The sequence below is a fragment of the Rattus norvegicus genome, chromosome X, assembly GCF_021556685.1.
Source record: "Rattus norvegicus strain SHRSP/BbbUtx chromosome X, alternate assembly SHRSP_T2T, whole genome shotgun sequence".
In the NCBI taxonomy this organism is placed as follows: Eukaryota; Metazoa; Chordata; class Mammalia; order Rodentia; family Muridae; genus Rattus; species Rattus norvegicus.
In genome coordinates this window covers 40,515,245-40,659,423 of record NC_141554.1, presented here as the reverse complement: position 1 = coordinate 40,659,423, position 144,179 = coordinate 40,515,245, and the positions used below count along the sequence as shown (strand labels likewise).

Below are 144,179 nucleotides of genomic sequence, written 5' to 3'. Positions count from 1 at the left end.
CTTCTTGCTTCTTCTAGGGTATAGCTTGCCTCCTTATGTTGGGCTTTACTATTTATTATCCTTTGTAGTGCTGGATTTGTAGAAAGATATTGTGTAAATTTGGTTTTGTCATGGAATATCTTGGTTTCTCCATCTATGTTAATTGAGAGTTTTGAAGGATACAGTAACCTGGGCTGGCATTTGTGTTCTCTTAGGGTCTGTATGACATCTGTCCAGGATCTTCTGGACTTCATAGTTTCTGGCGAAAAGTCTGGTGTGATTCTGATAGGTCTGGGTCTGCCTTTATATGTTACTTGACCTTTTTCCCTTACTGCTTTTAATATTCTTTCTTTATTTTGTGCGTTTGGTGTTTTGACTATTATGTGACGGGAGGTGTTTCTTTTCTGGTCCAATCTATTTGGAGTTCTGTAGGCTTCTTGTATGCCTATGGGTATCTCTTTTTTTAGGCTAGGGAAATTTTCTTCTATGATTTTGTTGAAGATATTTACTGGTCCTTTGAGCTGGGAGTCTTCACTCTCTTCTATACCTATTATCCTTAGGTTTGATCTTCTCATTGAGTCCTGGATTTCCTGTATGTTTGGACCAGTAGCTTTTTCCGCTTTACATTATCTTTGACAGTTGAGTCAATGATTTCTATGGGATCTTCTGCTCCTGAGATTCTCTCTTCCATCTCTTGTATTCTGTTGGTGAAGCTTGTATCTACAGCTCCTTGTCTCTTCTTTTGGTTTTCTATATCCAGGGTTGTTTCCATGTGTTCTTTCTTGATTGCTTCTATTTCCATTTTTAATTCCTTCAACTGTTTGATTGTGTTTTCCTGGAATTCTTTCAGGGATTTTTGTGACTCCTCTCTATGGGCTTCTACTTGTTTATTTATGTTTTCCTGGAATTCTTTCAGGCATTTTTGTGATTCCTCTCTGTAGGCTTCTACTTGTTTATTAATGTTTTCCTGTGTTTCTCTAAGGGAGTTCTTCACGTCTTTCTTGAAGTCCTCCAGCATCATGATCAAATATGATTTTGAAACTAGATCTTGCTTTTCTGGTGTGTTTGGATATTCCATGTTTGTTTTGATGGGAGAATTGGGCTCTGATGGTGCCATGTAGTCTTGGTTTCTGTTGCTTGGGGTCCTGCGCTTGCCTCTCGCCATCAGATTATCTCTAGTGTTGCGGCAGCAACCAGGAAGATCTGCGCCGCCATTTCCTGAAGCTTCTGTGCACCAGGGTTCCAGATGACGTTTGGTGTTTTCCTCTGGCGTCTGAGATGTGTGCAGAGTGCAGTCTCTTCTGGTTTCCCAGGCGTGTCTGCCTCTCTGAAGGTTTAGCTCTCCCTCCCACGGGATTTGGGTGCAGAGAACTCGACAGAAGTATTCTTAAAAGGTGCCTCCTGGTTTTGTTACACTGCCAAAGAAAGTTATGGCAAGGTTTTAAGATCGTTTATCAAATGTTGTTTGTATTTGTGGCCTTAGTTTGTAAAGATATGAGAAGAGTCATATTTTGAGATATACTATACTTCAGTTAAGTGTGCTTTTGAATTGGGCTGAGCCAATCATGGTAATTCTGTATCAGAGTGTAATCTAAGAAAGAATATTTGTCTGAAGCCTGGCCAATGAGACATTAAGAGACACCACTTTCCCAAAGCCCTACTGCAGGATGCTATCCTATTGGAACTTAGAGGTGAGCATGTGAGTTTTGGAGGAAGAGGAACAGCTAGTCAAGTTAAGTGAAACTAAGCATTAGTTTGAAGACCCAGATTAAAGACAGAAATTTTTACTCCGAGGGCTGGCCAAAAAGATATGGAAAGAGAAACCCTTTCTTGGCTTGGGCTTTATCATGTCTGCTTATCCATCTGGATCTGTTATGGTCATCCCATAGAGGAAGATGGAGCCAGCTGGAGCTGGGGGTGCAACATGATGTTCCTGGCGTCTGCCTTACTCTTGATTTAGACTGAGACCTCTGAAAATATTTTATTTACTTTAAAGTATTACAGTTACTGAAACTCCAGGACCTGACCACCCTGTGATTATACAGTAAAACATTCTCATCTCAAGATCTGTCCTTGTTAAATGCTTGGAAAGCCAGCAACTGGGAGGTGTACATATTTTTAAAAATCTGATCTTTGGGCCCTGGTAAAAGAAATAAAAGCAGATTTCAATGCTTCTCTCTGGTACCTGAATGCATAAAGTTGTCTAGTATCCCCAATTTTTTATTAACTTCCTGATCTTTACAAGGCAACCTTGGGCTTCACTGATTTTCTTCCATTAATTTCTCTTCTCTAATTTCTTTGCATATTTATTCCATCTACTTCTCTAGATTTGATTTGTTTTAGTTTTTTGTTTTGTTTTTTTGTTTCAAGATACTTTATTTTCAAAATGGGTCCCAACCTAAGCTTTGGTCCATTCTGCCAATGTTCAAGCTACAAAAGTTTTCTCAGCAGCTGAGGGGCACTCGTTAGTATCAGGTCTGAGAAGTAAATGAAAATCCATATAAAACAAATATTCAGTTTCCATAGGAACAGAGTAAGTGTGACCCCCCCCATCTCCTAGCCTTCCATACTGCATTCCTGTCAAACCTACTCTAACAAAGACATTCCAAACTAGCAGTAATTAAGTTAAATGGTGCCCCCAGATGCTTGTGGCTGGAGAGATGGCTCAGCGGTTAAGAGCATTGTCTGCTGTTCCAGAGGTCCTGAGTTCAATTCCCAGTAAACACACGGTGTCTTGTGTTTTCCTATCTTTTTGAAATAGGGACATATTTTTGCTATTAAGCCTATATGAAAATCCATGCGTACTGATTTTTCCCTCTGTGTACTGTTCTAGCTCCATCACTAATGCTATTAGGTATAGTGTGCTGTGTACACGCACACAGGCGCATGCCTGTTGCCATCAGAGGACAACTTTTGGTGTCACTCCTCAGTTACTTTACATCTCCTCTATTTTATTTGTTTATTTTTTTTTGAGGTAAGTTCTCTCTCACTGGCTTAGAATTTGCCTAGTAGGCTAGACTAGCTGGTTAGTGAGCCCCGGCTTCTGCCTAGCTCTACCTCTCCAGTGCTGACATTACACTTACCAGCATACCTGTTATTTTCATGTAGGTTCTGGGTATCAGACTTAGGTCCTTGGGTTTATAAGAAGGCAAGCACTAACCTGACTGAACTATCTCCCCAGCCCCACATGCCCATGAGTTTTCACATGTCGTATCTTTCTATGTCATTTGGAAGGAAATTTCTAATTTGCATTGTGATTTCCTCTTTGACTTGTGAGTTATTTGGAAGTGCATTGTTTAATTTGCAATGGGTTGTTAATTTTTCTGCTAGTCTTTTCATTGTTGAAGCTGTGCCTTGTAGCTTAAAATCATTATGATTAGAAAATATATTATGAATAATTTCCACCTACATGTGACTGATAATCACCCTATGAAAACTTTCGATGACTTATTTTTTCTGCATTTGACACAGATGTGTTTTCTATCATTGGCTCATCAGTGTCTCTTTCTTGGTAGATGTTTTCTGGTAGGTATTCATATGAGGATTGTAGGTTGAGGTCAGTGTGTAGGTGAAGGCAGATACAAGATAAAATGAGGCCTGTCATTGGACAAGAATGAAGGGAGGCTGGAACAGAGGTTTTTTTTTTTTTTTTTTTTTTTTTTGACATGTCCTTTTTCTTTTTTTTTTATTTATTTATTTTTTTTTATTTTTTTTTTATTAACTTGAGTATTTCTTATATACATTTCGAGTGTTATTCCCTTTCCCGGTTTCCGGGCAAACATCCCCCTCCCCCCTCCCCTTCCTTATGGGTGTTCCCCTCCCAACCCTCCCCCCATTGCCGCCCTCCCCCCATAGACTAGTTCACTGTGGGTTCAGTCTTAGCAGGACCCAGGGCTTCCCCTTCCACTGGTGCTCTTACTAGGATATTCATTGCTACCTATGGGGTCAGAGTCCAGGGTCAGTCCATGTATAGTCTTTAGGTAGTGGCTTAGTCCCTGGAAGCTCTGGTTGCTTGGCATTGTTGTACTTTTGGGGTCTCGAGCCCCTTCAAGCTCTTCCAGTTCTTTCTCTGATTCCTTCAATAGGGGACCTATTCTCAGTTCAGTGGTTTGCTGCTGGCATTCGCCTCTATATTTGCTGTATTCTGGCTGTGTCTCTCAGGAGCGATCTACATCCGGCTCCTGTCGGTCTGCACTTCTTTGCTTCATCCATCTTGTCTAATTGGGTGGCTGTATATGTATGGGCCACATGTGGGGCAGGCTCTGAATGGGTGTTCCTTCAGTCTCTGTTTTAATCTTTGCCTCTCCCTTCCCTGCCAAGGGTATTCTTGTTCCTCATTTAAAGAAGGAGTGAAGCATTCACATTTTGATCATCCGTCTTGAGTTTCGTTTGTTCTAGGGATCTAGGGTAATTCAAGCATTTGGGCTAATAGCCACTTATCAATGAGTGCATACCATGTATGTCTTTCTGTGATTGGGTTAGCTCACTCAGGATGATATTTTCCAGTTCCAACCATTTGCCTACGAATTTCATAAACTCGTTGTTTTTGATAGCTGAGTAATATTCCATTGTGTAGATGTACCACATTTTCTGTATCCATTCCTCTGTTGAAGGGCATCTGGGTTCTTTCCAGCTTCTGGCTATTATAAATAAGGCTGCGATGAACATAGTGGAGCACGTGTCTCTTTTATATGTTGAGGCATCTTTTGGGTATATGCCCAAGAGAGGTATAGCTGGATCATCAGGCAGTTCAATGTCCAATTTTCTGAGGAACCTCCAGACTGATTTCCAGAATGGTTTTACCAGTCTGCAATCCCACCAACAATGGAGGAGTGTTCCTCTTTCTCCACATCCTCGCCAGCATCTGCTGTCACCTGAGTTTTTGATCTTAGCCAATCGCACTGGTGTGAGGTGAAATCTCAGGGTTGTTTTGATTTGCATTTCCCTTATGACTAAAGATGTTGAACATTTCTTTAGGTGTTTCTCAGCCATTCGGCATTCCTCAGCTGTGAATTCTTTGTTTAGCTCTGAACCCCATTTTTTAATAGGGTTATTTGTTTCCCTGTGGTCTGACTTCTTGAGTTCTTTGTATATTTTGGAAATAAGGCCTCTATCTGTTGTAGGATTGGTAAAGATCTTTTCCCAATCTGTTGGTTGCCGTTTTGTCCTAACCACAGTGTCCTTTGCCTTACAGAAGCTTTGCAGTTTTATGAGATCCCATTTGTCGATTCTTGATCTTAGAGCATAAGCCATTGGTGTTTTGTTCAGGAAATTTTTTCCAGTGTCCATGTGTTCCAGATGCTTCCCTAGTTTTTCTTCTATTAGTTTGAGTGTGTCTGGTTTGATGTGGAGGTCCTTGATCCACTTGGACTTAAGCTTTGTACAGGGTGATAAGCATGGATCGATCTGCATTCTTCTACATGTTGCCCTCCAGTTGAACCAGCACCATTTGCTGAAAATACTATCTTTTTTCCATTGGATGGTTTTGGCTCCTTTGTCAAAAATCAAGTGACCATAGGTGTGTGGGTTCATTTCTGGGTCTTCAATTCTATTCCATTGGTCTATCTGTCTGTCTCTGTACCAATACCATGCAGTTTTTATCACTATTGCTCTGTAATACTGCTTGAGTTCAGGGATAGTGATTCCCCCTGAAGTCCTTTTATTGTTGAGGATAGCTTTAGCTATCCTGGGTTTTTTGTTATTCCAGATGAATTTGCAAATTGTTCTGTCTAACTCTTTGAAGAATTGGATTGGTATTTTGATGGGGATTGCATTGAATCTGTAGATTGCTTTTGGTAAAATGGCCATTTTTACCATATTAATCCTGCCAATCCATGAGCATGGGAGATCTTTCCATCTTCTGAGGTCTTCTTCAATTTCTTTCCTCAGTGTCTTGAAGTTCTTATTGTACAGATCTTTTACTTGCTTGGTTAAAGTCACACCGAGGTACTTTATATTATTTGGGTCTATTATGAAGGGTGTCGTTTCCCTAATTTCTTTCTCGGCTTGTTTCTCTTTTGTATAGAGGAAGGCAACTGATTTATTTGAGTTAATTTTATACCCAGCCACTTTGCTGAAGTTGTTTATCAGCTTTAGTAGTTCTCTGGTGGAACTTTTGGGATCACTTAAATATACTATCATGTCATCTGCAAATAGTGATATTTTGACCTCTTCTTTTCCGATCTGTATCCCTTTGATCTCCTTTTGTTGTCTGATTGCTCTGGCTAGAACTTCAAGAACTATATTGAATAAGTAGGGAGAGAGTGGGCAGCCTTGTCTAGTCCCTGATTTTAGTGGGATTGCTTCAAGTTTCTCTCCATTTAGTTTAATGTTAGCAACTGGTTTGCTGTATATGGCTTTTACTATGTTTAGGTATGGGCCTTGAATTCCTATTCTTTCCAGGACTTTTATCATGAAGGGGTGTTGAATTTTGTCAAATGCTTTCTCAGCATCTAATGAAATGATCATGTGGTTCTGTTCTTTCAGTTTGTTTATATAATGGATCACGTTGATGGTTTTCCGTATATTAAACCATCCCTGCATGCCTGGGATGAAGCCTACTTGATCATGGTGGATGATTGTTTTGATGTGCTCTTGAATTCGGTTTGCCAGAATTTTATTGAGTATTTTTGCGTCGATATTCATAAGGGAAATTGGTCTGAAGTTCTCTTTCTTTGTTGTGTCTTTGTGTGGTTTAGGTATAAGAGTAATTGTGGCTTCATAGAAGGAATTCGGTAGGGCTCCATCTGTTTCAATTTTGTGGAATAGTTTGGATAATATTGGTATGAGGTCTTCTATGAAGGTTTGATAGAATTCTGCACTAAACCCGTCTGGACCTGGGCTCTTTTTGGTTGGGAGACCTTTAATGACTGCTTCTATTTCCTTAGGAGTTATGGGGTTGTTTAACTGGTTTATCTGTTCCTGATTTAACTTCGATACCTGGTATCTGTCTAGGAAATTGTCCATTTCCTGAAGATTTTCAAATTTTGTTGAATATAGGTTTTTATAGTAAGATCTGATGATTTTTTGAATTTCCTCCGAATCTGTAGTTATGTCTCCCTTTTCATTTCTGATTTTGTTAATTTGGACACACTCTCTGTGTCCTCTCGTTAGTCTGGCTAAGGGTTTATCTATCTTGTTGATTTTCTCAAAGAACCAACTTTTGGTTCTGTTGATTCTTTCTATGGTCCTTTTTGTTTCTACTTGGTTGATTTCAGCTCTGAGTTTGATTATTTCCTGCCTTCTACTCCTCCTGGGTGTATTTGCTTCTTTTTGTTCTAGAGCTTTTAGGTGTGCTGTCAAGCTGCTGACATATGCTCTTTCCTGTTTCTTTCTGCAGGCACTCAGCGCTATGAGTTTTCCTCTTAGCACAGCTTTCATTGTGTCCCATAAGTTTGAGTATGTTGTATCTTCATTTTCATTAAATTCTAAAAAGTTTTTAATTTCTTTCTTTATTTCTTCCTTGACCAGGTTATCATTGAGTAGAGCATTGTTCAATTTCCACGTATATGTGGGCATTCTTCCCTTATTGTTATTGAAGACCAGTTTTAGGCCGTGGTGGTCCGATAGCACGCATGGGATTATTTCTATCTTTCTGTACCTGTTGAGGCCCGTTTTTTGACCAATTATATGGTCAATTTTGGAGAAAGTACCATGAGGAGCTGAGAAGAAGGTATATCCTTTTGCTTTAGGATAGAATGTTCTATAAATATCCGTTAAGTCCATTTGGCTCATGACTTCTCTTAGTCTGTCTACATCACTGTTTAATTTCTGTTTCCATGATCTGTCCATTGATGAGAGTGGGGTGTTGAAATCTCCCACTATTATTGTGTGAGGTGCAATGTGTGTTTTGAGCTTTAGTAAGGTTTCTTTTACATATGTAGGGGCCCTTGTATTTGGGGCATAGATATTTAGGATTGAGAGTTCATCTTGGTTGATTTTTCCTTTGATGAATATGAAGTGTCCTTCCTTATCTTTTTTGATGACTTTTAGTTGGAAATTGATTTTATTTGATATTAGAATGGCTACTCCAGCTTGCTTCTTCTGACCATTTGCTTGGAAAGTTGTTTTCCAGCCTTTCACTCTGAGGTAGTGTCTGTCTTTGTCTCTGAGGTGTGTTTCCTGTAGGCAGCAGAATGCAGGGTCCTCGTTGCGTATCCAGTTTGTTAATCTATGTCTTTTTATTGGGGAGTTGAGGCCATTGATATTGAGAGATATTAAGGAATAGTGATTATTGCTTCCCGTTATATTCATATTTGATGTGAGGTTATGTTTGTGTGCTTTCATTCTCTTTGTTTTGTTGCCAAGACGATTAGTTTCTTGCTTCTTCTAGGGTATAGCTTGCCTCCTTATGTTGGGCTTTACCATTTATTATCCTTTGTAGTGCTGGATTTGTAGAAAGATATTGTGTAAATTTGGTTTTGTCATGGAATATCTTGGTTTCTCCATCAATGTTAATTGAGAGTTTTGCTGGATACAGTAATCTGGGCTGGCATTTGTGTTCTCTTAGGGTCTGTATAACATCAGTCCAGGATCTTCTGGCCTTCATAGTTTCTGGCGAGAAGTCTGGTGTGATTCTGATAGGTCTCCCTTTATATGTTACTTGACCTTTTTCCCTTACTGCTTTTAATATTCTTTCTTTATTTTGTGCGTTTGGTGTTTTGACAATTATGTGACGGGAGGTGTTTCTTTTCTGGTCCAATCTATTTGGAGTTCTGTAGGCTTCCTGTATGTCTATGGGTATCTCTTTTTTTAGGTTAGGGAAGTTTTCTTCTATGATTTTGTTGAAGATATTTACTGGTCCTTTGAGCTGGGAGTCTTCACTCTCTTCTATACCTATTATCCTTAGGTTTGATCTTCTCATTGAGTCCTGGATTTCCTGTATGTTTTGGACCAGTAGCTTTTTCCGCTTTACATTATCTTTGACAGTTGAGTCAATGATTTCTATGGAATCTTCTGCTCCTGAGATTCTCTCTTCCATCTCTTGTATTCTGTTGGTGAAGCTTGTATCTACAGCTCCTTGTCTCTTCTTTTGGTTTTCTATATCCAGGGTTGTTTCCATGTGTTCTTTCTTGATTGCTTCTATTTCCATTTTTAATTCCTTCAACTGTTTGATTGTGTTTTCCTGGAATTCTTTCAGGGATTTTTGCGATTCCTCTCTGTAGGCTTTTACTTGTTTATTAATGTTTTCCTGTGCTTCCCTAAGTGTGTTCAGGTCTTTCCTGAAGTCCTCCAGCATCATGATCAAATATGATTTTGAAACTAGATCTTGCTTTTCTGGTGTGTTTGGATATTCCATGTTTGTTTTGGTGGGAGAATTGGGCTCCGATGATGGCATGTAGTCTTGGTTTCTGTTGCTTGGGTTCCTGCGCTTGCCTCTCGCCATCAGATTATCTCTAGTGTTACTTTGTTCTGCTATTTCTGACAGTGGCTAGACTGTCCTATAAGCCTGTGTGTCAGGAGACCTGTTTTCCTCTCTTTCAGTCAGTTATGGGGACAGAGTGTTCTGCTTTCGGGCGTGTAGTTTTTCCTCTCTACAGGTCTTCAGCTGTTCCTGTGGGCCTGTGTCTTGAGTTCACCAGGCAGCTTTCTTGCAGCAGAAAATTTGGTCTTACCTGTGGTCCCGAGGCTCAGGTTCGCTCGTGGGGTGCTGTCCAGGGGCTCTCTGCAGCGGCAGCAACCAGGAAGACCTGTGCCGCCCCTTCCGGGAGCTTCAGTGCACCAGGGTTCCAGATGGTCTTTTGCTTTTTCCTCTGGCGTCCGAGATGTGTGTGCAGGGAGCAGTCTCTTCTGGTTTCCCAGGCGTGTCTGCCTCTCTGAAGGTTTAGCTCTCCCTCCCACGGGATTTGGGTGCAGAGAACTGTTTATCCGGTCTGTTTCCTTCAGGGTCCGGCGGTGTCTGTGGCAGGGGTCCTGCCGCTCCTGGGCCCTCCCCCACGGGAGCCCAGAGGCCTTATACAGTTTCCTCTTGGGCCAGGGATGGGGCAGGGGTGAGCAGTGTTGGTGGTCTCTTCCGCTCTGCAGCCTCAGGAGTGCCCACCTGACCAGGCGGTTGGGTCTCTCTCTCACCGGGTCTGGGAGCAGAGAGCTGCTGCGGGCCGGGATCCGCGGGTGTGGGACTTCCGGTAAACACAGAACGTGCCCGGTTCTAGAGAAATTCTGCTTCCGTGTGTCCCAAGCTCACCAGGCAGCTTTCTTGCAGCAGAAAATTTGGTCTTACCTGTGGTCCCGAGGCTCAAGTTCGCTCGTGGGGTGCTGCCCAGGGGCTCTCTGCAGCGGCAGCAACCAGGAAGACCTGTGCCGCCCCTTCCGGGAGCTTCAGTGCACCAGGGTTCCAGATGGCGTTTGGTGTTTTCCTCTGGCGTCTGGATGTGCGTAGAGTGCAGTCTCTTCTGGTTTCCCAGGCGTGTCTGCCTCTCTGAAGGTTCAGCTCTCCCTCCCACGGGATTTGGGTGCAGAGAACTGTTTATCCGGTCTGTTTCCTTCAGGGTCCGGCGGTGTCTGTGGCAGGGGTCCTGCCGCTCCTGGGCCCTCCCCCACGGGAGCCCAGAGGCCTTATACAGTTTCCTCTTGGGCCAGGGATGTGGGCAGGGGTGAGCAGTGTTGGTGGTCTCTTCCGCTCTGCAGCCTCAGGAGTGCCCACCTGACCAGGCGGTTGGGTCTCTCTCTCACCGGGTCTGGGAGCAGAGAGCTCCTGCGGGCCGGGATCCGCGGGTCGGAACAGAGGTTTTAGAAGGAGAGGGAGAGGGAGAAGAGGAGAAACCTCATGGAGGCAGACATAAACAATTCTTATCATGCATCTCTACATAGATACAGGTTGATATGGATATTTCTTAAGGGATGGATTTCTGTAGTTCAATTTATCTTAGCTAGGTGGGTGGTTTATATCTTTGTCAACTGGTTGTAAGTTTATTGTGTGGATGTATTGGGGATTGAGAATTTAATATATAAATCTGATTGTTGGGTTACAGTTTGTTGAGTCTTGATTTTACCAGGTAGTTGGAACCAGAGAGTTTGCAGCTAGTAGAGAGCCTCCAGGAGAGATATTAACCAGAGATAAATTATGGTCAATTCCATATGGCCCCATGGGGGCTGGAACTAACTCCAGGGGCCAGAGTGGCAAGGTGCCACACTGAAAAGGCTCGCAGACCGCCCGGGTCTGAGAGTATTTGGAGGAAGTGTGGAGCTGCAGAGATAGAAGTATCCCACTGTGCCATGCAGTCCCCTTGGGGGGCGGCTCTAGAGCAGGTTAAAAGGTTCAGGCATTTTTAAATATTTACCACAACAGAGGATCATAGATCTTCAAACATTTTACCACTTGCATACTTCTGCCGATATGTCAGAACCAGCTACCATGAATATCCAGACATAAGTTCCCCAAGAAATATAACCTAGTTTATATGTCTAGAAATTGTAGCCTAGGTGCTATTTGGAGATTAATAGTTATGGTTACTGAGGCCACCTTATCCCCTTTCCCATTTTCTATTTACTAATAAAATTAGCAAGGTCTCAAGAATGCTCTTCCCAAATGTTCTGCAGAATTATACGGAAAGTAAATATTTACTTACAGCTTTCTTTCTTCCTAGAATGCAAGCAAAATTTCCTTAGGGATGAGTTACTGAAAACGTAGCTGTCACTTCTTACTCAACATGATTTCCTTATGCTTTGTTGCTGCTAAAAATGTATAATTAATGGATTTTTTAAAAAAAAAGTTCTATTAGGGAGACATTTTTAGAAATACCTACCCAGCACTTAGGTAATAGGTTTCCTGTGGATCCATTCACCTGAACAGCTGGTCATGCCTGTGCACATTTGAGTCCCACTGAGATACTATGCCCCCTTCTCCTACATACTTATATTACTATTTATATTTTTTGGTCCTTGATTGATTTTCTCCCCATTCACAATATACACTTCTTGAATGATGAAACTATGTCTCCTTTCGCATTATAACTCCAGATCCTAAGGTAATATCCTACCCACATAAAATGCTTTGCAATATTTGTCATTGGTGATAAAGTGATTCTAGAAAGCAAACAAAAGGGTTTTATGACAAAGATAACCACCCATGCAAATAATGCAAGGCAAACAATTCCCAAAGGATAAACAGGACCTAAAATGTCTTTTACCCAGGGCATTCACTGATCCAATGTGTGCTCTGACCTCTTGCAAATGGTCCTCTGTTCATGAGCCCAGGAAATTGGAAGGTCCAGTTGAAGTTTTATGTGGCTGATGTTCAGAGTATTGTAGTTCCCCAAGAAGGCTTTATTGAATCTGAATCTCAAAAAGTAGGACAAACTTAGCCACTACTATGTCAATTAAAAGAGTATAACCATTTTATTTTATGTCCAGGACTTAGTAGCTCAAAGCAACATTTTCAAGTAGAAAGCTGTTAGTCTTAAGAGCCCTCTTTTGTTTCTATTCCTTTCTCCGTTTTTACCTTCAGCCCCATCTCAGAAGCAAAAGATAAAATGCCTTTTGTTTGGGGAAACCAGGAAATTGTTTTGATTTTTTTTGTTGTTGTTTTAGGACTTGAACCTGCATATTCCTAGCTGCCGTGGCATGAGTTCTCCCTGCACACTCATTAATTATAACTATAGGGTTGAAATTATTTCAAAATAGTGTGTAATGTGTGTTACACACTAAATGTATACATTTTCATTGCAAAGATGGTGACTTAATAAAAATGATAGGTTTATTATAGACTATTTTTAATGTTGATTATTTAAAAGAAAAGTTTATTTCTCTATTTTTATCTCCTATTTAAAATGTTCTTTCTTTGTAATTTAGTCATTCTTTATCATGGTCTAGGTATAACCAGTCTTGGCAACAGGTTTAATGTAATCTAAGGAAAAATCATTTATTAAAAGTTCAGAATCAGGGGTTAAGGATTTAACGTAGTAGTAAAGCATTTGCCTAGCAAGTACAAAGCCATAGGTTCAATCCTCAGCCCTGAAAAGAGTTTAGAAACAAAGATCTTGATTTCAAATCCATAATACCAATAACAAATTCAAGGTCCCAGGGCCTCTGATACTAGGGACATAATTTAAATTTGGGAATGGAGTCATAAAATATAAACACTAGATATCACACACACACACACACACACACACACACACACACACACACAAGAATTCAGGTCTCTGATGGTATTAATTACTTTAAGTAAATTTCTAGTGAATTTTGAAATTTTTATTTTTAGAATATCTCTCTCTCATGTATGTATGTATGTACCCTCTCTCTATAACAACAGACAGACATTCTTCTTCTCATCCCCACTTTTGTTGTTGCACAAATACTTTGTTATGTTATAATCCTCTCTACTGATTTTCCCAATGGTTTTGGCAGGAATTTCTTTGTAGAGAAATCTAATCACTGTTCTTGGCTACAAATTGACCTCCTTTTGTAAGACTATATGGGAGGGGGATGAGGTGTTATACATGTTTCTAAAATAAATTGTCTTTACCTGTTTATAGCATCATTGTAATATTTCAAGGTCCCCAAACCAAAGTTCAAAAATTAAACAAAGAATTCACAGCTGAGGAATATCAAATAGTTGAGAAGCACCTAAAGAAATGTTCAACATCTTTAGTCATAAGGGAAATGCAAATCAAAACAACCCTGAGATTCCACCTCATACCAGTCAGAATGGCTAAGATCAAAAACTCTGGCGACAGCAGATGCTGGTGAGGATGTGGAGAAAGAGGAACACTCCTCCAATGTTGGTGGAATTGCAGACTGGTACAACCATTCTGGAAATCAGTCTAGAGGTTCCTCAGAAAATTGGACATTGCACTACCTGAGGACCCAGCAATACCTCTCTTGGGCATATACCTGAAAGATGTTCCAACATATAACAATGACACATGCTCCACTATGTTCATTGCAGCCTTATTTATAATAGCCAGAAGCTGGAAAGAACCCAGATGCCCTTCAACAGAGGAATGGATACAGAAAATGTGGTACATCTACACAATGGAATATTACTCAGCTATCAAAAACAATTCCTTTATGAAATTCGTAGGCAAATGGTTGGAACTGGAAAATATCATCCTGAGTGAGGTAACCCAATCACAGAAAAACACATATAGTATGCACTCATTGATAAGTGGATATTAGCCCAAATGCTCAAATTACCCAAGATGCACAGAACACATGAAACTCAAGACAGATGACGAAAATGTGGATGCTTCACTCCTTCTTTAAAAGGGGAACAAGAATACCCTTGGGAGGGGATAGGGAAGCAAAGTTTAGAACAGAGACTGAAGGAACACCCATTCAGAACCTGCCCCACATGTGGCCCATACATATTACAGCCACCAAACTAGATAACATGGATGAAGCAAAGAGGCTCAGGCTGACCGGTACCAGATGCAGATCTCTCGTGAGAGACACAGCCAGAATACAGCAAATACATAGGTGAATGCCAGCAGCAAACCACTGAACTGAGAACAGGACCCCCGTTGAAGGAATCGGAGAAAGAACTGAAAGAGCTGAAGGGGCTTGAGACCCCATATGAACAACAATGCCAACCAACCAGAGCTTCCAGGGACTAAGCCACTACCTAAAGACTATACATGGACTGACCTTGGACTGTGACCTCATAGGTAGCAATGAATATCCTAGTAAGAGCACCAGTGGAAGGGGAAGCCCTTGGTTCTGCCAAGGCTGGACCCCCAGTGAACGGGATTGTTGGTGGGAGGGCGGTACTGGGGGTAGGATGGGGAGGGGAACACTCATATAGAAGGGGAGGGGGGTTAGGGGGATATTGGCCTGGAAACCGGGAAAGGGAATAACATTTGAAATGTAAATAAGAAATACCCAATTTAATAAAAATGGAAAAAGATTTCATCTTCAGTTAGGTGGTCCCAGTGAAAATCAGGATATAACCTGTTAGATATTTGTCAAGTAATTTGAAGAATTCTTCACTGTGAATTTAAGTTGTAAATGTCATTGCTACATTCCTTTGAAAATTGAAGCAAGGAGGATTTATATTTATGAACAGCTGACATTTCTGAAGGATGCAAAGGGAATTTTATGATATTTTTTTGGTACTTCATCTTCAGGAACAAGGCCATTTTTATCAGCCAAAGCTGGAGAAAAGGAGGGAAATCATTCAAGAATACTACTAGAAAGTTTATTGTCTGTGTGTTATCCCATCGATGGCCATCTAGGACTTTGAATAACACTACCAAAGCAGCCAACCAGAATACTACTAAATGATAGACTTCTGGGAACTGATTTGGCTGCGTAGAACAGCGGTGTCTGATGGGAGTGTAACAGAAGCCATGTGTGTAATTTAAAAGTTTCTAGTAGCCGTATTTAAAAACTGAAAATGAAACAAGTGAATCTAATTTAATAACACTTTATTTCATGCTCTAAGGTATACTTTAACATTTTATGGCAGTGTGTGTGTATGTATGTATGTATGTATGCATGTTTGTGTGAGCAAGCGCATGTGCGCGTGTGTGCACGTGCACTATGAACCATGTGCATGTATGGAGGGCATAGAGTAAGTTGCAGGACTTGATTTCTCTTTCCACTATGTGGGTCCTGGGGACATATCTCAAGTTACCAGGGTTGGCAAGAAGTACTTTTATCCATTGAACTATTTCACTAGTCCAATATTTATCTAAGATACCCTTATTTAAACATGCAATCTAATAATATTGAATGGCATATATTCTTTTGGTACTAAGCCTTAAAATGTATGTATTGTACATACATAACATATGTCAATTAATAATGGTTACATTTTAAGCATTCAGTAGCCATTTGTGGCAAATAGTTGGAATACTGTATAGATCGGGTATGGAGAATATCTTGTTCAATACCTATCCCTGAAATAAGAAGAAACAAGGTAACCAGATCTATCAATTATCAGCTGAAGCACTTTCCAGTCCTACAAATATATATATATATATACATACATACATATATATATACATATATATATGTATATATATTGCTTGAAATTCCTTTGCTAGCCTACACAATATGCCAATATGTCAGTTTTAATTTTTCCTGCAATTTCCTTAACAATAACAACAAGAACAAATCTTAAAGTAACACTGATGGAGAACAGTGATGGAGAAGGGAAAGAAAGATGGAGGATTCACATATCTGGATATTCTGACTGGCAAAGGCGAATGGTGCTAGCTTAAAGCAGGTACATGCAGCTTCCTTGATGTCAGACACTGGTTCCAAGTGTTTTTCATGTATTGACTCGTAGATTTCCTTCTAATGGTTTTATGAGATACAGAGTAAAATGCCCCTTGTTTTTCAGTCAAGGAAACTGAAGCATGGTAAAGTTAAGGATTTACCTGTGATATATAGCGAGAAAATGGCCGGGTTCAAAGTACTCTTGGGTCATTGACCCTCAAGCACAGCATCCGATTTCTCACAGATTAAAGATTTCAGTATAACATTTCTTTCCTGTCCTTTTTATCCTTTCTTTCCCTATGACTAGGAATAATCTTAATGTTCACTTGAAAGTGAGGCTTAGGATCTGGGAAAAGTGGGGGTTACCATTTAGATTTTCCTTTATAGCAAATCAGATTAATGCTTCTCATATACTCTCAGCTCTCACAACCTTCTCCTCCATCCACAGAGACAGCCTAAGTCTGTCAGTACCTACTGCAAGCAAATGGTCAGAAGAAGCAAGCTGGAGTAGCCATTCTAATATCAGATAAAATCAATTTTCAACTAAAAGTCATCAAAAACGATAAGGAAGGACACTTCATATTCATCAAAGGAAAAATCCACCAAGATGAACTCTCAATCCTAAATATCTATGCCCCAAATACAAGGGCACCTATATACGTAAAAGAAACCTTACTAAAGCTCAAAACACACATTGCACCTCACACAATAATAGTGGGAGATTTCAACACCCCACTCTCATCAATGGACAGATCATGGAAACAGAAATTAAACAGAGACGTAGACAGACTAAGAGAAGTCATGAGCCAAATGGACTTAACACATATTTATAGAACATTCTATCCTACAGCAAAAGGATATACCTTCTTCTCAGCTCCTCATGGTACTTTCTCCAAAATTGACCATATAATTGGTCAAAAAACGGGCCTCAACAGGTACAGAAAGATAGAAATAATCCCATGCGTGCTATCGGACCACCACGGCCTAAAACTGGTCTTCAATAACAATAAGGGAAGAATGCCCACATATACGTGGAAATTGAACAATGCTCTACTCAATGATAACCTGGTCAAGGAAGAAATAAAGAAAGAAATTAAAAACTTTTTAGAATTTAATGAAAATGAAGGTACAACATACCCAAACTTATGGGACACAATGAAAGCTGTGCTAAGAGGAAAACTCATAGCGCTGAGTGCCTGCAGAAAGAAACAGGAAAGAGCATGTGTCAGCAGCTTGACAGCACACCTAAAAGCTCTAGAACAAAAAGAAGCAAATACACCCAGGAGGAGTAGAAGGCAGGAAATAATCAAACTCAGAGCTGAAATCAACCAAGTAGAAACAAAAAGGACCATAGAAAGAATCAACAGAACCAAAAGTTGGTTCTTTGAGAAAATCAACAAGATAGATAAACCCTTAGCCAGACTAAGGAGAGGACACAGAGAGTGTGTCCAAATTAACAAAATCAGAAATGAAAAGGGAGACATAACTACAGATTCAGAGGAAATTCAAAAAATCATCAGATCTTACTATAAAAACCTATATTCAACAAAACTTGAAAATCTACAGGAAATGGACAATTTCCTAGACAGATACCAGGTACCGAAGTTAAATCAGGAACAGATAAACCAGTTAAACAACCCCATAACTCCTAAGGAAATAGAAGCAGTCATTAAAGGTCTCCCAACCAAAAAGAGCCCAGGTCCAGACAGGTTTAGTGCAGAATTCTATCAGACCTTCATAGAAGACCTCATACCAATATTATCCAAACTATTCCACAAAATTGAAACAGATGGATCACCACCAAATTCCTTCTATGAAGCCACAATTACTCTTATACCTAAACCACACAAAGACACAACAAAGAAAGAGAACTTCAGACCAATTTCCCTTATGAATGTCGACGCAAAATACTCAATAAAATTCTGGCAAACCGAATCCAAGAGCACATCAAAACAATCATCCACCATGATCAAGTAGGCTTCATCCCAGGCATGCAGGGATGGTTTAATATACGGAAAACCATCAACGTGATCCATTATATAAACAAACTGAAAGAACAAAACCACATGATCATTTCATTAGATGCTGAGAAAGCATTTGACAAAATTCAACACCCCTTCATGATAAGAGTCCTGGAAAGAATAGGAATTCAGGGCCCATACCTAAACATAGTAAAAGCCATATACAGCAAACCAGTTGCTAACATTAAACTAAATGGAGAGAAACTTGAAGCAATTCCACTAAAATCAGGGACTAGACAAGGCTGCCCACTGTCTCCCTACTTATTCAATATAGTTCTTGAAGTTCTAGCCAGAGCAATCAGACAACAAAAGGAGGTCAAGGGGATACAGATTGGAAAAGAAGAAGTCAAAATATCACTATTTGCAGATGATATGATAGTATATTTAAGTGATCCCAAAAGTTCCACCAGAGAACTACTAAAGCTGATAAACACCTTCAGCAAAGTGGCTGGGTATAAAATTAACTCAAATAAATCAGTAGCCTTCCTCTACACAAAAGAGAAACAAGCTGAGAAAGAAATTAGGGAAACGACACCCTTCATAATAGACCCAAATAATATAAAGTACCTCGGTGTGACTTTAACCAAGCAAGTAAAAGATCTGTACAATAAGAACTTCAAGACACTGAAGAAAGAAATTAAAGAAGACCTCAGAAGATGGAAAGATCTCGCATGCTCATGGATTGGCAGGATTAATATAGTAAAAATGGCCATTTTACCAAAAGCGATCTACAGATTCAATGCAATCCCCATCAAAATACCAATCCAATTCTTCAAATAGTTAGACAGAGCAATTTTCAAATTCATCTGGAATAGCAAAAAACCCAGGATAGCTAAAACTATCCTCAACAATAAAAGGACTTCAGGGGGAATCACTATCCCTGAACTCAAGCAGTATTACAGAGCACTAGTGATAAAAACTGCATGGTATTGGTACAGAGACAGACAGATAGACCAATGGAATAGAATTGAAGACCCAGAAATGAACCCACACACCTATGGTCACTTGATTTTTGACAAAGGAGCCAAAACCATCCAATGGAAAAAAGATAGCATTTTCAGCAAATGGTGCTGGTTCAACTGGAGGTCAACATGTAGAAGAATGCAGATCGATCCACGCTTATCACCCTGTACAAAGCTTAAGTCCAAGTGGATCAAGGACCTCCACATCAAACCAGACACACTCAAACTAATAGAAGAAAAACTAGGGAAGCATCTGGAACACATGGGCACTGGAAAAAATTTCCTGAACAAAACCCCAATGACTTATGCTCTAAGATCAAGAATCGACAAATGGGATCTCATAAAACTGCAAAGCTTCTGTAAGGCAAAGGACACTGTGGTTAGGACAAAACGGCAACCAACAGATTGGGAGAAGATCTTTACCAATCCTATAACAGATAGAGGCCTTATATCCAAAATATACAAAGAACTCAAGAAGTTAGACCGCAGGGAGACAAATAACCCTATTAAAAAATGGGGTTCAGAGCTAAACAAAGAATTCACAGCTGAGGAATGCCGAATGGCTGAGAAACACCTAAAGAAATGTTCAACATCTTTAGTCATAAGGGAAATGCAAATCAAAACAACCCTGAGATTTCACCTCACACCAGTGAGAATGGCTAATATCAAAAAATCAGGAGACAGCAAATACTGGCGAGGATGCGGAGAAAGAACACTCCTCCATTGTTGGTGGGATTGCAGACTGGTACAACCATTCTGGAAATCAGTCTGGAGGTTCCTCAGAAAATTGGACATTGAACTGCCTGAGGATCCAGCTATACCTCTCTTGGGCATATACCCAAAAGATGCCCCAACATATAAAAAAGACACGTGCTCCACTATGTTCATTGCAGCCTTATTTATAATAGCCAGAAGCTGGAAAGAACCCAGATGCCCTTCAACAGAGGAATGGATACAGAAAATGTGGTACATCTACACAATGGAATATTACTCAGCTATCAAAAACAACAACTTTATGAAATTTGTAGGCAAATGGTTGGACCTGGAAAATATCATCCTGAGTGAGCTAACCCAATCACAGAAAGACATACATGGTATGCACTCATTGATAAGTGGCTATTAGCCCAAATGCTTGAATTACCCTAGATGCCTAGAACAAATGAAACTCAAGACGGATGATCAAAATGGGAATGCTTCACTCCTTCTTTAAAAGGGGAACAAGAATACCCTTGGCAGGGAAGAGAGAGGCAAAGATTAAAACAGAGACTGAAGGGAAACCCATTCAGAGCCTGCCCCACATGTGGCCCATACATATACAGCCATCCAATTAGACAAGATGGATGAAGCAAAGAAGTGCAGACCGACAGGAGCCGGATGTAGATCGCTCCTGAGAGACACAGCCAGAATACAGCAAATACAGAGGCGAATGCCAGCAGCAAACCACTGAATTGAGAATAGGACCCCCGTTGAAGGAATCAGAGAAAGAACTGGAAGAGCTTGAAGGGGCTCGAGACCCCATATGTACAACAATGCCAAGCAACCAGAGCTTCCAGGGACTAAGCCACTACCTAAAGACTATACATGGACTGACCCTGGACTCTGACCTCATAGGTAGCAATGAATATCCTAGTAAGAGCACCAGTGGAACGGGAAGCCCTGGGTCCTGCTAAGACTGAACCCCCAGTGAACTAGACTGTTGGGGGGAGGGCGGCAATGGGGGGAGGGTTGGGAGGGTAACACCCAGAAGGAAGGGGAGGGGGGAGGGGGATGTTTGCCTGGAAACCGGAAAAGGGAATAACACTCGAAATGTATATAAGAAATACTCAAGTTAATAATAATAAAAAAAAATTCCCTTATGCTTCCTTACCTTTGAAACTTCTGCTCTCACATTTCATTTCATAAGGAACCCATGTATCTCTGAAAATATGAATAATGAACCCAGTGGGTATTTTTCTAATTTTATGTATATGAACAGTGTGGGAATCACATAAAATGCAGATTCTCGTTACCTGGATCTGGGGAAGAGTTAGAGATCCTGAATCTTGAACAACTCCCCTGGTGAAAGGAAAGCTGCTGGTCTGGGCAAACTTTGAAGAAGAAGAAGAAGGGTTGAAAATATAAAACCATGTGCTTGTCTTCCTAGCTCTAACCTTCATGTTCCAGTAAACTTAACATCTAGAGATGATAACCATGCTGGACCTGTGACTTCATACTCACTAGACCCCTGTAGGGAAATAACTCTTCAGAGATAAATATTTTTACTCAAAAAATGATTGGAGTTAAACGTCTCTAGACTTGCTCTCTTTCATTCTTTTCTTGTCCTGTTGTTGAAAAGCTCCTCGGACTTATACTTCCTGTCTATGCTGAGTTATTATTGAAAGAAGAAAAAAAGTGTAGGAAATGCATTCATTTACCAATTGTAGGAAATTTACCAAGGATTTCTTCCAGTACAGTACAGTCTCCTTTCTATTTGAAAAACCAAGGGACGTTTTCCTCAAGTTCCATTTGTTCTTGCCAAAAAAAAAAAAAAAAAAAAAAAAAAAGTGTTTTTTGTTATTGTTGTTTGTTTGCTTTTTGTTTTGCTTGTTTGTTTCTTTTTGTTTTTGTTTTTAGTTCCTTGCATTCTTCATTCAATATCCACTGACTAAATACCTGCTAGGTTCCAGGCGCTAGCCTAGCTAGGTCCTGGCGAGCAGCAGGGGACACAATCTACACACACATCCTTGCTCTCCCGTGTCTCTTTGTTTTGAATATTAGGGAATACGGATCCATATTTGAGGCTCTATCCCCTTTGACAACATTGTAAGACTATATGAAGTATATTCTTACTATCAATTTGGCTATTGATTTCACTAATTTTGGTCATCACTTTATCTAATTCTCTGTTTTTTATGTTTCTTCTTAGATAACATGTGTTTTTATTTTTTTGTTAACTGTTTCAAATTCTTTATGGAACAAAGCAGGATACAAATATTTTTTTAATGTCATTTTGTATTTAGTTATTTCAAAACAGTTATGTTATATAGAGTTCTAAAAATACAGTTCTCTATCCTCAAAACCCTGGTTACACATGAGGCTAGAAACCACTTTCCTAACACAGCATTTCAAACATTAAGATACAGAGCTCAACCTGTAAACCACAATATTCAAGTGAGTGGTCTTCTCATACCCTTGTCTTCTCAAGGAATGTTGGTAAAGAAGCAGCTTTGATGGTAAGGAAGTAAATCAAAATACACACATGTCATACTTGTTTGCTAATAAACTGAGAAAAGACACAAAATGGGTTACTGGTAGATTTTCTTTTCCTTAACCAAAGTAAAATCAGGCTTCAGCTTCCCCTGGTCAGGCCGTACTTACATAGGTCGGTGACTGCACAGCCAGCGCCCGGCATGCACTGCGCAGCCCGGAGGCAGCCAACCGCTTACAGATGTCCTGAGGTGACAGTTAATGCTGAAAGGAAAATAAATAACCCAGGTAGAGCACAAAGATTTAAATCCAGTAATTTCAATTTTGGGGATACCTGTTCAATAAAATTAATTAATATTTCTAAAATATTTTAATACAAAATTATAAAATAAAAAGTGCATTAATAGCAGAGACTTTAAAACTCTCGCACAATTACAATTATTCTGAAAACAAATTACAAGAAGTCAAGTAATGCTTTTTTCTTCTTAAAAAATATATAATACACAAATCAGTTTGGAAAAAAGTAATAATATTTAACAGTTCTCTGACTTAAATATTTTCACATAACAAAAGTTTTTATGTCATTGTCAATATTATGTATATACAGAGACAAACGTGAAGAAATCAGAAGACGCCCTTTCACAAGAACAGTGAAGTGTCTCTTCAGGACACTCTCTTACTGAACAAGAGGATACAAATATTTAATGGCAAAATTATAGACAAACAAACTAGTCTGGGGAATCTTAACTGGCTTTTACATGAAATTCTAGAACTGGGGAATACTCTGAATCAAAAGTGGTTCTGAATGCTTTGCTCCACCACATGTACAGGCTGTATTTATGCCCAGAGTAGAGGAAGTGGCATGCAGAAAATGAAAGTGAAATACAAAGGCAGATGAATTGGTTATAGCTAGGCATTTGAGCATACTTTGAACAGTTGGCAGCCTGTGACTGACTGAAGCTTCGCTACTGTAATTGGAGGAGACTCAGATATTTGTTACAAAAATACATTCCTAAGATAGATCGTCAGTTTGTTTATATACTAAATTAAGTTGTAACTCCTTATCTAGGGATGTCCACAGAGGCTTCCTCAAAACAAATTTTATTTGAATTTACACAAACCAGAACAAAGGCAATGAAATCAGGTATAGGGGATTGAACCTCATCTTAACACACAAACAGTATACGATGAAAAGACCAAGCTTACCCTATAACACAATGACTTTTCTCTGACAGTGGAATTGGTTCTTTACCTCGTTTGGTCAATTTTGACATGGCACTTCAGGATGTAAACTACATTTCATTTATGCTAGATAACTTATCACCTAGCTTCTGGCCACCAGATTGCATAAAATTCTCTGACTCAAGTCTTCTATACACAACAATGACTCCTCTGTTTCTCACGGTCTCAGTATCTATTCAAGAAGAGAATTTTAGACCAGATGATGGCTTTGGGGGGATCCTACAAGTCAGTGGGGGGCATGGGGAAAGAGAGAGGAGTTTCTGTCAGAAAAGCAGCCTCCAGTGCAAATCTTCCACCTGGTTCATGTATTGTGGGAGTTGTTTTTTTTTTTCTTTTTTCTTTTTTTCTTTCTCTCTAGTTTGTCCTGATCCAATTCATGGTTTCCTTCAGATGAATAAAATACTCCTGTATTTATAGTTGATGTTGTAAACCAGCCAGCAGTGATTTTTTTTATATCATAAACAGCTGCTCCCTGAAACGGCAGAGAGTAAAAATGGCCTATTTGTATTTTTACAACCAGACATGAAACAAGCTTTCAATAATTTGGAAAGCATGAGCTACCACTTGTGATCCTCAGGATGCTAATTTTTAAATGAGTCCCTAAAGATTGCTGGCACTACAATTAATAACACCCTGAAAGGGAACTCCAGTGTAGCCACTTACTTGAAAACTGGAAATTTCAAAGAATTAATGGATTTTCACTTTAATATGAAATATTGCCACTTGCAATGATACTACACGGTGAACAGATAGAGGCAGCATGGATGACCTTTTAAACTACATTCTGTTCACTGAAAAATGACAGCTATGCTAAAGAAATACTTTCTTCCATGCTGCTCTCTTCTCTTAGGGAGAGCTTTTAGCAAAGGGCAGAGAAAGTCCTGCCAATAAATAACAAAAATTTACTCTCCTCACCATCATTTTCTGGTCTTGCCCTCTCTGCCCCAGGAACACAATGAGTAGAATAGATGAAACTAATATGCTTTGCTCAGCACCAAGAACTTATCAGTCAAACCACATGACCGAGGGAGCCATTAGCCCATGAGCAATATACAGAAGGAAAACTGTGTCACTGGCAGACATGGTCTTTGGTTGTTTCGTTCTTGTCATTTCAAGTTCCTAGTGATAATGGCTCTCAGCTCCTATTTTTTTCCAATGGCACAGAAGTCAGAATTATTTTTAACATTCTGAGTGTGCTGAATAATATAAACTTTTGAGTTGAAATCCACCTAGAAGGAATTGGGTTTTTTGTTCGTTTTTGTTTTGTTTTATTTGTTTTTTTTTTTTTTTGCATTTCTTCCACGGAACTAAATACTCCTGCTTGTCTAAAGGACCAGTATATTTTAGATTCCAGTGCATGTATGTCCAAAACATAGCTATGGATGCTGCTCAGTACAAATTTAGAAACTTACTTAAAACAATATGAACTTTTCTTTCTCTTTCTCTTTTTCTTTCTTCTTTCTTTTCTTTCTTTCTTTTCTTTTCTTTTTCTTTCTTTCTTGGTGTTTTTTGTAACTGTATTAGATGGTTCTCAAGCCTGACCTCTGTAGGTAACAGTATGGTGTTACAATACCAAAAGGCTGGACATGTCTGTTAGAATGTGTCTTCAGACTCCTTGAGTTAAGGAAGGAAAAGAGCCAGAGTCAGAAAGAGTTTAACTGGAGTGAAAAGCATTTTCCTGAACTCTGCTCTCCTAAATTAATCAGAGCCAGCACAGGAAGCTTAAGGAGCTTATTGGGATTGGGCCGTGGGGAAGGAGTTCCCTGCTCATCTAAATCTTTCTAGTCAGGCTCCATCCAGAGAAATGCTTTCCTGTTTCTGGTCTAGGACCATTGTAATCTGAATCAAAACAACTGGTTGCCATTCCTATAAGAAACTGTAATGATCTGAAAGGAAATAGCAGGATGTATGGAAAGACCTAGATTTTTCTGAATTAGTGGTTTTGAAATTACGATTACAGCTCACAAAGCTTTTCTTACAAATTTCAGCTACTAGATTTGTTTTAGGAAAAGGGAACAGGGAGAGAGCTCTCTTGCTTCTTTCAAAGAAACCCACCCCCGCTTTTCCACTTCTTCCATTTAAACCTGTGAGAAAAGTACATTTTCTTCTAAAAAGCATACATTTTCAAAATGTAGCCCAAATTTTCCTGTGTATGTCCATTACCTGGGACTTAACAACCATAAGCAGGTAAGTATTAATCCCTTGCCACTGTAAATAGACCATTTATTTATGCTGCAGGTTTCCATAACTTCCTGTAACTCACATTCCAGTTACAATGATGGCATACCCAGACTTCCTGCAAGGAAGACATGTGTAGAAGTGAATGGAAATGTTCTAATGATGGGTAGTTAAGTGTTAGCACTGGGCCAGCCATTTTTACCAGTGTGACTGAAACCTCCACCTATATGCAATAAGGTGACTATATTTCTATCTACTTTGGGGTTGAAGAAACTGAGGCTCAAGAGGCTTCAGTTCAACACTTTTATAGTTTGGGCCTAAGTTGGCTGACCTCTCTGTCTATGTTCTTCCCTGATATGCCAAACTGCTTTTTTGTTCAAGACTTGTGATTTCCAATGTTGCAAATGACATTACAAAGGCTAAGATGACATTTAACTTGTTCAGAGTCCCACAGTAATTATTTTTATGTTATATCCCTGAAAATAAAATACATTTACTACAACAAAGCAAGACATAGTGACTTAACCCAGACAAGTCTTACAGAACCTGTGGTGGACTATTTACGATATGCTCCAACATGGTTATTGTTATCAAAAGTTACCTTGTGTAAGTTGTAAAAGAAAATATTCTTTTTAAAAAACTCCCAGTCACCATAAAATGTCTCTGTGGTTTCCACTATCTTTTCTTTTTAAAAATTGGATTTATTTACTTTTATTTATTCATTCACTCTACATGCTCATCACTCACCCCCATCCCAGTCACTCTTCCTACAATCTTTCCCTCCATTCCCCTCTCCTTCTCCTCTGAGAGGGTGGAGCCACCCTTGTGTATCCATCCCTCCACCTTAGTACTTCAAGTTTATCAGGGCTAGGCACGCATTCTTCCACTGAGGCCTGACAAGGCAGCCCAGCTTGAAGACCTTATCCCACATCAGGCAACAGCTCTTAGGCTAGCCTCTGCTCCAGTTGTCCAGGACCCACGTGAAGACCAAACTGTACCTCTGCTACATGTGTGGAGGGAGGTCTAGGCCCAGCCCATGTATGCTGTTTGGTTGGCGATTAAGAATCTGAGAGCCCCCGAGACCCCATATGAACAACAATGCCAAGCAACCAGAGCTTCCAGGGACTAAGCCACTACCTAAAGACTATACATGGACTGACCTGGGCTCCAACTGAATAGGTAGCAATGAATAGCCTAGTAAGGGCACCAGTGGAAGGGGAAGCCCTTGGTCCTGCTAAGACTGAACCCCCAGTGAACTAGATTGTTGGGGGGAGGGCGGCAATGGGGGGGAGGATGGGGAGGGGAACACCCATAGAGAAGGGGAGGGGGGAGGGGGATGTTTGCCCGGAAACCGGGAAAGGGAATAACACTCGAAATGTATATAAGAAATACTCAAGTTAATAATAAAAGAAAAGAAAAGAAAAAAAAAGAATCTGAGAGCCCCAAGGGCCCAGGCTAGTTGACTTTGTTTCTCTTCATGTGGAGTTCCTATCCACTTTGGGGATGAAATCCTTCCCCCAACTCTTCCATAAGAATACCCAAGCTCCATCCATTGTTTGGCTGTGGGTGTCTGCATCTGTTTGAGTCAGCTGCTGGGTAGAGTCTCTCAAAAGACACCCATGCTAGAGTCCTGTCTGCAAGCATAACAGAGTGTCATTAATAGTATCCCATGGGATAGATCTCTAGTTGGGCCAGTTATTGGTTGGTCTTACTCCGTGCCTTACTTCACCTCAAGTGTATCTGCTATTTAGTAAATATTTCTTGGAGATTCAGCAGTATCTGCTATCAATTTGGATGTGATGTGCTTGTAGGTCTTTGAAATTTCTCCCATGTTTTATCAATGTATTTTAAGATTCTCAAAAGTAAAATTGTTGTCCTTTAATAAAGTTTCCTGGAAGCAAAGCCTCAAAGTCTACCCTGTGCTTCTTGTAAAGAATGACTTGAGCAGATCTTCCTTTGGGATGATGAGCTTTTTCCCAGTGTGATATTGCCAATGTGGTTATTGGATACTGTCTCATCGGTGAGCTCTACAACCATTTCCCCCTATTTTGTAACACTAGTTCATTACTTAAATCGCCTTACATTTATGGCAGCAGTGTGGATTCTGATTTCCCTCTTGTGCTATACAGGCATGACACACGCTGTAGGCAATTGAGTTTTGCCTCAAGAGATATATTTCTATGCTATTTGTAGGATCATAGCAAAGAAAATGGATGGATATATATATCATGTAGTCTTAAAGGAAGATACTCCTGATCACCCAGAGTGAACTGGATAAGACTAAGAACACCTCTTCTTTCACTTGTGCAATCTTAGGAGAAGCCCCATATTTCTACATACCTTGTAAGAAATTCAGGGTTGGACAAAAGAGGATTGTGAGGAGGCTAATTGCTGGTCCACCAAACTCTAGGTTTTCTTTCTCCCTTAGTAATAGAGTTAGGCTAGCATGTTGAACTCTTCCCCCTAGGTTCTTATATTTGGACTCATCTGTGCAACCATACAGCATTTAATTATAGCGTCTTGGTCCATCTATCTTCTCGTGTTCCTTACGGTAATTTGTGACTGTGTCCTCACTGTGCTGTAGAGTCTAGATGGGTTCTCAGATCACATGCATCACCTGAGAGCTATTAAAAATGCAAACTTCTAAGGATTTTCCTACTCTATTGAGTCATAAACTTAGAGTAGGGCTGACAATCTATTTTAACAAGCCTTCAGGAAATTCTCATGCGTGCAAATGCTCCAGAAAATAGGATGTGAGGAAAAATAATGCAGAACCCTTCTATGTTAGGTTTAAAGACATTACATTTGCTTCTCTTGGGCTTTTAGTCTGCTTACTTTCACACTAGAGTCACACAAGACCTCAGCCTAAGTTCTACATTGGAACAGATAGTGACAATGTTTTGGGCAGAGTTTTTATATCAATGTGATGAATTAAAATAGTCTTTTTACAGAAATAAAATTTTAATGCATGAGGAAAATACATAACTTTACAAAGAAAATTGTTTGCACTGATTAAAAAGAGTATTCTATAAAACTTGCTGGGTGCGATGGCACAAACTTATAATTCTGGCTACTCAGGGGGCTGGGGCAGGACGGTCAGAAGTTTGAGGCAAACTCAGTGAGACTCGGTCTCAAAATAAAAAGTAATCAGAAGGACAGGGGTTGTAGCTTAATGGCAAAACACTTGAGCTTAGTATGCAATGTTGTCAAAATCAAAACCAAAACAAACAAAACCTAAAATCTGTTGAATGGAGTTGCATAAATTTTTGTCATCCATAAAAACTAAATATAATATGGAAAATATGTGTGATTTTTATATTGGTGATAAATTCCAAGATACTGCTAGTACAACTATGGGTTATACATTTATAATGTAAAGAAATACTCAATTTCAATTAGAGGCTTGTAGTCAACTGAGAAAAAGTCCAAAGATGTTAAAGTCCAAATCCCTCAGAACTGTGACTCTTGCTTTATATGGTTAAAGACACTTTTACTCATAGATGATGAAGTACCAGACATGGATACGTGAAGATTACCTTGGATTATCCACTTGGGTAGAGCCTAACTGTAATCACAAGTGTCCTCTGTTAGAAACTGGGAAAGTTTGAATGACAGGTGAACATAAGGGAACGTAGCCATGGAAAAGGCAAGGAAGAAGATTTTCCCCTGAGGCTTCTAGAAAGAACACAGCTATGATGCCTTGCATTTACTCTGCTTAGCAGTCCATGAAAACTGAAAATAATGTTGGACAAAAGAAAATTCTTTTGCCTGGTCCAGTGAGATGGCTCAGTGGATTGGGATCCTTGTGTTCAAGTCAGAGGACCATCCCCACAACCCACAAGGTAGAAGGAGAGAACTGACGTCCGTAGCTTGTTCTCTGATACCCACGCATACAAAAGACACATATTTACCCCCTATGTTAATTAAAGAAATTAATTAAAGGTTAATTAAAAAAGAAAAAATACTCTAAAAATGCTATGTGGAGTACCCATGAAATCATGCTTACTCATATTAGTTACAGGACTTGTCAGAACAAAGTAAATATAAGGGTAACACTTGAAAGTTCACATAATTTGGAAGAACAAAAGAAACAATTATACATTTTGTTAAGGAAATAGCTGAATTAGCTCCAGAGATAGAAACACATAAATTCTTATTATAAGTTTATTATAATCTAATTACATCTTTGATTCGTGTAATGTCTTACCAATTTTTTCTTGAGTGTAATTATAATTTTGAAACCTCTACCAATACATAAAAATCAATTACATTTTTATGTGTTGATGAATGTGTGCAGATGTGTGTGTGCATGTATGTGTATGTGTGTGGAAGGAGGAGGAAAGGACACCTTTAGGAGCCATTCTTCAAGAGCTGTTTACTTTGCTTTATTTATTTTTTGGAGACAAGGTATCTTACTAGACTGAAGCTTTTGAAGTAGGCTAGGATAGCTCCAGCCAGTGATCCCTCTGTCTTTATCTATCTAGTGCTGAGCTTACATATGTACACCACCATGCCTGTAATTTTAGATATGGGTTCTTAGGATCAAACTCGGATCCTTATGATTAGGTGGCAAGCATTTTACTGACTGAACTCTTTCTCTAGTCCTGTCATGTGCATTGTTATATATAAGTATTTTTATGTATCAACAAAGCAATTTTTAAAATGATGTCACTTAAAATGGAAACAAAAATGTACAGTGATAATCTATGAATAAATTATGAAAATGTAAAAAAGTGTATGGAATAGATTGTGGTGGTTTGAATACAGTTGGCTCCTGGGAAATGACACTATTAGGAGTTGTGGCCTTGTTGGAGCAGGTGTGGCATTGTTGGAAGAAGTGAATTACTGTGGGGCGGGCTTTGGGGTCCCATGCTCAGACTTTGCCCAGTAAAGGAAAGTCCCTATTCCTAACTGCCTGCAGGAGAGTTTTCTCCTGGTGGTCTTCAGATCAGGATGTAGAACTCTCAGGACCTCCTGCACCATGCCTGCCTGGATGCTGCCATATTCTTGCCTTGATGATAATGGACTGAACTTCTGAACCTGAAAGCCAGCCCCAATTAAATGTTTTCCTTAAAAGAGTTGCCTTGGTCATGGTGTCTCTTCACAGCATGATGCCTAAACTAAGACCTAGGCGATTATAAAACTTTTAAGAAATATTAAAGATATCCTAATAAGGCAAGTTTTTTTATTATAATTATGTTCGTAGATAAGACTCAATACATTAAGAGTCTACTATTCCCAAATTGATCTGGAAATTCCATACAATTCCTACCATCTGTATTTGTTCTACATCTGGAACATGTAATATATGTTTAAGGATCGGTAGGATTTCTAAAATCTTAAAGAAGAAAAACTGGAACTCCAAATATGATGGCTTATTATACAATGACAATTAAGATGACATGTTCTTCAGCAAAGGCTAAGAAAGGGATAGAATTAGACCCCAAATGTAGACCCTTACATACAAGAAAGCTTGACATATGACAGTTAAAATTTCAAATTGGTAAGAAAAACACAAACTGTTCAATGTCAGGTCCTGAGCTAATTTCTCTTTAGGAGAAAGAATGGAAATGGATCCTTGTCTCAATATATACCATACAATTGAAATTTCTCATTTATTAGCCACAAAAGCTCATTTTCTCTGGATTAAAATTTTTACTTTTTAAATTTTATTTTATTGGATATTTTATGTATTTACATTTCAAATGTTATCCCCTTTCTTGGTTTCCCCTCTGGAACCTTATCCCCCCTCCCCCTCCTTCTATGAGGGTGCTCCCCGTCCCACCCACCCACTCCCACCTAAACACCCTGGCATTGCCTTACACTGGGGAATCGAGCCTTCACAGGACCAAGGGCCTCTCCTCCCATTGATGCCCTACAAGTCCAACATCTGCTTCATATGTGGCTGGAGCCATGGGTTCCTCCATGTGTACTCTTTGAATGGTGGTTTAGTCCCTGGGAGCTCAGGGGTGGGGGGCGGTGTCTGGTTGGTTGATACTGTTATTCTTCCTATTGGGTTGCAAGTCCCTTCAGCTACTTCAGTCCTTTCTCTAATTTCTCCATAGGGGTCCACATGCTCAGTTCAATGGTTGGCTTTGAGCATCTGTCTCGCCTCTGTATTTGTCAAGCTCTGGCACAGTCACTCAGGAGACAGCTATAATAGGCTCCTGTCAGCAAGCATGTCTTGGCATCAGCAATACTGTCTGGGTTTGGTGTCTGTATATGGGATGGATCCCTAGGTGGGGCAGTCTCTGGATGTTCTTTCCTTCAGTCTCTGTTCCACACTTAGTCTTCGTATTTCCTTTAGACAGGTGCAATTCTGGGTTGAAAGTTTGGAGATGAGTGGGTGGCCCCATCCCTCAACTAGGGACAGTGCCTGTCCACCGGATATGGTCTCTACAGGTTCTCTCTCCCCTTTGTTGGGTATTTCAGCTAATGTCATCCCCGTTGGGTCCTGGGAGTCTCTTGCTTTCCTGGCATCTGGGACTTTCTGGTGGCTACCCCCAGTTCCCCATCCCCCATTGCTACATACCTATGCTCAAGTGTGAAAGACAACATATTAAAAAAATTAAAAGAAAATATTGACAACTGGTGGGTCTGGGACATTTCCTAAATAAGACACAAGAAAGATCAAACTTCGAAGAAAAAGGTTTACATATTCATTGGTGTGAAATTCTAAGGTGTTTAGAATGCTGCTATGAAAGGTTAACATTGTGAGAGTGAAAAATGATGAACTCTTTGATCATCTTCCTGTGGCAGCCACTTTGCAGACAGTCTCTTTGAAAGTTTCCTGTGCTTTTCTTCCTAATGCTTTATCTCTCAATTTAGGACATTTTACTTCCAGAAGACTTAACCTAAAATAAAACAGGATATCATGTAGTTAAAATAAAGAGAAAATCATGTGGCAATAAAAACAATGAAACACATACTATGGTTCAGTTCAAGGGAATTTTGGCTTTTTATGGAATAGAGAATGAGTAATGATTTAATCTCCACATAGACTCCTCTGAACCAAAAGTCATCATGAGAACATTTAGACTAGAAGAAGGGTGTTTTTTTTTTGTTTTTTTGTTTTTGTTTGTTTTTTTAAACATCAGCACCATTGACTTTTGGAACCAGAACTTTCTTTATGCTGGATCTACCCTGTGTGCTGTGGAATGTTTAGCAGTGTCCCTGGTTGCCCGCCACTATATGTTAGCAGTCCTTTCCTTGAGCCAAGTGTCCACTGAGAGGTACAAAATCACTTCTACTTGTGATCCACTGAATTGGGCTGCTGTGACACAGTCAATGACAGACAACACATGCATAAGGAACCTATTGCATGTCCAATTCATTTTTTAGGTGTTTTTGCCTTCATGTGTGTGAATTGCATACATACTTGGGGCCTGAGAAGACCAGAAGATGGATTTATATCCCCTGAGACTATAGATACAAGCTGTGAGCCATTGTGTGGATGTTTGGAAGATGCTGGGAATCCAATTCAGGTCCTTTGGAAGAGTAGCCAGTGCTCTTAACTGCTAAGCCATCTTTCCAGACCTTCATATTTCCTTGGTATTTCCAATTATTCATTTATTCCCTCAATATTTATTGAGACATATGCTATAAGAAATAAATGCTAAAGAACTTTAACAGTTATATCATTACATCAGGTCTCTGTGTTTTTATTACTGGTATATATCCATTTTACATGGTACTGGGTTCCACAAGGACATTTTCATAAAACATATATTACATACTTTGAGCATATTCCCTGACATATCCCTCCATTCCCGTTCTCTTTTCTCATTGCTTATCCATTTATTAGCAGAGACATCTGTTCAGTTTATAATCACAGCTCTGCATTTCTTTATTTTCAAATTTCCTTGAAAAGAAATATAAGTCTAGTTCTCAACAAAATTCAATAATGCATTAATGACCACTTGTAAGTTTAACTAACCTTGAAGTGGGCCAATTATGCCTTCCACGACTCAGAGCTCATACAATTTCTTGGAAGTTTTTCTGGATTTAGCCTTCTAGCTATTTAAACTGGATGGCTGCTATAATTTTTGTGCATAAATTAATTAATTAAACCATAACCTGAGAGGAGAGGATATGCTGAAAGTGATGATTGACCTGTATTAAAAATTTAGGAAAACGACATTTAAAAATGTTAATGCACTAATGTGTATGTATGAAGAGATATTTTTTCTTACTCACACACAAGAAAGATTTTTCAACCTCTATATTCATGGAAAGTATAGGCTATAGTCTTCATCAAACCCTTTGGATGTTCATTTTCTTTGCTTAGCCATTTTAAAGACTCTCCTTCATAGTGCACGACTTGCTTGCTCATATTTTTAAATTGTTTATTTACAAGGAATAAAAAGAAACTCCCAACTTGCAGTAGGATTGTGCACAAGGAGTATATTTTGGTCCCTGCGGCTGTGTCAAAAGCTCAGAGCAGGGATGCTGTTGCCATGGAGATGGAGATGTTGAGCTGGCTTCATCACCTTTGCCCTGCTATTTAAAATCATATGCGCAGCAAAGCTCTAGCAGACACGGGGTTTTCTCTGGTAGGCCAACTACCTCCTCCCCCTTTCTCTTTTAAAAACAACAACTTGGCAGATTAATGCCATTTTCATTTATGAGTGTTATAAAACGTAATGTAAATATCCTCTTGCACAGAATGAATGAGCAGCTCTTTGTGTCGTCTCGTTCCAGCATGAAATTGAAATTCCTTGAGAGTTTGCCAAAACCAGTTCCCCTAATGGGTTCTAACCTTTTTCTTGGTTTTCTGAGTTTATCAGAGCAGTAGGTAGAGAACATAGTAAGGCCAAGGATATTATAGGATGAGATGAGTGGTGATGGATAGAAAGGAAGTTAACTATGGGATTTAAAAACGTTATTTAAACAAATTCCTCTGTGTTTTGGGGAATAGGCCCTTCTCATACATGCCTGGTAAATGAATGTGTCAGTGCTGCTCTTTTTGATGCAACATAGCAATATGAAGGCCTTTAAAATGTTCTTGTCCCAACACTATTGATTCTAGAGGGTTAGTTCAAAAAATCCATTAATATAAGCAAAATTTTCATTAGAATTAGTCATAATGGTGGAAAACTAGTAGCAAGCAGTTCTGAAGGATATCTAAGAAGAGAGATTGAATAGATTTTACTACAGTGGAATAGGAAACAACAATAATAAATGATGAGGAAGACTTTGATTAGCTTTAAAAAGACAGTCAAGTAATACCTCTCATTAATAATCACAGGCAAAATGTTTTGATTTGTTTAGTTTTATGTCATTTGCCATGGTGTTTTGCCTGCATGCGTATCTGTGTGACAATGTCAGATTTCCTGGGACAGGGGTTTCAGACAGTTATGATCAGCCATATGGTTGTAGGAAATGAACCTGGATCCTTTAGAAGAATAGGCAGTATTCTTAACCTCTGAGCAATATTCCGTTAACACCAATTATGTAAACACACATGTACACGTAGAAAAACTGCAAGATTATGTGTACAATTTTGTTCTTCAGTACTGTCTTAAATTTATTCAATTTTTTGTCAATTTTATGTTTTACAGAGATCTATTATTTATAAAATTTAAAGGCAGTTAATTAAAATTTAATTCATACTTACATGAAAATTTTTAAAATTAAATGCCCCAGAATAATTTCCCAAAGAAAATATTGTCCTCAAAATCCTAAGACCTAATAATGACCTGCCCTTAGATTTATCTTAAAAAAACATTTGGTCATTTCATTTTTTAGGCCTCACTAAACACAACCTATTTATTAAATCTAGCTAAAGATATTGTACCTACTGATTTTTTTGGTAACGTTTGTACACACTGGACCCCAAGAATCCAGGTCTCATCTCATCCATCTCCTTAGCCGGAACTCCTGATTTTCTAGGGAAAGACATCCACAGAGGGGAGGCTCCAGCTGCCACTGAGAGCTGAGATGTGCTGCAGATGAAGGGATTTAATAGTACTGTTGCTGCACTCTCAGAATTCTGCCACTGGGGATATAGGGATGGGGGTGGAGGAATAAACCTGGAGCAAACCATAAATAAACTTGCAGATGCAGTGTGATTACGACTCCCGATGCGTTTGGGTTCTCTCTCTCTCTCTCTCTCTCTCTCTCTCTCTCTCTCTCTCTCTCTCTCTCTCTCTCTCTCTCTCTGGTGTGTGTGTGTGTGTGTGTGTGGTGTGTCTTTCTCTGTCTCTCTTCTCTCTGTGTGTCTTTCTATGTCTTTGCTGTCTCTATCTCTGTCCCTCTCCCTCACCTTACCAATGGCATTGGTCATTTCATTTTTTAGGCATCACTAAACACAACCTATTTTTTTAAATCTAGCTAAAGATATTGTACCTACTGATTTTTTTGGTAAAGTACAGTCTCCTCTCATCCATTACAATGTCCTTACCAATGGCAGCTTTTCCAGTATGGCAGGGAGATGAGTATCTTCTTTTTTTTCCCCGAAAGTAATCAAGTTGTTTTATTAAAAAAAAAACAGGAAATAAAGGCAAAGATATTATTTTAAACTGCGGGGCATTCTCTAGGCAACATATCTGGCTTCTGAGCTCAGTCAATGGCAGGATGTGGCAAGAAGCAAGGAGAGATCTGTGCTAGAGAGACAGGATGGCTGAGCAGACAAAGGCTGTTTGGGGACCCTGATCTGACCACGCAGATGGAAAGACCAAGGTTTGTGTACATGTCTAAGAACTTTATTGTGTAGTGGACTTTACACGATGCAGGGTTATTATGGTGAGTTTTATGTGTGATGATGACATTACAACTGTGAATTAAAAAGATTTTTTTAGAGATTCAGAAATCAAGTTTACAAGGTGGTGTGACTTGGTGTCTGCGACTTAGTTTGGAAAAGACAGGCTATGGGAAAAAAAAGTAGCAGACGAAGTAATCTTCTAACACTTGTCTTTTATTTTTCTTATTAATGAAAACTAAACAATGTATAAATAATTGAAATACAACTTCAGTTACTTGTTACTCTAATGATAGTCCCCACTTCCAAACTTCCCTCTGTAATATCAAAGCAAACAAGGTGAACTACTTAAGTCAGTACAAGCACAGGACATCTTGAAAAATATTCCTATAGCCCTCCTCCGTATAACAGGGACACCATGTTAAAAACAAACACCTTGAAGTTATCTGGTAGCCCTTTCTATTCTCCTCTCTGCACTCCAGGACATAGCCCTTATTATTTTACGGCAGAGATGCTGAGGTCCTTAAGCTTGCACAGGCTTGTCTTAAAGCTTTGCTCTTGGCTTTTTATCAAACTGACTTCCTACCAATAGGCAAGAGGTAGCTCTGTAGGTGGGAGGACAAGGCAGAGCTGAGACAAAATCCTTTCTCAAGTTTCTATTTAGACTGTTGGAAATGGTAGATCTCAAACACAATGGCCGTATCTTTCTGAGCTTTGCTTTGTTTAAGAAACACTACTGGGCAAAAGGAAGATGGTGGAAAATTCTGGGACAGAGCACTAAAATATGAGAAAAGGTATCCCCACACAAAGCAGAAGTAGGACTATTATTAATTTTCCCAATATCGTTTTCCAATAAATGTTTGTGTCAAACCCCTCAGAAGCCAACATTTAAGCCCTAACCATGTGCTTATATTTGCAAGTGGAGCCTTTAGGAGTGATTAAGCCCTAAAAGTATAGCCCTCATGGCCATTATTATTGTCCTTCTGAAAGGGCTTCTAGAGAGCCTTTCTGTCCTCATTCTGCCTGTGCCTACATAGTGAAAAGTTAGCTGTCTTCAACTTGGAACAGAGCCCTCACTAGAACCAAGCCATGCTGTTACTCTAATTTGAGATGTTTAGATTCCCAAAATGTGGAAATAAATTTCTCTTGTATATGTAAGTCACCCAGCGTATTTTGTTATAGCTTCCTGAATCAACACCTAATACTTGCATTAGTGTGTTTGGTGTTGCTATAGCAGCTTACCTAAAAGCTGAACACTTTATAAATAAAAGAAGTTCATTTAGTTCATATTTCTGACATTCTACAAGCATGATGCTAATGTTCTGGAAAGGGTAGTGGTCCTTGTCTGTATCACAACATAGGTAGAAAAATGGACAGGGAACTAACTTCATACAGAGGGGATAAGAGTATGAGGTGGCTTCACTTGGTCTAGTAGGTACTCAAGAACGACATCTAATCTATCTGAAGGTTATGTGTCTGTTATGTTATTACCTTGTACTGGGACCTATTTCTTAAAGTTCATCCACCTCAATATTACTTCACTGGGAATAAACTTGCAAGTTTAGAAGTAATCTTGGAGGAAAACATCTGGGGTAGGAGATATACTCTATCCACATCTAAATCCTAATTCTAGGTTTTAGAGTGCATCATAATTTTAGCTAACAAAAAGGTACTCAACCTCTCTTGGGAATCCCTATTCTCCTGTGTAAAATGAAAATAGAAATGCAAACAACCCCTTAGCTGGGTATGGTAACTCACATTTGTAAAGTTGTGACTTGGGAGGACAAGATAAGGAGATTTCCATGATCTGGGGCAACCCTGGGCTATATAGGAAGAACCTGCCCTACCTAAATACAAACAGTTCTCTATGGCTGTTTTGAGGACTAAATGAATCTGTATGTGTTAAGCCTTCAGGACCCCTGGCCTATGGTGACTTCTCAGCAATAATTTTTGTGGCTTTTATTATTGAGCTGAGACGTGTTTTTAAAATGAAATAGTTGAATTATTTGCTTTACTGTATAATTCCATTTTGTGACTATATTTTAGTTATTGCCTGTGAATAGACATGTGAGTTCTTTATAGTTTTGACTATTCTTACTGACAGTGATATGAACCTTAGTGTAATTGTCTTTTGCAGGTCATGTGTACAAAGTTTACTTGTCCACCTACTGTGTAGTGGAATTGCTAGACTACTGATCAGCTTTAGTAGAGTTTTTGAAGTTTTCCCTTAAAATATTGCTAATACTTATCAACTGAGCATCTATCTTGTGCTCTACATAGAGCCAGGAGGCTCTGAGCCTTTTATAGTAAACAAAGCACCATTCCTTACTCCACACAGTTACTAAAGCTACCCTCACTGAGTAGTACTTGAAGCATTTGGATTTTACTGAATCCTTTTAAGCTTTGAACAGGGCAATATGAGGCCACATACCAATAAAAGATCAGAGAAACAATCTATCTGTGATTGGCCCATAATTTATAGCTCTCAAAACAAATTCTAGTGAAATTAGAGCGACATAATAAAAGAGAATCAAGAAAACCAAAGGTCTGCTTCCTCTGGACAAGCAGGTCATTCAATGTGAGCAGGATGCTAGCCCTGGTTGCTATGGTGATGCTTACCTTTATTTGTTCAAAACAGTGCATTATGGGAGTGGTTCCAAGACACTAGAGACTCTTGAAATTTCTTTGCGGTATGAGGAAACCAAGGATTGAGCTACCTGAGCTAATCTTTAGCTTGATTCTGGGACAGGGAAAGAGGAAGAATAACAGTGGCCACTTTCTTTCTTTCTTCCTAAGAAATCAGCCTATTTTCACAGTTGGTAATTGCAGGTAAAAGTCCTCTTTCTTACAGAAAACTGCACTACAAATTGAGCATGAAGCTGAACTACTGTGAATAGTTGTAAGTAGAGAGGATTCAGCAGCGTTTATCAACTTTGATACTATCAACTTCTTTGTTATCAGTCTTTGTTGTGGGGGCTGTCCTGCATTGGGGATGTTCAGCGGTGTCCCTGGACTCCTATCTGTACATGTTGGTAGGACTCCATTCTCACTTGTGACAACTAGCATGACTTTAGATGTTACTTTGTGTTCCATGAGGAGGGACAGTGTTGTTCCTGATTAAACCGTCAGTATATATCTATTTCAAGAATATCTAAAAGTAAACCTTCATATTTTCTATCACTCACAGTATTGAAGATGGTTCGTATTATGAAGAAAAAGAGATGAAATTTCATATCAAGAAACTTTAATACTCTAAAGAGAGCTGTCATGAATGCTTAATGTTTTACTTTCTTAAGGGAACATTAGTAACATGTGGGAATAAACAAGAGCCCCATTTTAATTATTGACAAGTCTGATAGACAAAGAATGCTTTTCTTTCAAATACAGCAACGTTTTTCATCACCTCTTGGCTGAAAAAGGATTACCTCATGGAAGTGATCTAAGGTCTATGAAAATTACTTCTTTACACAATGCTTTCTTCGTGGTGATATTGATGCTTATGATTGTTTCCACTTCTGAATAAAGGCTTGTATGAACAGATTTTAAATTTCGGTTTGCACCTTATTTAATTATATCTATCTAGACCAGAGTACATGCTATTTTCCAAAGAATAAACTTCTTTCACATAACAATAAATGCTTAAAAAGTGTGTATTTATCTCTCTGGTATTCATTCATTTTCATTCATCCATCCATTCATTCATTCAAAAGAAGTAATCATTGAAACCTACTAGGTGTTTTGCCCTGGGAACAAAGGGTGTATAAAGCAGGCACCTACCTGCTGATGCTGTTAGATGGAAACAGAGCTCTATTGACCTAAGTAAAGTAGTTGCCTGTCCTTAGTTCCGGCTCACAGAAAGGATGGCTCTTAGACATTTGGTGACTTCATCTGTCTAAAACCATTCATTGAAGGTGAGAGGTGGATTAACTGAAATGACAAATAGGTTTCACCTAGATCAATGGCTTCTGAGAGCACTTGATTATCAGGCTCTATTTTTACTTTGTGTCAAAGAGGACTGTAACCGATTATTGATGTCTGGCAGAGACATACCATGGAAAGCATTGGAAACCTCTATGAATTTGCCATCTTTGAATTTCCAGGGCCTCAGAATCTGTGATTTGCAAGGAATCTGATGTTTCCATTTTAGTACAGTCTGGACTACAGGCCATCTCTCATTTCTGTCTCTCATTTTATTTTATTTTATTTTTTTACTTTAGGAAAAACGTTAAAATAAACATAGTTTCTGTTTGTCTTATTCTATACTTGGGATTTTCTTGATTTGGTCAGAGAAAAGAATTGCAAGTTAATTCCTTGATGCCAATTCCCTCTATTGTTTTTTTATATGCTGCTTCTATGGTTTGTAAAGATCACAAAGGCAAAACTTGACCTCCTTCATTCAGAGCCTTTCCGAGCAAATGATCTTCTAGTTCAGTGAAAGATGACTGTTTTCTTAATTTTGAATAGATGAAAATAGGCACCAATCAACAAACCTTTGGTGAAGAGGATGAATCCCTTTAGCTCGCATTTTGCTTCAATTACATTGAGGACAAAGGAGCACATCACACTCTGTGCATGAATAGATGCTTCATTATTCAAAACAAGCATCAAAGAGCATTTTGTCCCCTATAGAAAATATGCAATCACTGTTTAATTCAATGGTAGAATGCAAATTTAAATTCCCATAAGGGGAAGGCTGTTAATGCCATTTAAATTGGTTGTAAATTACAGATAATACGCCTGAGACCTTTGAATACAGATTAGTGGTGTATTGCTTTAGGAATTCAATTCTACATTGAACTTATTGTGTATTTATCTATGAAAAATACAGCCATAAAGCCTTGTTTACAGCTACATTTTATTGCCCATCTTTTTTTTTTCCATTTCCGAAGCAAATATTTCACTTTAAAATGCCAGGGAGGTGGCTTAGTGGAATCTGAGGAAATGTCCTGATGTTAAAGACAGATTAGCACTCTTTAGGAGGCAGCTCCAGTGCAGTTCCTCATTACAAACAAACAAACAAACAAACAAACAAGCAAACGAGGCAAAACAAACCTCACAGACATCATGTAGAATTTAATAAGGCTATCGCGACAGCTGAGATTTCCATGTTTCTTCATTCCTTTTAGTGCCTTTGCAACTTAAAAAAAATTCCACAGTCACAAGACAATCAGGATTTCTAGAAATTAGAGACTGATTACATCTTACTGCTAAAGTACAGCGGCCACTTAAGGGTTGTTTTTCAATTTTTTGCAGATTACATAATTATACATGGCCTGCCTGATGCAAGTCTTTGTCGGAAGAATTAGTCCTTAAGAACAAGGGTATTTCTGAAGAAGAGTATTAGATAAAAATGGACACTTTTCGATGAAGGTTTCTGAGCTCCTGACTTGAAGAATAGTGTGATGCCCCTCTGACCTTGAGGCAAAATTTGTTAAATCCTTGATGTGGTTCCATGGCTCAGGTAGGAAATAAAGTTACTCTGGGGATGAAAATAAGTCAGCTTGGATGCTGGCATTTTCTCCTTTAAAAAACGTGTGTGTGTGTGTGTGTGTGTGTGTGTGTGTGTGTGTGAGAGAGAGAGAGAGAGAGAGAGAGAGAGAGAGAGAGAGAGAAGGAGGGAGAGGAAGGGGGGAGGAAGAGAGATGGGGGAGATGGAGGGAGAGGGGGAGGGAGAGGAAGGGGAGACAGGGAGAGGGAGAGGGGGAGGGAGAGGAAGAGGAGACAGGGAGAGGGAGAGAGCACACTGTTGCCATTGATGAACAGATACAGAATGGAGCCATGCAATAGAACAATGGAGGAACTGCCCAATTCATTATGCTAGAAAGTAGATTGCTACCGTCAATGCCACAGGAAGTTAATCATTTCCAAAGAAGGGAACCAAGTCCCTCACAATACCACACCTAAATGAAATCGTTTTACTTTTTTTCTTTGATCCATCAAATATACTTTAGTCTTTTCCAAGACTACAGTGGCACTATAAACATTGTTATATGCTTCCTATGAATGACTCAGGAATTGTGATATCCCATAAGGTTAATTGAGTTTTCCCCCCTCCCTTAAATTTTTTAAGTTCCCAATATTATCTTGCTTGCTTGTCAATTTCCAACACTTTGTAAAGTAACATAGAACATGGCCCTTCTTTTCTTTCCTATTTGCTTTGAGACTCAATATATGTTCTGCTCTTTAGAATTAGAAGTAAGGATGGAAACAGTCCACTGAATCCCCAGGCTTTTCAAAGGAGAGGGTAACGATTCTTATAAATTCCTGTTAGTAGAAAGATGAAATGGGAAGGGGAAAGACTTGTGGTTTCTGATTTTTCTGTTTTTTTCCTTACGCAAATTTGGAGCTGAATAATCTTGGTGCAAGTGAATGGTGGGTGAAGTCTCTGAATTTTGTACAGATGTCCCAAGTCTGTTTATCTTCACTTTGTCTAGATGGGGCCCGGAGGTTGACCAGTTGTCTTAACTATGCCCATTTGTGCCAAAATGAAGTGATCTGGGTTTGGACCATTTAACTTTCCCCAGCCTCTCCTGGGGGCAGCTTTTGGACTTTCTAAAAGAAGCCACCGACCGAGGACCACTGATCAGTGTGCTTTACTAGCCTGCTCTAGGTCCCCATATCCTGATCCTGCTGTTAATAAGAAGAGTGTGAGAAAAAGTAAGAAAGGCATGAGACTTGAACTTGGGGTCTTAGCTTTCCTTGGTTGGGTATCTGGGCCTCACTTTTCTTATCTTGAAAGTGAGGAGCACCATGCTTTTAATTAACATAGTTACATCAGACCCTGTTCTCGACTCAGCTCACAAATAATACATCTTTTGAAGCTCAGACAATGCTTTTCTGCAGTTCATAATTCCTGACTTCAGAGGCATGAGAACAGAGAAACATGTCAAGTAGGTAATGACATTAAAATGCAGTGGATTCTTACTTTAGGTATAAAGAAAATGTTGTTTTAACCGAGAGAACTGCTTAGGCAGTAGTTCTCAACCTTCCTATGGCTGCAAACCTTTACTGTAGTTCTCCATGTTGTGGAGACCAGCAACTGTAAAATTATTTTATTGCTATTTCATAACTATAATTTTGCTACTGTTATTAATCATAATGTAAATATCTGTGTATTCCAGTGGTCTTAGGTGACCCTTGAGTAAGAGTCATTTGGCCCCCATTATAAAGGGATTATAATCTACAGGTTGAGAACCACCGAGTTAGGTTTAAGGTCTATTCAGCATAGCCAGTGAGAACACAGACTAAAGAGAAATTATTTAGGCAAAAACTGGCAGGGTCTGTGACCTGAAGCAAGTCAGCTAACACTTCTGTTCTCTGGCTTCTCATCGTGAAAATGCAGGTTATAAGGACATTTGTCCCCACACATTGTTCAAGAGATCAAGTCCAACACCTAGCATACAATGAATCCTTCATATATATTATGAGAATGTTATAGAATCTCACAAACTCAATGGTGGTAAAGGAACTAGTGAATGAAAGAGAATTGTAATTTTTTTAAATAAAAAAGCAAATATGAAGACCTGAGTTAAGACGCTCCTCACTCATGTAGAATTTTGGATGTGTACCTGTATCTCTAATGCTGGCGGCATCAAGGCATTCCTGGGGGTGACTGCTCAATCAGTATAGCTGAAGTAGCCATCTAGGTTCAGTGAGAGACACCACTCCCGAAAATAGGAGAGACAGAAAAAGAAAGCCAATATCAACTTCTTTGAATGAATAAGCATGGCACAGCACCACACACAAATGGAACACACACACACACACACACACACACACACACACACACACATGGGAGGGGGAAGAGAGAGAGAGAGAGAGAGAGAGAGAGAGAGAGAGAGCAAGCTGAAATCTAATAGTTTCTGAGAGAATGACTGAAAGCATGACTGAAGCATTGCAATCTGTGTTTGTTCTTGGGGTCAGTGTGCTAGTTGCCGAGTGGGATCACTGGGCATGACTGGGATTGTGTGGCATGAGTAGGGGAGTTCTGCACTAAGGCTAGACAAAGATCACGCTTTGATGTGCAACTGACTCCCAGAAGATACACAGTCCTGTGTATCTTAGAGAGGAAAGAAAGCAGGAAGGCAGGAGGGTGGGTATTACAGTTTAAAAGTTGCAAAGAGGAATGGAGAAGTTGGCTTGAGAGCCACTGGTAGGCCCTGGAAAATCCAGTACAGAGTATCTATTAATCAGACATGTCCAGGAAAGTCCTTTGTCGTCCATTATTTCTGCTGTTCAGATGTGCTAGACACTTTCAAGAAGAAGATAACAGGAAAATGAAGCAAAGGAACTAAGAACTGATGTGCTTTGCACAGCTGTTACCTTTTTAAATTAAATTAAATTAAATTTAAATTTTAGAAACGACCATGGTTCACAACTGGCCTACAAAATTCCTGATAATTTAGCAGCATGCCACATTACCACACTTTCGATGCTAGTTTTCCTTTTAAGTTGGGTGACCTTGAGCAGATCTATTCTGTCTCTAGGCTTAGGCCTTACTTTTCTTATCTATAGATGTTCCGTGATTTTAAATTTAAAAACAAAAATTGAGACAGAATCTCACTGTGTACCCCCAGCTGGCCTGAAAGTCTCTATGTATATGACGCTGACTTCAAACTCAGAGAAATCCATCTGACTCTGTCTCTGAGTTCTGACATTAAAGGCATGAACTACCATGGCCAATTCTGATTCTTACATGAATTAATATTTAGAAGCACCCAGAGCAGTGTCTAGTACATGTTAAGTACTAGGACCCTAAAATTTCTTTATCAACTTGAATGACAGTAAGCTTGTAATTCTTCCAAAACCGAAAAGGCTTTTTAACCAAGAAGCCTTTTTGTTCTAGCTCTAATTTCTATCCTACTTAGTTTTAAAGTAAAAGCTCTTTTCTATGGTAACAGATTATTGTGTTAATAGCCAAAGCTTTTTTTTTTTTTGACCTCAGAAGATGGAAAGATCTCCCATGCTCATGGATTGGCAGGATTAATATAGTAAAAATGGCCATTTTACCAAAAGCGATCTACAGATTCAATGCAATCCCCATCAAAATACCAATCCAATTCTTCAAAGAGTTAGACAGAACAATTTGCAAATTCATCTGGAATAACAAAAAACCCAGGATAGCTAAAGCTATCCTCAACAATAAAAGGACTTCAGGGGGAATCACTATCCCTGAACTCAAGCAGTATTACAGAGCACTAGTGATAAAAACTGCATGGTATTGGTACAGAGACAGACAGATAGACCAATGGAATAGAATTGAAGACCCAGAAATGAACCCACATACCTATGGTCACTTGATTTTTGACAAAGGAGCCAAAACCATCCAATGGAAAAAAGATAGCATTTTCAGCAAATGGTGCTGGTTCAACTGGAGGTCAACATGTAGAAGAATGCAGATCGATCCATGCTTATCACCCTGTACAAAGCTTAGGTCCAAGTGGATCAAGGACCTCCACATCAAACCAGACACACTGAAACTAATAGAAGCAAACCTAGGGCAGCATCTGGAACACATGGGCACTGGAAAAAATTTCCTGAACAAAACACCAATGGCTTACGCTCTAAGATCAAGAATCGACAAATGGGATCTCATAAAACTGCAAAGCTTCTGTAAGGCAAAGGACACTGTGGTTAGGACAAAACGGCAACCAACAGATTGGGAAAAGATCTTTACCAATCCTACAACAGATAGAGGCCTTATATCCAAAATATACAAAGCTTTTTAGATAATGAACTCCAAGGCCAATTGCAGAGATAAAAATGTTGCTTGAGTCAGATCTTCTCGCCACTCACCATAGTAGCAGGGCCCAATAGCTATCTTATTATCTGCCTGACTACCTCCATTACTTCAGTCCTGACCTAGCCAGACGCTGGAGCCTGCCTAGGGCAGAGACCAAAAATATATGCAACTTATTGAACCCGGTCTCATTTACTTCGTGTCCCCACAGGCCCTAGGGCTGCGAGTGGTAAGAAAGTAAACAGGGGAGATAAGAGAGTGAAGGGTGGCACGAAGTAACACTCAGGAATCGTAGTTGCTGCAAGGGCCTGAGGACTGGCCCTATGAGTTCAGGATTCTTAGGCAGAGTTAGGAACATTTGTGTGGGTGAGGGCAAAAGTAGGGAGGTAGGTGATTATGGTCTCCTTACTAGGGATCCCAGGACAGACAGATGAGAGTAGAACAAAGGGAACAAAGAAAGGCTAGCACACAAGATAGAAACACCAAAGCAGACTAAAAGGTCACACTTTTCACAAAAGAGAGCTGCAGTCACTAGAGAATCCTGAAATGCAGTGAATGAGAACCAGCCTTTTCTTTTGCTTAACAAACTAGAATAGAGCAATGTGGCACAGACTGCCTAGATGCACAATTCCAGCGTTTCTTCCTGAGAGCTCAAAACCTGTTATCCCATGGCCCTTGTAGTCATATTTGACTAATGGAGTGCAGGCAAAGTGATATACATCATTGCCAAGTCTGACCATAAAATCTCCCTGAATTAAGCGTGGTGTGGTAGTGTGTGCTTATAAACCTAGCACTTGTGATGTTAAGAAGGGAGGATAATTTTGAGTTTGAAGCCGTCCTGTAAGTTTAAGGAAGGCTTGTTACATAGAGACACCATTACTTTCCCCTTTTCATCCTTTCCCTCCTCCCTTTCCTTCCTTCCCTCTTCACTTTTGCACTTCTAGAGGGAAAGGAAAGCCACTGAGCTTTCTGATCTGCGCTTGACTAGGACATGGCTTTTAGTTTGTGGGTTCACTGAGATTTAGAGGTTGTTTCTTTCAACTTTGCTCCGACAAATTCACAACACAGGGGAATGGAAAGAAAGGAATATAATAGAATTATTACATTAAAACAATATAATAGGATAAACTAGAGAAACCATCAAAGCATGTTATTGGTAGTGAAGATGAACTGGCATATGGGAAAACATTGGTTTCAATTCTTATACATACTACTTCCTGATACAAATTTCATTTTGGACTATAGGTGGAGGTAAAAAGCTGACAAGCCATTCCCTTCAAGCTGGAGAGATCTTTGAGGGATGTGACGGAAGAGTTAAGGGAACACATATTGACTACATCATTGAGGAAGGCGGTATAGACTGGCTGTCACTACCTTATGACCACTTGTGGTGGGCGTTTGTTTTTTGTACCTGCCTAGTTCACCTTCTCTTCCTAGAGTCATGGCATCAAGATTTAGTTAATTTAATTTGTCTAAGGTTGGCTCTTTTCCTTAGCATCGAGGGAAAGAACCCATGCATTCTGTAGTCCCCGTGCTCATATTTAGAGCTGCAGTGATTGGTCCAAGGGTGAAAACACGATCCAAATTGATGAAACTATGTGTAAAACGGGTGTGTGACCTCAAGGGAGAATCTGCTTAAGAACTGAAGTGTCTTTGAGTAAAGCACAGGCGAGAAATGGCGTCAAGTTGTGATGCATCATCTGAACCCCTGAGTCTCATCCTGCTTGAAGTCATCCCGGTAGCTTGTAGTCAGTTCTGCAATTCAACCTTGCTGCCTCTTGTAGTTGGAAGTGGATTTTTGGCACTTACAACTGAGACTTTGCTTTCCCCAGCATTCAGATGTTACTTCCTTAGTAGAATGGGCCCCAGAAAGCAACGAATTGGGAAACAGCTGGCCCTCAGGCTCCTTTATCCTTTGCCAAGGAAAAGTGGTTTTAATCACCATAAAATCAAGCATCAATATATGAAAATATATAAGGTAAAGTAAAGGAGAACTTGATTTTTTTCTTGTTTTCTTTTATGAGAGAATGATGAACAGATGAATACTATTAAAACTACTAATACGTTTCTCTTCATTTATTCAACAAATATCTATTGAACACCTACCATGTGTCACGGACAATGTTAGGACCTGGAAGTTATTATGTTGTGGTGGTATTGTTGAGTCCTCATAAAGAATTAACTATGTGTCAGACACTGTTTGGAAATGCTTATGCTTATTAGTCATCATGTCCATTCATATAAGCCTTATCAAACATATATGGTTATTATCTCTGAGGCATGAAAACGAAGGCATAAATAGGTTAAGTGAAGAAGAGGAAATGCTAGTTTGAACTTCGGGAGATCGCCTTCAAGTCTGGGCCTAAAAATCATTGAGTCACACCTGCAATGGTTTTTGTTCATTCACATCATCATGGTCCTCATTGTTCACTCACAGTGCAGTGCTCCTTACAAAGGACCATTCTTGGGGCCTGAAAGCATCTTCATTCTGAATAACTTTTAGCAAAACTTAGTTTAACCAGACCTGACTTTAGATGTGTAGCATCACTTGCTCAATTTCAAGCACAGATTAGGTACTCTTTCTGAATAGTCTAACCATTAGCACTATGGATTAATTGGAAGGACAGGTTGTATGACAGAATACAGAATACGGAATACAGACATATCACTAGGAATGCAATTGTTAGATTTATGGTAGGCACCAGGTTCAAATCTGTAGTTCATGTTTTTCATATATGTGAGCATGTAAAAATTAGTGATTCTCTCTGAAGTTTTTAATTGTAGAAGTCACAGCAATGATTCTACTGTATTTGAATGTTGTACAGCTATAGTAAAGTAATAAGTATACTAGGTCAGAGTTAGTACCCAGTAAATGCTACCTGTCATAGCCCTTCCCTTTGGCTTTCAATTCTTCTGTTAATTGGATAAGATGCTGCATAAGATCTCCAACTGTCAAAAGTTTGAGTGACTATTATTTGCCAAATACTACTTTGGGGATGGCAAATTCTTACTGTTAAGGGGTTTGTGCATAAAGAATTATGTTTTAGGAGGGTGGTGTTTTAGCTCAGTGGTTGAGTACTTGCCCAGCAGTTGTAGAAACCTAGGCTCAACCTCCAGCACTATAATAAAGAATTATTTTTAATGTCTTTCTTTTTGGGGTGTATTTTATTTTTTAATTAATTAATCAATTTTAAAATTTACATCCCAAATGTTTCCCCCATCCTGGTCTTACCCTACAGAGTTCTTCCACTATATCCCCTCCCCCTCACCTCTGAGAGGGTGCCCCCTAGGTGTCCCCACCCTGAGGCATCACATCTCTCCAGGATTAGGCACATCCTCTTCCAATAAGGCCAGACAAGGCAGCCCTCTGCTATATATGTGCTAGGGGCCAGGAACCAGCCTGTGTATGCTCTTTGGTTGGTGGCTTAGTCTCTGGGAGCTCTGAGGGGTCAGGGTTATTTGACACTGTTGCTCTTCCTATGGAGTTGCCATCCCCTTCAGCTCCTTCAATTCTTCCATGGGAGTCCTCAACCTCAGTCCAATGTTTGGCTGTGAGTATATGCATCTGTCTCAGTCATCTGCTGGTAGAGCCTCTCAGAAGTCATCCATGCTAGGCCCCTCTCTGTAAGCACAACATAATGTTTGGTGTGTGCCCATGGGATGGATCCCAAGTTAGGCTAGTTACTGGGTGGCTTTTTCTTCAAACTCAGCTCCATTTTTGTTCACTGGATTGCTTTAGAAACAATTTTGGATTTGACTTTATACACGTGTTAGAAAGAGCCAAGTGCAGACTAAGCAGATGGTTTAATTGATGAAGTACTCACTTTGTAACCATGAGGACCTGATTTAGGTTCATAGAACTAACATAAAATATCCAAGCATGGTGGTGCACTTGTAATACCAGTACTGGGTAGGAAGAGACAGGAAGATACCTGGGACTCACTGGCCAGAGAGCCCAACCCATCTGACAAAAAAAGACTTTTTCTCTCTCAAAAAAGAAATGAAAAAGAAAGGAAGAAAGAAAAAGAAAGAAAGAAAGAAAGAAAGAAAAGGAAAAGATAGGCATACACCACTATACATGGCTTTAGAAAACAAATTTATATCATCATGTTTTAAAAATGTTTCATGGTTTTGTAAATGTACTCATTCCGATAATATTCTGAAATTTTCATTTATACTTCTGGTCTCTTATGAAAACTTTATAAGTTATTCTTAACACATGAAAAATGAATGAAAGAAACTAAATGCCCTTGTGTCTTGGGGACTTCCTCCAGTGAGATGATTTCTTTTTCATGCCTTCCTGCATTGTTCCTTTGCCAGTTACTCATTGACCATCTATATTTTGTTTTGCCCCATGTCAGATAGAAAGGACTTAGAACTAATCCAGTTCCTGTGCTACAGAAGAATGAAAATGTCATGGCAGTATTGACACTCCTTATTTCTAGATGTGGGGGAGGGGGTCATGCCTTCTGCCCTTTTATCTTATCCAGGTTTAATGACACACTAATAACCAATAGAATGAAATGGAAATAACTTATTAGTTGCTTCACAGAAAAAAATATACTTTACATTCTGGGTACTCACACTTAGAGCCTAAATTGCCATGCCCGAAATCTGGCTATCCTCAAGTCAACATGATGTGAGGAAACCCAAGTAGCTAGGTAAAAATGGTAATGTATATGTTCCATGATTAATGATAGCCAAACAGTAGCCAGATGTGTACATTAACACTTGTCCTGGTGATTCCAATCTACCACATTTCACTTACCTCTAGCTACAGAATCATTCCAACCTGAGCTCCAAAGAATGGTGACCAGAGGCAAGCCATCTCCACTGTGCCCTGTACTGATTCCTAGAATCCACCCACAAGCATAATAAAAATATTGTTCTGTGTCACTAAGTTTTGGGATGTTTTGTTACTCAGCAGAAATGGTTGAAATGCTGCTGATATGTGATGATTGCTGGGGCTTACCTGTATGTCCTTAAAGAAGTTTACTGTACTCACAAATTAACAGCCTTTGATGAGCAGCTTCAAACCATGGGATTTAACATTTGAGAACCATAATGTGTCAAGCATTCCAAAAATCTGGCTCGTTGGACAGCTCTATTTTCACAGCCTAAAAATGACATCTAATGTTCCTCTCCATTCCATGACTCAGGAATTCAGCACCTGTTTCAACATTTTTTACTTCCCAGAAGTTGTTTCTTTGAAGGCTCAGAGATATCCACTCATAATAGTCATGCATCTGAGAAAACAAAGTTCCACCAGAGGCACATAAAAGATCTTAAAGGGGGATTACAGCTATATGTTTTAACTTTCATTATTTGCCTATTGACAAAATCATGGAGATCCTGAAAGATAGGGTGTTTTATTCACGACCACAGAGGTAGGTGGTGATCAAATGCTAGTACTTTGGGCCCTTGCCTCATCTCTATATTCTAATGCCTCTTCACTTAAACATAATGAACGACATCATACTCCAGATGGCATCAAATAAACACTGTGGAGTCAGCTAGCACCATGAAGAGTTTTAGTTCTGCTACTTAGTTGCTGTATATGTCCAAGTTGATATCCCTGAGCCTCAGATTTAGCATCTGTATAATGGGGTATGTGTTTAAAAAGAAAATTACTTAACAAAAATATGGGTATGAACGGAGAGGATGCCCAGAGAGCATGTTAGTGTGTTTGCTCTTTGGTAAGTGTTTATCAAGTCTTGAACTTTCTGGATTGAAACATGTTGGCTCACACCTTATAAATATACAAAAAATGTGAGAGATTCTGGCATAAGTGATGAATGTTCTTCTAGTTTAAGGGTAAGCAAAGGTGATCTCGAAATTACCACCACTGTCCGCTCTATGGGATGACTAAAAGGCTGCTTCCTTTACCTGAGTAACTGTGATACTGGTATCCCTCTTCCATGGATGTGTGTTTATTAGGCATGCTGGCTTGTCTTTCTGAGACATCCTCCTACCTTGTGGATGCTGTCTCCATTTCTATAAACATAAGTCATCATGATTAAATCCTTCTCTATCTCAAATCTCTTTGTCAGCCATTAGTATTGATGGCTCTCTGTAGATTGGTCTATGCTCTGCAGATTAGTCTATGAGGGACTGTGATGTGATCAACTTCCTGCCTCCTCATGCCAGCAGAGTCCTTTGAGAGCAGTATGAGTGCACTCCTGGGAAAATAAATACCCATCTGCTCATCTCTGGCTCCTAACAGCTCAGAGGATCCTACTGATTCCCTGGCTTGGAGCAACCTCAAGAACGCAGCTCTAAAGTCAATTGCAGAGTTAATTATGAAACATGAAACAGAAACATGAACATGAACATGTGTATAAAACAGCCCTTCCTGACCTTCCCCTCCAGAAATGTGGAACCCATCTTATGTCGAAGAGGACGGGTGGAATTTTCTTCACTTTGATGGATGTAGTCAATCGAAAGCATTTACCAACGTACAGTGCACTTAGAATTATCTACAGCTAAGAAGTAAGAAAACAAAGATACAGGAGACACCAACATCCCTGCTTTCTCTGAATTCATAGTCTTCTTAGAGATGTTAAGGTCTACAGTGGTGACCATAAAGTATGATCAATATTAAATTTTTCCACGTGTGTCAAGACAGTAAATGATAAGAAGGGATATGGCTTTTGTTTGGTGAAAAGTGAGGCAGGGCTGGGGAAAGCTAGACAGGAGAGGAAGACTGTCATTTAGCTGAAGGGATTAGTGAGCTCCAGGATTAGGGAAGGGATGACGTGTACAGTTTCAGGGATCTATAATGTTGACAAGAATGCAAACAATCCAGTGGGAAGGAAACAAGGTGGGAAAGGATGTTCAAAATTCCTTTGTGGGGCTGGAGAAATGGCTCAGCCATTAAACACACTTGCTGAGCAATCATGAGGACGCAGTTCAGATCCCAGCACGCGCGTAACAAGTCAGGAGCCCTGCAAACAACAGTACTCCCAGCTCCAGGAGACCTGATGCCCACCTTCTGGTCTCCATGTGTGCATAGCCGTGTGTACCTGCTTGTGCACAGACACTCATACACAAATTAGTAAAATAAATCTTGAAACATAATTTGCTGTAAAACTTCACTTTGGCTGTGTGTGCAGCCTGGACTTTGTTCTTTACGGATAAAGTGACACCACAAAAGGTTATTAATCAAGGGAAAATGGCACTGCTTCCAAGGTGAAGCACAAGACAGGGAGGAATTGATTTCACATACACTATTTAGTAAGCTCAGACATAATTCCTAGGAGATAGGAGTTACTGTATGGCAGGGACCATCAAACAATGACTAATGAGGCTCCATTCAATAGTAGCTTGACCAGAATTAATATACATACATTGCTTCTATGACACCTACACTTGAACTAGCAGCAATTGTTCAATCAATGCTGGTAAAGGGAGAGAACAAATGTGGAGTGCTTCTACTCTTAAGGGACTCCCCGTGAACGTAAGCAGGAGGCTTTGAAAGCCCACAAATTGTGCTTGCTGATTAATCCCCTGACATAAAATGGCTATGAAGCACCCAGTTTGCATAGGGTGAAAAGAGGACTACTTTGCTCTGCTCCAATTATTCTAGATAATAAACAACTCATTATCTAAGAAAAATCATGGAAACAGTGTCCTTGATATCTCTAGGTTTTCAATGAAAGCCAGACATAGGGAACCAGGAGTCAGTCAGATATATGTCACAGTGCCATAGCTATATTGTATTTGGTGCCTTCAGCTCCTGTCTCATACAGATTGTAGATCCATTCACAGTTGCTAGTTCACTTTGGTGCTGCTGAATCCTAGGGTCAGGGGTAAATCTTGGATTTGCCGTCCTTAGCATCATTAACCAAAGACAAAGACTCAGTGCAAGTACCATATTTGAAGGTAGCTTCAAAAAGCAATGCCTGGACAATGACAACATGGGGGAAGGAGGGAGGGATGGCACAACTCCCTGTGTTTTGAATAAGAGTGGAAAGGACTCCCAGTAGAAGCTGGGAGGGACAGCGGTGATCACGATACTCAAAGTAATCTGACATAGAGGACAAGAAGGAAGCTGGGTTATTACTCCACTGAATTTCACTTCTGACATGGTTTAAAAGCTGCTCGTAGGGTCATGAACCCTCCAGTCCTCTCATCACCGCCTGAGTACCAGCCAAGTGTCTTTTTGTAGAAATTGCAGCTGTTTGTATGTAACAAGCAGTCTGGAGTGTGTGTTGAGGAAGGAAGATATTTAGGGGTACTAACAAGACCTGCTATAGGAACTTACAATCACACAGGACCTCTAATTCTATTTTATGGAAATGATTTATGTTTCAGGTTCAAGGAGGATGGATATGCAAACACTGAATTTTTTTTCATCTTTATTAACTTGGGTATTTCTTACTTACATTTCGATTGTTATTCCCCTTCCCAGTTTCTGGGCCAACATCACCCTAACCTCTCCCCCTTCCCCTTCTCTATGGGTGTTCCCCTCCCCAGCCTGCCCCCATTACCGCCCTCCCCCCAACAATCACGTTCACTGGGGGTTCAAGATGGCTCAGCCGTTAAAGGTTAGGCTCACAACAAAACACTGAAAATTTAAAAACATCTTTGTGTGTGTGTGTGTGTGTGTGTGTGTGTGTGTGTGTTTGTGTGTGTGTGTGCATGTGCATGCACAAATGTGCACACTGGTTAGTTTTTATTGTCTACTTGAACCTCAAATGAAGAATTGCTTAAATGAGACTGGAGTATGGGCAAGTCTATGGGGACATTGTCTTGATTGGTGACTGATGAGAGGGCCCAGTCCACTCTAGATGGCATCATTCCTAAATAGGTGGTCTTGAGCTTATGATAAACCTAGCAGAGAGCAAGGTAGACAGTATGCAATGTACCTCTGCAGTTGATGATTTACTTCCTGCATCCAAATTCTTGTCTGCAAGAGTCCTGTCCTGACTTCTGTCAATGATGGACTGCTCCCCAAAACTGTAAAGATGGAATGAAACTTTTCTTTTTCTAAATTACTTTTGGTCTTGGTGTTTATCTCAGCAATAAGGAAGCAAACTCGGAAAGTATCCATTGGTGAGATCCAAGTATAAGAATCCTGGATCAGTTTTAGAATCTCTTTGTGTCTGACTCAAAGCCCAAAGATGATGGTCAGGTCTCCTAGACTGGAGCGTTGTGGTGGTTGAATGAAAACACCCCCTATGGGCTTCTAAGGAGTGACATATTAGGAGGTGTGGCATTGATGGAGGAAGTATGTCACTGGGGTGGGCTTTGGGGTTTTAAATGCTCAAGCCAGGTCCAGTGGCACTCTCTTCCTGCTGTTTGCCAATCTAGATGTAGAACTCTCAGCTACCTCTCTAGCACCATGTCTTCCTGTGTGATTTCATGCTTCCTCCCATGATGATAATGGAGTAAAGTCCTGACCTATAAGCCTGCCCTTATTCAATGTTTTCCTCATTAAGATTTGCTATGGGCATGATTTTCCTTCACAGCCATAGAAACCCTAAGACAGAAGTGATGGAGTATTACATGGAAAAGCTATGGATAATAAGGTTTTATATTATTTTCACGATTCCCACAGTTGTCTTCTAAAACCATTTCAAATAAACATAGAGACCACACACAAAGAATGTCATATGGCTGCCAGCTAGTAGAATCAGACAACCATACCAGCTAGTAGAATCCAACACTATACAACAGTGTGTCATCCTGATTCCTAAGACATGTTAGAGGTATTACTTCTCAAGACTTTCTGGAAGATTAATGTTAAATTAGTGACTCTTAGATTCACAAAGGTCCTTGTTTACAAGGTAGCTTCCTGGGCTATCTTCTGTAGTGATGATTTGGTAGGTTGGGAGCAGGACCTAGCCCTCTGAAGTTTAAGCAAGATTCCTATACAAGGGTGGTCTTGCCAGGTGCTGTGTATAACAGAGGAAATGGAAGGAAACAAGAAGTGGGGAAAGAAGCAGAAAGTGAAGTGGTCCTGAGATAGGAAAAGCAGAGGAAGAAGAGAACTGGGAGAATGCTTCAAACAATGTAGGTGGTTATGGATCTCGTAGAAGCCTGGACAGTGATTTCTGTATCAAGCAATGATGACACTACAGTTGTGATCATGAAACAGTAATCTTCCCTATAATAAAATCCAAAGGTAAGTGTGAACACTGCAAATGAATCAATCTAAGGCATAGATTAAAATCAAAGAGATTTGTTTGCCTGGGAGAAACTTGTTTTCTGCAGTGTGGGAGCAGGATAAGAGAAGTTGTTAGTACCCAGCATATTTTTCCAAAATTTACAATGTACATGGAGCCAATACCCCAGGAGCGTCCAGAGATGAAGAAGACCCATGAATGTCTGACTGGGGGTGTAGTTTTTGTTATATAAATGTTCCTTAAATTATGTTCCAGCTTTACTCCAATAAACCTATTGCAAGTTAAAACTCTCCAGTAAGTCTATAGTGCATGGAATACCTAACCTACTGCCCTTGTAGCTTAGCAACACAACACACTAGAGTGTCATTTGTCTCCCCTTATGATTGTAGGGCTGTGAGCTGTGGCTCACGACCAGTGCCCAGTATAACCAGAGAGCATCACAATCCCCACAGTTAGCCAGGGAAAAAGATCAAATTCAAAATAAGGTTCCTACTGAAGAATCATTTTTGAACCATTGCAAAGTTAAAAAAAATAAGTCAAGCCATCCTAAGTTGAACACTATTTGAATATAAAAACATCACCTTTACTAAAGGTAATTTTTTTTCTTGCATTATGATTCTTAGATTGTGCCGAAAGTGAAATGTCTTGTGAGGCCTAGAAGAAAGGTGACGCATAACTGTAAAGAGAGTGAACACGCAAGGTTCATGCAGTTTTACAAAGGTTCGACCCCTTAAACATGCTTCAGAATGTTCAAGAAGGTTTGTTAAAGCTCATTTGACCCAATCATCAGAATGTCTGAGTTAGCAGGACTGGTGTAGCGTGCAGGAATTTGTCAATGCCTATTGTCTGAGGATCAAACTTTGACAACCACTTGGTAGACCAATGCTCACAGTTTAGACCAAAGGTAAGCATATGTAAAACACAAAGCTTATGAAGCCTTGTCTAAAATCTGAGATAACAGATATTAGCTACAACCTCTAGTTAAAAACACGAGGAGGGGATTTGAAAGGTTAGTATGCCTTAGCTTAGCTGAATGAGTGTTTCTACCTCCTAGCTGCATGCTTGCTTAGAGGAGAGGACTTGCTGTGATGGCACCGTAATTCTCCACACTCCTTCAAGATGAAAGTGATGTATTTATATCTGTTCTATTAAAAGACACCAAGTAAAATGGGAACGCTATGTCAGCCACTGACTTAGAATGCAGGTCATTCCCAGACTCTGAATAGACTAGACACCTTCATATGAATCATGAACCCTCTGGAAATCCTTCGTTCCGCCCAGCAATTTTCAGTGCTTGGGGCAAGCATGATCCAGTGTCTCATATTTCCAGACCCTTGCAGAATCTTGCAGGCCAATTTTTTTTTTACTGCCTTAGCATTCAGGCAGTTTTGCTAGACGTTAACTTCTCAGGAGTTACAAGTTGAACGAGAGTAGAATTACTTCTCAGCATATACAAAAACAAGATCTCCTTAGTCTGAAGCCATAAATTAGACTGTTGGAAAGGAACATGGTAGCTCTTTGAGGTTACCAGGAGACACTATAAGGACAGTTTTCACTGCAACAGGAGAAGGGCAGTTACTTAACAAGTCCCGCGGCAGGGGGTGGTTTCTTAGCTTCCCAGACCACCATTTTGTCCATATCATTATGTGTTTCCACATTTGCATTCAGAGTTGGATTAAAGCTCCTTGCTTTTGCTTTCACTTTCATTTTCATCGATGGTTTATTATAGACATTCCCATGTCGAAATCATAACATCACAGACTGAATTAGTCACAAGACACTGGAGGAGAATCACTTGGAGCAGCTCTTTAGAACAATTGAACGCAGAGCAGGAGGAAAGGGGGTCCAGGATAATAAGATGGGACAAGTTGCAGAACAAACAGGCCTCTACTGTAATGTAACAGTGGTAACTACAGTAAGTGGTTCTTGACACATAGCAGTCCTTTATCTGTGTCTCTAGTCAATCCATGAGTGACTTTTCCAAAAGTACTGATTTGGGATTTAATCTTCTACTATCTGAATATCTGAAAGTCCTGCCTGTGTAAACTGCCATCAGAGAAAGACTACTTCAAAACCTAGAAGTATTATTAATCATTTCCTCTTCTATTTCATCAGTGGGAACTGAATGCAAGCCTATACCTTTATGGCAATAGGGCTGGAGATCGTAGCTGCTATCTGGGAAAACATTTATTAGCATGGACTCCACACGATTAAGTAATGATCATGTGTGCAGTGACTTGAGAATCAAAGGAATACAATCTAGAAAGATTGCTTTTGAAATTAGTTTCTTTTTCTAGAAGTAGGTTCCAAATTTGAAATGAACATTGTAGACTTACTTCCTGGCTTAGAGCAGGCTAGAGATCATGCCTTCCAAAATCAATTCCCATTTCTAATATTCTGGCAATGTTTTTGAGTCTCGTTTCCTATTTCATCCTGTCTTACATATATAGCCCATGTTTCAGGAGCTCTCAATCCTCTGGTTCATTGTCTTCTTTAGTTTACCCTGTGCTCTTGTTTGCTCTAGTGGGGCACACTCATCAAAATCGAATGGTGTTTTCTCATAACAAAAGCACATTTTGTTGTGGCTGATTGTTGTATGTTTAGTTCACATGACTTCCTGCCACGATGAAAAGGTAGACTGCTGCCTCATGGTATTTATATCCCAAGAGTTCCTGTCAGGATATAAACGCATGCCCTGTGATCTGGAAGGCAGGGTTTGAAAGGACCATGCAGGAGCCTAGAAAAGTCATTAATTATATTTTCACAAAATATTTGGTGCTTTTCCTTAGCGTTATAACTACCATTGCTGGTGCTAATGCCCTTTTATTTGTCCAGCAGGATTTGCTCCTATTAGATTAGATTGAGTGTCTCTTCTAAGTCACAATAAGAGATTTGGCGCTGTGGTTTAGCTGCTGGCTGTGGTTGACTGATACCCAAGCTCTTGACTCCCTGCTGCGTATCTAAGCAGTACAAGCTGCAGTCAATGCATTTAATCTACATAAAAAGAACACAAATTGCATGTTAGCCCTTTTTATTTTTTAGTCCAGTAATCAGTCCCCTTCCCCCCTTTATGCTCTTCTGGACAATTTGAAGCACTCTTGTGGGATCCGGAGAGATTGCAGATTTTTTTCCCTCCCAATTCAGGTAAGAAGAAAGGTCCTTTGCATTTTAATTACACTTGATCTTCTCATTGAATGACCCCTGTAATTTATAGATTGTTCATAGTGAGTGCTGTCTGCAGTCCTGCTGTGTAGCTGATAATATAATTCATGTACACTTGCACCATACACTCTGTGGGGTTAGCGGCTTGAGCTTCTGTTTCTCCCTTAGCTTGCAGAATTCTCCAACTCATTCTTCAGCGTTCAGCTCTGGCTGATGGCAGTCACTGATGATGCAGGAGGAGTGAAAACACCACTCAGTGAAGTCAGGCCTACTCCTTTGTTTACACATAAAAATGACATCTGCCTTTGTAGCCACTTGGGCTACTTGCAGGGCCTTGGCTGTTCATTGCAGTGCTAGACACAGGGTATTTTTGGGCTTTGGAAAACATTCTGAACATTTACAGCAAATGTGTAGGAAGTCAAATTTGTTCCTTTATCAATTTTTTTTACATGCTTAGCTATTTGACTTGCTTCCCATTGACACTAAAGCTAGAATGATCATATTCTCAAGAATGTAAACTATGCTCTCATCCCAATTCTGATATTTCAAAAAGATTTACTTAATTTTACATGTATGTGTACTTCACCTACATAAATATATGGGTATTATGTGTGTGTAGTGACCACTGAGGCCAGAAGAGTGCATCAAATCCCCTGGGACTGTAGTTCCAGACAATTGTGAGTAACCCATGTGGGTACTGAGAATCAAATGTTGATTCCCAGAGGAGCCTGTATTTAGCCACTGAGCTATCTGTTCGGAACCTTATATCTGTGATTTTGACTTTGTGGTTTTATTCTTAAAACTCTTTGAGCAGAAACCGCCACCCAAGTATTATGAGTGGTCCAGCAACTGTAGTCTATTCTGAGAGAAGTTCAGACCATTCAAAAACAATTGAGTGTCCATCCACATTCTAGGAAGATACCTATGTGGTGTTTGGGGAGACTTAAACAATTGTTTCTCAAAGCTGCATATACAAAAGAGCCAAGAACTCTGCAAAAAATACCCTGATTCCAGGGCCCTAGCACCTGACACTGATTTTATTGCATGAGAATAGTTTTATAAGCTTTTTGGGTTACTTTAACATGAAGCTAATAGCAGAAGTCACTGGATTAAACAAATTCTTAGTCATTTATTTATTTTGATGTGTGTGTGTGTGTGTGTGTGTGTGTGTGTGTGTGTGTGTGTGTGTAGATGTGTGATGTATTATGGCATGTTTATGATGTATGTACTTGTTAGTGTAGGAATGTATGTGTATGTGTGCATACCTGTGTACATGCCTATGTGCGTTTATGCACGTGTGTGTGTGTGTGTGTGTGTGTAGGCTAGAGGCAGATGTCAGCTCTTTTTCCTCAATCACTGTCTACATTTATGTTTTGACAGTCTCTCACTGAACTTGAAGCTCATCAATTCAGCTAGATTGGCTGGCTGATGAGCTTTAGGGATCTGTCTCTCCCACACACTGCTCGAGGTTCTAGGCATACAATACCATGCCTTGATTTTTACTTAGGTCCTGAGAATTCCAATGCACAGACCTTATGCACTACAGACATTTTACTGATTGAACCATTTTCCTAGCTAATGAACTGGACCTGAAATAAATAATTATAATCCTAAATCAGTGCCCCATTGGCAAGTCCAAAATCACCCACTCATTTCCCCAGGGCAACAAACAAGGATTTCACCACAAATTAACTTGCAAGTATTCATCTGTTGCTTGTTATGGGCCCATGGTACTATATTTTACAGGTTTACTCCAACAAGACTAAAGGCAACATTAGAGTCTTTTGTGCCAAAAATACTTAAAAGTCCCTCTGTCTGCTGGAAGCTCTATAGTATGGAATGGTGTGCCCTCAAATATTATTGAAAGGTAAACTCCTTTGTAAAAATTAGAGCCTATCAGTTTGTCTTCCTAATAATCAGTTTCAGAGAATCTCAATTTCCACAGGAAAATTAGGACTTGGGCATACTTTTTTTCTAGGGCATATTTAGCAAGTTTTTGAATTTTTTTTATTAGAAAAGGTGATCCTTTGAGAAAGATTTTTAAATGGAACCCTGAGACCTGGCACTGAGTTCTTATTTTATCAATAAGGGGCTTGTTATCATATCTGAAAAATTTAAATTCCTCACCAATTACACAGTGATATGTGCTAATTTTAGGTTAACCCAGATGTCAATCAAATGTGCATATATATGAGTTAGTTAGTCTCTGTGCATTGTAAGCAGAGAAATCACTTGCTACAGCAATGGTTCTCAATCTGTGGGTCACCACTCCTTTTGGGGTCAAGTGATCCTTTTACATGGTTGTCTGAGACCACCCTATATATCAGATATTTGCATTATGATTCACAACAGTAGCAAGATTACAGTTACAAAGTAACAATAAAAGTAAGGTTATGGTTGGGGTCACCCCACATGAGGAACTGTATTTAAGGGTCACAGCATTAGGAAGGTTGAGAACGGCTATTCTGCTATATTTATTGCTGCTTATCTACATCACCTAGGCTTTGCTAATGAGCACAGAAATGTCAGAAAACAATTTAATAATGAATAAATAACTCGCTAATTGGCATTATGAATGTTGATGTGAACCTCTGCTGATGAAATCCCATGATTTTAAGACATATGGAGCAGCTCAAATATTTCAATAATACTCTACTTCTGCATGAGTCAGTCACAGCTCAGTAGTATCTATACCTTATACCTTCAAATGGCCAGTAAGATGCGACAAGTGTTCAAGCTTCATGCCCCATATGATTAAAAGAGAGAAATCATTCTCTATTTTGTCCTTTATCTCCATGCCTGTCCTGTGACAAACACATACTGGTGGTTTGAATGGGTTTGGCTCTCATAGACTCAAGCATTTGAATGCTTGGCCTTCGGGAGTGACACTATTAGGAGGCGTGGCCTTATTGCAGTATGTTTGACCTTGTTGAGGGGTGGGTGGGGAGGGCTTTGAGGTCTTCTATGCTCAAGCTACACACAGGATGGCACACAGTCTCCTTCTGCTGCCTGCAGATTAAAATGTAGAACGCTTGGCTCCTCCAGCACCATGCCTGTCTTTATTTCTATTATGGTGATAATGGACTAGACAATAATGAGGTTTTGGCTTCTTAAAAACCCAGCTAAGTTATATGGATATATTTTTGTTTTAGTTCCAGGTGTGGGATCTAGGGCTGCTTCAGATTGTCCACAGCTGCTAACTCTGATTTGTCTTGTGCTCTGTCAGGGGCGTGATTTTGCCAGCTGAAGATGGTTTACATTTGGAATTCTGGGGACTCATGAAAGGCTAAGGAGGCAACTGCTGCCTTGCTGCTGCTCCTGATGTGACTGCTTCCTGCTGCTACTTGCTGTTTACTAGATTGCTGGATTGCTGCTGTTGTTGTTTGTTGGTTTGCTAGTTTGCTGTTTGCTGGGTTGCTGGATTACTGGTTGAAGAAATCCTGACAATGAAGGTAAGGCTTGCCCCCAAGGAACTGAACATCCCTAACCAGCAGCAGGTACTTTAATGAGATCTATGCCTTCTTCCCCCTCTAGCACTTTTTCCCCAAACTAGTATTGGGAGGTTAGAAGCAATTGGGTTGGAGAAAGGTGATAGATATAAAAACTTAATAAAGTAGCCAAAACGTACAATAACAAATGGTGCTCAAACGAGGGACTAGGCACAATGGCAAACTTGCTTTCTAATGATGTAGAGGAGATCAGGCTATGCAGGAATTAATATTCTGTTTCAGGATGTCAGCAGTTTATTGCGGCGGCGGCTGCCCCACCCACTTTGCTCCCAGAGGGGATTTCTCCTCCTCCTCCTCCTCCTCCTCCTCTTCCTCCTCCTCCTCCTCCTCTTCTTCTCTTCTTCTTCTTCTTCTTCTTCTTCTTCTTCTTCTTCTTCTTCTTCTTCTTCTTCTTCTTCTTCTTCTTCTTCTTCTTCTTCTTCTTCTTCTTCTTCTTCTTCTTCTTCTTCTTCTTCTTCTACCCACTGAATCCAGTCTGTGTTACCCATACATTCATGGGTATGGGGCCATCCATTGGACAATGGTCGACCTACCAGGAACCACACCCTGAAAGAAAACTGACATTTCCTCCTCCAGAAGCCATCAATTGACAGTAGTTTCTCAGATGGATAAGAGCTCATGAACCCCTTCTCTTTCAATGCGAGTATCTTGACTGTCTTGATCTTGCATAGGTCTTGTGCAGGCAACCAGAAATGCTGTGAGTTCATGAGAATAATATTACTTTCATATCCAAATGACACTCTTCTGCTCTGGTCTTCCTTAACCTCTGTCCTTCTCTTTTATGATATCCTTGAGCTATGATATCGTGGTGTGTGGGTTTATCTATATCACACATATGATGTAGATGTCCCATATATGGCTGAGAACTCCACCGATACATACTCTATGTACTGTGACCAGTTGTGAGTTCCTACATTAACCACCATCCACTGTACAAAGACATTTTTCTAATGAGTGGCCTTTCATCTCATATCTAGTAGTTGTACCTCTATAGATCTCTGGTAATTTATTCAACTCAAGAGGATTATTTTTAGACCTTTTCCCCCTCATTATCCTTAAATTTTATCCTTAAAAATTTCTCATATACAAGCAAAAGCTAAACAAATGGAATTCTGCTAGACTTGAATTGTTCTTGTATTGGAGTTTTGTGTTTGCTATATTCCCCAACTCAATCACAGCCCACACTATGTTGTTCTCTTCAGTAATCCCAAGGCCCTGGGAGATTTAGCCTGTCCTTTTTTTTCTCTCTGTATGAACCTAATTAAATCTGTGAACTGTTATATGCAATCCTGACAAGGCTCTGAATGTTGCTTAGTTAATAGAACATTCAGGCAAGAAGAAGTATGGAGGAGATGATACTTTATAATTGTCTCGCTTAGCAGGCTCTTCTTATTCTGAGAAAGACTGGTAATGGGATTGTTTTCAATTTAACATTTTCCTTCAAGCGAACCTATCCATGGCACTCATTTCCTAGTGTGGTTCAAAGGACGCATTGAGGCTAATGACCCCAGGGCATAGTGCTTTGTGGGCTGAGTCTTGCTATTGCAAGAAGCAGACCCCAAATGTTGAAGTTTGGTTCCTTGCATGTTCTGGCAAAGGAGGAAAGCATGTTTAATTGGCCTGTTGGTACACTGTTATTCTCATTTCATCCTTCTAAACAGCCTTGGTATCTTTCTATTGTGGCTTCCTAAGGATTCCTGGCATGAGCCTTTTGTAATTCCTAATGAAGCCATTGTACTATTTTCAGTCAAGATCTGGGGCATGAAACAAAGGAAAGACTTGATAGAGCTGTTTCCAGTGTAGTTATTGAAAATAATCCCAATATATCAGGGCCAAAAATAACTGAGATCTAGACAAAGATCAAGCCATTGTTACAATCTTGTGCAATAGCAACTCCAATGAGAACAATGATGGGCAGCAAACCAACAGAGACAGTTCATCTAAAAGAGTTTTTCCTTAGAAAAATCCTTCAAGACATCTGGCTCCAAGATTGGAGGTTTTTCTATTTTATGTTATTTAAATATTTATTGAGTTTCTATATACAGATTATCAATATCTCCTTGCAAATATTTTCCTCCTCCTTACCTATAACCTACAGGAATCTATCAGCTAGATATGAAGTCTATTTTTGGAAAGTAGGACTCATAGAAGAAACCCATTCAGTCTCTAATAGTTGGCTTAGAAAATTTGTATAGGGCTTTCCAAGGATCTTATCACCAAAATAACAGGCTTGAAGGGTTTAGCTTTATTGGTCCCTGTCCTGTAAGATAGGATCCAGCCAGAATAAAGTCCTCTAAGGAGGAAGGACCAAGGAATGTCTGTTTGAAGAAGTCAAAGAATAGTCCTACAGAAGATGTTTGCATCCTATATACCACAACTTGGTCCACTGGAACATGAAACCTCATGTCTGCAGAACAGCCCCAGAGAAGAGTGTATTGCTTTTTATTGGTCTCAGATATGGATTCAAATGTGCATCTACCAGCCATGTCTGTTGGAGTTTTTAATCAGTTAATATTCAGTTCAGATGAATAGTAACATGATTATGCTTAAGAGAAAATACCTCACAAGAAACAAGATAGAAACTTTTATCTTTCATAGAAATGGCAGGTACAGCAATGACTCCATACACACAGGGTTACATGCATTTTCTAATGCTCTACTGTCCTTAAGACATGTTTTGCCCTTGAATGTCCTAGCTATCCAATCGGACTCTACTACCTCTATCTAGTCTATGCAGCTAGAAAGACAAAGAGAGGAAAAAGTGCGTGATTTTTTTTTAGAACATACTCCTCAAAATTTAGGGTAGAGATTTATCTCAGCTGATAAAGAATTTGCTTAGCAAGCAAGAAGATTGGAGTTCAGATCTGAAGAACAGATCCAAATGTTGGTAGATGTATAATTTGGCTCTGTAATTTGAGCTTCAGAAGGCAAAGGCATGGAATCCCTAGAGCAAGCTAGCTATTTAGACTAACTTCATCAGTGAGCCCTGAGTTTGATGGAGAGAAAAATCCCCAATATCAACTTCTGGCCTATACATATGTGTGTGCATACATACACTTGCAAAGCACAGCACATCATACATATACATGTTAAAAAAACACTTTCCAAAAATTTTCATAACCAAGGTATCCCTAATCAGAGCTTAGTATACAGTCACAAGCATTAATAGCTGTAAATTGGGCTTAGCTATGAATGGAAAATCTATTTCGGGTGTAGAAGGGTTGGGTGGCAGCTTGCAGTATCTGTAAAAACATTGATTTCAAACAATAGAACCCAAAATTTGAAAACCTAAATGAAAGGAGTATTGTTAGATAGCTGTTTTGTATTTCAGACAATTCGTATACCTAATAGAGGGTCTGACTCTAAAACTGACCAGGTGAATGATAATTTTTATTCAAAATAGTATAAATCTTTATGGATGAAAATTATGATGCCTATAATTTCAACTATTTCATTAAATATAGGCGAAACAAATATGATAAATTATCAGCAATTTGTTAAATCTTTTTTTATAAATAAAAACATTTAAATTAGGGCTGTCTTACAGTTCAAAGGCTCATTATAGCTGGGAGCATGGCAGCATGCAGACACAGATAGTGTTGGAGAAGTGGCTGAGAGTTCTGCACCTGGATCTGCAGGCAGCAGGAAGGGAGAGGGAGAGGGAGAGGGGGTTGGGGAGAGGGGGAGAGGAGAGAGGGAGGGGGAGAGGGAGAGGGAGAGGGAGAGGGATTTTGGGCCTAGCTGAGACTTCTGAAACCTCCCCTCCTCTCCTCCCCAGTGACATACTTTATCCAATAAGGCCACACCTATCCCAACAAAGTCATACCTCCTCATCTTCAGTAGTCTCATTCCATGATGACTAAGCATTCAGATATATAAAAGTATGAGCCGTGAAGGCCATTCTCATTCAAACCATCACAATACCTGATAAGCTTCTATGAACCATTAACTTAATAAAAAATGGCTAATAAATCTTTTCTGTGGTATAATGATTTTGTGTATGTCTAAGAGGACCACAACAGGGCTTGCTGAGTTGTTAGGAGTGAGTTACAGAAGTCAAAATACTGTGGGGTATATAACAGCTGGAGATGTTGAACAATTTGCTAAATCTTCATGGTCGTTACTTTCCTTAATCTCTGCTATTTATTTTTGAAATGGGATCTTACCATGTTGCCCAGGCTGGCCATGAGCTCTTAGGCTGCTGTAAAATCTCTTGCCTCAGCTTCCTAAATAGTTGGGGCCAGAGGAATGCACCACTACACCCAGAAATCTGTGTTATTTTTCATATGTGTTTGTAACTTATTTAAGAAAGAAAGCAAAGTACAAGGTTCATAATAGGAATTCAATATTTGAATTTCTCTTTTTCTTGTCATGGTGTTTGGGGCCTTTCCCACCTAATTAATCCCCAAGATATCTACTTGAAGGCTTCTTGCTCATTTGCTAATTCTTTCAATGTATTTTATTTATTTAAATTATTTTTTCATTTAGTATAGTATAATAATATTTTTCTCCTTCCCCACCTCCCCCCAGATCTTCCCATCTCCCTCCCCAACCAATTTATGACCTTTTTCTCTCAAAACCAAAACAAACAAACAAAACCCAAAACCCCTTACAAAACCCCAGAAATGAAAATCAAACCAAGCAGGCAAAATACCAACAAGAGAAAATATGCCAAACAAATGAAATGAAACAAAAAGTCCACATGCAAATGAAAGAACATGGAGTCTGTTTTGTGTTGGCCAACTGCTCCTAGGCATGGGGTCTGCCCTGGTGTGTGTTTGGTATACCCATCTCTATTGAAAACCACCGATTTTCAGGTTGGGGATTTAGCTCAGTGGTAGAGTGCTTGCCTAGCAAGCACAAGGCCCTGGGTTCGGTCCCCAGCTCCGAAAAAGAAAAAAGAAAAAAAAAGAAGAGAAAAAGAAAAAAGAAAACCACCGATTTTCTCTTTGCCAGCAGATATTAACTGGAGATGGCTTCTTGCTTATGGGTAAGACCCAATACCCACTTCCCCCTCTCAGTGTTAAGATCCCACCTGGTTTGAACCTCTGAATATTTTGTGCATTTTGGTTGGATATAAGGACCACTCTATGAGGTGAAACTGCTAAAGTGGCCAAGAACCCAAGCCTAGATAGGCATAGGGAAAACATACTACTTTTATTCTACTAAAGGAACATAGCACCAAATGGTTCTCATGAAGTCTCATTGAATATATCAATCATATAGCAGGGCAGGCCCTATGCCCAATAGTACTTGGCCAATACAAAACGGATTCCATGTTTCTGTGTGGGCTTTTTGTTGCTTTGGTATTTTTTGTCTTATTTATCTTTGTTTTGCGTTTTTATATTTGTTGAGGGAGGGAGAGGGAGAGAAGGGAGGAGGAAAAGGGAGAGTGAAGGAGGGAGAAAGAGGGGGAAGGGAGAGGAAGAGAAAGTGAGAATATAAATTTGTCTGGGTAAGGAGGTGGAGAAGGTCTGGGGAAAGTTGGAGGAGGGGAAATCATGACCAACATATATATTGCTCATGATTAAAGCAATTTAATAAGCAGCGTCTGCTATTGTCAATATAGCAAAACATGTGAGTTTGTGGATGTTTTGTGTGCACAGTTGCACATAGTGAGAGTGGAAAGATTGCTCTGAGGAACTCAGCCACTTCATGGCAGGCACAAGGCTGTATTCTGAATAGAAGATACTCTTCAAGGCTTTTCTGGTGTTTTGAATGATTTAGGATACTTTCTAAGGCTTTTTACAATTACAGTGCTCCAAATCAAAACCAAACTAAGGCAAGTCCAGACAAAAGCAGGGTGAGTATTTGGAGAGCAGATATTAACAACACTGTTAGGGGCAAAGGACATGTTGGATCAGCATTGTGGTAAAAATGGATTCTGGAAGCAATTTAATAAGCTACAATCATCAGTCCTCACAGTGACTGAAAGGGCCTTATCCAAGACTGTTCATTGAAGCAAACCCCATTTAGGCCTACAGGATCCCCATAATTTAAAATCAAGCAAGAATGTCATAATATGTTAAGGCAAACCACCATGCATCAGAAGAAGCATAAACAATATACATAGATTCAGATCTCCACATTGGCTGGAGGAAAGGAAATTGGAGACACAGACTACACAACAGCTATCTGTAAAATATTTAACAAAATAAATGGTGTAGTCATATAGATGAAAAGGCAACTGTAAGTGAAACAGTAGATAAAATCTAGCTGAAAGGAAGATTAGAAATTACCCAGAATGCACCGTAGAAGGTCAGACATAAATCTAACAGGGCTCCCAAGTGACACTGACCTGAATCTTCCAAGACTGGTGAAAAACACAATAGTACATAGCAAGTAGAATGGTAAGAGGAGAAAATCCATGTTTAAATACGTCATAATTCAACTGTAGAGTGCCAACTGCTCAAAGATCTTAAAGGAGCCTACAGTGAAATGATGGATCATACAAAAGAAGGACAATTACACTACAGTTGTTTTTGAGGACAATGGAGGTCAAGAGACAGTGGAGTAATAATAAAAGGAAAATAACTGTCAGACAAAAATTGTATTTCAGAATGGAGGATAGAATGAGGATATTTGGAGACACACAAAAATGGGGGAATTTACAACCAAAGCTGAGGGAACACCTTCTAAAAGATAGACTTCATGAAAAAGAACAAGCTTGGTTGAAGGAAAATCTAAGATGCAAAAAGAAACGATGAGTAGGAAAATGGCATAAAATATTTGGTCATATGACTAAATGAAATTTGGGGAAGTGCATAATGTAAATAATGTAAAAATTTTGGAGTTAAAAAGCACACACATGTACACACACACACACACACACACACACACACACACACACACACCCCAGAAAACAATCACATAAATGAAGAGAGGAAATCAGAGTCAAAACCTCCTAAAACCTTAAGAGCATTGTTACTAAGCAGAAGTTAGCACTGTTTTCTGTTAAGGGTTAGATAGTAACACACTTTCTCCACTAATGTTCATATTTGCCTTATTTATAACAGCCAGAAGCTGGAAAGATCCCAGATGCCCTTCAACAGAGGAATGGATACAGAAAATGTGGTACATCTACACAATGGAATATTACTCAGCTATCAAAAACAATGACTTTATGAAATTCATAGGCAAATGGTTGGAACTGGAAAATATCATCCTGAGTGAGGTAACCTAATCACAGAAAAACACACATGGTATGCACTCACTGGTAAGTGGATATTAGCCCAAAAGCTTGAATTACCCAAGATACAATCCACAGACCAAGAAGAAGGATGACCAAAATGCGGATGCTTCACTCATTCTTAAAAGGGGGACAATATTCATAGAAGGAGATATGGAGACAAAATTTGGAGCACAGAATGAAGGAATGGCCATTCAGAACCTGCCCCACCTGGGGATCCATCCCATACATATACAGCCATCAAAACTAGATAAGATTGATGAAGCTAAGATGTGCATGCTGACAGGAGCCTGATATAGCTCTCTCCTGAGAGACTCAGCCAGAGCATGACAAATACAGAGGCGAATGCTAGCAGCCAACCATTGACCTGAGAACAGGATCTGAATTGGAGGAGTTAGAGAAAGGATTGAAGAGGAGCTGAAGGGGCTTGCAACCCCCATAAGAACAACAATACCAACAACCAATCAGAGCTCCCAGGGGCTAAACCCCCATCCAAAGGGTACACATGGACAGACCCATGGCTCCAGCTGCATATGTAGCAGAAGATGGCCTTGTTGGGCACTTATGGAAGAAGAACCCCTTGGTCCTGCCAAGGCTGGAAGTGTAGGGGAGTTTCAGAGTGGGGAGGCAGGAAGGTGGGGGTGTGATTGGGGAGGACGATGGGATAGGGGACTTATGGATGGGAAACTGGGAAAGGGGATAACATTTGAAATGTAAATAAAAAATACTCAATAAAATTAGAAATATTAGAATATATATAAATATTAGAATATATATAAATATTACAGTATAGTAAACATTAGAATGTTTACTATCCATACAATTTTTGTCACAATTTTTCAATTGTCACTGTAGTGTGAGAATAGATAGCAGTTGCATAGGTTTGATTATTAGGCTCCACCTGATCTCAAACTCGTGATTCTCCTTCTACCTCATTCAGCAAATCCATAACAGATAAACAATGAAATTTAAATAATCACCCCAACATAACAAGAATCGGAAGGAAAGGATAACAGAAAAAAGCAAGACAAATGAAAAAATTAAGAAAGTGGGTGGACATATAAATTAATTCAAGCCAAAATAACATGTTTGAAAGCTGTGAAATATCACTGAAGAGGACAAAGTGTGTATTGCTAAGTGAATAAGGGAGTATGAAAGGCTCTCATGCTTGTGTCCAACTGGTCAACATGGAGAAGGCAAAACTACAGAGGCAATAGGAAAGTCAAAGTTTGCTGAAGGCTTGACATAAGAATGGAGTGGAACAGATGGAATAGGGGAAACACTGTGTATGATACATGTCATAATGTGTTTGTCTAAACCCACATATGTCCAATATGATGAGTGAATTCTTGTGTAAACTGTGTACTTTAGGATGATAATGAGGTATCACTTCTCATAATGTAGGTTCATCAGTTCTACTGAATGTACCATTCTGGCATAGATGATGATAATTGGGGAAAGGGCGGCTAGGAGAAACCTCTGTGTACTCCTCTCAATTTTGCTCTGAATCAAAATTTTCTCTAAAATAGATTTTAAACAATCCAAAACAGAAAATCATGCATATAGTCAAAATATGTGCCAAAATAATAATGATAGACTAATGATAATCAACATATATGCAAGCAACTTGAATTAACCGATTAAAAACAGAAAGTGTCAGAACATTTTTTAATGTAGCTATGTTAATGATAAGAGCCATTTCCAAGACATAAGAATGCAGACTGTTAGAAAGCAACAGGATAGAAACAAACAAACAAACCTAGACACAATATGCAAATTCTAACTGAAAGTAATGCTACATCAGGAAAATAGAATTTAATATTAAAAATTATAAAATACGGTGTAAATTAGAAGGGGACATTAAATCATAACAATTCTTTAAAATATTTTTGAAATATATTTTAAAAAATGCTTTTTCACTTAAAGATATATTCGGGGCTGGGGTTTAGCTCAGTGGTAGAGCGCTTACCTAGGAAGCGCAAGGCCCTGGGTTCGGTCCCCAGCTCCGAAAAAAAAAATATATTCAAAGTCCTAAGTCATCAAGGAAATGCCAGTCAAAATGACCCTGAGATTCTACCTCATACCTGTCAGAATGGCTAAGATCAAAAACTCAAAGGACAGCAGATGCTGGTGAGGATGTAGAGAAAGGGGAACACTCCTCCATTGCTGGTGGAATTACAACTTGTATAACCACTATGGAAATCAATCTGCTGGTTTCTCAATAAATTTGTACTAGCTCTACCTGAAGACCCAGCTATACCACTCACTCCTGGGAATATACCCAAAATATGTTCCACCACACCACAAAGACACCTGCTCAACTACGTTCATAGCAGCTTTATTTGTAATAGACAGAAATTGGAAATAACCAAGATAGATGTCCCTCAACTGAAGAATGGATACAGAAAATGTGGTTCATTTGCACCAATGAATTCTATATAGCAATTAAAAACAAGGACATCATGAGGTTTGCATGTAAATGGATAGAACTAGAAAATATCCTGAGTGAGGTAACTCAGACCCAAAAGGACAAGCATGGAATATACTCAAGTCAGAAAGTACAGAATATCCATTATATACCCCACAGACTCAAAGAAATTAAACAAAAGGAAGGCCCAAGCAAGGATGCTTGAATCATACTTGAAAGGGGAAAAGTAGCCATAGAAGGCAGAGGGAGGGAGGCAATGGGGGATGATGGGAAGAGAAGGGGCAGGATCAGGTGTGAGGAGAGACAGGAGAGAGGCCTAGTGGACCAGGAGAATGGATAGAAATCTTCAGCTGCCTGGGGTTGAAGGCAGGGGAGATGAGACTCTCTAGGATGTCTCAGAGACCTGGGATAGGAAAGACTCCCTGGAGTAAATGTGGGTGGCATTAGACACGATGCCTAACAGCAGTGACATGGAACCTGTAGTGGTCACATCCTGCAGCAGGACCCCCAGTGGAAGGATAGGGACACCAAACCCACCTACTAAATTTTCAACCCATAATTTGTCCTGTCTAAAAGACGTGCAGGAAGGGAGAGACTGGAGGAAAGGACAAACAATAACTGGCCCAACTTGAACCCCATCCCATGGGCAAACACCAGTCCCTGACATTGTTAATGATACTCTGTTACGCTTGCAGACAGGAGCCAAGTATAACTGTCCTCTGGGTGGCTATACCCAGTATCAGACAGAAACAGATGCAGATACCCACAGCCAAACATTAGATAGAGGATAGAGATCAGGGGCACTTATGGAAGAGTTGGAGAAGGATCAAAGGCCCTGAAAGGGATGGGAACCCCACAGAAAGACCAAGAGACTCACCAAACCTGGACCCCAGGGAGCTCTCACAGTCTGAACCACCAACCAAGGACATACATAGGCTAGAATGGGGCCCCCAGCACATATGTAGCAGACAGGCAGCTCAGTCTCCATGGCTGCCTTGTCTGGCCTCGGTGGGAGAAGATACACCTAATCTGGCCAAGACTTGATGTGCCAGGGTTAGGGGATACCCCAGGGGTTACCATCCTCTCAGAGGAGAAAGGAAGGAGGCATGTGGGAAGCAACTCTTTGAGGGTGGGACTGGGAGGGGACACAGCATTTGGGATGTAAACAAATGAATAAACTTTTTAAAAAGGTTATTTGTATTCATTTAATAAAATAAAGTATATGATTATTGGCAGGGGAAATAGCCCATTGGGCAACCCTGAGGGCAACTGATGATTCTGGGCTTTTAATTATATGGAATCCTTAAGTAGCAGGTTTCATAAAACCATGTACTCCTTTTCCTTGAAAATAGAGCCACACTTCAAAATACAATACTATTAAGACTACGTAGCATCATGAGAAAGATGTGTGTAGTTCTTTTACAAACAAGTTAATGAATTAGAGAGAGTCCTAGGGGATTTTAGTGGATATTAGATATTTTACATATTTTACACTATTTACATAATGGCATGGAGGCTGAATGGAATCCATCATTATATTCTCAGCACTGTTTGTATGCCCTGGAAAAACTGAGCAGATTCAAGGCTAGCATAAGAAGAAAACTAGTACAACTGATTCACAAAGATAATATTGTTTTACATAAGGAAGATCCACCCAGTTGCATTTCTTTTACAGAATGATTACTTAACCAGCTGTCTTAGTCAGGGTTCCTATTCCTGTGCAAACATCATGACCAAGAAGCAAGTTGGGGAGGAAAGGGTTTATTCAGCTTACACTTCCACATTGCTATTCATCACCAAAGGAAGTCAGGACTGGAACTCAAGGAGGTCAGGAAGCAGGAGCTGATGCAGAGGCCATGGAGGGATATTACCTTCTGGCATGCTTCCCCTGGCTTGGTCAGTTTGCTCTCTTATAGAATCCAAGACCATGAGTCCAGGGATGGCACCACCCACAATGGGTCCTCCCCTCTTGATCACTAGTGGAGAAAATGCCTTACAGCTGGATCTCATGAAGGCATTTCCACAACTGAGGCTCCTTTCTCTGTGATCACTCCAGCTTGTGTCAAGTTGACACACAAAACCAGCAAGTACACCTGCTAAGATAAACATTAGGAAAACTGAAGAATTATATAAGGGAAAAATAACTAAAAACACAGTTCTGAGAGTATCATCATCATCATAGTCATCATCATCATAGTCATCATCATCATAGTCATCGTTGTCTTCATCGTTCAGCTCAAGCTATAGTGGAGTCTACATATTATTCAGAGTATCTGCTTTTTACCTTCAATGATCAATGATTTTCCTTATAGAATAAAGGCAAACATTCAGTATATGGACACAACTTGTCTATCTCTTCACATATATAAATTGCCTCTAAAATGATGAAGTTGAGAACTGGCGTTAGCTTGGAAGCTCTGAGTCTGTTAATGGCTGGGTCTGCATGTACTGAGAAGTGGGTGTGGCTTGTCAAAATATACTAAAAATGACTTTTCTATGAGTCAATGATGAACCAGAGAAGTGAAGCTGGTGAGTGTGTCTTAAGTTTTAGTTGCCCCAGAAGGAGTGAGGCATCTTGAGTATATCCTTTGTCTTCCCCACCCCCTATTCATTATTATCTACTTTTTCCTGCCTTACTCTGTGCCTATGGAAGTTTAACCCCATGACTGGCACATAAAATAGATCTCTTTTTAGATTCTTAATTCCCATGGAAGATCCTTAGTTGTTTATATTTATATAAAATTTATAGACGAAAAAAGAGATTCTCAAGTTGCACAAAGTATATTTATAGAGTTTTCAGTTATTGACTGGACAATTTGTTCTTATTCTGAAATAATCATTTTATTTTAGACAGATCTACACTTATAGAGACACACAAAGATGGTACAAGTTTCTAACACACTTTCCTGCACACTACAATGAAGGAAATGGCATCTATGGCTTCTATAGCTTACCGTTCTTTGAATTCCTGTCTTAATTTGAACTTTCCCAAGTTTGTCACTATTGTTGATCTCTGTCTCAGGTCCAAATACCAACTTACATTTAATCATACAACCTTAATCTCTTTGGGTTTGGATAACTTTTCAAACGCTCCTTGTTTTTCACGACTTAGATAGTTTTGAGGAGTTCTAGTCAGGTATTTTGAAGAAAGTCTCTCTATTGGGCTTTGGGTGATTAGACTGGGGATTATGGGATTGAAAGAAGATGATCACAGAGATAAGTACCATTTTTATCTCAATGTATCAAGGCGAGATGCTATCAATAGGACCAATCATGGGCGATGTGCCCGATTTCTGAACTATGTTACAGTAACCTCTACATGGGAATGCATTGTGGGGGGACATGGGAGAATTGGGATGTGCTGGTTCTTCCTTTACCCCTCGCAATCCCCAGATCCAATCTTTGTCATATCTCAGAAACTTATTCCAGGATACTATACCACAAGTTTCCCTTGTCATCTGATATCTGGTTATGGTTGGTGGATAGAAGATGCCAACAGTAGATTCAAAAATGGCCCAATAGTCGTAATCGCACCTTCCCCCTTGCTAGTTCTTAAATGTCATGCCAACCTAGTTGGTCCTCCTAACTTTGTCCATATTCCAATGAAGTCTTACATCAAAATTTCCTTATTCAAGGCATTGGCTATGAATCCTATATCCTATCTGGATCCTGATTGAGTTGGTGAAAAGCAGGGGGGTGGGGATAGCATATACAGTCAACAGAAGAAGAGTGACTGGAGGATGGAACCAAAGCAAGGACTAATGTTTTTAATTTTCACGTTATTCAAACTGCAAAATCAAGCTGTCAGGGAAACATACAGAATGAAAAAGTACAAACATGAAGAGACTAGATAATTAACCAATAACTAGACATCTACATGCAGAATGACTCTTGTGGATGTTCTTAGAAATACTTGCAGAAGGAGTGAAAGAAGAGCAATTGGGCAGAAGGAAAAGTCGAACTGAAATTCATGTGTAGCAGAGTCGTCAGCCAATTGTACAGAAGTTTGGAGCCCAATTAGTCCGTTGGAGTTTCCCTCAAGTAAGGTAATTATATAAGCCTCTATAGCACCACATTGAGCATTCACTGAACACAGGCTGTCGTTCAAGGAAGAGGTGTGGTCAAAGGCCAGATAGTACCTTGGAAAAGTACTTGGTTGTACACTCAGAAACACTCACCTCCATCAATTCCAACATTTGGAAGAAGATAAAAAAATCTATTCGTGAATAGAGTGTGTAACAGGACATAGCAGCATGTCCATTACACAACCACAACCAAATGTGATAATTGTAGGTAGCAATGGGCCATTGGCTATTGAGATATATACTCATAGGAATGGAGATAATTGCTACAGTTTGGATCTAAAATGTCCCCTATAGGGGCATGTTCATGTGTTTGAATACCTGGTGTATAGGTAGTGGCAGTATTTGGAGCCATAGTAGACTATGCTTATGCAATGGGTCACTGGCAGTAGTTATTTGAGGATGATATCCCATTCTGCTTCCAATCCAGTTCTCTGTATACTTGTCTGTGCCATATGAGCAAGGAATCCATGAAAGCCCAAGGTACTATTTACAAGATTTTCTCCACAATGCCCTTTTATGTGAACCAAAATATTTTTTTGTTTTCAAGTTATTTCTGTTAGGCATTTTGCCACAGCAATGAGAAAGTGAATAATAGAACCATAAAATTTGATGATGAGATAGAAGAAGAAACATGACACATTCACAAGGTCCCAGCCCAGAGGGAAACAAACATAGGCAACTAAGAACTAGTAGATGGGGAGAATTTGCCTCCCCTGGGGATGAGCCTCCTTATTGGTTTTCCAATGTAGAGTAGTCTTCCCTGAAACCATACACACACAAACAACAAAGATGGACTGGGCAGGTTTTAGGTTTTATGTCTGCATAATCACACACACACACACACACACACACACACACACACACACACACACACACACACACGTCAATAAATAGAGACTAACAACTTGAGAATAGAGGGGAGACACATGAAAAGGTATCAAAGGCCTATAGTTTGGAGAGGCTGGAGGGAAGAAAAGGAGGGGAGAAAGCAATATTCTGTTTCAATTAAAAACATATTAAGAATGTAATAGGTTCCATCATGATAATAAAATGACTCTTAATAACCTTCTGCTATACCCCTAGATCAGAGAGGCTTCTTCTTAGCAGTAGATTGGAACAAATACAGAGACCCACAGCTAGAATTGTGCAGAGGGTGAGACACCTTGGAGACTTTATCAAACACCTTCCCTCAGGGATTAGGGAGCAACCTGGAAGAGAACACATAAAGATCTTAAGAGCTCGAGGGGATGGATGACAGCAAGAATGCAGTGTCTTTTAAGAAACAGTAGGACTGGCACATATATGAACTCACAGAGACTGTGGCAGCATGGGCAGTTCCTGCTCAGTTTCAAGCATGTGGGCTTCTAAATTCTAAGACACAGGCTCCCACCTCTGATCAAGAAACTATCTCTGGTCATCATTCACTTATAAGGGAAAATTTAGTTTTTCTCTCATGGAGTTTTACTGGGTGTATTAACCACAGTTAAAGGTAGGGCCCATAACCAGTAGTAGATGGCCAACACGAAACAACTAAATTGTACTTTGTAGACATTTTGTCTCATATTGCTTTGTTTGGGCATTTTTCTCTTACCGGTCTTTTGTTCGCATATTATGGTTTCCAATTTTGTATTTTTTAAGTGTTTGTATATGTGTGTGCATATTTGTTTCTTGATTTTTTTTTCTTTAAAAAATTCTGTTTGGTGGTTGTTTTCAAAAGGGGGCATGGAGTTGGATTGGTGGGGAGGATTTAGGAAGAGCTGGGGGAGGGGAACTGTGATCAGAATACATTGTATGAAAAATTATTTTCAATAAAAATATAAATTAAAAATTACTGTTCCATGTTGTTGATAACAAACTCTTCATGAAGAATATAATATCCGTTTGATGGGAGATATTTTTCAGCAACTATTGAAATTGAAAGAAAAACAGAAGACATTGTTTATTCCCCTAAGGATATTGCAATCTAGTTGAGGAAGATAAATGCTATAGAACATTAGCAGACAGTTTCAAGTGGCATAGTATTAATGTCAACAACTAGGACTAATAAAACTAGGAATAGCCAGATCCCTTAGCACTGGGTTGAATATTACAGGGAGAAAAGAGTCGGGAACATAGTTTTGGTCAAGAAGAATGAAATGGAACAAAAATTGGCAATCTGAGAATGGGGAGAGAGAAAGTGAGAGAGAGAGAGGGAGAGGGAGAAGGGGAGGGAGAGGAACAGGGAGAGGGAGACAGAGAGGGAGAAGGAGAGGGAGAAGGAGAGGAACAGAGAGAGGGAGAGGGAGAGGGAGAGGGAGAGGGAGAGGGAGAGGGAGAGGAACACGGAGAGGGAGAGGGAGAGGAACACGGAGAGGGAGAGGGAGAGGAACAGGGAGAGGGAGAGGAACAGGGAGAGATTGATTTGTGGGTTTTGTCTTTTGGCTCACAATGTTAAAATCTCATCTGGTTTGCTTAAAGTCAGAAAATCACTAAAATCCCTTTCTTGAACATTTGGGGTCTGGAAGTATTTGGGTATGTGGTAACTGTTTTAGACAGGAGTGGCATAATGAGGACATATAGTTCCAGGAGCACTTTTAAAACTATATAAGGAATCAACATAGCCTTATATTTTGATTATAAGAAATGGTGAGAACAGTGGTAACATTGCTAAAGGTGAGACTTGTACCTAAGTGAAGTATGACACCAAATTCCTTGGATTACTTGAGAATGAGAGTTAGCTTGGGAACCATATATGTAGAGTTATTTTCTAATGTCTTTCTATTGCCATATAATGATTGCACCGGGGTATTTCATTATGACATTGCTGGATATTCATGCCTAATATGTTGAAGCCATGAAGGATGTGGTTATGATTTGGATCTTAAATGTCCTCTAAAAATCCCCATATTGATCTATTGGTCCCTAGCCCCATGGAACATTTAAGAGATGCAACCCAATGGGATTTTTATTTATTAAGGCTGCGTTCTCAAAGATCATGTGACTCCCATCTCTTGTTTAGCTTCCTAGCCATGCACTCCTGGCATGACATGACGCAGCTGCCCAGTGTAGGCTTAAAATCTATAGCAATGTCTTAAAATGGACTTAAACTTCTGAGGCTATAAGCTGAAATAAAACTTCTCTCCTTACAAGTTGCTTATCTTGGGAATGTTTTGTTTTGTTCTTTTGTTTGTTCATTTGTTTTGTTTTGTTTTGTTTCTTATTGAAATCTGACTATCACTTATGGCAAGAGTTCAAAGGAAAGAATGAGACTTTCAAAATCTCTGAGAGATGTATTTCTAGCACTTAAAAAATTGGCCCTAAACTGTTATAAGAGAAACAGGTTGCACGTCTATTACATATGCGCAAGAGTCCTAGGATCAGCCCCTGTGGTTGGTGGTTCAGTCTCTGAGAGCCCCAAGGGTCCAGCTTAGTGGACTCTGTTTGTCTTCCTGTAGAGTCCCTATCATCTTCAGGTCTCTCAATCCTTCCCAGGGGGTCCTCTGCCCTCTAAAGAGGATGAGGATGGATGGAGGGATTGTGTGAGGGGGGCACTGGGAGGAGAATGTAGAGCTTGGGATATAAAGTGAATAAATAAATAAACAAACAAACAAACAAACAAATAAATGGAAAATAGAAATAAATCACAACAAAATAAATTTAGACAGAGTATATGTGTATGTGGAGGGGGGCGTTTGGCCCTTGGAAATATTTGTCCTAAAGTATTTGTAGACATTGTAGATGCTCAGTAGGACACATATTGGTCAAAAAGAAAGAAATATGGGCAACAGGTGCTTTGTTGAGACTTGGCCCGGGTACATTTTCTGTTTCTTCGTTCTAAAAGACATTATTGAAAGCAAGAGCTTTAGCATTGTAAGGGTTTGAATTTGAGGGGACTATCCTCAAAACAAGAAGGCAGTTGGAGAAAACAATTACCCATTTAAAAAGAAAGAATATATTTTAAAGGAGCGGGGGGGGGGGGGTAAAAAGATGACTCAGCAGTTAAGAACACTCAGTGCTCTTGCAGAAAGAAGACTTGGGTTCAATATTCAGCACCTATGTCAGGCAGCTTGCAACCACCTGCAACTCTAGTTCCAGGATATCTGATGCTCTTGTCTGATCCTCAAGAGCACCTGCATATACTTAATGTATATAGATAGACCCATGCAGGAACGATCACGTATACATTAATTGACAAAAATATTTTAAAGGATAAAAAAAGAAGAAATTACTAAGACACTTCTGAAAATGACTCCACAACCAAGTCTCAATGAGAAAATTGATGGAAAAAGGGTTCTACCCACTTACATGTATATATATATATATATATATATATATAATATTATATATAACTTTTATTGAAAATAGTTATGTGTAGGAGTGTTTTACCTGCTTGTGTGTATATGTACTTCATATATGTCTGATGTCTGAGGAGGGCATTCAATCCTCTGGATTTGGAATTGTGAGCTGCCATGTGGGTGCTGGGAACAGAATCTGAATACTCTGGAAGATCAGCAAGTGCTCTGCCCACTGAGCTCTCTCTCTAGCCCCTGGTTCTGCTCACTTTTTTCTCCAGCCAGTAAGGGTTCAAATGGTACTAAGAAGGATGACAGGACTACTTTAAAAATTAAGAAAGGTATTAATCAACTAAGAAAGCATTTATATGATATCTTTTAAACAATAAATGAAAATATCTAAACTATCATTATCTCATTTGTTATTGGATGCAGCTCTGTTGAAAATGGCTGCATTTGCCATTTTTATCTTAATTAATTAATTTACATCCCAAACACTACTCCCACTCCCAGTCCCTCCCCAGAGAGTGCCTTCCTGTATACTCTCTCCATTTCTCCTCTGAGAAGCCTGATTAGGTGCAACTCCCACTGAGGCAGACAAGGCAGCCATGAAGACTGAGCAGCCTGTCTGCTACATTTGTGCTGAGGGACTCATTCCAGCCCATGTATGTCCTTTGGTTGGTGGCTCAGACTGTGAGAGCTTCCAGGATTCCAGGTTTGGTGATTCTTTTGGTCTTCCTGTAGGGTTCTCATCCCTGTCAGGGCCCTTGATCCTTCCCCCATCTCTTTTATAAATGTCTCTGACCTCCATTTTTTTGTTTGGCTGTGAGTCTCTTCATCTGTTTTCGTCTGCTGCTGGGTGGAGCCTCTCAGAGGACAGTTAAGCTAAGCTCCTGTCAGCAAGCATAACAGAGTACAATTAATAATGTCAGGGACTGGTGCTTGCCCAAGGGATGGGGTTCAAGTTGGACCAGTTATTGGTTGGCCTTTCCTTCAGTCTCTGCTCCATCCCTGCACTTCTTTTAGACAGGATAAATTTGGGCTTGAAAGTTTTGTGGGTGGGTTAGCATCCTTATACCTTTCCTGGGGATCCTGCCTGGCTATAGGAGGTGGCTTCTTTATGTTCTATGTCTCCTCTTTTAGGCATCTCATCTAAGGTCAACTGCATTTACTCCCGGAAGCCTCCCTTATCCCAGGTCTTTGGAACTTCCTAGAGATTCTCCCCACTCCCTCTCAACCCCCACCTGCTATAGATTTCCGTTCAGTTCTTCTGGCCCTCTGGATCTCTCCCGTCTCTCCCCCTACACCTGATCCTACCCTCCCATTCCCTTCTCCCTCCCACCTCTCGCCCTTTTCCCTCCCTCCCTCTGCCTCCTATGACTACTTTGTTTCCCCTTCTAAGTGTGCTTCAAGTATCCATGTTTGGGCCTTCCTTTAGTTTAACCTCTTTGGGTCTGTGGGGTATATAATGGGTATTCTGTATTTTATGGCTAATATCCTGTTATCAGTGTTTTACCAGACATGTCCTTTTGGGTCTGGGTTATCTCCCTCGGGATGATATTTTCTAGTTCCATCTATTTGCCTACAAAATTCATGATGTCTTGTTTTTAATAGCCGAATAGTATTCCATCATGTAAATGTACCATACTTTCTGTATGCATTCTTTGATCGAGGGATATCTCGGTTGTTTCCAGTTTCTGGCTATTACAAATAAGGCTGCTATGAGCATAGTGGAGCATCTGTCCTTGGGTTATGGTAGAGCATCTTTTAGGTATATGTAACTTTTATTTTCTCAAATTCTATTATTAATGATGGTTCTTAAACCCTTTAACCTCCCTTCTAGTCCCCCTCACCAGAGATATGGAGAAAAAAAAGGATCTGGGGAAGTGGACCTGTTAGAAATGGTTCTCTGGAGCAAATTCCATATGCATTGCAGGAAATTAGCAGTTCGGTTCACAGGTCAGCAGTGGCAGCTCGTTCCACTTGCAAACACCTCCCATCAGCAGTCCTGGTCAGAGGCATCTGGTTAGCAGCAGTGGTGGAACTACCTAACAGAGACAGCCAGGCCTCAGCCTCGGCATGAGTAAGCAGGAGGGAGCAGAATGGACGGACACCAGGAGAAGTTCTCCACTGTGCTTTTCTTAGTGAAAAAAGAATCAGCAAAGACTTGAGACCAATAAGTGTTGCACAGGAGTTCTATAAGGAAACCTAGCCCAGACTCCTTAACTACTGTAGATTACTTTTTATACTCCCTCCAAACATCACATGTCCTCCACAGGCCTTGCCTCACCTGTGTCTTGCCTCAGCATGTGGGTCTGTCTCAGCTCATATCACTCTGCCAAACAGCCGGAGTCCAAAGAAGTAGCAAGAAATTGCAGCACACCACTAGAAGTTTGTTGGTGTTTCTCTCTATGGACTCCTGATTAATAGAGCTCATCTATTCAAGGTAAGGCAGACCAATAGATGCATATCTTTAAAGAAGAATTCTTCATCATGTGTCCTTTTATGTGCTTGCTTTAATAGAACATCCTTTCTTCTGTGTCTGCTTAAGCAAAACATTCCTTTGAGTATTTGCCCCAGCAAAACACCATTTAACACAACTGACTTTCCAAAGAACCCTTAAGTTTCCACTTCAGGTATATGCCCAGGGGAGGTATATAGCTGGGTTTTCAGGTAGAACTATTTTCAATTTTCTAAGAAACTGCCAGATTGGTTGTATAAGTTTGAAAACCCACCAGCAATGGAGTAGTGTTCCCTTTTCTCCACATCCTCAACAGCATGTGCTATCCCTTGAGTTTTTTATCTTAGCCATTCTGATTGGTGTATGGCAGAATCTCAGGGTCCTTTTGATTTGCATTTTCCTAGTGACTAAAGATGTTGAACATTTCTTTAAGTGCTTCTTGGCCATTCAATAGCCCTATGTTGAGAATTCTCTGCTTAGTTCTGTACCCCATTTTTAATTGGGTTATTTGGTTTGTTGTAGTTTAACTTCCTGAGTTCTTTATGTTTTAGATTTTAGCCCTCTATCAGATATAGGGGTGGTGAAGATCCTTTCCCAATCTGTAGGCTGCCTTTTCATCCTGTTGACAGTGTCCTTTGCCTTACAGAAGCTTTTCAGTTTCACGAGGTCCCATTTATCAATTGTTGATCCTGGGGCCTGAGCCATTGGTGTTTTATTCAGGAGATTATCTTCTGTTTCAATGTGTTCAAGGCTACTTCCCACTTTCTCTTCTATTGGGTGTGTCAGGTTTTAGGTTGAAGTCCTTGATATACTAGGACTTGAGTTTTGTGCAGGGTGATAAATATGCATCTATTTGCATTCTTCTACATTTAGATATCCAGGTAAACCAGCGCCATTTATTGAAAATGCTTTCTTTTTTCCATTGTGTCATTTTGGCTTCTTTGTTAAAAATCAAGTGTGTCTGTAGGTGTGTGGGTTTATTTCTGGGTCTTTGATCCTATTACATTCATCAATCTCTCTGTTTCTGTCCCAATACCAAGCAGTTTTATCACTATAGCTCTATAGTAAATCTGGAGGTCAAGGACGGTGATTCCCCTAGAAGTTCTTTTATTGTTGAGAATTATGTTTGCTATCCTGGGGTTTTTTTCATATGAAATTGATAATTGCTCTATCAAGGTCTATAAAATTGTGTTAGAATTTTGAAGGGGATTGCATTGAATCTGTAGATTGCTTTTAGTAAGATGACCATCTTCATTATGTTAATTCTACCACTCCATAATCATGGGAGGTCTTTCCATCTTCTGATAGCTTCTATTTCTCTCTTCATTGACTTGAGGTTCATGTCATACAGATCTCTTACTTGCTTTGTTAGAGTTACGCCAACATATTTTATATTATTTGTAGCTGTCGTGAATTGAGTTGTTTCCTTAATTTCTTTCTTAGCTGTATAATGGAGAGCTATTGATTTGTCGTTGTTGTTAATTTTGTATCCAGCCACTACCTGTTCAATATAGTACTTGTAGTTCTAGCTGGAGCAATAAGACAACAAAAGGAGATCAAGAGGATAAGAATTAGAAAGGAAGAGGTCAAAGTATCGCTATGTGTGAATTATATGATAGTATACAAAAGCAATCCCAAAAATTCTACCAGAGAACTCTTACAGGTGATAAACAACTTCAGCAAAGCAGCTTTTATTGAGAATGTTTGAGTTGATGTTCATAAGTGAAATTGGTCTGAAGTTCTCGTTCTTTGTTGAGTCTTTGTAAGATTTAGGTGTCAGGGTAATTGTGGCTTCATAGGATGAATTAGGTAGTGTTCTATCTTGTGGAATAGTTTGTGGAGTATTTATATTAGATCTTCTTTGAAAGCCTGGTAGAAATCTGCACTAATTCCATCTGGCCTTGCTATGTGTAGTATTATGGGCTGACAGCTGTGGTCTCTTAGGATCTGCGAGATATCTGTTCAAGATCTTCTGGCTTTTAGCATTTCTGTTAAAAAGTCAGGTATAATTTTGATAGATCTACCTTTATATATTACTTGGCCTTTTCCCCTTGCAGGTTTTAATATTCTTTCTTTGTTCTGTACATTTAGCATTTTGATTAATATGTGGAGGGAAGATTTTCTTTTTCTGGTCCAATCCATTTGATGTTCTGTAAACGTCTTGTAAGTTTATAGTCATCTCTTTCTTTAAGTTAGGTAAATTTTCTTCTATGATTTTGTTGAAAATGTTTTCTGGCCATTTGAACTGAGGATTTTTACTCCTTTCTACTCCTATTTTTCTGAGATTTGACCTTTTCATAGTGTCTCATATTCCTGGATGATTTGATTTTACAATTGACATTTTCTTTGATGTATCCATTTCTTCTTCCATGGAATTGTTTTGGTGACACTTGTGTCTATAGTTCCTGTTCTCTTTTCCAGGCTTTACATCTCCAGTGTGGCCTCCATCTGTGTTCCTTGATAGTTTCTAATTTTATTTTTAGGTCTTGGACTGCTTTATTCATTCCCTTTGCCTACTTGATTGTATTTTCCTGTATTTCTTTCTGAGACTTATTTGTTTCCTCTTTAAGGGCTGTTCCAGATTGTTTTCCTGTATTTTTTATGGAAATTATATCCACTTTAACTGACTCTATCATCTTCATGAAATGGGATTTAAAGGTCATCATCTTGTTCTTTCTGTGTGTTAGGATATCCAGGGTTTATTGCCATAGGTGACCTGGGTTCTGACGGTGCAATACTGTATTGGCTGCTGTTGATTATATTCTTATGCTTGCCTTTTGCCAACTAATTGTCTCTGGCTTTGGTTGGCCTAAGTGTCCTGTGTTGGAGCAGACCTCATAGGAGGCAGTTGGAGTGGTGTGTCAAGGGTTTGAGCAGCCCTCCTGTGTATTCCTAATTAGAACTGGACCCTTGGAGGACAGGCAGCGCTGTGGGGTGGGGCACTCACTATGATTGCTGTTCTGAACTGTAGCTGGGGTAGGTACAGACTGATTCCACACAGGCCTGCATTTGCCATTTTAGTAATATACTTAGCAGGTCCATGATGATCTTGGGATTTTCCCTATAAAAGCCACTTATTGGTCAATAAACAGTGAAAGAAAAATTTTTGATTAGAAATAACATATTTTTACAAAAGAGGTCTCAAGTATAGTTAGGAGGAAGGCTGAAGGTGTTAAGTCAGACCCTGCTTGACTATGACAGATGTTAGGTCAGTGACTCAAGTGGCTGGTTCACACTCCTCAAAGATCACTGTGGATAGAGGAAGTGGAGGTGAAAAGACGGGAGAAACAGAATTACAGACTGGTAAAAGGCACATGACTAGATAATATTTCTAATCTATTTATCATCCTAGTATATACATCAATCATGTAGTTTTTATATCCTACTATATTCACAGACTATCCCCCTTAGAAGCTGTGGAAATCATACCTGACATTCTGCATGTGTTTGTTGTAACTGTTTCTGAATCTATAAGTATTTTATTTTATTTTTTTAGTTTTTGACAGAAAGAATTTGAGATTATTTTATTTTTTCTCCATCTTTATTAAATTAGGTATTTCTTATTTACATTACAATTGTTATTCCCTTTCCAGGCCAACATCCCCCTAACCCCTCCCCCTCCCCTTCTATATGGGTGTTCCCCTCCCCATCCTTCCCCCATTACTGCCCTCCCCCCAACAATCACGTTCACTGGGGGTTCAGTCTTGGCAGGTCCAAGGGCTTCCCCTTCCACTGGTGCTTTTACTAAGCTATTCATTGCTACCTATGAGGTTGGAGCCCAGGGTCAGTCCATGTATAGTCTTTGGGTAGTGGCTTAGTCCCTGGAAGCTCTGGTTGCTTGGCATTGTTGTTCATATGGGGTCTCGAGCCCTTTCAAACTCTTTCAGTCCTTTCTCTGGTTCCTTCAATGGGGGTCCCATTATCAGTTCAGTGGTTTGCTGCTGGCATTCACCTATGTATTTGCCATATTCTGGCTGTGTCTCTCAGGAGCAATCTACATCCAGTTCCTGTCAGCCTGCACTTCTTTGCTTCATCTATCTTATCTAGTTTGGTGGTTGTATATGTATGGGCCACATGTGGGGCAGGCTCTGAATGGGCGTTCCTTCAGTCTGTTCTAAACTTTGCCTCTTATCCCCTCCCAAGGGTATTCTTGTTCCCCTTTTAAAGAAGGAGTGAAGCATTCACATTTTGATCGCCCTTCTTGAGTTTCATGTGTTCTGTGCATCTAGGGTAATTCGAGCATTTGGGCTAATATCCACTTATCAATGAGTGCATACCATGCGGGTTTTTCTTGATTGGGTTACCTCACTCAGGATGTTATTTTCCAGTTCTATCCATTTGCCTATGAATTTCATAAAATATTTTATAATAAAATACTTTTTTGAGAAGTCCTGCTCCTAGGGAAAAAAGTTTCTTTCTCCATTGAAGAAGGGAGAAGAAAAAGAAAAATATTTGTGTGTTCTTGGCAGGCTTTGAAACACTTTCATATGTATCTGCTTGATCTTTTCAACAAAATGGTAGAAGGAAAGGCATACTCTTCTTCCTAGTCTACGGATGGAGAAATCGATTCAGTATGACCAAATATCTTACGTAGAGTTACAATCAATTACAAAGGCAAGACTCCAATATGAATGTGACTTCCACCTGGTCAAGTTGGTTTCTTCTACACTAATCTTGAAACAAAGACTTAAGTACCCTTAGTTTTTGAGATTCAATCTAAAACATAGTTGCTGGTTCTTTACCCTCCCCCCCCCCTCCTCCTCCTCCTCCTCTTCCTCCTCCTCCTCTTCCTCCTCCTCTTCCTCCTCTTCCTCCTCTTCCTCCTCCTCCTCTTCCTCCTCTTCCTCCTCCTCCTCCTCCTCCTCCTCCTCCTCCTCCTCCTTCTTTGGCTTGGTTTTTGTTTTGTTGAGACAGGGTTTCTTATCTCTGAAGACCTGGCTGGCTGTCCTGGAACTATAGAGTAGACTAGCTTCTAACTCAGAGATTCTCCTGACTCTGCCTCCAGAGTACTGGGATTACAGACATGCACCACTACTTCTGGGCGAAAACATAGCTTTTTAAACTATGTTTGGGGTTGTGTAACTGAATGGGAAGGAAGGGTCATGAAAAATTGACAACAATGAAAGATTTGTGAAATATAACCAAAATTGCAATCAAATGCATAATGAACCCAAGGTCCTTCTAGTAACAGTTATCTCTGCTCTACCCCATAGACTTCACTGCAGCCTTAGTTATAAGCACTTTACACACATGCACACTTGGTATTGCATATGTCTTCCCATCATTCAATGACAGCAAATACTTCTTGGGATACCTCTGCTCAGATTCCTAGAATACCTCAATTGTCTTATGAAGTGCAGAGTTATTACTGTACACACAAACTTTTCTGTTGTTCTTATGGAAGCCCAATGGTTGAATTATAAGAAGCAAAGACTATTAATACTTTCCTAATATAAGAATATAATTAGCTAATCTCTGGAATATGTTGTTACAACATTTAGGTTTTAAATTTTCTGTTTGAATTAGGAGTTTTTGTAAACAATTATTCAGTGATGAGCATAGAATTTCTGACAGACTTCTGAAATAACCTCACATCTACTTCTGATATGTCACACTGTACATTTCAGTGAAATGTATATACTCATAATTGATTATTAGAAAAATCACATTATTGATCAACACTGAAGAATGTTGAAGGTGCTATAAATCCTGTAGGGTCTCATATTCACACAAGATAAAATTATTTATATAATAATAGAGAAGCATATCCATTGCATTAGTGTGAAATGTTCCTTTTGTCTATAACAATTGGTAAAATTGCATATATACTTAAGAATTGCTTTCATATACCTATATTTCTGGTACTGTGTTGTTTTCTGGAGTAAAAATAGACTATAAGTAGGAAAGTTAAGAAGTCGTGATTTAAAAACTATCATAAAAGACCAGGGAGCATTGTGGAACTGATTGGCTGCCTCTAACTAGGGATTAATTTCACTAATTAACTAGGGATTAATTTCTCTGGCCGGGTGGAGAGCCTAGACAGTATGTAAGGAGCATCTTCCCCATGCCTTCCATATACTGAAGGAGGGTCACTCTCCTGAGAGCTTATTCCATGAATCCTGATTTTTCAGTTCAAGAAAGAAACTCCCAAGGGCAAAGTCACATATACTCATTGCTATAAAACACTACTAATATGTGATATAATAGTTCACGTACAAGGTATATGGGAAGAGTCAACACTATGGTTACTGGCACCCACACTCCAAACTCATTGCCACCTGGAATGTCTTCTCTTAATTTAGAATATTTTACACACACACACACACACACACACACACACACACACACACACGCACGCACACGCACAGGCACACATCACACCAAGCAGGCATAAGTTTCAGAGATAGGCTTTTATTTTACTTTTGTATTTCAGTGTCATGATCAAGGATAAAGAGCAGTGTGAAAGATATGTATGTCTGTAAACAGAATATCTGTTTGCATATTTTGCATATCTAAGTTTTTACTAACTTATTCCAAACCTAAGATACTTGGGAAAATAGGTGAATGTCTGTAATTAGAATTTAAGGCAAAAGTGGAAAGTTTGATAACATTTATAACTATACTAAAAACAACTTGGTCTGACTCATAGGGCTCCTTTTAAATTTTCTAAACATGAACGGAGAGGTGGGGAGACAGAATAGAGACAGACAGAGAGACAGACACAGACACAGACAAACAGACAGAGGAAGGAGGAAGAAAAGGAAGAGGGAGAAAAGGAAGGAACAGAAGGGGGAGAGAGGGAAAGAGAAAGAGAGCAAGAATTAGGGATGCATACAGAATTTTATTTAGTTTGGCAGATACAATAAATGAGGGTAATGATACTGAAAAGAAATGGGTGCATTTATGTATTGTGTGACCATGGAGTTAGAAAGAGTTTCTCATGATGCCTACTGCCTATTGCCTCTTTCCTTACTCACATGGCATTTTTTCCAAAGTACATGCTGATATACTCGTCATCTCTGTGGGATAATTTAATCATTATGTGCACACTTTAAAAATTAGTGCCATTTCCCCTACTCATGCCTGAAATAGACATTTCAGATATTTATAACTCTCAGCCATTTTAATCCAATCATTTTCCCAAGTATGTCCCCAATTAGAGTAATTTTCCTCTGTGTTTGATACCGTGAAGTGGAACATATGTTCTGTTCTTATAAAAATTTTCATAGCAAAGGTATACTGTATTTCTCTGTATAACACTAATGCAAAAGCAGCTGATGGAACTTTTCTCAAGAGTTTACTCAACCATAAAAATTTGTACCTTGAATTAAAACCAAATAAAAACATTCTATGCATATAATGTCTCTAAATAGAGTATTTTTGTGTGTCTAGGAAGCTTTCAACAACTTTAACTAATTGCATTCTCACAGATTTTTTTACATCTAAAATATGCCATAAGGTTGACTAAGACACCTAATCATAACGAGTAAAATTGTGTCCCATCTCAGTACATGTAACATTTTTGTGTTTCCTAATTTAGCATCAATTCTTTCCAAATGACTTCTATATTCTTATATTAATGCTGTCATAATTCTCAACTCTACATATAAACAAACATAAAACCATTTTAATTTAGGAAATGTGCCTCAGGCTATCCATATTTTTGCTGTCATGACTTTTTCTTAGACTCTTGAAACTTTAAGTTTCTTCCCCTCCCATTTTCTTATCATCAGTTGTGCTCACCAGGAGCCCATCAAATTTTCCCAGGGAAAAGTCCAGATGTGCCTTCCTTTACTAACTAAAGCATATGTGTCTTAGTAAACAGAGATTAGCTTGGTGCCCACAATGCTTACCAGGCATCAGCAGATACTATAGCAACACAAAGCTTAGCTAGCATTGGTTTTAAATGATTCTCTTATCTAATGGGTAAACCTGAATGTTAGAATGCCAAACAAGTGGTAAAAGGAAGCCCAGACCCAATGTTCACAGCAAGTGATATCAGTAAAAGCACAGACAGTCAGTATAAACAGTGTCTACCTTAACTTATACCGTATGACTTGTTATTATCAATTTTGGTTTACTAGGAAGAGTCAAATCAATATTAACCTGGCCACTAACCATAGTATCAATTTATCAAAGAAAGATTAATTGGTCAGGAGGTACCAGAAGTAAATGTCTCCCAGTAGAATCTATCTCAGTGCCTGTGACTATATAACAATGATCTTGTAAGTGAAGCAGGCTTGATGGATCCTAGGTTCTTAGAAAAAGAAGTGGATGAAATCCATCCTGGGAGGGGAAAACACAAACAATATCCCCACCTCATATTGGGGGGGTGGATTTTGCCTGTAAGAATGTAATTATAGAGATCTCCTATGATCATATTACTGTCTTCACCCCAAGACCTAGATCCTCCTAAATTGCCCCTTTATTAGGGCCTTTCACTCATAACTCTGGAAGTTTTTGAAATAACTTCCAGAAGAGAATAGAAATGTGAAATGAACAGATTGGTGGATGTTTGTGTCTACCCTTGTATGATCACTACAGATCAATCTATAGGACAATTCTATGCTCCCAAATGATTTCTTCATGCCCCTCTTCCAGCAACACCCCCTACTCACGCCCCTGTCCTGCCAGTATCCACAACAGTATTCTGATATCTACTACCATAAGGGGACTTGCTGTATCATACGGCATAAACAAGTTTAATTTTAACTGGTACATCTAAAACTTTTGCATGGTGTTTTGTTTACCTAGATTTTCTTTTGCCAATGAAAGTGCTCGATTTCTCCCCATTTTCTCTCTTCTTGACCTAACCTAGGATAAGTTTTATTACACTCCCGGGTTTATAATGGTATAAAAGGCAATATGGATATCACATGTCAAAGGCTTTTGTAGCATGTCGGAATGTGGGACATGGTGATATACAGAGAATTCACAGAGTGGGTGTTCCTGTGAATGTTGTAGTAAGCTTCCATGAGCCTAAAACAAAGGCAAATCTATAGATCTCCACAACACATGGCCTGTGGTCAATACCTTATAAGATCTCGAGCCTGAAATGTTCCTTCTGCCTCCTAGGAAACAAGATGCACAATTCTCAAAGGGAGCCAAGATCTACTTGAAAAACAGCATATTGTAAATGCTTAGAAGTGTGAGAAAAGCCCAGAGATGTTGCCAACAGAGTGGCATCATTCAGGCCTTTTTTCAAATAGAAACCAGCTGATGGTGACTCTCTGTAATGTTTCTTATTTTTTTTAAATCTATAATTAGGTTGAAGTCTTTTTGCTCCAGCTATTATTCAACTAATCTTAAAGAAATGTCTACTTTTAAAGACTAGGACCTAGTTGACAGTGTGTATGTGTGACACAAATATTCTATTTTATTATTTGATATTTTTTATTTATTTACATTTCAAATAATATTCCATTTCCTGGTTTCCCATCCATAATCCCCCTGTCCCATCCCCCTCCCCTTCTTCTGTAATTGTTCCCCCTCCCCAACCACTCCCCTTCCCGCCTCCCCACTCTGACATTCTCCTACCCCGAGGGTTCCAGCCTTGGCAGGACCAAGGGCTTCTCCTCCCATTCGTGCCCAACAAAGCCATCCTTTGCGACATATGCAGCTGGAGCCATGGGTCAGTACATGTATAGTTTTTGGATGGGGTTCTAGCCCCTGGGAGCTCTGGTTGGTTGGTATTGTTGTTCTTATGAGGTTGCAAGCCCCTTCAGCTCCTTCAATCCTTCCTCTAACTCCTCCAATGAGGATCCTGTTCTCAGTTCAATGGTTTGCTGCTAGCATTCACCTCTGTATTTGTCAGGCTCTAACAGAGCCTCTCAGGAGACAGCTATGTCAGGCTCCTGACACAAATATTGTGTTCGACATTCATGTCATAGTCTACTAGTACCATTTATTTAAAATTTGTTTTATTTTAAACGTTTCTTGAGGAAAACAAAAAAGAAAAACAAGAAAGAAATAGCAAAATGCCAAATGACAGTGTATTTGATTCGTTAAAACATGTATTTAGCTGAATCACCTTACAGGAATTTAGAAGTAAAAATAAGTATATAAATGTCTCACAGAGAATATATCTATATTTAATTTGATTCCAATGAAACTAAGAATATGTGTCTGGTGACAGGAGGTATGGTTAGGGTTTTGATTTTGAAATATCGAGCAAATGGGGATCCATAAATTGAGCACTACTGTTGTTTTGCTCAATAGATGCGCCATTAAATTGTCTTCCAAATACTTGTATTTATACCCACACATTAGCGTGGCTCTCAGAAGCTTCCTTTTGTAGTGGGCAGTGCTTGATACAGAGACTACTAACTGGCCAAGGTGGTAAGAATAAGTGACTGTTAAGAGTTTGGTCTTAAATAAGTACGTCTATGTTGACTCCCTCCTCACCGCTCAAAGAGTGTGACGGAAAAGGAGGTGGAAAGAATGGAGAATTAGAAATGGAAGAGTGATATGAAATACTTTCCTTTGAACTTGCTGTGGCTATTGTACTTATGAACTCACTGCAGTGATTGTTACCTGCAGAGGTGTAGTGGAGCTCCAGAGTAGGTGTATCGACATTCCAGCAAGTTGGAAAGGGCCCCATGAGGTCCTGCATTCCATAAAGGTACTAAAGTTGGTGGGTCAAAAAAAAAAAAACAGGGAAGTGGACGGGTGGACGGGGCACTTGATGAGAAGAGGAAGGAATAATTGAGTGGGAAGGGATGAGGATGATGAGGAATAGGGGATAAAACCGGACTCAAAAGTTGGAGTTATCATAGAGAAAGGAGCCTTTCTTGAGAAAATGCCTCCATGAGGTCTAGCTGTAAGACGATTTCTTAGTGATTGAAGGGAAGGACCCGGTCTATTGTGGGTGGTGTTATTCCTGGGCTGGTGGTCCTGGACTCTATAAGAAAGCAGGCTGAACAAGCCATGAGGAGAAAGCCAGTAAGCAGCACTCCTCCATGACCTCTGTATCAGCTCCTGCCTCCAGGTTCCTGCCCTGTGTGAGTTCCTGTCCTGACTTCCTTTGGTGATGAACAGCAACGTAACTAAGCTGAAAAACCCTCTCTTCCCCAATTTGCTCTTTGGTCATGATGATTCATTGCAGCAATAGAAACTCTAAGACAGGGTTGTTGAATAAACAGATGCAATTTATGGACTTGGCATTTCCAGAGGCTAGTGTGTCCAAGGAGTCCAAGAAATAAAAAAAAAACAAACAAAACACAAAACAGAAGATAGAAGCCCAAAATCTCATTTACGTTGCTCACTCTAGCTATGTCTAAAGCTGAAATACCAACTTCCTGAGGATTTTTAATGTTTGAAGCCAAAGGTGCTAAGATTTTTTTCCATGTGCTATAATCTGTACTGATTTTGTTTTGTTTGTCTCTTGGAAGTCTCTGAATGCCGATGACTCCAAAATCCACATCTGTGCCTAATGCTTCTCTCCTAAGGACCAGACTTACAGAAATAATTTCCAGATTGAATAAGCTCCACACAGATGTCCTACAATAATCTCAAAGACAACATGCTGTTTGTTCAGTAATGAATACTGGAATCACACTATAAACATAGACTTGCTTGTAATGTTGTTTAAATTTCCACCAGATTGCAAGCTCTCTGAGGACAAGAATAGTACTTGCTCATTCACTATTGTCAAATAAACGAAAGAAAGGAATCTTCCTTGATGTTTTCTATGGACTTACCTACCATATGCAAAGAATCCTAGAGACTTTGACTCCTGAGTATCACAGATTTCATATCTGTTCCTACAATCACACTCTACCACCTATGTCAATCCTAAATTGCTTCTTGCTTTACTCACTGCAAAAATACTTTATCTCCTTCCTCTATCTGTCTTCCTCCTAACTCCCAAGTTCTTTCTAATAAAACACAGATTCTATCGTGCCTCTGCTTATAGTCAATTAGCTATACTCTAGAATTGCCTAGACTGATTCTCGTGCAGCTTGGCTTCCTCTCCAGGTTATCTCCTAGCTCTCTTGCTGCAGTCATTGCTCAAGGATGAAGAAACCACTTTACTCCAAATTTATCAGCATATTTCCTGCCTCTGCATCCATGATCCCTTCCTGTGCTCTTCTTTTCACATTCCTAATTATTCTTAAAACCCATGTCTCATCCTTCACAGAGCCTTGTCTGGTATCTGTTTCCTTATTTCATCTAGGGTGATAGATACATATGCATACACATATGCATACATATACATCATATTATACACACATATATACATACACACTATATATATATATATATATATATATATATATATATATATATATATATACACACACGCATATCCTCACATGCTCTTTTTCCACTAAAGCATTTAAGGGATATAGACTGTTTCAGTGCTAACTAGTATCTGTACAGAATATTCTTTACCCCATGTACACAGTTACATTAGATTTCCTATTCTCCCTTGCAGCTAAGGATGGCCACATGCTCCAATCCAAGCCAACCGAACATAGGTGGAAATGACATGTACCATCTCCAGGCATGGCTTGTAGAAAGCTTTTACTAATTAATGGTTCTCTTCACTTTCACTTGATTAGAGATGGCTGAGGTTCCAGCAGAGAGTGGGCCATTTTGTGGGTAGAGACACTTAAAGTTTTATCTCCTCTCATTCTGTGGTCAAAACTGATAGATGGAACAGACAAACCACACCAAAACGCCTAGAACAACAACGGAAAAGGAAATGTACTCTGACTTTATCAAGTTTTTGCTTTCCTTTCCGGGCTGCTAGCTACTGTTTTATTTTTCTACCCTCAGGCAATTGCTTCTTTTCATTTTGTATTCACCTCAGGGCTTTGGGTTATGGTTAGTGGGGAAGAGAGATGAGAAAGACCTTATTCTGTTGAGGGCAGTGACCCCTTGAACATCCTATTTGGACTCTAACTCTCTAATGGAATACTTAATTTATAATGAATTGTTACTAATGGTTTTCTAGATGTACTAATGAATTATCCAGAGTCACAAGATCTAGTTTGATATCCTCTACTGGAATCATTTTATTGTTATTGTTGTCATATTTACATTTTATGTAAGTGAAAAAAATCACACAGTTCTCAAGAGAATCATAGATAGGATTAAGAATAGAAAGTAGGGGCTCTGGAAGAAGCAAAATTATAGCATTACTTAGCTTTCCTGGTGGAAAAGGAGTGGTAACAAATTTGCTCACAGATTTTTCACAGGCTACATATTTACAGAGCTCCCCTTTTAAAGAGAGGGTGGTTTGTTTCTTTTGTTGTTTATGCGTGTGTGTGCACCTGTATGTGTGTGCATAGGAACCAGGCATAAGAAATCTGTATTTATATGTCTGTGGAAATTTTAATGAATAAAATCTTATTTTCTAAACAATAGCATTTATAACTTGTTTCTTTTTGAGCCAGGGTCTCACTATGTAGCCCTGGCTGTCCTGGAACTCGTTATGTGGACCAGGATGACATAGAACTCAGAGATTCACTTGTCTCTGCCCCCTGAATGCTAGAATTAAAAGCATGAAGCATCATGCAAACTCATTTATAGCTTCTTATTGTTATTTATTATAAACAAAGATACCCTTCCAATAATGTGTATTTCTTGCATTCGATATTCTTCATCTTAGATGAAATGTTCAGTTAAAGTTAAAAGGAATATTTTTAAAATCAACTCTGGTTTAAAAGAATAGTTAATTCTCAGGCGATGAGTACTTTACTTTTTTTCTTTCAAATCATTTTCATTCTTGTAGCCAGTGAACTCAGTTTCAACAATCTCCTCAGAGTCTACAGAGGATCTGAAAGGTCAAAGAATCTGTCCCTGACCACACAATAACATGAGAATTGTTTCCTGTCCTGGTCTTCAGGTTCTAATTTCTTTCCATTTATCCTTATACATAAGTCTAGTTGGCATATAAAGCATACCATTCACAGGTGGCTATCGGATTGATTGAAGCACACTGTGATGGATGCCAACAAAAGGGGGCAGGGGGGCTTTCCAACCTATTTTTCCTTCACAACATTCTAGAAAGAGTACTGTTGGCATGGTTGATTTTTGTTAGTTCCAAACTCACTGTTACTGTTGTTCTTACGGGCCTGATGAATTCTGTTGAAGACATAATAAACATAGAGTACAAAAATATTCAGTCAATCTCAGGGTCAAAACAGAGAGAGTGAACATCTTCAGTTACAAGTCTATGAAGCAAGCTGCAAGCAATAGTCATGACGGTCCAGTAATCACTTGAAGCTATTTCTCACCAAGGAACTGTGCAAAAACTGGCTCATCAGTCTCCTTTGTACGGAATTGATTTAAGAATCTTGGGTGTCATAGGCAAATGGATGGAACTGGAAAATCTCCTGAGTGAGGTAACCCAATCACAGAAAAACACACATGGTATGCACTCATTGATAAGTGGATATTAGCCCAAATGCTTGAATTACCCTAGATGTACAGAACACATGAAACTCAAGAAGGACGACCAAAATGCGAATGCTTCACTCCTTCTTTAAAAGGGGAACAAGAATACCCTTGGCAGGGAATAGGGAGGCAAAGTTTAGAACAGAGACTGAAGGAACACCCATTCAGAGCCTGCCCCACATGTGGCCCATACATATACAGCCACCAAACTAGATAAGATAGATGAAGCAAAGAAGTGCAGACCGACAGGAGCCGGATGTAGATTGCTCCTGAGAGACACAGCCAGAATACAGCAAATACATAGGCAAATGCCAGCAGCAAACCACTGAACTGAGAATAGGACCCCCGTTGAAGGAACCAGAGAAAGAACTCGAAGAGCTTGAAGGGGCTAGAGACCCCATATGTACAACAATGCCAAGCAACCAGAGCTTCCAGGGACTAAGCCACCACCCAAAGACTATATATGGACTGACCCTGGACTCTGACCTCATAGATAGCATTGAATATCCTAGTAAGGGCACCAGTGGAAGGGGAAGCCCTGGGTCCTGCCAAGACTGAACCCCCAGTGAACGTGATTGTTGGGGGGAGGGTGGTAATGGGGGGTGGATGGGGAGGGGAACACCCATAAAGAAGGGGAGGGGGAGGGGTTAGGGGGATGTTGGCCTGGAAACCAGGAAAGGGAATAACAATCGAAATGTAAATAAGAAATACTCAAATTAATAAAGATTAGAAAAAGAATCTTGGGTGTCAAATTAAAGATATTCATACATAAAGAAACAAATTCAGAGTGAAAATCTGGAGATGTGTGGATCTCACTCCTGTCCTCTGTCTCCAATCATCCCTATGACTCCCCCTCACTCTTCAAACTGATGGCCTCCTTTTCTTTGATTATCTTCGTTACATATACATGTATGTATGTATGTATGTATGTATATATATATATATATATATATATATATATATATATATATATACACACACACACACACACACACACCCCTGAGTCTGTTTGCTGTTGCTTCTGTGTAAAATTCTAAGGCTATCTTTCATGACCAATTAGGGTACTTATTCCTGAGAGCATATGTCTCTCTTTCTCAGCAGTGCTTACTTACCTGTAGTTCTTTGTCTAGGGATGGAACCTGTGAGATTTCCCCCTTAATGTACATATAATACATCTCAATTTTTTTAATATATATGGAAGAGTATACAGTATTTTCCAAATTCTTGCTTTTAAAGCACAAACTAGGACCTTGTGAATGCTCTGTTCTATCACTGAGCTGTATCTCCAGAAACCAAAAATAAAGTTATTTTAGGGGGCTGGAGAAATGGCCCAGCAGATAAGAATCTTCCTGGGAACACCCAGCTTTGGTTCCGAGTGCCAATATGGTATCTCAAAACCATCAGTATGTCCAGTTCCAGGGAATCTGACATCCTCTTCTGGCCTTCCAGGCATGCACACAGTACACATATATACATGAGGGCAAATAAAATAACATTTAAAAGTTATTTTAAGAATACATTAGCAGAGATGTTGTTCTAGTTATGCATGAAAAGTATCTCTTGGTGGATTTTGTTTTGCTTTTGTGGTTTTGATATTTTAGAATTTTTTTTTACTTTTAGTTTCTCAGAATCACCACATAGCTTGACTGTAAAGGTAAAATAATCAGATCATTTTGATCATAAAAATGATCAAATCATTTTATGACTGTTAATTTTAGTGTATGTCTCATAGCCACTGAGAAGTTTTATGTTTAAAGCAATTCTCTAATAGAAAAGAAAAATATGAGGTATAATATTCAATAGAGAACAGATAAAGTAGCAGGTGAATTTTTTTGTTTGGTTTTGCAATTGCTTCCCACTAGGACCTTCTCTTATGTTTTTGTTATAAGGCTAGTTAGCCTTTAGGGGCTGAGATATCTCTCCAGGTCCTAGGACCTTCTCATTAGAGAAAGCATGTAGTGATCACAACAGGTTTTTGTGTAATGGTGTCTACAAACTGATAATCTAGTTTAAAAGAATTGATCTCGACCCCGCAGATCCCGGCCCGCAGCAGCTCTCTGCTCCCAAACCCCGTGGGGGAGAGACCTCACCGCCTGATCAGGTGGGCACTCCTGAGGCTGCAGAGCAGAGGAGACCACCAACACTGCCCACCCCTGCCCACATCCCTGGCCCAAGAGGCAACTGTATAAGGCCTCTGGGTTCCCGTAGGGGAGGGCCCAGGAGCCGCAGGATCCCTGTGCCTGAGACACCATCGGAACCTGAAGGAAACAGACCGGATAAAGAGTTCTCTGCACCCAAATCCCGTGGGAGGGAGAGCTAAACCTTCAGAGAGGCGGACACGCCTGGGAAACCAGAAGAGACTGCACTCTGTGCACATCCAGATGCCAGAGGAAAACACCAAACGCCATCTGGAACCCTGGTGCACGGAGGCTGCTGGAAAGAGCGGCGCAGATCTTCCCGGTTGCTGCCGCCGTGGAGAGGACTTAGGCAGTACCCCACGAGCAAACTTGAGCCTTGGAACCGCAGGTAGGACCAACTTTTCCCCTGCAAGAAACCTGCCTGGTGAACTCAGGACACACAGAGGCAAAATTCCTCTAGGACCGGGCACTTCCTGTGTTTACCGGAAGTCCCACACCCGCGGATCCCGGCCCGCAGCAGCTCTCTGCTCCCAAACCCTGTGGGGGAGAGACCTCACCGCCTGATCAGGTGGGCACTCCTGAGGCTGCAGAGCGGAGGAGACCACCAACACTGCCCACCCCTGCCCACATCCCTGGCCCAAGAGGCAACTGTATAAGGCCTCTGGGTTCCCGTAGGGGAGGGCCCAGGAGCGGCAGGATCCCTGTGCCTGAGACACCGTCGGAACCTGAAGGAAACAGACCGGATAAACAGTTCTCTGCACCCAAATCCCGTGGGAGGGAGAGCTAAACCTTCAGAGAGGCGGACACGCCTGGGAAACCAGAAGAGACTGCACTCTGTGCACATCCAGACGCCAGAGGAAAACACCAAACGCCATCTGGAACCCTGGTGCACGGAGGCTCCTGGAAAGAGCGGCGCAGATCTTCCCGGTTGCTGCCGCCGCGGAGAGGACTTAGGCAGTACCCCACGAGCAAACTTGAGCCTTGGAACCACAGGTAGGACCAACTTTTCCCCTGCAAGAAACCTGCCTGGTGAACTCAAGACACAGGCCCACAGGAACAGCTGAAGACCTGTAGAGAGGAAAAACTACACGCCCGAAAGCAGAACACTCTGTCCCCATAACTGGCTGAAAGAAAACAGGCAAACAGGTCTACAGCACTCCTGACACACAGGCTTATAAGGCCAGTCTAGCCACGGTCAGAAATAGCAGAACAAAGTAACACTAGAGATAATCTGATGGCAAGAGGCAAGCGCAGGAACCCAAGCAACAGAAACCAAGACTACATGGCATCATCGGAGCCCAATTCTCCCACCAAAGCAAACACGGAATATCCAAACACACCAGAAAAGCAAGATCTAGTTTCAAAATCATATTTGATCATGATGCTGGAGGACTTCAAGAAAGACATAAAGAACTCCCTTAGAGAACAAGTAGAAGCCTACAGAGAGGAATCGCAAAAATCCCTGAAAGAATTCCAGGAAAACACAATCAAACAGTTGAAGGAATTAAAAATGGAAATAGAAGCAATCAAGAAAGAACACATGGAAACAACCCTGGACATAGAAAATCAAAAGAAAAGACAAGGAGCTGTAGATACAAGCTTCACCAACAGAATACAAGAGATGGAAGAGAGAATCTCGGGAGCAGAAGATTCCATAGAAATCATTGACACAACGGTCAAAGATAATGTAAAGCAGAAAAAGCTACTGGTCCAAAACATACAGGAAATCCAGGACTCAATGAGAAGATCACACCTAAGGATAATAGGTATAGAAGAGAGTGAAGACTCCCAGCTCAAAGGACCAGTAAATATCTTCAACAAAATCATAGAAGAAAACTTCCCTAACCTAAAAAAAGAGATACCCATAGGCATACAAGAAGCCTACAGAACTCCAAATAGATTGGACCAGAAAAGAAACACCTCCCGTCACATAATTGTCAAAACACCAAACGCACAAAATAAAGAAAGAATATTAAAAGCAGTAAGGGAAAAAGGTCAAGTAACATATAAAGGCAGACCTATCAGAATCACACCAGACTTTTCACCAGAAACTATGAAGATCAGAAGATCCTGGACAGATGTCATACAGACCCTAAGAGAACACAAATGCCAGCCCAGGTTACTGTATCCTGCAAAACTCTCAATTAACATAGATGGAGAAACCAAGATATTCCATGACAAAACCAAATTTGCACAATATCTTTCTACAAATCCAGCACTACAAAGGATAATAAAGGGTAAAGCCCAACATAAGGAGGCAAGCTATACCCTAGAAGAAGCAAGAAACTAATCGTCTTGGCAACAAAACAAAGAGAATGAAAGCACACAAACATAACCTCACATCCAAATATGAATATAACAGGAAGCAATAATCACTATTCCTTAATATCTCTCAACATCAATGGCCTCAACTCCCCAATAAAAAGACATAGATTAAGAAACTGGATACGCAATGAGGACCCTGCATTCTGCTGCCTACAGGAAACACACCTCAGAGACAAAGACAGACACTACCTCAGAGTGAAAGGCTGGAAAACAACTTTCCAAGCAAATGGTCAGAAGAAGCAAGCTGGAGTAGCCATTCTAATATCAAATAAAATCAATTTTCAATTAAAAGTCATCAAAAAAGATAAGGAAGGACATTCATATTCATCAAAGGAAAAATCCACCAAGATGAACTCTCAATCCTCATCTTCGATTGGTTTATATACAAGTGTGCAATTTCTAGGCTTGAAAGTAAAATGATGCTATCTGGTGCTGGATAGAGGAGCCTTATTTTTTATTATGGCAGCTTGCTATTTTTGTAACATGGTGATTTGGTTGAACACAATAAAGTACAGTAGTAACTGATCTCCCCTTCTTCCTGGATGAGTGAGGAGATGATTAAATGTTGATGTCAGCATCCATGAGCATATTCAGATGAGCTTCTGCTTCTGTTGAAAAGGATGCTGTGTTTGATTGTGGTCCGAAGCTGTGAAGCACTACTTGGCATCTCCTTCCTTGGAGGTCTCACTGTTTAAACATAACAGATTTGATAGCTTGTTGGTAAGGTGAGGTCCAGCTTGTCTCCACTAGGTCATCTTCATGTGAATCCAGTGGTTATACGGTTTTGTTCTAGGGATATTTCATTTTTTTAATAACGGTTTTAGCTGACATTCATGGAGAGAATGAATCCTTAGAACTGTGCCACTAGTGAAAGGAAATCCTGTCTAGAGTATGTTTCTTTACAAAGCTGTGTCACACCATCCTTTGGGCCCTCTGCTGGAAAAGTAGAATCAAGTCTCAAATAATGCCTTTTAAATTGTATCCTCTAGTATTATAGATGTAGGACAGTACTGTATCATACCTCTGTGGATGTAAAATAGCTTGTACCTGGTTTATGATACGTAGTAGTGACCGTGCTTTATCAGAGCTGTTTTTAATGATGTTGCTCAGAATGTTTTCTTTCCAGATGATGATTGAGAAGCTAATTTAAAAAAAAATGGTGCCAGGTACCACAAGAGTAACAGAACTGTGCTGTTTTCTCGGGTTTTGTTTTTTTACTTTTTTTTTTAATGGAGTATGCTGGATGTCTCTACAGTTTTGTTCAGATGACTGCAGAACCTGGAAAAGCTGTTGCTGCTGTTGATGCATAACACTGCTATTATTGGTCTTTTTATATAAATATAAATATATATATACAGATACATAATTTGAATTTTTTGAAACTTTACCTGTGCTGTCAACTTTGGAAAAAAGTATCCCCGTTTACTGTGTTGAGTTGGCACTGTACAGAAATTAACAGCCATATTGGTCTAGAAATGTTGAACTTAAGTTTTTTCCATTTGTACAGGGGTAACACACTGTATTAAATATGTAAGGTCTTATATACGTGGGTTTGATTACAAAAACTAATAAAGTATTCTCTAAATTAAAAAAAAGAAATCAATGAAAAAAAAAAAGAAAAGAAAAGAACTGTAGCACCTTTCTAGATATCTCATGGGGAATTATTTTGTACCTGGTTCTGTCCCTTTTTTTTATTGTTTTGTTTTGTTTACTAACCAGTAGCTTCTGAGGGGAACATTAATGACTTACACTAAGTAACCTTGTTACAAAACCTTATAATATTATATTTTTAAAAAGCTACATAAAGGTAAGTTTCTGCCTTAATTAGAGGTTCTATTTATGTTTATGAAACACCATGATACAACAGAAACTAAAGGAAAAAAAGGGCTTATTTTACTTATTCTTCGTTATTAAAGTTCATTATTGAGCACAGTCAAGAGAGAAATAAAAAACAAGGTAGAAACTTGGAGGCAGGAGTTGATGCAGATGCTGCAGAGAAGTATTGCATACAGTCTTGCTTCTGACTGTTTGTTCAGACTACCAACACATAGGTGACACTGTTGGAAGCTTTGACCTTAAAACCCTCCATTATTGATGTTAATACTATAGTTAGAGTTAAGTATGATAAAATGGAAAAATGTTAAAATGAAAATATGATGACTGTATTCATTAAGAATTCAGGGCAATGGAAAATCCCCAGCCAGCTTCAGAAGGCTAATACAAATCTGGTATTCAGGTTGTCTAATGATATGACAAACTTGTGACCTTTCTGAAACCAACATCCTGTTGACATCACCTGATTACCTGACCACAAGAGCACAGTGTCTTTGGCTTGAGTAAATATTTCCCACTTCCCCCTCCCTCTCTTACCTCACTAGGGTATAAATTCAGCCTTGAGAAAAAATAAAATTTGTTGCCTTGGAAAAAAAAAAGAATTGATCTCAAATTTATAAGACTACAATAAGGAGGAAGGATGAATACCTGAGGGGATGAAGGGGGTCACACTGAGTGGAGATGCTCAGTACTGAGGGTTTTTGCCCTCCTTATAGTTTTTCTACATTTCATCTGTGCCACTAAAAATTCTATAATAAGCCAAATCTTGCAAAGCAGATATAGAATCCAGGTTTCTTTACTCTCCCAGCACAGCTTAAAGCAAGAGGCAGGGTAGTATATCCTACTACCCTGAATAATATTTCCATCTGCTGACCTCTTCTAACAGATGCTGCATGACTTAAAGACTATTTGTCAGCCAGTCATATTTTCTGTAGCCAGCTTCTATTCTGAAAAGCCAGCAGGTCGCTCCTTTGGACTTGAGATCATTCCTGAGAATTCTAAGAGCTGGTCCTCCTTTTCAAACATGGCAGTGGTAACAGACACAAAGTAAGGTTAGCTTAGATTAGTTTAAACATCTCTTTCCTCAAGGGCTCAACTACAAGAATACTTTGAGGTGTTGAATTTCTCACCTCTGTAATGCTACCTATTCATCCCTAAGTGTAATTTCTCTGTCACTGTAATCATTTAAGGACAAAAAGTTCTTAAGGTCATCATCTCCCTCTCTTGCTTTTATGACATTTTTTGGTCACTTGCATTCTTGCATTCTTTGCTTTTTCCATTTCTTTGATCACTCTTAGCAGCTTCTACTGTGTTATGTCAGCCCCCAAATGCTCTTACTGCCCCCTTCAGAGCCCACATGTCACTGAGTCTAAAACAGCTGCAAGATCTAGCTTTCTCAGTAGGGGGTTTCTGCCTGAGAATACCATCTTCATCAGTTCTCCTCTTTCAGAAGCAATGTTCTTCTTCACTTGCTCCAGTTGATCATTGCTTGGAATATCCTTTTTATAGCTTCAGAGTGGAGGTGACAAGATTCCTCCTTAGCTTATCTGAGACAAGGACGTGGGTCTATCAGAGAAGTTGCAAGTACTTGTCCCCAAAGATCCCATGGTTCCGTAGGGTACAGCTGCTCCTGCTTAGCTGCTACCACTTCTGACTGTCTGGTAACCCCAGCATTGTGTGCCCCACTCCAGCAAGGAACAAGTCATTTTGGTTCCTACTGCCTGCAGAAACTTCCACAGAGTAGCATGTTTGATAGGGCCTATGTACACATCAAATCAATTGCATTGATTTTTCTTGGGAAAAACTGCGAGCACTAACAGATGTTGAACATGGGGTAGAAATGGAAAATGATGTCATTTTTTTGTGCTGAAGAAATTGCAAGTGTTTGATTGAGACTTGCAGCTGTTGCATGGGTCACTCTTCCAGTGAGTCTGGAGGGTATCGGTTACAAGTTCCAAGCCTCAGCAGCATTTCAACATAGTACATAGCTAAGCATTTTAAGGAACCACTTTTTCCTCCTGGAATCATCTATGCTTTTATGTGTTGTGCTGACAAGTCCTCCCACTGCCACCAATATCAATAATGATAACAACAACAACAACAACAATAAAGTAGCAGTAGTAGTTCATATCTACCTGGCACCTTGAAATATAACCTTATTTTGAAATAAGAGATATAAGTAGCTAAGATGAAGTCACCCTAGAATAGCATGAGTCACAGTCCAAAAACTAATACCATATAAAGACAGAGACACACTGAGAAGGTAATGTGCCAACAGATGCAGATTGGAGTATGATGCATCTTCCAGGCATTGAATTCCAGGGATTGTTGGCAGTCATCAGAAAACAAAGATGGAATGAAAGAGCTTCCCCTAGGGCCTCCAAGGGGAACATGAACCTGCTGAAACCTTGATGTTGTGTTTTCAGCCTCCAGCACTGTGAAGTACTCGTATTTCTTTTGGTTTGGGCCACCAGTATATAGTAATTTGCTAGTGTAAATGCAGGAAGCTAATGTTATTTGTTTCATTGTCCATACTCTGTATTATTTGCAGATTCTTCTCTCAGTCCATAACAATGACAAGAATGTTATGGTTCGAAAGCCAGATTAACTCAGTTTGAACCTCTACACTGCCATGGATCATCTTGGAGCAATTGATGGTTCTGTGCCTCACTTTTACTGACCTGTGAAATAGGAATTCAATGATTTAAGGTTAAAGGCTTATGTGTTTCTGTTGTGTGAAAAAATATCCACTGGGTTCAAATAGCCATGAGTAAATGGGAATGGTTCCACGAGGAGGAGTTAGACCTTCAGAAACTGGATGCAGCTGAGCAATGGCTATGCAGGTAGGAGAAAGTGAGAACGTGTAGCAAAGGCCTGTTGGGGACATATAGGAATAGAGCAGCAAATCTCCATTACAGCACAGCTCCCTAACCATTTCTCCATGAGGACCAGCATTGAAATGTATGGTATTTATATGCAAATGAGCCTAGAAAGGCAGCTTACAGCTAAACCTTCAGAGTCATTGTCTGGATTCCTAAGAGCTGGGGACACTCACAGAGGTGTGTCTGATCTTTTGACACTGAAACTGACATTGTCACCTACAAATGTGTTAGACTATGTTAAAAGCTATCCCGGGATGCATACAGCCTGCCAGCCATACATTAGACATTCCTAGAACATATATAATTCATTCCCAGTACATGTGGAAGAGTGTCTTTGGGAATTTCGCACGTGTATATGTTTTCTGAATACTCCCACCCTCTACAACACGTCCCTTTCCCAACTTCATGTCTTATTTCTTAAACAATAGCCTATGGAGTCCAATTAGTGCTGTTTATACATGCATGGGTGCACAAAGCCATTTGCTGGGAGCATGGACAACCTATCAGGGCCTATACTCCTGAAGAAAGGGGACTCTCTCACTTCTAGAAGCTGTCCAATGCCGATAGCTTTGAAGCAGCTTCTCGAACCTAAAGATGCAGCTATGTCTCTGCAGGTGGCTGCACTGCATGGGAATCTAGAGTCTTCATTTCTAACGAACTGAGGATGCTGAGGTTTTGCTCTAAAAGCTACACTTTTGCGTGAAGCCCTTGCTATATCCATCAGTTAGTAGCCTCAGTATTTGTGGGAACATGTTAGAAACACTACATCTCAAGTTTTCCCCAATCCTCAAATGTAATGAATTCGAGTCTCCACTTAAGTCAGGTCATGACTTTGCCCTTGAGCTGTGCCTTGAGACTTGACAGCACTGGATTAGAAGATACTGGGTAACCCAGATTGCTAAAGAGGATGATCTAGCCTGTCTTTCTTTTCATACCAAGGTACATATTAGATCCTCACATGGAAATCTTAAACATCTTGTTGCCCAGGCAAAATCAGTTCAATTAAATACCAGTCCCTTGGCAAGTAGGGCTCTGGGAAATTAGTATTACTTTGTAAATTCTTTTGGTTATTATTAATGTGGAACCAATATTGCAAGCCGCTGAGCCATAAAAGAAGCTCTGAGTAGGGTCAGAGACACTGAGATGAAAAATAGTTCTTTATGGGGTCTGGGCCCTTTGATTAGTCTAACATTTCACAGGAGTAAAAGTCACAAACTCTGAAGCAATGAATTCAAAACCTATTTTGTACTACTTCCTGTGCAATGTCAGGCATGATGCTTGCTCTCTTTTTGCCTTGTTTCCTAAATACTGAGAATGACAATAGTAGTAGCTATCTCACAGGGTGCTCTTTACAGAAATAAATGTAGAAATCCATAGCGAATGCTTGATACACAGTAGATTCTCTGGTCATGTATTTCATCATTTAAATATGCATCTTATTCCTTCTAATTTTCTTACTTTCTTGCTTTTCACGTTTTTGTACTCAGCAGCTGGCATAGTTTGCTCCTGGAAACCTGAATGGGGCAAGAAGGGAATGAAGAGAAGACGGGGACACAGACAAATGTTACAGAGAAGCTGGGATTAGTTGGGTTGTATATACTCTGACGGAGCAACACCAACTGCATCCTGGAACCTCCGTGTGTGGGCTTAGCTGCTCTTGGTAGGTGTAGGGGAGCAGTATCAGGTTAGAGTATCTAGGAAGAGGAAAAGGTTTCATTGCTAGTTTTTGCATATGCTGGTTGATTATCAGTAACTACTCATACTTGGACCAGAGAAAGGCTTTGGTATTGCCTCTGAGCCTTACCCAGCAGAAGGCTTTGACAACTGTTATGAGTCTGAAATATTGGCATTCTTGTCATGGCTGTGCTCATGTCAATGATACATACTCACTCAAGACCGTTCACTTCTTACACATACATTTGGGGCTTCCTTGCTTCCCCACTCTTGTCACTCTGTACCACCCATCTTCAGTGATGAGCTTGGAGATAGCAATCTCAGCTTTGATTGGACACACAATAAATATTTGTAGCATGCATAACTGAACGGGACTAAATGATTACAATGCTTCCTTGCCCCCTTGTGTGTTAGATAGAAAAAATAATTTTAAAAAAATCAGCTCTTGATTCTAGGATAAGTAGCATGATAAATTCTTCTGATTTAGCTTAGAAGAGAGATTATTTTAGATGTGAGACTTTTGCTTCTAAAATTGGGGAAGTATCCTGCAATCAAAGATTAGTTCGGGACCAGACTAGCACTACATGGATGTCCTTCTCATAGAATGTTGATCATAAGTAAGCATAATGAGAAGATCCTGAGACCAACTCATTTCCTTGCACATATTAAAGACAATTCCAAGGGCATTTTGATGCCTGATTATGGTGTGTGTGTGTGTGTGTGTGTGTGTGTGTGTGTGTGTGTGTGTGTGTGTGTGTGAAGGCCACAGGATAACTCTAGAGGAATTTTAATACAGCAACAGGGCTTCTCTGGTAAGAGAATACATCCAAAGACCTTCTAGATCTGTGTGATCCAACTAGAATGACACATCTTTAATCCCTCTGGCTGGAATACAGAAAGACCCTTGGTGCATACCTTTAATCCCTAACAGTGAAGGTAAAGTTAGTTTGTAGGAGGAAGTAGCCTTGAAAGTGACATCTGATTGAGGGGCAAAGTGACGACTCAGAGAAAGATTTTACACAATAAGTCAGAGATAGGATACACACAACTCTCAGGAGGAAAAAAACCTATTTAAGACAGTGCAGGGAGACAGAGTCAGTTCTAGTCAGTCAGTTGAGTTCAGTGCAGTGGAGTTGAGTCATCTGGAGTCAGTGTAGGAAGTGCAGTTCAGAGGATTTCAGGTAACTCAGTGGAATTCAGTTCAGTTCGGTTGAGGCAGTTGAGTTCAGTGAGTCAGAAAAGTGAAATTGAGTTTATGCAGTTCCGTGTAGGTTAGCAGAGGCAGTTGAAGCCAGAGAATGAGAAGGAGCTAGCTGTGATGGGGAGTGAAGGTGGGTGGATCCTTGGAACTTATTGGGTAGCTAGCCTAGCAGAATCTATGAGCTTTATTTAGTTTAGTGAGAAACCATGTCTCAAAAGATAAGACGGACAGTGATCGAAGATGCTGATGTTGGCCTCTTGCCTCCCCATGTGTGTGAATACTCACAGTATGTGCATGTGCTCACACACACTAGCATGTAACACACACACACACACACACACACACACACACACACACACACCAAAACAAAGCAATCAAATACAGGCTCCCAGATTCTTCACAGACAACTGAAATCAGAGTTTGGGGACAGATTAGAGGGACGTACATTTTTAAATTGTAACAGTTCATATATATATATATATAGTTATAAATACATATATGTCTGCATCTATATGTATATACATATATCCTTTTATTTTTAAAGCATTTTCTTTCTAAAATTAGTATATAAAATAATGAGTTTCACTATAAAATTTTCTTACTGTGATGGTGAGTTTTAAATTGGAATCATTCAGGAAAAGAGCCTCAATGAAGGATTGTCTATTATAGGGAGGTCTGTGAATGTGTATGTGGGGACTGCCTTGATTGACTTAATTGATGTGGGAAGACCCATCCCCAGTGTGAGCAGCACTTTCTGGCATTGGCCCAACTAATAGAACCTAAAAGAAGAAAAGCTTGATTTTTGTGTCTTTTGTTTGGTTGGTTTGGATTTTTTTTTTTTGCATGCTTGTACTTCACTGGCAAGTTAATTTACTCTGTTGCTGCTATCATTTATTACTTTGCTCATTTTAGAGCTTCTTCAGAATTCCTATATAAAACATATGAAGACTGATAATTAGCAGCTCTCTAGGAATCTCCCAGGCCCTTAACATCAGACTGGCACTGCTGAGGCCCTCGGCTTTATGGACTGAGCAACTACTGAGTCCTCATCCTCTCTGGTATGAGACAGCTATTGTTGGCCTACTCCAGTCATACCTTGTAAGCAGAGCTAAACTATTCCCTTTTAATATATATTCATTCTATTTTACGTTCCACTAAAAAATCCTGATTAATACACACTCATAGCTTGTATTTCCCCCAAGGTTCTTCTCTCAACGGCAGCCCCATTTTACTGGTTCCCTTCTTCCTTTAACTGGTCCCTCTTCCGCTTTTGAGTCACATATATTGTGTGTGTGTTTGTGTGTGTGTGTGTGTGTGTGTTTGTGTGTGTGTGTGTGTTTGTATGTGTGTGTGTGTGTGTTTACATAAATAAGTCATGGGACTAGACAGTGAAACATGAATCAGGAAAAGGTGGTCTTAAGGGAAGATTAGAGAGAGGAAAAAGAAAGAAAAATATTTTTACTAATATAAATTAATTACACATAATTTAATTATGACATTTTATATATGCATCTAATGTATTTTGATGATATTCATTGCCTATAACCCTCTCTAACCTTCCTCCCATTCTTGTTTATCCTCTTCCTCTTGCCAACTAGTCCTCAGAATGCTTTCATGCCTTTTTAAAAATTGCCCAGTGAGTTACTTTCACGCTGTGTACAGGAGAATGAGTGGGGGGTTTATTTTCCGAAACCATGAAATAATTTTCCCCATTTCCCATCATGCATTAATTGTGTGTAAGTACACACTGGCTGTTGAGGCTTCATGAGCACTTCAACCTCCATGACAGGTGGTTGACAAATCCAATATTGTGAAGATAGCTATCATGAGTTCAAGAGAACCATTCCAAGCAGTTTCCCATAATACCACCCCCAACTCCTCCGGCCTTTTCTATATACCAATGACAAATATACTGAGGGAAAGAGGACATATATTTTTAACAAATACTCTCTGATGATATACTCATCTAAAATTTAAGAGCATTCATTGTAAGGAAAAAAAAACCTTTTAGTGGTACAGGGAAATGTATAAACCATAGTAACAAAATAATTTCTAAATCCCCATGGTTTCTTTTCTATAAAGATATATATTTCTGTAGGAGAAATTATGACATCCAAAAGGTCAAAGTAGCATGATCAATATAATGTTATGCTAACACTAAGGCGCAGCAATATGCAGGAAGTATTCCAAGACACCACCCCAGTAAGTGCTTTGATACTAGTAGCAAATCATATATCTGAGCACCTGGAAGTCTGAAATAGTGCATCTGGAAACCGAGATGAGTACCGAGTGATGAATAGGTAGGTATTACATATGCTGTCTGGACACAGGAATGTCTCGTGTCCCAGGTGGACTGGAATCAGATGATGTGATAGTTCATCATGCTCCTCAAAATGGCATGCAGTTGACAACTTTTGAAAAATTTAGTTCTGGAACTTTCAATTTAATATTTTTCTGCTACAGTTTCTTGGTGACTGAAATTGTGGAAAGCGAAATAGAAGATAAGGCGATCGCTATCTAACTTTTTAATGGCTTTTTGAGACAGTGTCTCCTATAGCCCAGCCTGGCTAGCTTTAGACTTTTGATCTTCTTGCCTCTACTTCCTAAGTACTCAAAATATAGGCATGCAATGCCAGGACTGGCCTGAATTTGGGGGAAATAATTTATAGTTCCTTTCCCTGGAACTTTCCCTTTTCTAATCCCAAGATTGCCTGGATTTTATTTCCAAAAGCCTTGCCCTCTCAGAACGTTTAGTTGTGTCTTAGAAAATATGTGACAAGAGTTTTTAAAATGAAATTCTAACTGGAAACAAGAGAAGTGACTCTGAGAGCCTAGAGAGCTATAGGCAGCTACATTTCGCATACTGACACTTGGGGAAAAAATAGGTGGATTTCAGAGAGCTGAGATGAAGGTTGGAGGGTAGTCAAGCATTAAGCTCCTAGCAGCCAAGGCTTCCTTGGTCCCTTCTGCAGCCAATAACCTGAAGGGTATAAAGAACCCCTGTGGGCTCGTGGCTCTGTGATATATCTGCCTGAGATCCACAGGATCACCCTGATGCTTTAGCACTACCTGGCACCCAGATCCAAGGCACACCCTAGTGAGCAGAGGAAAAGCCAAGAATGTCTGGGGTTGAATTTCCTACCAGCTTGGATGGATCATGATAGGTGGTAGTAAAAAGGAAGACATTTCAATGTTTCTTTACTCACATGAGTTTGTGGATCAAGGTTTATGTCTGATAACCACAGGAAGTTGGGTTGCTGTTCTTAAGCAAGATGAATCCTTTCTTTACATGGGAAGAGTAACACGAGTAGAATGAGTATCTGTAAAGAATGTGACAGCGGGTGGATAGTAAGCTGGCAGGGTAAACAGAGCCAGGTTAAAAAAATAAACACTGAGCTTGTCCCGGAAAAGATTTCTAGCTTATCTCTGTGGCTTCAGCTTTCTGCCTCTCCAGCCAATGTGTTTCATTTCATTGGGCATCAGTTTCTCCATAAAAAATGAAAATATTGGAGTCAGTATAAACAAAAGCCAAAAGCCCCCCCACCCCGCCCCAACCTTCTGGGACCTTTTCGTTTTGTTGTCTCATTTCTGTGGTGAGTTGTATTTCTTCTGTGTATAAAATGAGGTGGATTAATCATTCCCATTGTTGCTAAGCTACACTGAACTTGACCTAGCACAATGGAGGAGGTAGCATGTGCCCCAGAGTTAACACTGTTGAGTAGGCTGTAAGTGTACGTTTCAGATGCAGTGTATCACTCCATGCAGATTTAATCGAAGGAGTAGGAAACCAAGTTTGCTCTTTAAGCTTGAGCCATTCAGTAAAGATGGGCTTTCATACTGGTCTCAGAAGGCTAATTTGTCACTCTGGAGAGCAATTTCACATTAACGCAATGTCAGTGCTGCTGGGGATTGGCTGGACCAACTTTGGAAGAGGTTAAATCAACCTTTTAATCAGCATGGAAAAGAAGTGCTTCTGTTCCATCACGGGGCTGCAGCCTTGCTGATCTGACATCTTATAAAAATCACAGTAACTCTAACAATACCCATGGAACTTGGCCTGCTTCAGTGCTGGAGAGGCAAAAAATGGCAAAGAAGGATTTCAGAGGCTGTCACCCAAACTGGCATAATTGATGTGCGTGCAGTGGGTTAGAGCTAATGGTCTGTGTTTAATTATGGAGGCAGTGACACAAGGCCTTAAGGATGATCAGGCATTAACCAGATGACGTACCATTTCTCACTTAGAAGCTCTTTGAGTCACTGAAAAGAGTCAGAACAATGGCAGGGTGGTCTCATTTCCACATTTCTCCTGGGATTTGGGCCTAGACACCAAGAAGCACAGGGCTGCTTACAAGATATATCCAAACTCAGCAAGGTCAGTAGAGGAAGAGTCCTAGACAGACCCAAGGAAAGTGTTTTGGAATCTATTGCTGTAGGAATTTATGTCTCCATTTAAGTTAGAATGTTTTACATTAATGCGTTCCCAAAATTTAGCAGTCCTGTGGGAAATATGTAGCTTTTCATCTTGTTACATTCCTTGAAAAAGAGAAATAAATGATCTTATATCTACTATCTCAACAACATCACACCATTCTCAACTTAGAGCAACAGAACCTTCAGGTTCCAGCTGTATACATGGTTACCCAGCTAGGTACTACATTTCCCAGCCTTCATGGCAGCAACGAGCGATCATGTGGGTAAGTTTCAACCAATAAAAAGGCAGCAGAAATGATGTTCCTAATGGCTGATCCATGCTCTTAAAGGAAACTTCTCCCCTGCTTGTTTTTCTGTCTAGTGGATAAGAATGTGCTGTGGTAAGTGGTGGTTGAACTTCAATTTTCAAGACAAGGAAGACACCCTATAAGATAAAATGATAATAACAAAGAAAGAACCTGGGTCCTTAGATTACTTCAAAGAAGAAGATTCTCCTATTCCATCAACAACCTGCTATCTCGGGCTTATTCCCAACCAGAACTTCTATGTTTACTGAGCTGCTGTTATTTTGGTCTCTGTTAAAATGAATTATTAGTTACCACAGTAAAGCACTTTCCAGTTTGCAAATACTTTCATATTTTTCTCACCAGGTGAAGCAGCTGTATGATAGTAGCTAGAGCATCTACTCACGTCACATATATATCTACGATGATTAAAAAACCAACCCTTAAATGCAAGTCGTTGGACTCCTTGTATTCCTTTCACGACAATATTGCTTTTCCTGCTTTGGAAGCCTCAAGACACAATCTGATACAAGAAGGAAATTCCACTCATTGAGATTCGTAGCTCTTGCAGTCTTGATTGCTTAAACATCCGATCTCCGTCCAGCTCTTCTCTCCTGCTTTCCATCTCCTCCTGGCCTCCAAAAACAACAAAAAGAGACGCTCCATAAAGCAGTTTTCTTTAAAAAGAAAAAAAGGTCGATGGCGTTGCTTAAAATGAGAAGAGTCTGGGTAGGGGAGGGAGTGCGTGTGCAGTGGGAGGAGTATTTTATCAATGACACTGTTTAGAATTGCCAGAACATTGTGGTAATAAAAAGCAGAGCAACTTTTAGTCAGTTTTATTATTGTTTTTAAATTGTATAAGGAGATGAACGCCTTATTGCCTTTCCCCCTTTTTGCCTGCACCCTCATTATGCAACATAATACTTCTGAAGGAAAGAAAAATCACACCATGTACAATTTGGCTAACTTTTGCTGTGTTCTCTTTGCTATGTATACATGTTCAGGAAATGGCTGGCATGTTTCTGATGATTGCTGCCTGTTCCATTTAAGAGCTTCTGTAAAGAAGAGGAAAGCTTGCGGGCTTCCTCGGGTTATTCCTTCCCTCTTATCTCCATAGTTACAAGAGTTGGTTCTGTGCATTTTTTTTTATATGTAGCTGGCATCTTGCCCAACTCAAATTGATTATAAAGGTTGGGAGGGACAGCTGAGATCTGCAGCGTGATTCCCGGGGAACTTGGCTGTTTGGAAAGATAGCAGTGACAGCTAAGATAGCCTGCAGATGGGAAGGCAAGGCTGCAGATTCCGGTTTTTATTACAGAGCTCGTGAATGACTCACTGCTCTGGTTCCTCCTTGGAGGAACAGGGAAGATGAGTGCCTGGAGGAAATCAGTGAAAATGTTCTCTCGTGAAAGGGTTTTAGTAGGGCTACCATATTAAATACCATATTAAATACCAGGTACCGGTTATGTTTGCCTCTCAGAATAACAAACAGCAAATGCATTTCAGTGCTTGTCCTCGAATATGGCATGGGATAAACTTGATACTAAAAACCTTGATTCCCAGTTGTTTTTCTCACATAAACAAGGCAATGTGTATCTCTCCCTCTCCCCTCTCCATTCCCTTCCCTTTCCCCTTCCCCTCCTTCCCCCCCTTGTGTGTGTGTGTATGTGTGTGTGTGTGAGTGTGTGTGTGTGTGTGTGTGTGTGTGTGTGTGTGTGTGTAAAAACATATCTCATGACATATTTGGAAAATACTTCAATATTATGATTGTTTATCCGAAACAAATTTTCACAGGGATACTTGTATTTTTGTGTTTGCTGTTTTGCTAAAACTGGCAGCCCTACTTACATCACTAGAATCAGGCTTCAAAAAATGGTCTCCTAAAATTCAGGAGCAGCCATCTTGTTTTTTTTTTCCTCAAAGACCTTGCACAAAGACATTGCACTGGAAAGCCATGCTCAACCACCAGCTGACTAAGCGAACTTAAAGTCATTCTCATTGTTTCTTACCTTCCTAGAACAAGGGCATTCAATGGTTGCTAAGAGGAGGAAATGACTCTACACTACAGCTCTATATTTTCCTGTACTACTCACATTTACCTGGAACTGGTCTCCTTCTGAGGTCATATAGCCTGGGAGTGTCCAGAAGGAAAATTCAACTCATATGTACAATTTTGGGATCTTAGTAGCCACATATAAAAGTTGAAAGGGGACTGTAGGGGACTTTAGTCATCTTCTTTATTCAAACAATTGTATTAAAATATTATCATTTCATATATTAAATCATTAATATGATGATTTACATTATTAAGTGTGAAATCTCCAAAATGTGATGCTTATTTTTACAGCACATCTCAGTTTGGACTAGCATCATTTAAGTACCAAATAAGCACAAGGGCTCGATAGCTAGCATGTTAGACAACACAGGATCATGAAATAAACAGAAAAAAAATAGTAAATAAAATTTAGAAAGATAAAGTAAAAATGGCAAATCAAAGTTTTATTAAAAAATGAACATACATTTGGTTCTTATTAATGGAATGTGTGTTTGTGAATTCTTCTGCTCATTAAAATTTATTTGAAACCCTGAAGTTACATGATTATCTCTGGGACAATAAATGCGCAGAAGTGTAAAGAGTTGAATTATGATTTATATCCTTCAGGTGTACTTCCATGAGTATTTTAATTAGTGTGATGGTTAATCTTGGTTGTCAACTTGACTGGATCTAGAATCAACTAAGAGAAAGAGCTCTAGGTGAGTCTGTGAGAGCATTTCCATACATTGGTCACTGAAGGAGAATACCCTTCCTCAAAACTGAGCAACACCTTCTGGTAGCAGCCCAGACATAAAGAAGTGTGAGAAAAATACAAGAATGTGCTTGCCTGCCTTCATTTCTTATTGATGAGTACATCTACCCAGTTCTTACTGTCGCTGTCATTCACTGCCATCAGAACACAACTTCTTTTGCTTTCCATCATGGACTGCAGACTAATTATTGCTCTCTACAAATTCTCCATGCCCTCAGAACCAGATTAAAACTGCAAAGGCATCAAGCCTTAAAGACTGAGCAGCTCCTAGATTCTCAGCCTCTACAGCATGCAGGGAACTTGTACTGGATTACCCAGCACCTATGAGATGAGCCAATTGAATAACTTCCCTTTTATAATATATCTATATATTCATTCTATCAGTTTTGTTCCTCTAAAGAACCATAACTTATACAGTTGTACAGATAGTTCTAATTTTAGATTTTTGAAGAACTCCCATATCCGTTTCCATAGGGAGTGGACTAATTTACATCCCCACCTGCAGTGTATAATGTTCTCCTTTCCACCACATCCTCACCAGCCTTTGTTTTCTTAATGGATAGCTGAGCTATAGAATCAATCTAGAGTCCATTAAAGATGGATGGATAAAGAAAATGTAATATTCATGTATACACACACAGTGGAGTGTTATTCCACTATAAAGAAGAATGAAATTGTCATTTATGGGAAAATGCATGCAACTGGAGATCATCATATCAAGTTTAATAAGCTAGACTCAGAAAGACAAATGCCCCAATGTTTTCTCTCCTTTGTAGATCTGAGATTTTTAAATACATAAAGTCACATGAATGCATGCATACACACACACACACACACACACACACACACACACACACACACAAGATATGAATGCAGAAGCAAGGAAGGAAGGGGCTGGGGTAAGTAGGGATGAATATAGAGGATAGGAAGATGTGAATATGCTCAAAATACATCATATACTTGAATAAAATGTCTATTAAATCTATCACTACGCACAATAAATATGTGCCAATACTGTTTTAAAGGTGAAATACCTAGTGCACACATTTCTTGCTAAGGTCAAACAAGGTAAAGATCCTTCTTGTTTTAGCTATCAAGGTGTAAATAAGAATCCTTCTCCTGATCTATTTAGATTCATAGTTTTTGCAAGTTCTCAAGGAAGTTTTGCAGTGTGATCTGGTGTCTTCAGCTACAAAGAGGCTGTAATGTGCTTTGTGGAGAAAGATGTGTTAGATAAAATTCAGCCAGTCAGGAATTGCAGCTGTTAGCTATGAGTTCAGTGTTAATGGGACAACAATATATATACTAGATGCAGCCTATTTTTAAGTCTAAAAACATATTTTAAAGGAATTTGCTGGTGGAAATAGTTCCCCCTTTCCCTTTTATTTAGTCCAGGACTTCTTCCCATGAAATGGGACTCTTCACATTCAGGGTGGGTCTCCTTTCCTCAATTAACCTAATCTAGATAATCCCTTACAAGTATGCCAAGATTGTCTCCATGGTAATTCTAAATCCCATAAGGTTGGTAATCAAGATTAACCATCATGCCATAATTTATTTAGATTTCCTTAGAGGCTCTAGCCAGGGGAAATAATTCAGCATTCACTAACCCAGTGTTCTTGATGATGTCATAGAACATAACCAATGTGGCTAACGAGAATTGTGTTTTATGTTTGAGAACAGTTTAAGATTTCCAGAGAAGTGAGCAGGTAGTGCAAAGTGTTTCCATACTCTCACACAGATTTCCCTATTACAGGCCCCTGGAGCTAGTATGGTACAACTATTATAGTTGATATTATTGATGATAGTCCATCTGTGTTAATTAGTTGTCTTGTTTCTGTGATAAAATACCCAGACAAAAGCACTTAAAGAGGCAAAGGTTTATTTTGTTGCATGACGTAGTGAGTAATTGCAGAGAACTCAGGGTAGGAGGAGTTTGAGGCAGTTGATCACATTGTATCCACAGTCAAGAGGTAGAGCATGGTGAATGCTGGTGCTTACCTCACTTTCCTCTCTTATTTCCATATGGGACTCCAGCCATGGTGCTGTCCATACTTAGGACATCGCTTTCAAATATACCCAGACATTGCTTCCATGGTAATTCTAATTCCATAACATTGACAGCCAAGATTAACTAACATATCATAGATTTTTAAGATTTCCTTAGCTTTTTAAAAATACCATTTTTCGAGCTATCTAGTTGTCAAGCTTCTTGGGCTCCTCTTGGCTATGGAAGTTTCTCAGACTTTCCTTGGTTTTGATGACCTTGATAGTTATAAGGAGTGCTGATTAGGTATGTTGGAGCCTTTGTTTCTATTACAATTCCTCTGATATTTTTTGCATGAATAAATTGGATCTACAGATTTGGGGGATGAAAATCCCAAACATGTTATTTTTATCATATCATTTCAGGAACATATAATCTCGATATGATTTAGATATCTTGCTCCCTTGTTCAGAGTAGTGTTTGTTACATTTCTCTAAAGTTACCTTTTATCCCTCCCCTTTCTCTACTGTGCTCTATGGAAAGAACTCACTGTGCGAGCTGAACTTGAGAGGGGAGAGTTGTGCTCCACACTCTTTGAAGGTAGAATAGCTGTATGATTCATTTGAAATTCTTCTGCATGAGAAAGTTGTCTCTTTCCTCTCATTTATTGATATATTCAAACATTTATATCAGTATAGGCTCAGGAATATTAATTTCATACTTTGGATTATAAGCCAATATGAAATTATATTTTGTTGTTTTATGCCATATTGCATTTTTGTAGATACAAATAAGATGCTAGAATATATCCAATTTCATAAATGTTGAGTTATTATTAAGTCAGATGGTGTTTGAAATTCTTGGTGTATATTTATCAATTTCTTAAGTATGAATGCTATTGATTCAAGTCAAGTTTGATGTCAAAGAGAAGCCTATAAGCTTTCTCTAATACCTAAAACTTGTGAGGTTGCCCTTTAATAGTATTTGGGGGAAACACAAAGACTCTAGATATGACCCAAAGAAACAACTCATTGGTTTTCTTCTTATATTCTGACATAAATTTGAATAGGCCATAGACAATCCAGGATCTTGAAACATTGCAGTTCTAATAGCTGACATGTGTTGAAGGTTTTCTACATGCTAGGGATTCTTCCAACTGTTTAATCTGTTTTAAATAATTTAATCTTCCAAAAACTAAGAGGTAAGTGCAGTAGTCTCCTACTCACAGAGAGCTATGGATGCAAAGGGAAATTAATTCAGCCGTCCAAGGTCACTTGACTGCTACCTATATAAACAGGATTAATCCAATATCATCAGGCATTTTCATGGTGCCCACATGGTGGTTCTTACCACTCTTTCTCAGTATCATAATGTTACATGCCACTTCTTTAAAGTTTCTATTATAGAAAACCTGCCTCATTTAAATAGGTTAACGAACACTATGGACAAAGGTAATTTTCTCTATTGGAAAGATTTATAAAATAAAAATTGGTGTTTCTGTTGATAAAACCTGTATCACAGATACAGATGATGGCCATATTATAGAAAATGTGGAAGTGCAAGGATGACCAGCCAGTTCAGTAGCTGCAATCAGAACTTTCCTAGTACTTGTGTTCCAACCTTCCTTCATCCCTACAAGGATCTCTATATTTAAACCGGTGCTAGACTATAGCAAATTCTTTCTTACACGTGAAAGGGTCAGTAATATACCACTTTGCATATAATATCTAGGAATTGCACTTTCTATATAAGTCCAGGGCCCTGGTTGGCAAGACCTTCAAAAGATACCATTACAGAGAGTCTTCAAAAAATAATATGGGCCTTTCTTCCATCTGCGTTATCATGTTTGTTATAGCATCATTAGACTCTCAGTAGATTAAACCATTGATCATTTATTCTTTACAAACATGATTAAATCCAGAGCTAGGGCTTTGATATCTCGTAGTCTGCCACTGACTACCTCTGAGGCTCAAGCACTTTCTTATTTGCTCTTGAAGTCGTCAGCATCAGTGACTATGGAAAGATACTATGCAGAAAGCACAGCTGCTGCTTAACCTTCTTAGCTACAAAGTAGAAAATGTATCTTATCTCACATTTTTAGTAATAATGAGTGTTCTAATGGACACCACCGGGGTCTGTGAAATGCCCCTCCCCGTACAGATGGCTGTGTTCTAGCCTCAGCTTAACATCATGGAGGCCAAACCTCATCCCCATGACCAGCTTCTCTTCTCTGCCGTGAGAATTTTGGATAGAGCAAGTTCTAGTTTCTTAGGCTGATGATGGGTGTAGGAAAGCTCTATAGAAGGACATGGCACTGATACTACACTTTTTGATGTGTGTGTCACATATCCACCGACTGTCACTTACTACTAACATAAGAGATTTGTTTTTTCTTGTGTCATGCACAGAAACTTTGGGGTGAAAATCATAGTTGTAGACGATTTTACTTTGAGATGAGCACAGACTACAAAAAAAAGCAAAATCAGAATAACATGTAGAGCAAATAAACCAGAGCAGTAGGGAGGCAGGATGGTTTAGCCACAGGCACTAACTTGGTTAAGCAACAGAAATAACTACCGAATGTTTTAGTAAGTAAAAAAAAAAGGAAAGAGAAAGAAAGAAAGAAAGAAAGGAAGAGAGAAAGGAAGAAAGAAGGAAAGAAAGAAAGAAAGAAAACCAACCTAAAATACAGGTGCTCTCTACCTGCATGGACTCACATGGGACACTTGGCCATTCTGGTGCTGCATTTATTCAAAACTGCTGATGCTGGGCCCAAAGTGTCTTCTGTGATACTATGCCCTATGAACTATAGAATGGTAGTGAGTATTTCCAGAGACCTCAGGAAAGCCTCACACTGTGTATCTTGGTTTTGCTGGTGATTACTCAGATATGTTTACTCTGTACAGTATCAGTGGAGTGTACACTTAAGATTTGTACATTTGTCTTTGTGGGTGTTATTCTTCAGCTTAAACGTGTTACAAGCCAAAAGAGCAAATTACACTATCCACCCTTTTAACAGTCTACTGTATTTTCTGATTCAATTTAGATCACAAGTTATATACAAGATTTAGGTATCCTTTGCTGAGTGGCCCCCCAAGACAGTTTTCCTCTGCATCCTGTATACCTGGGGTCAAGAAAGACAACTACTGACTTCATACTTACTCCAACTTTTCTAGAACATTTGATTCTCAAAAAAATAAGTCAACAATAGAAGAAAACATAGTCAAATTGGAGCATAGTCTTTAAACTCACTGACGTTTTTTGCCCAACCCTCTCCATTGGTGTTGAATGTTCTATATCTCTTACGATCAACCACAGCTAAGAGGGTACCTCTGAATGTCCTCCATTTTCAAGTGCTTTTTGTTTTGGTTTTTAGATAGGGTCTCACTGTGTAGTACTGACTGACTTGGAACTTACTATGTAGACCTGGTTGACCTTAAACTCATAGAGATATTCCTGCCTCTGCCAAAGCACTGAGAGTAAAGGTGTGTGTCACCATCCTTGTCTCTCAAATAGGGTTTTTTTGTACTAAGAAGTTATGCTGCTGTTACCATGTGATTTCATCTGTGGGCCATAGGAGACTAAACAGGTAGGTATACTTACATAAAAAAAAAAAACCCAGCAGATATATAGGTGGCCAGAAACCAAGAGGCAGCCTCAGGTAAAAGCTACACCAAAATGGATCTGATAGAGAATGACTGGATCCACCCAATCATCCAGTATTACAAAATACCAAATTTAACAGAGGAGTGAGAGAGGAGAAGATGCCTAAGAGAAGGCTAGCAGTAGAGATATTGAGGAGATGCTAAGAGTGGTCACAACCATGATCAAGTTTCCATTGGCAGGTGGCACAGGATCAGCAGACTAGAAAGTGAGGCAGTTGGTTGGCAGAAGCAAGTGCAGAAGACCCAAAGATGAGGGCCCTGAGTCCTAAAATAGGGGTAATGACAAAGACACAAGCCATTAAGCCACAGACTCCCAATAAAGAGACTCCAATACCCCAATCAAGTCTCCATAAGTCCTGACTTCTGTTGTTTTTGTTTTTGTTTTTGTTTTTGTTTTTTTAGATGTAAGTAAAAGGTCAAGATACCTCAAACTTATGAAGGGGAAATTTCTGGTTTCTTTAAAAGTCAGTTATGTCAAATAATGTTTTTCTGAGGCATACAGGTGAAAGAATGGTTTCCTGAAGCAGACACAGGTGAAGGGATGTTTTGGTATAGCAAACACATGAAAGAATATGTGATGAAGTAGTGTAAACATGACACCACAGATAGTGGGACCTGGAACATTGGTTTGCTTTGGCACTCTGTGATATTCTTCAATAACTGCATGCATGTATTGGTTCACCTTACATTGTGTTGCTGAGGTCTGCTTGTGGTGACACCACAGAGAGAATCTCACCAAAGAACTTCTCGTAAAATTACTACAGCTTCTTGCTGCTTCTGCCGTGGTCTTGGGTTGGTTGGCAAGCTTGGTGGTTTCTTCTGGATTGAATTGCCCTTGCTGGTTTGTGTGAAGAGACTTCCAAGTGGAATGGTCTGCAACTGCTGACTCATATTTGGTGTTTGCTATTGGACTGCGTGCTGATGTCCTGACAATGAAGATTGGACTTGCCTCCAAATAGGTCTACGTCCCCCCTGTCCTAATAACTTTCTTCTTCCACTACCTCTGGTGAGTGGTGGACTAGAGGTGAGGTTAAATGCTTATTAAAGCAGGTTTTAAAAATATATTGACCGGGGCTGGGGATTTAGCTCAGTGGTAGAGCGCTTACCTAGGAAGCACAAGGCCCTGGGTTCGGTCCCCAGCTCCAAAAAAAAAGAACCAAAAAAAAAAAAAAAGATTATTTAAAGAACCAAAAAAAAAAAAAAAGAAAGCCTTAGCTGGGGATTTAGCTCAGTGGTAGAGCGCTTACCTAGGAAGCGCAAGGCCCTGGGTTCGGTCCCCAGCTCCGAAAAAAAAAAAAAAAAAAGAACCAAAAAAAAAAAAGAAGTTTACTTTTAAAAAAATATATATATATATATATATATATATATATATATATATATATATTGACCAACACTTATTTTCAACCTCACCAATGCATAAACTTGGGGCTAAGAATGGTTCCCATCTTATTGCTCACAGCAATATTCTTATTAAAATTCTTATTATTCAATACTTTGTGGAGATTAAGTAAATGGATACATGTAAAACACTGTGAACAATTCCACCACATTTTTAGTGCTCAGGAAACATATTACTAGTAAAGATAATGCTTGCTTTCACATTTCTATGTGTTTTGATTTATCTATTTATCTGTGTGTGTTTTACATTCACATTTGTACATCCAAATGCAGAGGCTACATCTTCCTCTATCAATCTTTGCCTTGTTGCTCTGAGTCAGAGTCTTTTGTTAAAGCAGACATTCACCACTTCAGCTAAGATGGCAGTCTAGCAATCTCTCAAGACCTGCTGGCTTCCACTGTACACAGAAAGCAGCTACAGCCTTTGCCATATGAAAAGAATGATCCCTAGGCCACTTACTAATATTCTTTCCCTCTGAATCTTCTTGAGTTGGGCCCCCACTGTTTAAAATGTATCATCCTCAGCAATGTCTTCTATGCTCCTACTAGGATGACCCATTAAGCTCTGTTTAAAATGTCCTTCCACTTTGTGGTTCAAAATCCCAAGGAAATATGGAAATATTCTTCTAACAAACATCATGGCCAGGCTTGTCACAGCAATATCCTAGCTCCTGGTACCAACTTCTGTCTTAGTTTCTGTTTCACTGCTGTAAAGAGACACAATGACCAAGGCAACTCTGATAACAGAAAGCATTTAATTGGGCCTTGTTTGCAATTTCAGAGGTTTAGTTAATTATTATCATGGGGAACATGGCAGCATACAAGAAGACGCTGGAGCTACACACACACACACACACACACACACACACACACACACACACACACACGATATGATACGACACGATATGACATGATAGATTCTGAGCTTAGCATAGGCTTTTGAAACAACAAAACTCAACACTCAGTGACACATTTCCTTCAAAAAGGCCATACCTCCTAATCCTTCCGACTCTTTCAAATAGTGCCACTCCCTGGGGATTAAGCAGTCAAATATGAGTCATTGAGGGATATTTTTATTCAAACTACCATAAAACACATACAGCCATGCCTGGCTTTCACATGAGTTTTGGAATTAGAATAAATGGTATTAGTCCAAGAACCATTTTTTCCACCACTGTTTTATTTTACTTTTTGGTTGGCTCATGACTGGACATATTTTTGAAATACATAATGCTATTTTGATCCATGTATATATGATCTAATGAATTGGACAAGTTGCACAGCTATCGTTTCCTACATTTGCACTTTAGATAGAACATTCAAAATTCTTTCTTTGATTGTAAAATAGACAATTCATTATTGTTAATTATTTCTTTATAAAAATGAATGAGATCCTGTTATTTGTGGTAATATGGATGAACCTGGAGGATATGAAGTTTAAGCCAGAGTAATCAAGGCACCGAAGTACAGCTATTCATGTTCTCTTAAAGCCACAGGCTCCAAAGCAACCAAGACCTCTTCATCACTTTTCGGCAAAAGAGTATAACATTTTACATCCCCAAACAGATACATCAATATTAAGTGCGTTCTAGTCTTAGCTCTACTCATAGCTTCCAGGTATAACCCAGCTTCCTCCCTCCGGGCTTTCCCTCAAATGTTTTAGATTCTTGGATTTTAGTGACTTCATCATATGGGGAAGCAGCCTGTTGATGTTTTAGGCACAAGAGAAGTTGTATAAACATAGAGGAATAGGGACTTAGTAGTGGCTGATCTGAGCCATGGTGAAAGGAGACACACTAAAGACATAGGGGTTACTTCAGAAAGAGAAAAAAAAAATCCTAAGGCATCCAGCAAACTGAAAAAGGTATGCTCCATTCACAGAGCATTCTAATTTATCTGAAATACTGTCATCTTGAGATCCTGTCAAAGCGCTGTGTTCCCAGGGCTTCTAGAAGATAATTGGGCCCCTCCAGAGGCAAACCTGAACACAAAGACTCAGTGCGCATAGCTGATTTGAGAATTGCTCTGAGGAAAAACACCATATAGAGAAGCACAAAAGTGAAACAGGACAGCCAAGGCAGCCAACACACAGAGCAATATCAAGCCAATTATCACTGCAGGCAACTGGCATTAACTTCCCAGCTCTTCTAGTTTATCATATGGGAGAGCAATGCAGACCTCAAAGGCCAGAAGAGGCATGGAAGTGCATGTTCCGGCAAGTGAAACTCAAACTGGAATGCAATGAAGTGGTAAAGATGAAGGAGTACAGGTTAAACATCTATTAGTTTTCAACTTCACAGCCTAGGTCATCTCGAGTTTATGGATAGTATATCTCTAGGGAATCAAATGTTAATCTACCAACCACCCTAACAAGCAGCGATTCTTCATTTCCCAAATCATTTGGGTTGGAACAAATGGGGCAGTTTTCCTAAAATAAAAATTGCTTTTTCCTGGAAGCCAACCCAGGTTTGTTTCTACAGCGCTTGCGTGTTGCAGCACAAAGCACATGCACATCTTCAACAGCTTGAAAAAGCAGCACGGGGACCTAGCACAAGTTTGTTCACAGCCCTTCCCAAAGGATAACAAATGGTATGTTATTTCCTCCTCTCAAGTGCAAGCCACCAACAAAGAAACCCTACATATTGCAAGTGGTGCTGTTTCTGAGCTCTTGCAACAGGCTACAGACATGAGCTTTCTGCCAGGAGAAGGTCTGGCATCCTTTCTGCAATGTGTCAATGGCACAACGGCTGAATACTCAGAGCAGAGAAGGCTGCTATTTTAATTTACATTCTATTGCTACTGGATTTGGCTGACTTCCCCAGAATACCCAGGATACCTACTTGAATGGGAAATATTCCATATTTGTAAGATAGGCCATCCTGTAGCAATTGGTGTTTTGTCACTCTCTTGAACAGTGTGAAGTTAGGAAAGTGGCTTATGTGTCTTGTTTGTATTATAGAATCCTAGCTTTCCCTGTACTTCTTTCTTTCTTACCATAATTTTTCTGAATAAAACTGAGAAAACCAGAAGAATCTTTTTTGTTATTTCTCAGAACTATTCAACATGGGAAAATATGGACTTCCGTTGCATCTTAACTATCAGTCACAGTCTCAAAGTAGTTTTATGTTATAATTTTTATATATTATTAGCAGTGCTTGAGAGAAATTTTTAAATTACAAAAAAATCATGTTTCTTTTCAGGAATTTTTTCTTTCTGTTTGCTACTGGAATACTGATACAGTAAATAAAAATGACCGTTTCTCTTTGACCCAATACAATGGTCCAAATTGCTTTAGATATTTAGTTTCAGAAACTATATAGTTTTTAAAATTTTATGATTCTTTAATAAATGCATTATTGAACTATTTTAAGTTTCATTTTAATAATAAATTTTGTTTATATACTATTCAAATTGCCATATGCATATTTAAATGACAAAGAGATGGGAAGAGACACATCTTAACTCCAGATGTCTGTCCCTTCTCTCCTCCAAATCCAGTACTCTAGTCTTATCCCCAACTCTATTTTCCTTATTTGGACCATCTCCAGACAAGCTGAATCCACACAGATCTTCTCTTCCAACCTTCCTTCCCACTTAATACTTTGTCCCCAAGCTAAAGCAGGCATTCTATGGAACCCAACATCTGAGCCTGCCAGAAAATCACGGGTCGTCAAAGCAGGTAGGTGAAATTCAGATCTTCACTCTCCCTCCTCTCCTCCTACTCCAATCCCAGTCTCATTCCTAGCTCTCTAGCTGACCACCCATTTTGTCCTCTCCTCACTCTCCGTCCCCATTCCTAGGAGACTAAGCAAACCCTGCTGGACTTTCCTGCTTTCCTCCCTCCTATGGACCCTCCTATTACCCCCCTTTAGCTTACCCTCTTTTCTAAGTGTCAGTTCCAGATACCCAGGAACACATTCAACCCCAAATCTGCCACAACTGACAGAATCCCAGAACACTAGCCTAAGAACCAGAGAGAGCCACAGATGCCGAGGAACACAAACCCAACAAAGTGAAGACCAGATATAGCACCTCGAATTCCAATAATCCCCAAAACAGATTCATATGTGCTAATATAAAATCACAATCAATAACACCCAAGACACTATGTCTCTGGTAGAACCCAGCAATGCTACTACAGTAAGCCATGATACATGCAACATAGCTGAAACATAAATAGTCTTTATGAATATGACAAAAATTCCTTAAACGAGAATAAATAAGCCCTTCAAATGACAAGATAAACAAGCAGTCAAGGAAATGAACGAAACAGCCCACGACTTGAAAGTGGAAATAGAATCAATTAAAAAAAACTGAGGGAAACCTGGAAATTAAAAATTTAGGTATTTGAATGGGAATCTCAAAGGCAAGCTTCAGCAAAAATATATGAGATGAAAGAGAGATTCACAAGTATTGACAATAAGATAGAAGGAAGGGATCCCTCAGTCCCAGAAAGTACTAAATCTTAAAAAAAAAAAAAGGAAGAAATACAACCATAAAACATGCAGGAAATCTGGGACACTAAGACCAAACCTAAAAATAGCAGGAATAGAAGAAGAAGAAACTCAGATAAAAAGCCCAGAAAACTACTTTTAGCAAAATCACAGAAAATGCACCCAATATAAACGAAGAAATGCTTATCAAGGTGTGCAAAAGTGATATAGCACATCAAGTAAACAGGACCAGGCAAAAATTGACCCACAGTACATAGTAATCAAAATATAAAACATACAGAACTGTAGCAGAAATGGTGGGGCCACCTCTATGTAAACACCGGTGGCCATGCAGCTGCAAAAGCATGTTCTGCAGGAAGACCTAATTGAGGACTGCCTGAGAGACCAAGGATTGTTGGTTCAGACAATGCCAGCCAATTAGGAACTGCTGTTTAGAAGAGATGCTTTCTTGGGAACAATGTAGGCGCTGGTTGGGGATATTAAAGGAGCTCACAGCAGTGTTCAGTGAGCTTGTTGTGGTGTTTCTCACCTGCTCCTGGAGTCTGTGTCTTTGAATCTGTGTCACCTCACCCCCAACCCCCAAGGGCAGGTAAGTGAGTATGTTAGGGCATAGGCTACACAGAACAGCAAAAGAACATTAAAAGTGGCAAGTTAAAAAAAAAACCCTAGTAACATATAAAGGCAGATCCACTAGAATAAAACATGACTTTTCAATGAGGACCAGATCCAGAAGGGCCTGGACAGATGTTCTACAAACTCCGGGCACCACAGGTCCAGGCCCAAACTACTACACATAGCAAAACTTTCAATCAAAATAAATGGAGAAAGAAAAAATAATTTCATAATAAAACCAAAATTAAGATCTACAAATCCAGCCTTACTAGTAGTAAGGCTGTAGTCAGTAGTAAGTTGACAGTAGAAGGAAAACTTGAATGTGAAATGATTAATCACAACCAAGAAAACACAAGTAATAAATACTTCCAGACCAGCAAATTAAACAAAGATGGGAAAAAAACACCACAACAAAATGCCAGAAATCAACAAAAGCTTCTTGATTAGGATAAGAGGATGGAAAAAGATATTCTAAGCACATGGAAGCAAGCTGGTATAGCCATTTTAATTTCTGATAAAAATAGACTTCCAACCAAATTTAGTCAGAAGAGATAGAATATACATACTCATTAATAAAAAAAACACCAAGAGGATATTGCAGTTTTTATCATCTATGCACCAAACCCAAGGGCACCCAAATTCATAAAAGAAGCATCACTAAAGCTTAAATCACATATTGACTACCATATGCTGATAGTGGGAGACTTCAGTTACCCAACTCTTGCCAATAGATGGGTTATGCAGACCAAAATTAAACAGAAAACTGCTGGAGCTAACTGACACAGCAAACAAACTATAACTAATAGAAATTTATGGAACATTTCACCAAACACAAAGGAATATATGTTTTCCTCAGCGCCTCGTGGAACTTACTCCAAAATTGACCACATAAATTGATACACACAACAAATCTCAATGCATAAAAGAAAACTGATCTCTGCTCCTCCCTGTTCCACAGACAGCTGCATCTTTTTGGGCAGTGCCAGTCTCGACAAGTAGACAAGATGGTGAAAGTCGATGTGAATGGATATGGCCATATTGGGTGCCTGGTTACCAGGGCTGCCTTCTGCTCTGCACTTGGCAAAGTGGAGATCGTTTACATCAGTGACCCCTTCATTGACCTCAACTACATGGTCTACGTGTTCTAGTGTGACTACCCATGGCAAGTTCAACTGCACAGTCAAAGCTGAGAAGGGGAAGCTTGTTGTTCAGTCATCAATGGGAAGCCCATCACCATCTTCCAGGAGTGAGATCCTGCTAACATCAAATGGGGTGATGCTGGTGCTGAGTATATCATGGAGTCTACTGGTGTCTTCACCACCATGGAGAAGGCTGGGGGCCACTTGAAGGGTGTGTTCAAAAGAGTCATCATTGCCACCACTTCTGCTGATGACCCTGTGTTTGTGGTGGATGTGAACCACAAGAAATATGACAACTCACTCAAGATTGTCAGCAATGCATCCTGCACCACCAATTGCTTAGCCCTGATAGCCGAGGTCATCCATGACAACTTTGGCATCATCGAAGGGCTCATGACCACAGTCCATGCCATCATTGCCACTCAGAAGACTGTGGATGGACCCTCAGAAAGCTATGGCATTGTGGCTGTGGGGCTGCCTAGAACATCATCCCTGAATCCACTGGTACTGCCAAGGCTATGGGCCATGCTGAACAGGAAGCTCACTGGCATGGCCCTCCATGTTTCTACCCACCAGTGTATCTGTTGTACATCTGACAAGCTGCCTGTAGAAACATGCCAAGGGCCCACTAAAGGGCATTCTGGGCTAAACTGAGTACCAGTTTGTCTCTTGTGACTTCAACAGCAACTCCCAATTTTGATGCTGGGGCTGGCATTGCTCTGAATGATAACTTTGTGAAGCTCATTTCCTGGTAGGACAATGAATACAGCTACAGCAACAGGATGGTAGATTTCATGGCCTACGTGGCCTCCAAGGAGTAAGAAACCCTCGATCACCCACTCCAGCAAGGACACTGAGAGCAAGAGAGAGACCCTCAGTTGCTGAGGAGTCCCCATCCCAACTTGGCCCCCAACACTGAGCATCGCCTTAACAATTTCCATTCCAGACCCCCATAATAAAAGGATAGGCCTAGGGAGCCATCCCTACTCTCTTGAATACCACCAATAAAGCTCACTGCAACCCCCCAAAAGAGAAAATTGAGATAATACCCTGCATTCTATCTGAGTGCCATGTATTAAAGCTGAATATTGCCAATATTAGAAATAATAGAAAGTTTATTACATCATGGAAACTGAACAACTATTTACTGAATGAAAAATTGGTTAAAATAGAAATTAAGAAAAAAGGGAAAGACTTTTTAGAATTGAATAGAAATGAAGATACAATGTACCCTACTCATGATACAGGTTGGAGGCAGTTCTAAGAAGCAAGTCCATAACATTAAGTACATATATAAACGAATTGGAGAAATCATACTAGTAGTAATGGCGTAACAAAAAGCTCTAGAATGAAGGGAAGAAATCACACCCCAAAGGAGTAAATAGCAAGAAAGATACAACTTCAATGCTGAAATCAATAAAATTTGAAACAATCAAACAAAAACAAATATCACAATGAATCAATAAAACAAAGAGTTGACTCTTTGAGTAAATCAGTAAGATTGACAAATCCTTAACTAAAGTAACTAAAAGTCAAAGAGAAGATCCAAGTGAATAAAAGCAGAGATGAAAAGTGGGGCATAATGACAGACATCAAGGAAATCCAGAGAATCACAAGGACATACTTAAAAAAAAACAAAAACAAAAAACAAACAAACAAACAAACAAAAACAAACCTCTACTCCACCAAACTGAAGAATCTAAAAGAAATGGATAATTTTCTCAAGATATACCACCTACCAAAGTTAACTCAAGATCAGATAAGCAATTTAAATAGACCCATAACTCCTAGTGAAATAGAAGCAGACATTAAAAGTATCTGCTCCCCTCCTCCAAGCCTAGGCAAGATGATTTTAATGAAGAATTCTACCAGACATATTTTAAAGAGTTAATATAAATATTCCTTAAAATATTCCACAATATATAAACAAAAGGAACATTTCACAGCTCATTTTATGAGGCCATTGCTATCCTTATAGCTAAATCATATAAAATTACAAAGAAAGAAAATTACAAACCAATAAATATCCATTATGAATATAAATGCAATATTTCTCAATAAAATACTTGCAAACTGACCCAAGAACACCTCACAAATATCATCCACCATGGCTAAGTAGGCTTCATCCCAGAGATGCACGGGTAGTTTAACATATGAAAATCTGTCGATGTAATCCACCATATAAGCAAACTGAAAGACCAAAACTACATGATCATCTTCTCAGATGATGGAAAAGCTTTTGACAAAATTTAACACCCCTTTATGATACAATTTCTGCAAAGATTAGGAATATAAGGAACATGTATAGACATAATACATGAAGTCTACAACATGTATATACCCAACCTCAAATTAAATGGAGAAAAAAATCTATTCCACTAAAATTATGAACAAGACAAGGCTGTCCACTTTCTCCACACCTATTCAATATAGTATTTGAAGTCTTAGCTAGAACAACAAGACAACTGAAGGAGATCAAGGGGATACAAATTAGGAGGAAAGAAGTCCAAATATCTTTACTTGCAGATGATATGGTAGTATACATAAGTGACCCTGAAAATTCCCCCTGGGAGAATCCTACAGCTAATAAACACTTCCAGCAAAGTAGCAGGGTACAAAAACATACAAAAATGAGTAGCCTTCCTATATGCAAACAGACTGAAATGACAGAGTGTATAAGAAATCAAGAAGACGGTACCTTCCATAGTCTCAAGATTATAAAGTATCTTGGAGTAACTTTAACCAAGCAAATGAAAGAGTTTTATCATAAAAAACTCTAAGAAATTAAAGAAAATATCTGAAAATGGGAAGTTCTTCTATGCTCAAAGATCAGTAGACTTAATAGAGTAAAAATAATCACACTACAAAAGTAATCTACAGATTCAACACAATCCCCATAAAAATCCCAACACGATTATTTACAGACCTTGAAAGGACAGTTTTCAACATCACATGGAAACACACACACACACACACACACACACACACACACACACACACACACTGGATAAAAAAATCCTGAACAACAAAAGAAATGCTTGAGGTATTACCATCCCCAGCTTCACATAGTACTACAGAGGTTTAGTAATAAAAACAGACATATTTTGAACAATGGAATAGAATTGAGAACCCAGCCATAAATTCTCCCATCTATAGATACCTGACTTTTGATAAGGAAGCTAAAAATACACACTAGAATAAAGATAGTATCTTCAAGTAATGGTGTTGGTCAAAATGGATGTCTGCATGTAATAGAATTCAAATAAATCCATACCCATCAACCTGCACAAAACTCAACTCCAAATAGATCAAAGACCTCAACATAAAACCAGTTATAATGAATCTGATAGAAGAGATAGTAGCGTATAGCTTTGAAAGCATTGGTACAGGAGGAGACTTTCTAAACAGAACAGCATTAGCACAGGAACTAAGATCAACAATTAATAAATGGGACCTCATGAACCTGAAAAGCTTCTGCATAGCAAAAGACACTGTCATTCAGACAAAGCACCAGCCTACAGAATGGGAAAATGTTTTTACCATCTACGCATCTAATAGAGGACTAATATCCAAAATTTATAAAGAACTCAAAAGACTGAATGTCAAGAAAACGACCCAATAAAATGGGTACATATATAACTGTAGAATTCTTAAAGAAGCTCAAATAGCTGGGAAGCACTTAAAAATGTTCAACATCCTTGTCATCGGGATAATGCAAATTGAAACTACCTTGATATTTTATTTTACGTCTGTCAGAATGACTAAGATCAATGACAGTTAATGGCGTTGTTATAGAGCAATGGGAACATTCATCCATTGCTAGTGGAACTGCAAACTTATATAGCCACTATGGTAATCAGTGTGGCAGTTCCTCAGGAAGCTCGGAATACCTCTACCTCAAGATCCAGCTATAACATTCTTGGGTATAGATAGACCCAAAAGATGTTTCATTCTACCACAAAGACACTTGCTGAACCATGTTCATTGCCGCCCTATTCATAATAGCTATAAATTGAAGATAAAAAACCTACATATCCATCAAGAGATGAATAGATTTTTAAAATATGGTACACTTACACAATGAAACACATTTTTAACTCAACTGTTAAAAAATGAAATCATAAAATTTGTAGATAAATGGTTGGGAGTAGAAAAAAAAAATCATCTCAAGTGAGGCAACTCGGACCCAGACAGACAAACACATTATACATGTTCTTTTTAAAATTTGTTTGTTTGTTTGTTTGTTTGTTTACTTATTCATTCATTCATTTAAATTCACTTTACATCTCAGTCACCACCCTTCTCTATCCTGGTCCCCCTCCTCACATACTCCCTCCCCCATTCTTCTTTAAGAGAGTGTAGGCACTCCCTGGATATTCCTTCACCCTGGCACATCAAGTCACTCCAGGCTAGGCATAACTTCTCCCACTGAGGCCAGATAAGGCAGCCCAACTACAAAAACATAACCCACAGACAGGCTACAGCTTTAGGGATAGCCTCCGTTCCTGTTGTTCAGGACCCACATGAAGGTCAAGCAGAGCATCTGCTACATACGTGTTTGGAGTCCTAGGTCTAATGCCTGTGTGTTCTTTGCTTGGTGATTCAGAATCCGAGAGCCCCAAGTGTCCAGGTTAGTTGACTCTGCTGGTTTTCCTGTGGAGTTCCTACCCACTTCAGAACCTACAATCCTTCCTCCTAATCTTCCATAATAGTCCCAAGCTCCATCCACTGTCTGGCTGTGGGTGTCTGCATCTGTCTAAGTCTGTCTGAGTCAGCTGCTGGGTGGAGCATCTTGGAGGACAGCCATGCTTAGATCCTGTTTGCAAGCCTTACAGAGCATCATTAGTAGTGTCAGGGTTTGGTGCTTGTCCATGGGATGAGTCTCAAGTTGGGCCATTTTTTAGTTGGCCATTCCCCGAGTCTCTGTTCCATCCCCCATGCCTGCATTTCTTGTAAACATGCTCTGTGTCTTTCGACACACCAGAAGAGAGCAATGGATCCCATTACAGATGGTTGTGAGCCACCATGTGGTTCTTGGGAGTTGAAGCCAGGACCTCTGGAAGAGCAGTCAGTGTTCTTAACCACTGAGCCATCTCTTTAGCCATATACATGCTCTTATATGCAAATGTTAGCTGTTAGGTTAATAATAATGAAGCTATAATGCTTAGAACCTCAAAGTAAGGGACTAGGTAGGACAGATATACCATCCTAGGAGAGGGAAGTAGAATCATTATAGAAGGATGAGATCATGGAGGGATTGGAATGGGAGGATCAGACAGGGAGGAGAATAAAGAAAGGGATGAAGGAAGAAATACATGGAGGGATAGTTCAAATTAAAGGTTGTCTAGGGGTAGTATGGAAACCTAATACAGTAGAGGCTTCCTAAAACGTATTCATATATGAAAGTGATCTAAATGAGATTTTTAAATAACAGGGGAGACAGATCCCCAAGTGGACATCTCTTGTCAACAAATGAAGTGTCTAGTACCAGGAATGTGTTTCATATAATTGAGGTTTTGGCCAAGGAAGTACCATGGTGAGCCTAAAACTACGTTGCCAAGACTATGGCTTGCTCTCTACAATCTCATAGCGGGGCTGTATTGCTGAAGACAACACCTATGCAACTCACTGAACAGGGATGAGTAGGGCTGGTGCCTACTTAGGGCTTTCATCCCTACAGGCTAGTGTTCTTGGTGCTGGCAAGTGCTACCAAAGGAAAAACATAAATGCAAGCACAGCTACAAAACATTTACTCTACAAGAGCGACCTTCTTCCAAGATCCACTAGTGGGTAGTAAAAAGCTTGTGTAACAAACCAATTTTTATCTTATTTTCTTTAAGGCCCACTCTATGAGATGGAACCCATAACCAATGCTGTTTGGGTAAGCAATAACCTGGGACTGGGTAGCTCAGGGATGTAAGGGAAAACCAAGGGCTACTGTTTAAAATGACTTCTAATGATATTCTGCTATACTCATAGATCAGTGCCTTGTTCTACCATTATTACAGATGCTTCCTCCTGCCATAAACAGAACCAAATACGGAAACCCACAGCCAGACTATGCAGAGAGTGAGAGAGCTTAGAACACTCAGCTCTATATAGGATGTAGTCAACAAATCCTCTCAGAGCTTATGGAGCCCTGCTGAAGAGAAGGCAGAAACAGGGTAAGAGCCAGAGGGGAGAAGGAGGAAAAGGACACACAATAAATAAGGCCTTTAGCACAACAGGACTCACAGATGAAGGCAGCATACACAGGGCTAACACAACTCTACATCAGAGAGGGTCCTAGATCTGAAAGAATGACGCATGCCCTATTCCAAACCCAGAAGCTATCTCCTATTGGTAACCACTTACAAGGGAAAACAAAGTTTTCTTCAAGGCAACCTCACTGGGAAAACAAACTGTTCTCTTTTATTTTCATTTTTTATTGGTTATTTTATTTAGTTACATTTCAAATGTTATCCCCCTTCCCAGTTACCCCTCCACAAACCCCTTATCCCCTCCCTCTCCCCTGCCACTATGAGGGTGCTCCCCCATCAGCTGCTCCTCTTCTGCTTCAGCACCCTAGCATTGCCCTACCCTGGGTCATCGAGTCAGGGTAGGCTGCGTGCCCAGCAGTAGACAGCCAGCAGAAAACAAACTCAAAATCTTTAGAGGTTTATCTCTTAGTATCAGGGCTTTTTCCTTTTTTTCTATATTATATTACCATTATTTAACTGCTTTCCCCCCACTAAGTCTTTTGTGTTTATATTATGGGTTCTAGTTTTGTGTTTTATGGGATTCCTTAGTGTGCAAATGATGGGGTTTCTGTATCTAAACCTGTGTTTTGTGCTTTTTCTTGGTTATTTCCCTGTTTGTTTTGTCCTAATCTGATGATATTTTTTGTCATCTCACATTGTATTTTTTACTGGTTATTTTCTTTATTTACATTTGAAATGTTATCCCCTTTCCTGGTTTCTGATCCAGAAACCCCCTATCCCATCCCCATTCCCTTGCTTCTATGAGGATACTCCCACTCCCACCTACCCACTACCACCTTGATGCCCTACCATTCCCCTACACTGGGGCATTGAGCCTTCACAGGACCAAGGGCTACTCCTCCCATGGATGCTAGACAAGACCATTCTCTGCTACATATGCAGCTGGAGCCATGGGTCCCTCCATGTGTATTCTTAGTTTGGTGGTTTAGTCCCTGGAAGCTCTGAGGGGTTTGGTTGGTTGATATTGTTGTTCTCATGGCGTTGCAAACCCCTTCAGCTCCTTCAATCCTTCCCTTTATTCCTCCATTGGGGGTCCCCACATCAACAACTGTATTTGTAATGCTCTGTTAGAGCCTCTCAGGGGAAAGATATACTGGCTTCTGTCAGCAAGTACTTCTTGGCATCAGCAATAGTGACTGGATTTGGTGGCTGCATATGGGATGGATCCCCAGGAGGGGCAGACTCTGAATGGCCTTTCCTTTAGTCTCTGCTCTACTCTTTGTCCCTGTATTTCCTTTAGAGAGGAGCAATTCTAGGTTAATATTTTTGAGATGGGTGGGTGGCCCCATCCCTTAACCTGGGGCCATGCCTAACCTCTGGGTATGGTCTCTACATGTCCTTTCTCCCTTTGTTGGGTATTCTGCTATTATCTCTTAGATCTCTGTTTTCTACTGAGATACTGAATGGGGGAGGAACTGGGAGTGGTAGAGGAAGAAAATGTAAGCAGGATATATTGTGTGGAAAACCTGTATATTCAATTATAGAAAAAAAGAAATGAGAGAAAGCATTCAAAATTCCAACAACAAAACTCCTATAATTGCAGTACAATGTACATTATAGTACATTAAAATGGAATTTATCCCAAAGGACATGCAAAGCTCACTGTCATTCAGTACTAATTTTCAAGCTGTCTAAAATTTTCACTGTATATCATTAAGAGTCTGCCAAGTATATTATGTCTTTGAGAGATTAATTTTTATAAATAATGTATATCTGTGCTTTATTTAGATGATGGGATATTCTTTCTATATTAGAAAAGCAACAACAATCACCCTCTACCACAAGAATATTTGAAGTCAATCAGAGCAGGAGGGATTGGAGATTTCTTCTGAGACATTCCAAAAAGTATTGATAACAGATATTCAGCAAGAGGATTTCTGGCCAGAACTTTCCTCACTCCTCTTTGACCTCACCTTTGTATTTAAGTTCCAGAGGATATGAGTTTTTAGCATTTATATTTGTTCTAATGAGAGTTCAGTAAGTCTTACTTACTGAATGATGATAACAGGAAAGCAAGAAACCAGTAGGAACTTGAAAACGCAAAGTAGGCTCTTCAAAGAATGTAGGCTCCTGCCAACATCACAATTTCAGACATGGCCTCCAACAGTGCTGGGAAATAAATTCATTATTTGAAGGCACCTAGTTTGTGTGAATTTGTTATATATCTCTCCCTAGGGGATGAGTACTTTAAATCTGGCCTTTACAATTATAAGTGCATAAGATATCCGTATTAACTGACAGAAAAATCAATTTGAACTGTATTTGCAGATGTAATCCCCTAGCGATAATATCTATATTAAAAGTAGTGGTGTAGATTGCAGCTATAATAAAGAATTCCAGTTGACCACGCAGAACACCAGGCTGAATAATTTCTATCATTTTTATGAAAATTATACAATAAAATTATTTTTAGATGAATAACCTCACAATGAAAATAGTACATATGTCAATATTTTAGAAAATTAATATAGCTATGATATTATTTCATTGACTTCTTTGGTAATTTATTGCAAGTTTTATTCATGCCCTAAATAAATATTCATTTCTGAACCTAATTTGGCGTTTTCTATTTTGTAGGCTTTGTAAAGGCCCTTCTTCATTCCTCACACTAAGTTCTATAAGCTGCAGAACCACAAAAACCTGGAACTCCGAAGACTTGACTCCTCGAGAATTTTCGTCAGCATCTGTTTGTGGTGTGTTTTTCAGAAGTCTAAAGGCAAACTAAGCCCTGTGGAAGCTTACATCTAAATGAACCAGATAACTTGCATTTACAACTATGCTACACCAACTGTGCTCATGGGAGGTATCCGGGGACTGCTTCTACTCCTTGAGTCAGTTTGTCGATAGCGATTTTATTTTTTATTTAATCTAGGGCCCAGATGTGTTACTTGTATCGGGGCATCTTTTCTTTAGGGACCTTCCATACTATGATGCTACTAAAGAAGTGTGAGGTCACAGAGGGAGGGGCCAGAAGAAGGAGAGGATGAAGGGAAATACAGGGAGAGTGAGTGAGCAAAAGGGGGCATTCTGAACTACACTAAAAATGATGTTTGACACCTAGAAGAGAGAAAGGCAAGATCAAGTCACAAGCTGAACCCTCTGCCTGGACTTTCTGAAAGTGAAACCCGTTGCTGATATGCAACAAATTTGCCACCTATCTCCTTTCCAGAGAGAAAGATGTCGATGTGATCCCCTAAAGAAAACTCCTAGAGAAGAAAATCCTAGTCTAGTCTTAAAATGCGTTATCTTCAGTCATGATTAGAAGAAAGGTACTTAACTATCCAAAAAGCCAGGTGGCTTAGAACTAATAGCAACACTCTCTTGGCCCTAATTTGAATTTTGAGGCTATGTTTAAAGTAGAAAATAGCAATTGAAAAAATGTGGAACTGACATTATTGTCTCTAGATAAACATCTTGCAGAAATGATAATTTGGGAATGTTCTAAATCTGGTAGAACTGGACATTCTCGGTTATGTGATTTTTGCAGTCTGCACAGGGTCTACATTCTCTTTGATGAGAATTGCAAGGATGACAGGAAAATAAATCAGGCATTCTAAGCGAAGACAGCTTGATTTGGCCCTTTAATCTTGGTTAAGGCTGAGGTGTTTTTCAAGAAGAAAGGCCTTGGGTGAAATGGGTCTTGGAGATTGTTTCAAATTGCATTCTCCACCCCAGAAAGAGGTAGCAACATCAATGGCAACAGCCACATGGAGTGCCCCTGTTGATGTAGTCACCAGGAAGTTCAGGCCAAACTGACATTAATAGTAAAAGGGAAGGAAGAAAAGCCAGTACTGTTGATAGCAGCAATTTCAGTGGCACACTGGAGAGAATCTGGTGTGCATTCAGACAAGAGTGGGGCAGATCACAAGGGCAAATAGAGTCAAATCAATCATTCTAGGAGCTAAGAATAAAAGAGTATTGAAACTAGGACATTGCTGCAGTTTAATGGAGGCTGTGTCCTGGTGGGGACAACCTTGCCCACCCTCAATCCAGATACCTAGTATGCCCTGGTGTAACAGTTAAAAGATTCCCAAGGTTTCCTCATTTGCTACAGAAATTGAGGCTTGACTTTATCAGACTCCACCCCCTACCCAGCCTCTATCTTGCTGTAGTAGGGGCAATATGGTGCTTGGTGAGACTGTCTGACAGCTATTAGGTCCAAGTATCTGTGCTAAAACTTATGCTAATATTTTGAACCTTTTATTTCCTTTATCTAGAACAACACTAAACATCAGCTCAAAGCACTATGAAAAGGGAAAGGGTAAAAGGGTAAGAGAGAGAGACATACACATACAGAGAGAGAGAGAGAGAGAGAGAGAGAGAGAGAGAGAGAGAGAGAGAGACAGACAGACAGACAGACAGACAGACAGAGAGACAGACAGAGACACACAGAGAGAGAGACAGACAAAGAGACAGAGACGGACAGAGAGAGACAGAGAGAGAGAGAGAGAGAGAGAGAGAGAGAGAGAGAGGGAGGGAGAGGGAGAGGGAGAGGGAGAGGGAGAGGGAGAGGGAGAGGGAGAGGGAGAGGAAGAGGGGGAATATTACCTTGTAATTTAGTACGCCATCCCACTTTCTAAACAAAGTCTTAAAATTTCATTTTACACAGCCAGCCCCACAGCATTTAAACTTCAAATGTAATGAATATATACAATATTAAAGGCAGTGCACTCAACATTTTCACATAAATTTTCCTGGAAATTCTGCCTCATGGACATTCATTAAGCTGAGGGAGTATACATAGAAGATGTTCTTGGTAGGGACAGAGAATGTGTGATGCACCTTATGTGTATTCCATTTTGCCTACTGGGATGCTGGCAAATGGTAAACAAACAGCTCTCTTGGTAAAAATTAATAGTCTGGGGATGAGAGAGATGGCTCAGTGGTTAAGAGCACTGGCTGCTTTTTCAGAGGTCCTGAGTTCAACTCCCAGAACCTACATGGCTGCTTACTACCTGCGGTAATTCCAGCTCCAGGGTCTTTTAACTCTCTCTTCTGGCCTTTTCAAGTATCATATGCATGTGTATAGACAGGAATGCAGGTAAACACCCATACACATACATTTTATTTAAATAAAGGAAATAAATTAACAGTATAGTTTGTTGTCAATTTCCATGTTGTAGTTACTTTCTTGTGGCTGACTCAACACTACCATCAGATGAGAAATTTAGAAGAGTCACACAGCCTTATAGGGTATGGAGTGTTTTTCCCACATACTAGAAGAGACACTGAAGAGAGGTTGAAAAAGTCAGAAGCATAGATAATATAAGACAGAATACAATTCATTCATTAAGGATGGATTTTGAGACTGTTAATTTTTTTATAAATGTATGCGATTGTGTGTTCATTTGGTTTAATTTTTAAATGGCTATATTTAATAACCAGTTTACACAATTCCTGAAAATGTAGCAACTGGCTCTTGTGAACTTGTACAAGCTAGTCCAAGTGGTGTGAGGAGACATGAGGTCACTTGTGCTGCTAGAAGCCAGTGAACACCAGCTATGTAACACACTAGTGCCTCTGAGGAGGCAAAATAGGGAGGATAAAGTATGGTTATGGGTGCCCCTGAGGGATGGGCACCCTAAGGAGGTAGAAACTGGCTTCACAGTTTTAGACATTGCTTGTCTCATTTATTCCCATTGCATCTGCCTTTTTTCCCTAGTTCTCCCTAATCCAAAAGAAAGTAGTTGTACTCTACCCACAGCCTTCAGGGCCTCAAAAGCCTCACTTGCATCTAGATACCAGAGCCAGATTCTTCTGTCAATAAGGAAGGTGTGTGTGTGCGCGCATGTGTGTGCGTGCGTGCATGTGTGTTGGCAGGGTGACTTTCATTCTTGTTCACATCTGTCTTGGTTTCTTTTCCTATTGTTATGATAATGCATTCTGACAAAAGCCACTTAAGAACAGAAATGGTTTCTTTTGGTTCATACTCCAAGTTACTGCCCATCATGGTGGGCATTAGCAGATTGATGCCCTAATCAACCACATCAAATCCGCAATCTAAAAACAGAGGGATGAATGCTTGGCAATGCTCAGCTTACTGCTTCCATTTTATACAGTCTAGAATCTCTTGCCCCTAGATGGTCCTGTCCACAATGCTCAGGTCTTCCCACTCCCACTAATACAGTCAAGACAGTCCTAACTACAGGTGTGCTCAGATGCCTGTCGCCCAGGTAATTCCAGAATCTGTTGAGTTGACAGTGTCAATCACCCACACATCTAATGGCAAAGTTAGAAGCCCAGACTAAAATAAAACATAGGAAGTTACTAGATCCTTTCTTGTTTTACGAATTTGAAAGTGCACTCTTAGATAATGTCAGGGGATGCTGTTAATCTATTACCTACCTGTGGAGCTGGAAAGCACTGGGAAAGCTGCATGTATTTTCCTCCAGCAGCCAATACAGCTTTTGAAAGTCTGTTTTGTGCCAGGCACCATGCCAGATGCTGGAGACTCATCAGTTCCTAGCCTGTTTAAGCAACCCATGGAAAGTGTAGGAATCAGGGTTCACATTTGGCCTTGCTAAAACCTGGAAGCTGTAATCAAACAGATCAAAGTTCAAATCATGGTTCTGCTACTTGGAAGCTGCATTATACAAGTCACTTAATCTTTCTAAGACTTCGTTTTATTTATTTTGTCATGTGGATATGGACGTTTTCTTGTGGTGTCATGGTTCAAGGAGCTTATTGTACAATGAGAGGAGAGAGGCTCTCTCATAGTTAGGGTTTTTACTGATGTGAATAGATGCTATGACCATGGCAGCTCTTATAAAGAAAATCATTTAATTGGAGCTAGCTTAGAGTTAAGAGGGTTAGTCCATTATTATTATGGTGAGAATCATGGTAGAATGCAGGCAGACATGGTGATAGAGAGGTAGCTGAGAGTTCTACATCCAGATTGGCAGGAAGTAAGAAGAGAATGAGACACTGGGCCTATCTTGAACAATTGAGTCCTCAAAGCCCACCCCCAGTGACATACTTCCTCCAACAAAGCCATGCCTCTTAATAGTGCTACTCCCTATAGGCTTATGGGGCCATTTTCATTCAAACCACCATAGGTACGCATAGGAACATCTGGCTATTGCTGTAAATTACCTAGTATCTTGGGCCACTCTTCAGAGTTGAATATGGGATGAAAGCTCTACAACTCACTTGTCACATGCCCTCAGTTTGGAAGCAGGTGACATTACCTACAAACTACCACATCTCAAGGACTTAAAATGATCAAGCCTCATTTTGTCTGAGTCTGGGATCCATCATCTTGCTTGACATCTGCAATGGTCCCAGGGA

The 144,179-nt window shown here is 39.7% G+C and overlaps 2 long non-coding RNA genes and 1 pseudogene across 2 annotated transcripts; 2 read left to right on the top strand and 1 right to left on the bottom strand.

Moving 5' to 3' along the window:
* Positions 1–31,408: 31,408 nt before the first annotated feature.
* LOC147998206 (uncharacterized) lies at positions 31,409–115,281 on the bottom strand. The gene is made up of 3 exons (XR_015646534.1): positions 115,012–115,281; positions 113,062–113,175; positions 31,409–32,583 (listed from the first exon to the last, which is right to left on the bottom strand). It is a non-coding gene; the product is annotated as an uncharacterized LOC147998206 (long non-coding RNA).
* LOC147998207 (uncharacterized) lies at positions 39,098–49,313 on the top strand. Its single transcript, XR_015646533.1, has 3 exons — positions 39,098–39,257; positions 41,682–41,889; positions 47,413–49,313. It is a non-coding gene; the product is annotated as an uncharacterized LOC147998207 (long non-coding RNA).
* A 15,216-nt stretch (positions 115,282–130,497) lies between the features above and the next one.
* LOC147998205 (glyceraldehyde-3-phosphate dehydrogenase pseudogene) lies at positions 130,498–131,453 on the top strand (annotated as a pseudogene).
* The last annotated feature ends 12,726 nt before the right edge of the window (positions 131,454–144,179 follow it).